This window comes from Trachypithecus francoisi, unplaced genomic scaffold (genome assembly GCF_009764315.1).
Source record: "Trachypithecus francoisi isolate TF-2019V2 unplaced genomic scaffold, Tfra_2.0 Lachesis_group5, whole genome shotgun sequence".
NCBI classification, from domain to species: domain Eukaryota; kingdom Metazoa; phylum Chordata; class Mammalia; order Primates; family Cercopithecidae; genus Trachypithecus; species Trachypithecus francoisi.
In genome coordinates, this window is record NW_022681470.1 from 76,568,585 (window position 1) to 76,712,763 (window position 144,179).

Consider the following 144,179-nt stretch of genomic DNA (forward strand, 5'->3'; position numbering starts at 1 on the left):
TACTCAACGTGAGCTTGATTTAGAATAGATAGAGGCAGATAGACCCTGTGGCTTTGGACATTACTGAAAAGAGATGTGATTTATGATGTCATTTCTGTTTACATATAATTCATTTTCTGTTAGGGCTATAGCATTTTCTTCCAGTAGAATGGCTTTTTAGGATGGTGTCTCACCACTCCCTTCCTCTTCCCGGCCAACTTTCCCCTCTCCTTCCCTACTGTGTTCCTCTCCTTCACAGCCCACGTCTTACAGAACAAGTTTCACTTGAAAATGAACAAAACTCTGTGAAGAAGTGAGGCCAGAGTTAGAAATGGAAATATCCATCTTAATCTTTACCAGTGATTTCAAATTCTTGTGATTCATTTATGGGAAAAAAAAGAGCGGTAAAATAGATAGGGCAAAACAGAGAAGTCTTCCTTAGACACCCATTATCCTAATGGCAAAGCTATAATGGGTAAAGGAAACTGTTGAAAGGTGATACTCTTGCCAGTTTTTAACATTTTGTATTTGTACTGTACTTAACAAAGAATAACCACTTGCAGTTTCAATTAGAGCAAATGCTCTTCTCCATCATGCCCCTCAAACTACATTTGAATAATACTTCTGTTGGCAATCAAGAAGCATTTGGGAGGCATTCCAGCAGTGGTTTTTAGGTGAAGATATTTGATCCCTCCATTTATATATTCTAGTTTGCTGTATGTAGAATCATCTCAGATCAAAGGTGATGTCAATTGATTGAATTAAAATGTACAGACTAAAATCCACAAATTAGGTCTGATTATGATCTTTGGTCAAATAAAGTACATGAAACACATTTGCTGCATATTTAAAGTGCTGTCAAGTATAGTATAATACCACATGTTGTAAGGAGTTTAATAAACACAAATCAGTGGAATTTATTTGTATTGTTTGATCATTTTAGTGTCATAAAATATGTATGGAAATGACATATACAGAAGCAGCATTCCTAAATAACCTGGCATTGATAAAATAAGGAGAAATTCATCAAACAGAAATATATAGCTCATCCAGAGACTAGGGAGCATTCTGATATAATTACTGTGATTCTGTTTCATTGCCAACAAATGAGGAAAGAGACTGCATAGTAATTCTGTACTCCCACATACTTTTGGTTGTACAACAGCTCCAAATAAGACTCTACGGATCTTGGATTGTCCAGACTATATGACTTGACTATTGGTGGGCTTTTTCTACCAGTAATGTTCTGCTCGTGGTGGTGGGGGAGGTCAGTAAAGCTATGAGTTGACTGTAAATATGCCCTCCAGAGATCTGTTGGGGATTTTAAACATTTTAGATCCAAGGAAGAATCAATTCATTTTTAAAAGAAAGCACTCTATGCCTGGAGAATACACCTCCCTTAGGGCAAAGAAAAAAAACTCTGCCAGAATCGAACTTCTATACCCAGGAATACCATGGCATGATTCCAATAGGTTCAGTTCTGAGATACAGTGGAAGGCTAAACTCCAGGGCTGCTTCTTGCAGTTCCTCCAGCCCAATACCTGAGTCTGAATCCCAAAGCCACTAAAAAAATTGTTCAAAAACTTGCAATAGATGGGTTCAAAATCCAATGCATTTAGAAATAGTTGGCCTATCCTTGAGGTATTTGGGCACAATATATGTGATAATATATCTCACTTTTAAAGCAGGTGTTCCATTGTTATAGCATGAGTCCTGATTTTGGACTCTAAAAATAATTTTATATTATATCTACATTTGTTAAGTAACTTGTAGAAAAAAGTGTTTGGGGTAGACCAGTAGGGCAAGGGCAAGAAAGAGGAAAGCTTCCCATATTCTGCATTACTTTAATTTCTTTTTTCTCTTTGCAAGCTTTAAAAAGAAGGGGGAAAGGACGAAATTATTTGAAGGAACAAGAGGGTAGAGAAATAAAGATAAACAGAGTTAAGATGTAATTGCACGCTATAATTTGCTAAGAAATAATTTTGTAGGTTGCCAACCTGTATAAATTACATACAGTTGGGAAAAGACTTCCAAGCAGAGAGAAATATAATTGCTTCATCTATTTTTTTTTTCTCAGTCAGTGTCTCTAACACTAACTCTATTGTATGACTGAACTGTACAGAATTACATTAGCTTCACAGATAGCCTTTGAAACACGTTGTTGTAGGCCCTGGGACCTCCAAATTATCACCTGTGTGGTGAGCGCCCTCTAGTGGATGGGGGACTCCAAGCATGCAATGTCCTGAACTTTGGCTGGAAAGGTGAATAATTCAGTCATCTCGCATTACCACTGGGCAACAGAGGGGAGACTGCAGAGCTTCCTGGGTATATTTCTCTAGCTCAGATGTAAAATGGGAAGTCTACCTCCTCTGCCAGTTGCCATTTAACATTTCTATTCGTCCAAAGTGTTACACCCTTTCCTTGACATTCTGACAAATCTTTGGGTAGAACCAGTAAACAATGGCCTTTGGATTACTGTAGAGAAGAGAGAGTTCTGCATTAAGAGAAAGTGAACAATTATTCTAACACTATTCCACCACAAAGCTAGCTGTGTGACTGACTGCTGGCTGATTTGTCATAACCAATATATTTCCCTGAAATTTGAAGGGAAATTGGAGATTCCTCCTAAATTGCCAGGAATTATTTAGAAATGTGTGGCCATATAGCCAGAGTTCTCTCAGTGCTCTCTTCTCTTTCTCTGGTTGTTGCTTTTAGTCTCCTGTGTTAATTTCTCCCTATACTGTACCTTTAAACCTTGGATCAACTTGAGGCCTCTTCTCTTCCGACTTTGTACAATCTTAAGACATCTGGAGGATATATGCTAACAAATGTTAAATTAAAAATTATACTCACAGTGGGGGCAGGGAGGGATAGCATTAGGAGATATGCCTAATGTAAATGACGAGTTAATGGATGCAGCACACCAACATGGCACATGTATACATATGTAACAAACCTGCACGTTGTCCACAGGTACGCTAGAACTTAAAGTATAATAATAAAAAAAATGTACTCAGATATTCTTTCTTAGACTTTTCCTTTTAGATGTCTCATAAGAGCTTCAAGCTCAATAGAAACAGAAGTGAACTTAACCCAAATCTGCCCCCTTTCCTGTGTTTCTAATTAAAGCAAATGATGACCTACAAACGTGACCATCTTTTTGAATTTTCATCCTTCTTGGGACACATAATCATCAAGTCAATAAATTCCACCTCTGATATTGCTTTCAAATTTATTTCCTTTATCTATTTTAACGATCGTCACTAGCCTAACCCAAGCCATACAAACCAGTGCTATCATTTTCTAACAAATATTCCTATATCTATCCCCTAATCCACTATTTTAACAAGGCAGACCTGATCATACCGTTTCTCTGCTTCAAATCTTTGAAAACATTTATGATACATTTCCATATTCTTTTTATGGTCTCAGAATCCTGCATAATTTGAACCTTGCTTATCTCTCCAGTCTCTCTTCCCTTTCTCCACGTGCTCCTGTATCCAAATACAACATTTTACATTCTTTCCTGCCTTGGGGCCTTCATTCAGCTATTCCTGCCTGGCATGCTCTCTGACTACACTTACCTAGCTGATTATTAACGTTCGTACAGCATTTTAAAGCTATAAGTCTCATTTGGTTAAAATAAAACGTAGGTAGAAAAATTTTATATGTGCATGTCCTTTAGCTGAGTCATAATTAAAAGGAAAGAAATTTAGCAAAGACTCTTGCCAAGAGAGGAAGCTGTCTCCCCTCACCTGTAACTGCTGTGTTTACACAGATGGTGTGCTCTGAAAGGCCTTGCTTTCAGTTGATAAGGAAACTAAAACTTAACCAAGACCTTTGATTAGCTGATTAATCAAGTTGAAGCCAGTTCCCCTAAAGACAAAATCTATCTAATTCTTGCTCTGTATCCCATGTGGCAAGCTTCAGTTTTCTGTAATTTTTGTTCATCCAATGTAGAGATAATAACTCTCCTGAGGTCAAATTATTTTTACAAAGGTTGTCTTCAACACCTGAAATGTTACTTTAAACTCTGAGTTTGGAAGAAGTTCACAGATGCTTAGAATCATGAATCACTGGGATGTGATGGTGGGGAATCTGTCTGTTGCTCTTCACTTTCATTTTTTTATATTATTATTATACTTTCAGTTCTAGGGTACATGTGCACAATGTGCAGGTTTGTTACATATGTATACATGTGCCATGTTGGTATGCTGCACCCATCAACTCGTCATTTACATTAGGTATTTCTCCTAATGCTATCCGTCCCCCCTCCGCCCTCACCACAATAGGCCCCAGTGTGTGACGTTCTCCTTCCTGTGTCCAGGTGATCTCATTGTTCAATTCCCACCGATGAGTGAGAACATGCGGTGTTTGGTTTTCTGTTCTTATTTTAAATGACATTGCCACTCTTGGTTTTCTTTCTTTGTTCTTCTGTCTAAATTACCTGTGAAAATTTATGAGTGGAAACAAAATGGTTTAATATGCTTCTTTCACAGAAGTGTTTAGTATTTACAGTTGACAAATGACCTAGGCTCAGTTCTAATTCACACACAGGGGAAGCTTGCTATTTCTATACTTTTATCCATCAGCCATAGCCTAAACACCACTACCTCATGAAAAGCTTTCCCAATATCTCTAGGCTGGATCAGGTGGTGTTATTGTTATGTCCACAGCAAATGTTTTACCTCCTCTACTAATTACCCCATTAATTTCAGTCTTTCAGTTTATGAGCTCCATATCATGTCTACCTTGTTCATTTGCTTATGCCCTGTACATAGCACAGTGCCTTAGACATAGTAAGCATTTAGGAAATATTTGTTGAGTGAAAAAATTCAATGCTTCCTCATATACAGAGTGGTTTTCTGGCAAGACCGTGCAATCAGGGAAGAAAATTACTATTAAGAATACAGACTTTCTCAGAGATCACAATGGCAAACTCTCTCTCTCGCTCTCTCTCATTTTACATCTCTCCACGTTTGGTTTCATTCACATTTCCCTGTACACTTATTCCTCTGCCTTTACACGCATAAGGTACAGGTTGTTATCTTATAGCTAGTAGAGTCTAATATTCCTCATCCCAATTCCAAACTCTAAGAAGAAAGAGAGGACTGTCTAGCACCGGGCAGAACTAGTGGGACTCCTCGTTCAATCAGCTGTGACTGGAAACACAGTCTCATGGGATAAAAATGATTTCAAGGGTTCAGTTCTGTCAGCAAGATGTTTGTGTGTTTGTGGGTGAGGCATTGAATACTGCAAATACCCCAAACGTTGTCTACTACACCATTTGTCTCCTTGAATGCTCTGGAACATAAGATCCTAAATAAATAAATATCAGTAAAAACAAAAAAAAAGTACAAAATATCATTGGCATCCCTGCAGGTAACATCTAAGGGAATATAAAGAGAACATCTAAGTTTTATAGAGATGTATTGACAAACATTTCTCTTTTTTCAAATAAGGAGTATGTTCATTATTACTTGATGAGGCTACTTCTTTATTCAAAATATCTCTAATTTTTAATGGTTTTCCTTAACTCATTGTGTGGTTTGCAACTTCTTAATAGTACTGTGGACTAGAATATACAGCTACTCCACATCTGACATTTTTCTCTTCACATATCTATCCAGGAGAAAGAATTTCTTCACACTTTTTAAACATTATTTTCACAAATTAAGTAGGCCATAAATCTGATTTTAAATGCATTTAGTATAAAATGTATTCTCAAATGAAAGAATATGATTGAAAATATTGAATTTTATTCATTCTTTTTCATTCTGGCTCTACCTTTGTTAATAATTCAGATATACAGAAAATATCTAAAGGTGAGATTTCAAGTCATTACTAACCTGCATTTGTCAGAGTTTTCTTGGAATAAATATAAAGTGCCTTATTTGATACATCTCTTTTTTAGTTTCGAAGATTCCATCATCCTTCCTGAAGTCCTGCAAGAATGAAACAATTTTGGCACAAATTTAACAAGAAATTGTTTATTTTCAATCCATAATAAAGTTTAGAATAAACAATCTGAATAAATTTGGGACCAGAATTACTCAATGTCTTTGGAAACTGACTAGAATATAATTTGTATAATGCCATAATAATGTCTTGATTATTAATACTAATAAAACTGACAAAGAGCATATATTAACTTGGAAAGTTTGAGATTTTGAAAGAGCCTTCCAAATTAAAATTTAGAACACTCAAACACTGAAGATATTTTAAATTTTGGAGTTTAGTTCCCTATCACAGGTAAAACGAACAGAAATTATAGTATAAATTTTATTATGATCCTTCTTGAAATTAATTCACTGGAGTCTAGACTGAAATATATTTTTAGAAGTTTACATTTTTCAAATGACATAATACCTTAATCGTGACATCAATAAAACCATTTACAATTGTTTATTCTTTGATATAGAAGTAGGTTTCTCTTCTAGCTTTAACATTTATCAACTGTATGCCTCAGGGCAAGTTGCTTAGCGTTTGTGAACTTTAGTTTATTCTTCTATTAAATATAAATAATTATAACACCTGTTCTACTTAAAGTAGAGCTGCTCTTTAGAACTACTAAAAGAATAGAGGTCTATAATCCCTAGAACCTCTAGGCTTTAGTAGGCGGATGGCCCATCGACCATGTAGAGTAACAGAAAAAATTCTGTGTAGATGGATGCACATCTTTTTCCAGTGAATTCCTGAATCTCAAATGGACCTATAAACCAAGAGATTCTAAACATGTACATAGGCTGTAAGCTCTGAGAGGACAGACTGTGTTATTCATCTTTGTGTCCCTAGACTTAAATGCATTTAACTGCTAAAGAACCCTTTGAAAGCAGGCTTAAGAAAGTGAATGAAATTAATCTTGTCTGAGATAATACTTTATAATAGGTACTATGTAAATATTATTCATACCTTTTTGTATTTCCTGAGCATTCAGTATATAGAATCTCCCAAAGTTGATAATTTAATTTGTTAAATTAAAGCTGGAGTTCTGAAAGGTGTTACTAAATCCTGCTCATTGAACCACATACTGGCTTATGAGATCTAGAAGAAGAAACTAAAAGCTACATCAAAGAAATTTTTTATATCTATTAGTTAATACTAATCAACATCAAGTCTTAATCTAAACTCAAAGTCCAATATATTAGTAGAAGCCTGGGGTATTTTCTCTCTGCCCTATGTAGTTCTCAGTTGGGATGGACTGCTATAACAAAAGACAGATTAACAAGAGAAAAAGCAACCAGAAGTTTATTAACATGTACATTTCGTATGGTTCTTAGTATTGGATTAGACATGGGAGATACCCAAGAAATGAGGAATTCTCAAGAGTAGATCTGGAAAAAATGTTGAGACAGGAATAATACAGGGTGGTCACAGAAGAATAAAAATTTCAGACAGCAGTTTCACATAATCAGAGGATAAGGACTGATAAAACTCTAAAAAATAAGATGTGAACCAAGCTGGCAAAGACTGACTGGACCTAACATGGCACTGGATTTGATCTAGGTTTCTCCCAGGACCTCATTATATGCTCATGAACACACTCAATCACATACCCACCAGCAACATGCCAATTCTGAGAACACTTATATTGAATGTAAAGATGGGTGGTACCACAGTTCTGAGAAATTTCTACCTTTTTCCAGGAATTTTCATGAATATTCTACCCCTTGGTTAAAGAAACCCACAAAGATAGAAATGCCAAACCCCCTTGCACATGACACTTCTTGCATATGCCCATACTCCCCTTTCTTGAATGTGTACTTTTTGCTTTGCCATAAATCTTTGCATTTTCACTATTTTCTAACTCATCCTTGAGTTCCTTCTCACAATGGTGTCAAGAGCTTGGACACCAGCTGGGGTCAAGGTACCACTGGCATTTAGAGATTTCCCCTAGTCCACCAGTATCAAGGTGACTCACATACTACCATCCACTGAAGAAAACACAAGAGTATGAGGAAGGCCTGAGTATGAGATGGCCAGGAAAAGCATCTTAAACAAGGGTGAAGTTTGTTATGCAGATTGAAGTTTGTGCCTTCTCCATTGATAAGAGTTGTAGATGGAGATTTAAAGTTATGTCTCTCTTCCTGGTGAAGACAAGGAGACACCCTTACAAATGAAGATTTTCTTTTTAAATGTAAATTTCCTCTTAAAAGGGGAACATTTTACTCTTGTCTTCAGAGATTTTCCTGTGCTGGCTGTTTGCCAAAGTAATCAGCTCAGAATAATCCTTACGCTAAAGCAGAATGTTTTGGGTGGTCATGTCCTGAACTTCATCATTAACTAGATTAATATCAAATGAAAAGCTGTAATCTACCATGTATAACTGATGTTTGCCATCCATAGTCTCTCTGAGTCAGTTATATTAGGTTGGCACAAAAGGAATTTCGATTACTAAAATGCGATTTTTGCCATTAAAAGTAATGGCAAAACCCGAAATTACTTTTGCGCCAACCTATTATATCAAGAATGGATGATAAAGGCAATATTTGTAATAAAATTAATAGTAATATTTTCCACTGTAGAAAGCCAGATTTGCATAGATTGAAAGTTATTGAACTAGAAATTGGAAAACCTCAGTATCTTTATACTTCAGTTTATCATTTGATTTTAGTTCATTCACTTAATTCTCCTGATTCACCGCTTTCTTATCAGTAAATTAGTATTGGATTGGACAATTTCTATCATTGGTTCTTGTTCTATGTGTCACAAAATGTTTTGTAGTCTCTAGGCTTCATTTTGTCTCCCATAAGCCTGGAAGCTAAACAGGAAAATACTGACTACATTGTGTAAATGATAGAAGTGGGGTTGAGGCTCAGAAAATGAAGCCTCCAAATATGGGGCTTTGACATGCTAAATTAAACAAACAGCCTCGAAGTGTCTCCCTGCCTTCCTATCTCTCTGATCTTTTTTCTTTTCCAGAGCAGCAGGAGGGGCTGTCTCTAGAAGTTCCTTTATCAGACAGAGAAAACTTCTAAAAGAAATGCAATTGTCTTAAAATCCCCTCTCTAAAAATCTCATTAAATATCCAAGAAAGATTAACTACCAGAGAAGAGAAGAGACTGGGAGTCATCATCACAACCAGACAGATTTTTCATCTATTCTTCTGAGGGCAGTTCCAAAAGATAAGCTAGGGAATTGTATCTGCATAATATGGCAACCTTTGCTCACAATGCAGTTCTATTCTTGCCCTTTCCATAATTTGTCCACAAGCTATTGTTTGTCCTTTGCAAACATTCAGCATCAAGAGAATCACTTACAAACCTGTTTGGTCTTCTTGCCCATTTATTTACATCTGCCCTTATTTTCCTCTCCTCAGTGAAGAGAGTATTTAAGCATTAACCATCTGGCCCTTTTCTTGAGTTTTTCATATTTATTTTTATGACTTTCATGCAGTATACACGTAAATACATTTGTTATGCTTTTATCTTTTTAACTATCTTTTGTTATAGGGGTGTCAACTTCATTGGCAGTTTGGGAAGTTTAAGATCTCCCTAAACTGGCCTAAGACTTGCACTTATATTAACTTCTGTACCTCATTTTATAATGGGGAGAAAAGGTATCACCCCTTTTCAATCTCTACAGTTCTGGTGACAAGAATGGGATGACTGAAACACCTGATGCATTCCAGAACCTACAGATAAAGTCCTGGGACAACTGACAAAAAGTCAACAACAAAAGGTTAAAATTTTTTACTAAAGTCAGTCTTCCCAGCCCTCTACCTGCAATGCCTTGTCAAGAATAAAAGGTAAAAATTTGTCTTTATTTCTTCCTTTTCTAATTCAGTTTGGCAAAAGGAAATATTATTTCCTTGGATTGCGACTCTTGTGTACATTTGTGGGTACCCATTTGTTATTGATCCTTTTTCCTCCATGGACTGCTATCGTTTTCCTGTTTGTCTCATTTTGTGACCTGAGAACTTGGCTCAGCTTGCCACCTGTCAGAGACATGCAGATTGTCAAGCCCGCATGTGCAGACAGCCAAGCAAAACGTTGTGGGGGACCCTCATAAAAAGTTAAAATACAGACTGATGCCAGCTCTCAAGGCATTGTCTAAATCTTTCTTGCTTTTAGATGTCTTTGGAGACTGTTTGATTCTAAGAAGACTGTGTCTTTGCACCTCTTTGGAGACATCTCATGCAATTTTGGTTAACCAAAAAAGGATTATTGGTTTTGGTTCTGAGTCAACTGGTAGATACACTTAGCTTGAAAAAAAAAATTTAAGCCAGGACTACTTTCTCTTTGTCTCACTGAAATCTGATAATGAGAGATTTGAGATGATTTTTTTTAAAAAAAGGTCTATGATAAAAAGTCAGCACGATAGGAACTGATATTCAAGCTATATATTTTTAAAGCCACTCTATTTCTTTCTGGTGAATTTTGTTTCTACTCATGGGAACTCCTCAGTGTATTGAACGCTTTTTTTCTCAAACCCCTGACAACTAGAACTTCATTGGCATTTTGGGAAGTTTAAGATCTCCCGAAACTGGCTTCTCTAAGACTTGCATTTTTATTAACTTCTGCACCTCCTTCCTTTTGACACATTTGATTGTCCATCCAGTTCTCTTTAAGCATTGATGTGTTCCTCATTCAAGCCTCTATCTCCTTCATCTGGTGGTCACTGGATATAAAATTACTAAGACAAACCATCAGTGCTCTGGCTATCACATAAAGGTACCTAGGGAGGCCTTCTAGCAGCACTGAAACCCCTTGAGAAACACAAAAAAGCATCTCAGACTCCCCTATTTGGGGTCATCTGTCTTCCTCAGGGAGCCCCAAGAGTTGTGAGTAGGTTCCTCTCAGGTCAGAGGCTCTGCTATCTTTTACCTTGAGCTCCCTGATCTCTTTGTCTTTTGGGGATACCAAGAGTCACTTTTGACTGTGAGCGAACACTTGATCCTTGATATACAGTAACAAATGAGTCACTGGCAAGAGCTGTAATTTTAAAAGTAAATGACAGTGGTTGCAATGAAAGGTTATTACTACAGTAAGCAAAATCCAGCTTTCCATGCTCCTCATTTGTTTGTATATTTAAAACTTTAAGTCTCAGAGTTCTGCTTGAGTCTAACAGAAATTGACAGTAAATGGCAATTTGGTGTAAGAAAAGTCATTACCTACGATAGTCAAGGGAATCTTGGAGCTGTAACCACGACCTGACTCTTGATAGGTGCAGTATGGGCACTTGAAAGCTATGGGAGCCCCACCCTGAGCTCCGCAATGCTGTTAAGAAACAGAAATTAAAAGTCACCTAAATAAAATTAATCTCCAAAATAAGGCTTTATGATATTCAGCTGGTTATTTTAAACAGAATTCTGAATTTTCTTCTATCCTCATCTATGTATTCCCTTATAAGATCCAGTTTTAACAGAAATAGATATTTTATTTACCCAGATGAACTTTGGAAACATTCAGAGCTAAAATTTAGTCCACAGCCTCCATAAAATTGATCTCTGATAATAAACAATATTCCCAAGATCTTTCTTGGAGACAAAATATTTATATAAATAAAACTAACTCAGATACTTTTTATATAATCCCAGATAATCTTTAAAAAATAAAGCTAGTTTTTAAACTGTTGGAAAAATAAAATAAGAATGTCCTCAGAATTTAATTTAGATATTTTTGCTTGGGTCTCTTGGTCAGACAGATTTATAGGTTCTCTGCTAGGTATTTTAAGGTCACAAAACTGTTGCTTCTGTGATATTTTTGATACCTGCTTAATTTTTCTGAGCTAAAGCTGTAAGGATTGGTTACTGGGCTTCCCTAAAGCCTTGCACATATCTTACAGTGGGCTTGAGTCTTTGGTTTTGAACCTCTGGATTCTGGAGTACGAACAGATGGCCACGATGAGGCCTGGGAACATATCAATGTCCATAGTACCTGGGCCACCAGCTGCAAGGCAGAGCCAACCCCAAAATGGCCTTGTCTTTGGCCCAGCTCTATTTGCTGGTCATACTGGAAGAGGTCAGATCCTCCAGGCATTATCTTCACAGTTCTGTCCTCTGCCCTGAGCTCTGTACCTCATATGTAAACACAGGACCCAGATATGCCCTGCTCTTCATAGCCACTCTGGGTGCCACATAGGCACATGACACCCAGGTTGACTTTGGGGGTAGGAAGACATTGGGGAGGATACCTGTGTTCAGTATTCCAAATGCCTTTGTTAAGACAAGACTGGCTGATGCAGGGTTAGCCTGGCTTTGCTTTCTCAAAAATAAATAAATAAACAACTTAAGTGGCTAACTTTGTTTTCCATGAGCAATTCAAATATAATTGCCAATAATGAGTAAATTGGGTAAATATAAATGAGAAAGTTGCTTATAAATAAATGTGTCATTTCAAGATTGTTTTTCAGTAATTTAAAATCTTAAAGTCATATTATGTTAAATGAGGCAATAGATAATCATGACATGTCCAAGTTGTTTCGAAGTAAGATAAAATACTGAAACATTGATCACTAAACATAGGTTCAAGACTGTCACTTTGGCTTTTTAAAATTTATAAAATGACTAAAGATATTTGGTTTTGCTAGTAAATACTGATTCACATGAAAAATATGTTCTACTAGAAAAAACTTGTGTTTCTAAAAATTATAAAATATGTTTTTGTGTATATGTATCAAATAAAATTGCTTACTTCCTACATTTCTCATGGAAATTTGTGGTTACAAAGAGATAATATTACAATTAATATATTTAATTAAAACTACTAGATATAAGATAAGCAATTCTGAATATAAGTGTAAAAGGAACATGAGATATTAGGATATGTTTTTGTTAAAAGAAGGAATAATTTTGTCTAGATAAAAATCATTTAAAGGTGTTTTTAAGCCTTTGTTGAAATATTATGAATTCAAAATATTATGAATTCAAATATTTGTAGAGTTACGTAGTGGCATCACAAAAAATCTTAACTTTTTTAAGAGTAGCAGCCTTTTATTTTTGTAGATGCATAATACTTTATTAAGTGTGTATAGTTCAGTGGCATTAAAGAGGTTCACATGGTTGTGCTGCCATCACCATCATCCACTCACAAAATTCTTTCATCTTCCAAATGGAACTTGTCTACCCATTAAACCAGAACTCCCCATCACCCCTTCTCCTAACCTCTGGCAGTCACATTCTACTTTCTGTCTCTGTGAATTAATTACACTGGGTACCACATACATGTGACATCATACAGTATTTTTCCTTTTGTGACTGGTTTATTTCATTTAGTATAATGTTTTCTTTCTTTTAGCTTTTATTTTAAGTCCAGGGGTATATGTGTAGGTTTGTTACATACGTGATGTGTGTCATGGGGGGTTGTTATATAGATTATTTCATCACCCAGGCATTAAGCCTAGTACCCATCAGTTATTTTTCCTGATCTTCTCCCTCTTCCCACCCTCCACCCTTCGATAGGCCTCAGTGTCTGTTGTTCCCCATTATGTGTTCATAACATGTTCTCATAATTTATGTGTTCCCCATTATGTGTTCTCATAATTTACCTCCCACTTATAAGGGAGAACATGTGGTATTTGACTTTCTGTTCCTGCATTAGTTTGCTAAGGATAATGGCCTCGAGCTCCATCCATGTTTCTGCAAAGGACATGATCTCATTCTTTTTATCACTGCACAGTATTTCATGTTGTATATGTACCATATTTTCTTCATCTACTCTACCATTGATGGTCATATAGACTGATTTAATGTCTTTGCTACTGTGAATAGTGCTGCAATGAACATATGTGTGCATGTGTCTTTATGAGAGAACCATTTATATTCTTTTGGGTATATACCCAGTAATGGGATTGCTGGGTCAAATGGTAGTTTTGTTTTTAGGTCTTTGAGAAATCGCCAAATTGTTTCCAACAATGGTTGAACTAATTTACACTCTCACCAGCAGTCTATAAGCATTTCTTTTTCTAGGCAACCTTGTCAGCACCTGTTATTGTTTGACTTTTTTCAAATAGCCATTCTGACTGGTGTGAGAGGGTATCTCATTGTGGTTTTGATTTGCATTTCTCTAATGATCAGTGATATTGTGTTTTTTTTTCTCACGTGCTTCTTGGCCACATGTATGTCTTCTTTTGGAAAGTGTCTGTTTATGTCCTTTGCCCACTTTTTAATGGGGTTGTTTTTCTCTTGTATATTTAAGTTCCTTATAAATGCTTGATATTAGACCTCTGTCAAATGCATAGCTAGCAAAAATTTTCTCTCATTCTGTAGGTTGTCTGTTATCTTGATGGTTTCTTTTATGATGTAGAAGCTCGTAAGCTTAATTGGGTCCTATTTGTCAATTTTTGCTTTTGTTGCAATTGCTTTTGGAGTATCTGTCATGAAATCTTTACCTGTTCCTATGTCCAAGATGGTTTTGCCTAGGTGGTCTTTCATGGTTTTTATAATTTTGGGTTTTACATTTAAGTCTCTGATCCATCTTGAGTTGATTTTTACATATGGCGAAAGGAAGGGATCCAGTTTCAATCTTCTGCATATAGCTAGTCAGTTATCCCAGCATCATTTATTGAATAGGGTGTCTTTTCCCCCATTGATTTTTTAGTCATCTTTGTCGAAGATAAGATGGTTGTAGATGTGTGGCCTTATTTCGGGGCTCTCTATTCTGTTTCATTGGTCTGTGTACCTCTTTTTGTACCAGTACCATGCTGTTTTGATTACTGTAGCTTTGTAGTATAGTTTGAAGTTGCATAATGTGATGTCTCCAGTTTTGCTCTTTTGGCTTAGGATTGTCTTCACTATTCAGGCTCTTTTTTGGTTCCGTATGAATTTTAAAACAGGTTTTTCTAGTTCTTTGAAGAATGTCATTGGTATTGAATCTATAAAATGTGATGGCAGGATGGCCATTTTAACAACACTAATTCTTCCTATCTGTGGTTATATAGTATTTTTCCATTTGTTTGTGTCATCTCTGATTTTCTTTTTATTTTGAGCAGTGTTTTGTAGTTCTCCTTGTAGAGCTCTTTCATTTCTCTGGTTAGTTGTATTCCTAGGTATTTTACTTAAGTGTGTGTGGCAATTTTGAATGAGACTGTTTTTCTGATTGGGCTCCCTCCTTGACTTGTTGGTGTTTAGGAATCCTAGTGATTTTTGTGCTTTGATTTTGGATCCTGAGACAGGATAAAGTGGTTTATCATCTGGAGGAGCTTTTGGGCCAAGACTATGGGGTTTTCTAGATATGGAATCATGTCATTTGTAAACAGGGATGGTTTGACTTCCTCTCTTCCTACTTGGATGCCCTCTATTTCTTTCTCTCGCCTGATTGCTCTGGCTAGAACTAACAATACTATATTGAGTAGGAGTGGTGAGACAGGGCATCCTTGTCTTGTGCCTGTTTTCAAAGGGAGTGCTTCCAGGTTAGTATGATGTTGGCTATGGATTTGTCATAGATGGCTCTTATTATTTTGAGGTGTGTTTCTTTAATACCTAGTTTGTTGAGAGGTTTTAACATGAAGAAGTGTTGAATTTTATTGAAGGCCTTTTGTACATCTATTGAGATAATCATGTGGTTTTTATTTTTAGTTATGTTTATGTGATGAATCACATTTATTGATTTGTGTAGGTTGAATCAACCTTGTATTCCAGGGATAAACCCTACTTAATCATGGTGGATTTTTTTTTTCATGTGCTACTAGATTCAGTTTGTCAAATTTTTGTAGAGGATTTTTGCATCAATGTTCATAAAGGATATTGGCCTGAAGGTTTCGTTTTTGTTGCTGTGTCATTGCTAGGTTTTGGTATCAGGGTGATGCTGACCTCACAGAATGAGTTAGGGAAGAATTACTTCTCCTCAGTTTTTTTTAGAATACTTTCAGTAGGAATGTTACCACCTCTTTGTGCACCAGTTTGCCACTCTGTGCCCTTTAACTGGGGCTCTTAGCTTGTTTACATTCAAGGTTAGTATTGATATGTATGGATTTGATCCTGTCATCATCATGTTAACTGGTTATTATGCAGACTTGTTTATGTGGTTGCTTTATAGTGTCACTGGTCTGTGTACTTATTTGTGTTTTTGTAGTGGCTAGTAACAATCTTTCCTTTCCATATTTAGTGCTACCTTCAGAAGCTCTTGAAAGGCAGGTCTGGTGGTAACAAATTCCTTCAGCATTTGCTTGTCTGAAAAGGAACTTATTTCTCCTTTGCTCATGAATCTTAGTTTGACCAGATATGAAATTTTGGCTTGTTTTTTTCTTCTTTAAAAATGTTGAATATTTCCCCCAATCTCTTCTGACTTGTAAAGTTTCTGCTGAGAGGTCTGCTGTTAGTCTGATGGGCTTCCCTTTGTAGATGAGCTGCCCCTTCTCTCTAGCTGCCTTTCATATTTTTTCTTTCATTTTGACCTTGGAGAATCTGATGATTATGTATCTTGGGATCATCTTCTTGTGAAGCAGCTTTGGAGTTCTCTGCATTTCCTGAATTTTAATGTTGGCCTCTCTAGCTAGGTTGTTGAAGTTCTCATGGATGATATCCTAAAATATGTTTTCCAAGTTGCTTATTCTCTCCTTATCTCTTTCAGTGACAAAAATGAGTCACATTTTTGGTTTCTTTACACAATCTCTTATTTCTCAGAGGTTTTGTTCATTCCCTTTTATTCTTTTTTTCTCTATTCTTCTCTGACTGTCATATTTTAGAAAGATAGTTCTCAGCCTCTGAGATTCTTTCCTCTACTTAGTCTATTCTTTTTTTTTTTTTTTTTTTTTTTTTGAGATGGAGTCTCGCTCTCTCACCCAGGCTGAAGTGCAGTGGCCGGTTCTCAGCTCACTGCAAGCTCCGCCTCCTGGATTTACGCCATTCTCCTGCCTCAGCCTCCGAGTAGCAGGGACTATAGGCGCCCGCCACGTCGCCCGGCTAGTTTTTTGTATTTTTTAGTAGAGACGGGGTTTCACCGTGTTAGCCAGGATGGTCTCGATCTCCTGACCTCGTGATCCGCCCGCCTTGGCCTCCCAAAGTGCTGGGATTACAGGCTTGAGCCACTGCGCCCGGCCTACTTAGTCTATTCTGCTACTAATACTTGTGATTGTATTATGAATTCTTGCCATGAGTTTTTTAGCACTGCCAGGTTGGTTACATTCTTTTCTATACTGGCTACTTTGTCAGCTCTGTATCATTTTATTGTGATTTTTAGCTTCCTTGGGTTGGGTTTCAAAGTACTACTGCATCTCAATGATCTTTGTTCCTATCCATATTCTGAATTCTATTTTGGTCATTTCAGTCACTTCAGCACAGTTGAGACCCTTGCTGAAGAGATGGTGTGGTCATTTGGAGGAATGAAGGCACTCTGGTTTTTTGAGTTGTCAGAGTTCTTGTACTGGTCCTTTCTCATCTTTATGGGATGATGTTCCTTCAGTCTTTGAAGTTGCTAACCTTGGAATTTTTTTTTTCTGTTATCCTATTCGATGACCTTGAGGGTTTGATTATGGTATAAGGTGAATTCATCCAAATGGCTTAGTTTCTGAAAGATTTTAGGGGGCCAATGCTCAGTTCCCGACCCCTAGACTGCGTGCTCTAACTCTGGATGACTTTTATTGTGCCCTGTCTTTTTCATTTTCTGGCCTCTCGATGTTAGGAATCCACTGTGCTGAGTTGTCAGAAGTGCTCCCAGACTGCTAGTCACTACACTCGAGTGGGCAGTGTCAGTCAAAGCATTTCATAGTGTAGTGATGGTGTGATCCGTCCTCATTTGCATATGCCAGCGGCAGCAGTGCAGGGAGGGGCACACTTGTTTGCTACAGCAGGGTGCTAGTGGGTATGGGGGTGCCTGACCCATGTGGGTGTTCACAACAGTAGTGGAAGCAACATGGCTCAGTGGGCTGGGCTGGTGTTCCTCCCAGTGACTGTGCCCACAGTCACACTGGTGTTGGCATTTGCATATGATTGAGGAACTTGTGGGTACAGGTCTGTGTGCATTCTCAGTGTACTGCAGGCAGGGGTGGTCACTTAGGGTCAGGGAGGGTCCACTGGTCCCGTACCTAGTTTCACTCCCATGGCAGTGTTGGTGCAAGGTCAGGGCACTGGTGGGGGTGTGGCTCTGTGCCAAACAAGGGTCTGATTGCAATGGCAGCTGCCAGGGTAAGGGGGATGGACAGCGCTCCTGCCACAGCAGTGGCAGGTCAGGGTGCATCCACTCACACAAGCTGGTGGAGCAAGGAAGGCAAAACCTACCCATACACTGGCAAAGCAATTTGGTGATTTGCTGTGGCCCCCAGGGAAGCTGCAGTGTGAGAGGGAGCAGGTGGGTTGGTGCATGGCTATGGGGGCCACCCTGTTGGAGTTCTCCACTGGTCAGACACTATAGTATACCAGCCCAGGAGCTATAATGTGGGCCCCAGGGCACCCAAGGCTTTCTTGCATGCAAACACAGCCAAGGTGGGGCCCTAAGAGAGCTCAGAACTAAGGGGTGCTCAGGTCAAACCAGTCACATCTGATTAGCAAGACTGCCCAGTAGAGTTCACATCTGACAGTTCTGCTAGGGTTAAAGTCTTCTACTGGAGCAAGTTGACCCCAAGGGGTTGGGCCATGCTCCACTGCAGATGCTCCCACAGCAAATCCTCTGGTCTCTACATCAGCTGACTTGCCGACCCCACCACTTCTCTAAGCAGCTCTGCCTGCCAACTGGAGTGTCTGTGGTGGTCAATGGGTTTCTTCCTGCAGGGATTCCAGACGCCCAAGATAAGAGCACGTTGCTCCCTGCCAGTTCCACTCATTAATTTCCCCAGAGTCACTGGGGACCAGGAATGAGTCCTGATGCACAGTAGCATCGTGCATGGTTCCCAGTTTCCTTCCCCTTCAGTCCAACTTCTACATCTTCCCTCTGACCACTCTCAGTGCCTTCCTGATGAAGATCTGTTAGGAGTGCACAAGTGCACCAGTTGTTTCAGCCCCTTGGTAGCAGCTGTTCCACGTGGCAGCATCTAGTTGGCCATCTTGCCTTTTCTCAAGGTAAACTTTTATTTAAACATCTCCTTTTTCATACTACAATTATTGTTAAAGAATGTGTCACCCAGAGGGATAGATCTATGTAAGCAAAGCAAATATTACCAATAAGAAATTCTGTAGCCTCCAATGCCTGATTTCACCCAGGCGTAAACTCATGGCAAGGCTCTGTGTCTCCTCTACCTATCTATCTATCTTTTTTTTTTTTTTTTTTTGAAACAGTCTTGCTGTGTTGCCCAGGCTGGAATGCAGTGGAACGATCTCAGTTCACTGCAACCTCTGCTTCTGGGATTCAAGTGATTTTCATATCTCAGCCTCTTGAGTAGTTGGGATTACAGGTACTCAGCACCACACCTGGCTATTTTTTGTATTATTCGTAGACACAGGGTGGGGTTTCACCATGTTGGCCAGGCTGGTCTTGAACTCCTGACCTCAAGTGACCCATCTGCCTTAACCTCCTAAAGTGTTGGGATTACAGGCATGAGCCACTGCACCCGGCCTGTCTATCTATCTATATAGCTATCTATCTAATGATTAGAATACTCAAAGTTTATTAAAAAGCATGCTGGAAAATTTCACTCTACTGCAAAACACACCATCTTTTTATTTTTCCCATATCCAATAAAAAAGAGCTTGATGAATATTCTCAATTACCTTGTATCTCAGTCTATATCTCAGTTGTATATGTCACATGATTTTAAGAAGAAAGAGATTAAAAGTTTTATTATTATTTCTTATAAATCAATATTGTGTTTTTAGATAAAAGAAATATATATTGAGGTTAGTTAACATTTTATTTTTTCTAATTATTTATTCAGGCCCAGAAAACATTTTTAATAATTTTTCCCCAAATTGCTCTCATTTATCAATTTTTGATCTCCTAATTTATCACTACTGTATGTTTATTAATACTGTTTATTTATTTGGTGAAACTTACAAATAAATGATTAATTATCCTGTAAATAATGCTCTTAACAAAAATTATTAATAATGTTGATAAGCCCCATGCTAGGTAGTAGCCTAGTGCCTTTTCTTGGTTTTTAATTTCCACTCAACCCTGCTTCCTTCTTGCAATAAGTCATATTCATTCATTCATTAGTGAATAATTGTGGAAAGGAAATCCCATACATCTATCAAGATATACATTTTCAATAATATTTTTCTTTTTCTATTTGATATCTATTTATAAAAGTGTTTCAGCTTTTGTGATAAATTTTATAAAATTATTATAAAATAGTAATATTTATAATGAAAATTATATCTTTGACTACTATTTCAGATTACAATGAAACACTTTACATGTCAAATACATATATAGAAGTAAATTCATAGCTTTTCAAAACTCTTTTGGAAGGTATGCCAGCAAAATATTATAAAGTTTACAGTTGTAGCCATGTGTATAATGATTCAGAGTAATTAAATCCATAAGTAACAAAATGTATAATATGTAGCTCTGCTATACCAAGATAATTTTGCTAGTCCTATTGCCAGTAGGATATATGCTTTAAGTTGGTATTGCTTTTCTAGAAGTAGGGATGAATATGAATAGAGTGATTTGTGTTTTCAATCCTCTGGTGACCAGTGACCTCCATGTGTTTACATATTTGACAAATGCCCAGGTTGGTCAATTGTTAGCAATAAGGAAAATCTTACATGATTGTGTAAGTATGTTGCCCTAGAACTTGGCCTCTTATTGCACAGAGAGGCTTATTTCTAAGAGAAATGTACCCACTGGGTCTTTCTTGGACAATTCATCATGTATTATTATGCAAAGTAAAAGCTGGCAATAAAAAGCTTGGTTTTAAAAAAAGGAAAGAAAAACAGAGAATTGGATTAGTTTCAATTTGTTTTATTTAACTTGTATTCTGTTATTTCCAAGTTTCTGTTTGGAAAATATGAAATGCCAACATTATATATAATGATGTCATTGCTATAAAAATCATTTTTAAAATTTTTCCTTTGAGCTTAAGTTTAGTTAGTTCTGCAATAAGCTGAATTGAGGCTCTTGAATCAGATCCCAAACAAAAAGTAAGAAAATTGCCCACCATTTTAAATAAAAATTGAGTGTTTATTTTGTTTTGTTTTTCAGTGCCATATTTGAAACTAGAAGCAGTTTGTTTAAACATGATCATTTTTATTTGAAAAGTGCATTTCCCCCTAAGATAAGCCTTCACATCAAAAGGAACATTACGAAGTTTCATAAACAATAAAGTCAATCAGTTAATTATTCTTGGACCAGTATATTGACTCCTGGTGAGTTTCTACTAATATGATTTTAAAAATAACTGGATTGTCTTACTTGCCAACATACCACTAAAGGAAAACTTTACCAGAAACCGAAAGAAAAAGCTAATGAAAAAATCACAAATTTTAATTGTATAGTATGCATCATTTGGTAAGATTAAGGAATACTGAAAGAGATCTTTTATGTCACCTAAATATATATTCAGTCTAAATTCATACTCATCTAGGCAGTTAATTCATATAATTGTGAGAAGGAGGAAGTAAAAAGGGAGAGAGAATAAAACCTAAGAAAAGGGTTATTGAGTTTTGGGAGTGAGGAATAGGGCCAGAGGGAATACAGATATTTCCAGGAATCTGTTTCTTTCCTGCCTGAAACTTCTATGTCAAGAATGAAGAGCTCCTCACACTGTGCTTATATCTGAAACCCAGAGAATTACTGGAACCCAAGGATCAGGAGAGAATAAAGAGGGATTGAAATCTAGGGGTCATGAAAACTAGAGAGATACAATCCTCAGGTGCAGAAACCAATTTCAGTCTGTGGCTACAAGTCATCACCGTCATAGCAGTCAGAAAGACCTGGAAAGCAAGTGACTCATGCAATTATTTTCTCAGTGAAAACTCGGGTGCATGCACATGCCAGTTATTGAGTTAAGTTCTAGGTATACAATGAAGAGAAGTAGTCCTTGCCTTCTAAGAGTTCATAATACAGTGGCAGAGACAGACAAGAAAACAGTCACTCACAACATAGGGACCTAAAGGGGATGTCTACAGTGTGCAGGGCCTGCAGAAGTGGACATCTTCTCAGCTTTCAGAAAACCACGGGAGTGCTGACCAAAGAAGGTAGGATATCCTGATTGAATTCTGAAAGCTGAGTATAATTTAATTATTCAAAAGTGTGGAGGAGACGGGGGAGCAGGGAACTGGGATCACAAGAGGAGTAAACAATCTATGCAAAACGTGTAAGGGGAAGACAGCTTATTGCAGGTGAATTGGCTGCAATAGCAGTTTATGCTTTAGGACAACAGGGTGGCAGTGAGGAGATTTTGAGCAGAAATATAATATATATCATTTGAATTTTCTTGTTAAAATTTCACCTCTGGATGCAGTGTACAGAGAATAGTCAAAGGGAGAAAAAACTGAAGGCAGAAAGATTAGGAGACTGTTGAGTTCATTCCTTTAGATCTATTTTTCAAAATTTGAGAACCTCAATCTGGGATTTCTCATCCACGCAGTAGGAACTTTCAATGAGCCATTTATATATACAAGCTTTCTGCCAATCAGGAACTACTTTTAACGAGTTCAGTGTAGATATATATCTTATTCAGCTTGACTGCCATAACAAAATACCACAGGCTGAGTGGCTTCAAGAATAGAAATTTATTTTCTCTCTCTTCTAAGGATAGAAGTTCAAGATCAAGGTGCTGATATAGTTGATTTCTGGTGAGGGCTTTCTTCCTGGCTTGCAGACACAGCTGCCTTCTGGTTATGTCCTCACATAAAGGAGGAAGAGAGAGAAGGAGAAGAGAGGGAGAGAGGGAAAGAGGGAGAGAGATAAGAGAGAAAAGAGAAATACCTGTTGTATCTTTTTATGAAGGTACTCATCTCATCATAAGAGCCCCATTCTCATGACCTCGTCTAAACCTAACTAATATCCCCGAAGTCCCATCTCCAAATCCCATCACATTAAGGTGTTGGGCTTCACCATATGGATCGTGAAGCTGAGGGGAACACAATTCAGGGCACAGCACTTCAGCTGATACATTAGTTATGCAGCTAAAGTCCAAAAGAGTAATCCTCTTCCAGAGGAGCTGCAAATCATCTAGTCCTTTCAATTATGGCATTTTGTAGAAAAGGAGACCCTTGTCTTATTCTTAATCATCTTTAAATATTTTGGTGCTAGAAGATGGTCTCTTCAGATGGTCTCTTATCTTAGAGTGACAGAGTAGAGAACAATAATGTGGGTAATAGTAAACTCCCCTGCAGTTTTGCAATGTGTCGAGCCCAAATAATGTAAGTATAGGGCCTATGAAAACACGCAAAAAAAGGGACCCCAAAGCCTAAGCTGGAAATTGAGGAGATTTTGGTTCATGGGTTCAAAAATATAGTTAGATAGAAGGAATAAGTAGGTCCTAGTGTGCAGTAGCACACTAGGGCGGCTATACTTAACGATAATTTGTTGTATATTTCAAAATAGCTGGAAGAGAAGATCTGAAATGTCCTCAACACAAAGACATGATAAAGGTTTGAGGTGATCGATATTGCAGTTATCATGATTTGCTCATTACACATTTTTCACCTCAACTCCACTGAGTCCTCTTTGACACCACGTCCTTTTATAATTTCACCCAGGACAGTGCTTTATAAATTGTTTATGAAAGGCAACTCCCACCCACTTGTAAGTTTTTGAACATCAAACAGGAAAAAATGCATATATAGATAGTAGCTTTCACCTTCTTTTAATCTGTTAATCATCATCTACTTAATAAATAAACATTTTCTGAGCACCTCGCTATATGAGGTACTTTCCAGATACCTGTGGGGGAGGAAAAGAAAATTTGCACAGCCATAGTTAAGTGTCATTGTACACATTTCCATCGTAACAGTTAAAGGTGCATTCTCTTTCCCTCTTCTGCATTAACAGCATAAGTCTGCATGGAGCTCATATTGACTATTTTCTTGTGAACTAGATAAGCTTCAGCTTGGTTGAGTAGATAACACCACCAAATAAATTCCCTTGGGGATTAAAATGTGTGTCATGTCAGTGACCTAGCATAATAATGACTGCAGACAAATGGTAAATCTGTATATTTGTTCTCTGAGGCATACTCTTTGAAAATTTCAAGAATGATCTATCTTAGGAATAGATATTTCCCTTGAAAGAAAAATGGTACATCTCTAGCAAGTAATCAGAGGATACATGAGCATATTACACACACACACACCACACACACACACACGCACGCACACATATATCTACTACTTCTCATTTCTGAAACAGAAGAATTCTCAAAGGACCATTTTCTGAAACACTAAAATTCTCAAAAAGTTTCCCAGAACAGCACATCACTATAACTTGACACCATGTTTTAGATATTACCCAATAAATGTTTGCAAGGCAGCAATAAACCTTTTTTCTAATAGCAGGCTTCATGCTGTGCTACCAAAGTGCAGAGGAAATGACTGAGCGGAAAGCTCATATACAGTATGCAAAGGCAGCATCAAAGACCTTCCAAGGCCAGTTCATTACAGTACCTCTGAGGAGGTTCAGAGCCTGCCTTGATTCCTTCCTCATTAGAGGTCACTTGCTTCAATCCTGTCTAATAACCCCTAAATATGGAAGCACTCAGCAAGGCCACACTTGAGGTAGTCAGAGGTGTTTGGTACCCTGGGTTGAGCAGCTGAAAGTTGGAATGTCTTGCAAGTCTACTTATGATAAAAGTGTCCCTTCTACCTATTTTTCTTGACAGTCCTACAGTTGCTGACATTAGCCAGCTCTGCATGTCCCCAGCTTCAAGTGCCAACTGCAACCCAATATGCTTGAGATTTGAGAAAGCCATTTTCTTAAAAGGTTATAGAAGCATTCAGGCAGAAGTTCACCTTTTAAAAAAAGGAAATAAGTTATTATTATGCAAGCAATTTTCTCTGCACTGGGGCCAAGAGCTTTTCAAGTTAACTGATTTTAATTTGCAAAAAAATTAATGTGACAGGTTGCCTCTTATTCAGGAAAGGGGAGCTTTGAAACTGAGACTGAAATTTGAGCTATCATGCTTGGCACAAATGCTTAGAAAAACATATCGCACAGGTTTGAAGCAAGTTCATCTCTGTGGTTCAGGTATATATCTACTGAAGTCAAAGAACTTCACTGCTTTCATTAACTTTGGGCAGACCGTGTGTCACTAATCTGGTTAACAAGATTAGGACCTTAAACACACTTGCAAGGCTTTATTTTCTACTGGGCTCTAGTTACATTTATAAACATTTACAGTTTCTTTTTACTTAGAGATTGTACTCTTCTAAAACTGAGCTGAAATGATCATTCTGATATTTTTCTTACATTCACAAGATGCGAAGAAGAATGAAATAAAATAAAAAACAATTTGTGTTTGTTTCTTTATCATGAAACCCTATGCTGAACCCAGATTTTGTAACCCATGCTTTTAGGAGTTATGTCTTATTTGTACCTTGCAATTGGTACAATGTCAGGAACATAGCAATTGTATAAATCTATATCCTAAATAAAAAAAAAAAAAAAACCCTGCATTTACTATTATGTGTCATTCCCTGACTTATGTGTTCTTCCTTTAAGTGACATTCACCTTACAAGGTGAATCAGTGGGGAGTGTGTTCAGCTGCAAGTGATACAAATGAGAATGATCTTAACTCAAAGAGTACCTCAAATATATCTGAATCTGGAAGTAGACAACTGTGAGCATGAATTCAAAGGCATGATGGTTGACATATCTGCAATTGTTTTGATCTTTCCTTAATGATGTCATTTCACATTGCAAATGGCAACTAGGCAGCTGAAAGGGAAAAGCAAGGTAACCAGTATGTCAGCTCCCTTTCATCAGCAAATCAAAACTTTTTCCAGAAATGCTTAGCAGATTTCTTCTCTTGTCTTCTCAGCCAGAACTGTGCTACTCAGTATCACTGGCTAGAGGGAGGCTAGGAAAGCAAGAAAATGACTAGATCTGTATGATGGTTCAAAGAAATGGTTTGAACCATTCTTTGGTTCCATTCTTTGGTTTGTATGATGGTTGTTTGGATTTGGACATATTTTTCTCTCCAAACAAATTTGGGGTTCTGTTTGCAAGGAAAAATCAGGTTAGAAAATGACTATTGAGTGAGTACCTAATACTGTTTACTATAGGAACTTAAAATAAAATTAGAGTCCATATATAGCAGGTACCATAACATTAACTAAAACACTGTAAGTGCTTGATAAACAGGAGGTATGGTTTATGTGATAATAATGAAGGTAATGTTATCAATGAATAGTAAACATGAAATGTAATGAGCTTGTGAGCATCTATGTATGTTAGTGTAAGTATTTGCTCTGGGGATGTGAGAGGTATGTTTTTATTTGTGAATAAAGGTTCACTAAAAAGCATAATAGCATCCATCTCTACAAAAAGAGATGAAAATTCATCTTTGGAGCTGACTTCACTTATTTTAGGAAAACAACTGAGTACATGACAAACATATGTATCTTAGTTAGTTTTGGGTACTATAGCAAACTACCATAGACTGGGTAGCTTAAACAGCAAACATTTACACTCCTAATTCTGGAGACTGGGAAGCCCAACATTAAGACTCCAGCAGATTCAGTCTCTAGGGAGAAGCCTCTTCAGGTTGCAGATGACCAACTTCTTGCTGTGTCCTCACATGGCAGAAACAGGATGAGAGAGCTCTCTGGGGTCTCTTTTACAAGGGCACTAATCCCATTCATGAAGACTTCACTTTCATGACCTATTTACCTCCCAAAGGCCCCACCTCCCAACGCGAACACACTGGGGCTTGGAATTTCAACATATGGACTGGAGGGGAACACAAACACTCTATAACAATAGTGTTCACATCTACTATTCTGGGATAGCAGGACTCCTTAAGCAGATGGAGTCTTATCATCACTCTCAATAACCACTCTTAAAGGTTTCTGAAGAGGAATGGGCAAACTCACTTTGAAAGAAAGAATGAGATCTGCAGTCAGGCTCTTTCTCTGTGACATTGAGAGCAATAAAATATGTTAAATTGACTACTGTATCCTGGGCAGGTGGCCTAGACTCAGCTTCTGGATCTAGGTTTCTTGAGACAGAAGAAACTCTGGGTTGATAACAGAACTCCTTTTAAAATTTGGATGCTGGCTGTGGGTTTGCCTGGAGGAAGTGTCTATGCATGGGAGTTGAATGCACAGGCCACTAAGAGCTTGTGCTGAAGTGTGTGAGACATAGTGTTAGAGAAAAAATTGTCCTACCTTGAAGACAGAATCCTGTTTTCACAGTCAAGGAAAAGGTAAGTAATAACTCAGTGGAGTGTTTTACAAATATACAATAAGCAGGATAAACAATCAGCCCTATAGGAGGCTCCGGGGTGGGGGCGGGAGGGGTGTGAGGTAAGGGAGATAACTTTCCAGGAGGGTATGCTTAAAGGTTTCATGGAGAAGATTGAGCTTGAGATGAACCATGAATGATAGCTAAGAGTTTCAGAAGTGAGAAAGGGAAAATAATATTCTAGCTGGAAGAAAAATGTGTGGATAAACAGGTGGCTGAGAAACAGTCTAGTGTATATGAAAAACAGTGAGTGTGTCAGGAGGATTCTCTTAGGGAATAATGGGAAATGTTTGGAAAGGTAAGTTGACTCTAGAAAGTGAATTATCTACTGAGAACTTTGGATTTTTATCCCTTCTGCAGCAGGAAAGCTTTGGAGAGTTTCAATTTCAATTTGAAATCATCAAACAATGTTACTGTGCTGGTAGGATGCAGGATGGAGTGGATTAAATGAATTTAAACCACAGAAATGACTTAGAAGTATACTTTAATACTTCAGCCTGAACTTGGGAGTGACAATAAGAATAAAAAGAAAGGAAACAATGTGAGCAATATTGCAAAGAAAACTTTAAAAAATAAAATGGTTGGGTGTAGTGGCTCACACCTGTAATCCTAACACTTTGGGAGGTGGAGGCGGGCAGATCGCTTGAGTCCAGCAATTCAAGACCAGCCTGGGCAACATGGTGAAACGTTGTCTCTACAAAAAGGGCAAAAATTAGTCGGGTGTGGTGTCCCATGCCTGTAGTCCCATCTACTCTGGAAGCTGAGGTGGGAGGAATATTTGAGCTTAAGGTCGAGGCTGTAGTGAGCTGGGAGCATGCCATTGCACTCCAGCCTGGGCAACAGAACAAGACCTTGTCTCACACACACACACACACACACACACACACACACCAGTTAAACTAAATTATATCAAATTATTTGAAAAGAGAGAAGTAAAAGATGACACTGAGCTTTTGAAACTGGGTGTCCAGAAAATGAAGAATTTTTGCTTTATCAGTTAAGGTAGATTGTTACGAAAATTAAATGCATAGATATAATGAAGTTTACTTCTAGCTTGTGTGACTTTCTTTAGTGAGATGGGTCTTTTCAAGTGGTTCTTCAAGGACTTGAGCTCCTCAACAGTGTGGTTTCTCCAAAATGTGAGGCTTCATTGTCATATGTTTCCAGCCAGCAGAAGGGGAAGGATTGTGGGGGCTGAGCACGGCAGGTTTCTATGAGCCAGTCCTGAAGAAGCACCATTACTTCTGTTCTCAGAACTAACAACAGGAGAGTCTGGGACTGACCATCTAATTCTATTTTGATGAACACCCAGCAAGCAGTCTCTTCCACATTCACTTTACGAGAGGAATATTTAACTTATCGAAATGATTTGTTTTGAAATAAAAAATACTACATTTGTACGATTTTTCTTTTTCACTCTTTCGGATGTGAAAATTCTTCCTCATCAAAGTTCTTAATTGGCCAATGTCCTACGTATTGCTTATTTTTCAGAAACACATCTACTGTATTAAGTGAGGTGAGCTCGCCTATTTCTCAGTAACTCTTTAGAAGGCCAAGAGTAACAAATAAAGAAAATGATCACGTTGGAAAAAGAATTTTAAGTAAGAAAGGTATATTTGCTCTCTAACTATGGAATTGGATTGGATCTGTTACATATATTTTCTGCTAACTGCCTTTCTAGGCAGTAAAGTTTAAGTGTAACCATGTAACTTGACATTGGAAGTTCTACACACTGTGATCCCAATTTGTTTTTGTGGCCTTTTACTTCCTCCACTTCATATGGCATACATCTTCACCGGAAAATAAAGCAGTATTATTATTGTGTTACTGGAAACCTGTAGAGGAAAAAACAAATTAGATAAGAAATCATTTCACCTTTTATTTCTTATATGCTAGTTATTAAACCGAACCTAGTTTAATTTTAGAAAATAGATGGGATTTTTTTGTTGTTGTGATTCTGCATGCAGCACATGTTTTGGGGGCTTACAGAGTGTAGTGGCACCTTTTAAAAAATGACACCTAATTCATTTTGCGTGGTTTGATTTTGAAGAATCTTTTGCTTTCTACGAGAGATTTGGGGGATGTGACATTCAGAAGAATATTGCAAATGGAATGTGCTTAGAAGCAGTATTGTGTATAGTGTTAGAGACTCCCTATTTTGTTTGTTTGTTTGTTTGTTGTTGTTTTAAGAGACAAGCTCTCGCTGTGTCACCCAGGCTGGAATGAGATGGCACCTTCTTATCTCACCACAGCCTCAAACTCCTGGGCTCAAGTGATCCTCTTGTCTCAGTCTCCCAACAGGTACACACCACCATTCCCAGCTAGTTTTTTATAGAGACTCAGTCTCACTATGCTGCCCAGACTAGTTTCAAACTCCTGACCTCAATGATCCTCCTGCCTTGGCCTCCCAACATGCTGGGATTACAGGCATGAGCCACTGCACCAAGCCTTATTTGGTGGTTTCTCTTCTTGGTTTAATGTTGGCACTTCCTCCCTTAACTTCATGACTTTGGGCAATAACCCCTCCATAATGCTATTTCTATAAAACATACAATTATTTTCACTATTTTTAAAATAATAGAAACTATACTATGTACCTCATAGGTTATAATCAAGAGTAAATGGCATATTATGAGTTAGATGCATAGCATGATATCTGTCACACAGCAAATGCTCCATAAATGGGTAAATGTCTGCTATTATTGCTCAGAGAGAACAAAAGGAGGGTGCCTCAAAATGTCTTTAAAATGATCGAGAATCCGTATCTTTTCTCACATTCATACAGAACATCCTCTAATTGAAAACCTTGTCCCTAAGAACGCTGTTACTTATCATTTGTATGATGATATGAAGTGAGAAGTGTCCTCTGGGAGCCTGCCATGTAAGCCCACTGTTACCGACACAGGCAAGATGCACAACAAAGACAAATCAAAATGAAGTCTCCACGCTAAGAATTTACATTAAGTACAGCAAAGGAGATACATGCATTTTTTTTTTTTTTTTTTTTGGTTTACTTCTTGAGACCTCTGGAATGATGAGTTGGCTCATTACATTTGCTTTTTTAAAAGGAATCCTATAAGACATTATCCAGAAACTTTTCAATCCAATCTATTTGTGATTGCATCTTGTTTTCAAAGAAACTATTTTTGGAATTGTTGGTTTTGAGTTCCAGCTCTTAGTGTTGTCAAAATTAACTACTTAGAGATAACTGGACAGGATGTAACTGAGTCAGCTAATGGAACTCATGTGTTGAAGAAAAAATTCTTTACCAAAAAAAAAAAAAAAATAGAAGGTTGAGGGTAGGGGAGGCACCCATGGAAATAACAATGTGATGTAGAATATGCCTTACCACATTGGCATCTGAAAAGGTTTTATATCATCTTCTTTCTTGAAAGGAATTAAATTGCCATAAGAGGTTATGCTATCCTAAAATAGTAGCCATCTTTTTGTTTATTTTTAATTAAATTCCATCCAGATAAGGGATCCTCATCTTCCTTCATATGGGCTTTTCGGACTGCCACTGATCCATGTACCACATAAACAAAACACCTTCCAAATTCAATCCATTTAGGATAGCTACTTTTAAAAGCAGTATTTTAAGAATCAGATAACTCCTAATATCTTTTGGTAGGGAAAGGGAAATTCCTATTTATTTTAGTGCCTGGAATTATCTCTGAGGCCTGAGAGAAAAGTTACCCCTCAAAGAAGGAGTATTTAATCTAAATCTTCCTGACTACTTGCACTAGGGAACGTAAACAGCTGTCTGTTGTCATTTGAAAGGCTCTGAGACAGCTCCCTACCCTTTAAAATAAGCAAACAAAGAAACAAAAATAAAAAACACTTATATCCATTAGCCCTGCCAAGGTGCTCACAATTCTCACATTCATTCATTCACTTGTTACTGAGCACTGATCAGGCATAGGCCATGTGCTAGGCACTGGAAGCACCAACAAGCCCTGTTCTCACAAGCTCACAATCTAACCATATTGTGCAAACTTTGGTAGAAGAATACTTTCCAGAGTGTGTTCTGCAAAACAAGCTTACAGTATAATATAATTGTGATCTGTAAAAAAGGTGAAGACTTCTATGAGCAAATACACTTGAAAAATAAGTTAAAAACCATATAGACAATTTTTATTTCTTTTTTTTTTTTTTTTTTTTGGTTTACTTCTTGAGACCTCTGGAATGATGAGTTGGCTCATTACATTTGCTTTTTTAAAAGGAATCCTATAAGACATTATCCAGAAACTTTTCAATCCAATCTATTTGTGATTGCATCTTTGTTTTCAAAGAAACTATTTTTGGAATTGTTGGTTTTGAGTTCCAGCTCTTAGTGTTGTCAAAATTAACTACTTAGAGATAACTGGACAGGATGTAACTGAGTCAGCTAACGGAACTCATGTGTTGAAGAAAAAATTCTTTACCAAAAAAAAAAAAAAAATAGAAGGTTGAGGGTAGGGGAGGCACCCATGGAAATAACAATGTGATGTAGAATATGCCTTACCACATTGGCATCTGAAAAGGTTTTATATCATCTTCTTTCTTGAAAGGAAATTAAATTGCCATAAGAGGTTATGCTATCCTAAAATAGTAGCCATCTTTTTGTTTATTTTTAATTAAATTCCATCCAGATAAGGGATCCTCATCTTCCTTCATATGGGCTTTTCGGACTGCCACTGATCCATGTACCACATAAACAAAACACCTTCCAAATTCAATCCATTTAGGATAGCTACTTTTAAAAGCAGTATTTTAAGAATCAGATAACTCCTAATATCTTTTGGTAGGGAAAGGGAAATTCCTATTTATTTTAGTGCCTGGAATTATCTCTGAGGCCTGAGAGAAAAGTTACCCCTCAAAGAAGGAGTATTTAATCTAAATCTTCCTGACTACTTGCACTAGGGAACGTAAACAGCTGTCTGTTGTCATTTGAAAGGCTCTGAGACAGCTCCCTACCCTTTAAAATAAGCAAACAAAGAAACAAAAATAAAAAACACTTATATCCATTAGCCCTGCCAAGGTGCTCACAATTCTCACATTCATTCATTCACTTGTTACTGAGCACTGATCAGGCATAGGCCATGTGCTAGGCACTGGAAGCACCAACAAGCCCTGTTCTCACAAGCTCACAATCTAACCATATTGTGCAAACTTTGGTAGAAGAATACTTTCCAGAGTGTGTTCTGCAAAACAAGCTTACAGTATAATATAAATTGTGATCTGTAAAAAAGGTGAAGACTTCTATGAGCAAATACACTTGAAAAATAAGTTAAAAACCATATAGACAATTTTTATTTCTTGAGTACTTCTCAGCATCTTTAATATGCCCCCAGACACCACTGAGTGCATTGTTGAATGCAGAGGGAAGGATAGATGGATGAGGGGGAAGGATGAATGCAGCAGGGTTTGGATAAGACCCTAACTAGAATGAGCAGACTTCTTTATCAGCCCTTTCAATTTTTCCCATTATCACTGCATTTCAGTTTGATTGTTGCTCCTACATTTTGCAATAAACGCCAACATTAAGTTTAAGTCTTACCTCTTCATGGATATCCAGTCCTATATCGTTTTATGTAACTAAGCTATACCAATTCCCGTCACTTGCTCTGCTTGGTGACATTAGGGATAAAGAAAAGGGCATGCATTTCAGAGTTACAATAGCTTTAGCACACTGACTGGCACTCAATGGAGCCTCAATAAATATTTGTTAAATAAATAAGCAAATATCCGGACTTATATTCCAGCTCTGCCATTTCCTAGTTGTTATTCAATCATTCTAAGCCCTAGTTTAGTCAACTGTAACATGGGCCAACGGTATTCATTTTAAAAGAAAGTGATCAATAAATCAGCTATTTTCACTTCTAGTGGAAGTAAATTTTGCTTTTCTCTTTTGGAACTACAATACCTAAGTTTATATCACTCCTCCTCCCACTTATCTCATGGTTTTAATACATATACTGACTAGGCCACTTTTTCCAAGTGTGGGCTTCGCTATCTGTTCCTGTTTTCTTGTCACCATTAAAACTTTTAGAGAAATGTGAAGGACTAATTCAAAAGTCACTGCAGTCCTCTCTTTCTGGATTCCATCTTTATTCTATAATTATTTAATGAATGCTGACTATTCTGAAGGTTCCGTGCTAGGCACTTAAGATATGGTAGGCCAGGGTCCTACCTCCATGAATATTAGCAGCATGAGAAATCAGTGGGACTCAGAATTAAAGAACACTCATTTCTGGGTTTAAAGACCTTTTGTGTTGGGAATTGGTGGGTTCTCGGTCTGGCTGACTTCAAGAATGAAGCCGCGCACCCTCGCAGTGAGTGTTACAGTTCTTAAAGATGGTGTGTCTGCAATTTGCTCCTTCTGATGTTCGGACTCGTTCGGAGTTTCCTGGTGGGTTTGTGGTCTCACCGGCTACAGGAGTGAAGCTGCAAACCTTTGCGGTGACTGTTATAGCTCATATACGCGGCGCGTCTGGAGTTGTTTCCCCTGCCCTGAGTTGTTCATCTCTCCCTGTGGGTTCATGGGTTCGTGATCTCGCTGGCCTCAGGAGAGAAGCTGCAGACTTTCAGGGTGAGAGTTACAGCTCATAGAGATAGTGCGGACTCAAAGAGTGAGCAGCATCAAGATTTATTGCAAAGAGCCAAAGTACAAAGCTCCAACTGGAGTGGGTTGCCACTACTGCCTGTCAGCCTGCTTTTATTCCCTTATCTGACCCCACCCACATCCTGCTGATTGGTCCATTTTACAGAGAGCCGATTGGTCCACTTTACAGAGAGCTGACTGGTCCATTTTGACAGGTGCTGATTGTTGCATTTACAAACCTTGAGCTAGACACAGAGCACTGATTGGTGCACTTAGAATCCTTTAGCTAGACATAAACGTTCTCCAAGTCCCCCCCAGATTAGCTAGACACAGAATGCTGACTGGTGCATATGTAATCCTCCAGCTAGACATAAAAGTGATCCAAGTCCCCACCCAGCTGGCTTCATTTAGTGGATCCCTTGGGGGTGCCAGGGGTAGAGCTGCCTGCCAATTCCGAGCCCCACACCTGCACTCAGCCTTTGGGTGGTTGATGGGACCAGGTGCCGCAGAGCCCTGGGGTGGCGCCCATGGGGAGGCTCAGGTGATGCGGGAGCCCACGGTGGGGGCGGGGAGGCGGGGTGGGGCAGCAGAGTGGGGGTAGTGGGGTGGTGGGGTGGGGGGGGGCAGGGCAGGAGTTGAGGAGGGCTTAAAACTAGAAATCTGTTGTCTCCCAGTTCTAGGGTCTTAAAGATTCAAAGCCAAGATGTCGGCAGGGCCATGTTCCCTCTGGAACTTGAAGTAGATTCTTTCCTTGCCCCTTCCTAGATTTGGGTGGTGGCCAGTAATCTCGAGTGTCCCTTGGCTTGCAGCCGGATCACTTCAATCTCTTCCTGTCACCGCATGGTCTCCCTGCGTGCCTGTCTTCACACAGCGTTTATCTCTTCTTTTAAAGGCAACAGTCATTTTTCGTCCATTTTGACAGGTGAATTTTGCTCTGATTAATTCTGCTATCTTTTTAAATAAAATTTTGAGATAGTTTTAGATTTACAGAAAAGCTGAGAAGACAATAAAGTTCCCATATACCCCACACTCCACTCAATTTCTCCTATTACTAATAACTTGTTATTAATGTAGATTTGTAACAACTAATGAACCGATGTTAATAATTAACTAAAATTTTTATTTTATTCAGATTTGCTTAGTTTTTACCTAATGTTCTTTTTCTGTTCCAGGATACCACATTCGTTTAGTTATTGTCTCCTTAAGCTCCTCTTGGTTGTGACAGTTTCTCAGACTTTCCTTGTTTTTAAGTTCCATGACAGTTTTGAGGAGTACTGGTCAGGGATTTTTGTAGAATGTCCCTCAGCTGGGATTTGCCCAATGTTTTTCTCATGATTATGGTGCAGGACAGGCAGGTCTTAGCCCAGGAGAGTTCTTGACTTTGCCCAGTAAAGAATTCAAGAGTGAGCTGGTGGTGTTAGATAGCAGTCTTCTATTGAAGGGTACTTCTCCTGGTAGAGTAGGGCCAACTCAAAGACAGTGCACCCAGAGTCAGCAACATATGGGCTTTTGGCAACTCTATTTATACTCATGTAAACCCATTTTTAATTGTATGCAAATTAAGAGGTTGATCAATGCAAATTGAGGGGTGGGTCATTTAGAACTTTCTAGGGAAGGGGCTGTAACTTCTGGATTGTGTCCACGGAAAGGGGTGGTAACTTCCAGGTCATTGCCATGGCATTTGTAAACTGTCATGGCACTGGTGTGAGTGCCTTATGCTAGTGAGCAATGAGGGCAATTATGGATCCTTTTTGTTGCCATCTGCTGGTTGCTGCTGGTTTTTTCTCTTCATCCTGTCTGGACCAGATCCTGTTTTGGTCCACAAGGTTGTGACCAGAAAACAAGTCCTGCTGGTCTCCTACCTCAATTAGCCTAGGCTTATGGATTTTAAGAGGAAGGCTACAGAGGCATGCACTACCAAAATGGTTTGTCACTTACTACTATTAACCTGCACACATGACTGAGATAGTGTCTATCAGATTTCTGGACAAAATATTACTTTTTCCCCCTTTCCAAACTATATCGTTTGAAAGAAGTTACTATGCACAGCCCACACCTAAGGAGTGAAGTTATTCTCTACTCTTTGAGGGCAGTGAGTCTACATGTATTATTTGGAATTCATTTGTATAGGACATTTTTCTATTGTCTTCTATTGTTTTTGTTTTGTGAGCCAGCCTTATTAGTATAATCACCATGACTATTAATATCGTTATTATTGGACTGAACCAATACTCTAAAATTTAAAACTTTGATAGGAAAAATAGAAACTTGAAAAACAGTCTACGTTAAAGCTGCAAATAGTTTGTTTTAATGGCAGTGGACTTATTTGTCATGCACAGGTAGTAAAGATCATTTAAAATTGAGATCTTTGAGGGCTGTCGTTCTAAAGAATTGCCTGCGTAACATTCTGTAAAAGGTTGTCCGTGATATAGGCAGTTGTTATGAATGAGAATTGGCAACCAGAACCACTGAGGCACTGTAAATAGTATATATTTTTTTCTAAATAAATGTGAATCTAATCCTGAATCAGTTCAATCTGTTATTATTGGGTCTGACAAAAGTCTTAGAGTTTTAAATACTCCTTTCTGGACACCAGGAATGTGTGTCCTTCGTCCCATCCTGCAGGGGCTCTTCATGACCAGTGGCTTTGCCACCTCAATCCCATAAATGGAACAAGGGAATCTCTGCCAAGGAATCACACAGCAAGGTGCAGCCTTCCAAGGCGTGTCGGGCAGTCATCCCTCTGGGCCTTGCCTTGCACCCAGGGTACTGCCATGAGGCAGTGCTTAATGGCCCCAGGTGCTGACACTGAGTAGGCGCCATGACCTTTCCTCCTTTACTGTATCAAGAATTCCATTTTTCAGCTGGGTCTTGGATACTGTTCCTTAACTTCCCCCTGCCCAGGATACATATTAGGTTTAATTAAGTAATTGCAGCTGATAAAACAAGTAGGACCTGACTTCATCAGCTTCTGCATTCTCCCCTGCAGGAATTTTTGGGGCATAGAAATCTAAAATGCCTGGTTACCTATTTGGAATCAGAAAAAAAAACAATGGGATCAAACCACAAGTTAAAATCTCAAAACAAGTTATCCTGCCATTTTCTTTGCTTGTAAATTTGTTTCAGCCAAGAAAAAGTACTTCCCATCTCAATGTCCTCCACTGAGAGGACGGACCCTGGGTCTCTGTCCGGAGTTGGACAACTCTCATTAACAAATAAAAGATAAAGGGTAACATTTCCCACACACAAAGCCACCCTATCTATGTGGCTATTTCCCTTAGGCTCCCTAGGCCCATTGAAAACCTGAACCTTCCCAGTCAGTCCTCTCAGTGCTGATTCTAACCCATGCTAGGGGTTCTGCCTCAGTCTGTGTTTAAAGACTAAAAATTTTAAAACATAGACTATTTTTTAGAGCAGTGTTGGGTTAACAGCAAAACCGAACAGACAGTACAGAGAGAGTTCCCTTATACTTCCTGCCTCTATACATGCTCAGCGTCCCCAGCTATCAACCTACTCTGTCACAGTGGCACATTTGTTACGACTGATGAGCCTGCATTGATACATCAATATCACCCCAAACTCACAGTTTACATTAGCGTTCACTCTTGGTGTTGTACTTCCTATGGGTTTGGACAAATGTTTAATGTCATGCATCTATCATTATAGTAACATATAAAGTAGTTTCATTGCTCCAAAAATCCTATGTGCTCTGCCTATTCATTCCTCTCTCTATCTCTTCTCACCCCTGGCAACCCATGATCCTTTTATTATCTCTAGAAAAGTTTGCCTTTGCTAGAATGTCATGTAGTTGGAATCATACAGCATGGAGCCTTTTCAAATTGACTTCTTTTATTCAGTAACATGCATTTATGTTTCTCCCGTTTTTTTCTTGGCTTGATAGCTCATTTCCTTTTAGCACTGAATAATATTCCATTGTCTGAATGTACTTAAGTTTATGTATCCATTCACCTACTGAAGGACACCTTGGTGGCTTCCAAGTTTTGGCAATTATAACTGAAGCTGCTATAAACATCCAAGGGCAGGTTTCTGTGTGGACATAAGTTCTCAACTCCTTAGGGTAAATATCAAGAAGAGTGATTGTGATTGCTGGCTCATGTGGTAAGAGTATGTTTAACTTTGTTAAGAAATGGTCAAACCATCTTCCCACTGTTTAGGGATTTTAAAACTGGCAGAAACTTCAGTCGGTCCTCAACCAATTCTACAGTCATGTCTCTGCATCATCAGAGTCCTTGCGCCAGTGATCAGGAGCAAGTTCTCAGGACTATAATGGGTAAGTAGTCAGCCCCACCAGAGCCAGGCAATCATCTCTCAATGAAAAGTCTGGCCTTGATATCTCCTCTTCCTGATTATTGAGAAAAAGGAATGCTGATGATTGGGCTTGTGCTCTTCAGAGATCAGAGTTGGTGCATGCTGTGGTTCCTCTTTGGGTTTCTGAGCCCCACCCCAACACACACACACACACACACAGAGAGAGAGAGAGAGAGAGAGAGAGAGAGAGAGAGAGAGAGAGAAATGTGCTTTAGCTTCCACATCATTAGCTTACACATTATTTGCTGGACCCAGAGGGTGTTTATGGCTGTTTCCCTTGTGAGGCTGGGCAGTGTTCTCTCCTGTTATGTCCTGACTGTGGGGTTAGGGGGTCTAGCCTCTGCACATGTGTCCCAGGACATCACCAACAATAGCAGATTAAGGCACACACAGGTAAACAACGTGGAGTGTCTTGCCTTCATTGTATAATTAAGGAGTCTCTGAAAGGAAATATGTGTACAGCTAGCTTCCCAAAGTCTAAAAGTGGTAGTCAGAGTTCTTAATTTCTATACTACATCCACATGAACACTACCTGGTAGGCCTGAAGCTGGTGCCAAAACCACAGGGACCAGGTCCCCTTGCTTGGCAAAGGGAACAACTACCTTCACTTCTTCCTCATTCTTTATTATCTACAGAACTTGGGCAAAGTTCACAGTGGAGTAATTTTCAGCAGGGAGAGGACCATAGATCTTGGCAGGAATACTTGGGCAAAGCTCCTGAGGAAAGAAATGGACTTGTGAACTCCAGGAACAGCCATGCCAAGTAACAGATGAAAGTCACTCACGGTGTTAAATATTAGTTACCACAAAGGCTTCAGAAAAGTCTTGTTGGAACTCAGAAAATTCAGAATTACAGTATTCAAGATTTAATTTCACCAAATAAAGGGTTTGAGGGGATACTACTGTGTGAGCCAAGGTTATAATTTACATATTCACCCTAATAATTTGCACTCTATTTTGATTGCATCCTCTACCTTTTCATAATCCTAAGATCATCCTTGTACTGCAAAATCAAGAATATTCTCAATTTCCATATGCTTGTAAACCAGTGGTGGAAGCTGCCCTTGGAAAGTAGAAATCACCCACTCATTCCCCTTAATTTTGCAGTCAAACATTTAGTTCAGAGCTGCTCATACACTGATGGTTTTGCAAATCCCATGAGCAGCATACACATAGCCTAATTTTTTTTCTCCAGTTACTTGTTTTATAATTTGGTAATGTTACCATTGTATGAGTGGGTTTGTCATTTGTAATAAAATTGCTGACCACCTGCAAGAGAGATACTGAAGTATCATGGAAAAACACATTTCAGGAGGAAAAAAAGGGCATAATAATTAAAACCACATATTTTTTCTTACTGTGGCATCTTTTAAAAATTTTTTCTAACCCTATTACTGTAAATTCTGGCTTTCTAAGCTTCAGGGATTACTTGTAAAGGTGAATTTCATATAAGTAGATGTAGCATGCTCTTTCAAAACAGAGTAATTTAAGTCCATTCTGAAACTTTTATTCTTACATCTTAGTTCGTTTAATTGGGAAATATATCAGTTATTTCTAAATGGAGTCTACTTTAAGCAAATACTCCTGGGAAATCTGAACCAGTTGTGAAATTGGAATTTTTAAATAAAAAATTCAAGTGAGAAGTAAACAATTTGCTTGAGATTTGACATGGCCAATAAACCAGAAATGCCTCCCAGTATGATCTGAAATATTTCACAACTTTGGTGAACAGAGTGTAACCTTTTAATAATGATTTTGACATAAAGGGTTAGGCCCAATTTATTAACTAGTTGGGACATCTAATCAATCCAGCTACAGAACTGTCAGAGTTAAATGGCATAAATACAAAATGAATTTTTAGCTATCCAATCCAGTGGCCCATTATGTGTTTTCAGGGTAAAAGTCATTGACTTCACTATAGGAAAACCAGATCACAAGGGAACAACATGAAGACCCTACATGAGAACCCTGGAGAAAACCATGGTGTCAGTCGAAGCTGCATTCATAGCCAGTTCTACCATTTACAAGCACCTGAGGAGGCCATTCAACTTCCTGAAATATCAGATAGATTATTCACAAGATTGTTGAGTTTAAGATGTTTTTACTGTTGAAAATGAGCAATGCTTATGCTGTGTTCATCATATTAATTACAGAATATTCTGCTGATAAAACTCAAACTTGAGCACTGACTCCAAAGATGTTTGTTCATCCTCAAAGCCATTGAAAAACATCTAGAGATTCTATTATCCTACAAGGTATATGAGTAGTGCCATGAGATGGATGTGTGACAAAACAGAAGATGAGGAGGAATAAAAGGAGAAGGAGGATAGCAGGAAGGTGAGGGGAGCTTCAGGATGAGTTAGTTTCTTGGAAGAAAAGGTAGATTTAGAGAGTGACTCAAAATAATATAATAAAGAATACTGAAAGAATTGGAAAACCTTACAAAGTTAAAGGATTACTTTATCTTTTTTAGTTGATTACTCACTTTTTTAGGTGAGTACTCTTTGTTATTATTCATCAAGTAATCATTCATGTTTTGTGTATTTCTCTTTCACCAACAAAAATTTGATTGTGCCCTTTCAGGATGACAGAGGAGTTTATAATACTGTCTTTCCAAAAGTGGTCAGTCGCTCTAAGCCTTGAGGTTAACACAACCTACTCTGGTTGATCTCTTAAGAAACACCACATACCATTTTCCCCAAGGTAACCATCACATTTCCATTTGGAAAATAGTTACTTGTACTATGGTGAACAGCAGTTAGAAGATGCTTTCTGTAGAAGGGCAACTAGTAAATTGTTAAGATTTCTGGAACTTTGTTGGAATTACTTAATTCTGTCATTGTAGTGCAATAGCAGCCACAGATCATATATAAGTGAATGGAAATAGCTGTGTTCCAATAAAGTTTTATCTACAAAAACAGTTTGCTGGCTGGATTTGGCTTTTGGGTCATAGTTAACCAACCCCTGATCTACAGAACTAGGAACTTCGTACCTGGCCTCATAGCTATGAAAATAGCATGAGCCCAACAATTATACAGGAATTTTAAAAAAATAAGAGTATATCTTTTTTTTTTTTTTTTTTTTTTTTGAGATGGAGTCTCGCTCTGTCACCCAGGCTGGAGTGCTGTGGCCGGATCTCAGCTCACTGCAAGCTCTGCCTCCCGGGTTCACACCATTCTCCTGCCTCAGCCTCCCGGGTAGCTGGGACTACAGGCGCCGCCACGTCACCCGGCTAGTTTTTTGTAGTTTTTAGTAGAGACGGGGTTTCACCGTGTTAGCCAGGGTGGTCTCGATCTCCTGACCTCGTGATCCGCCCGTCTCGGCCTCCCAAAGTGCTGGGATTACAGGCTTGAGCCACCGCGCCCGGCCTAAGAGTATATCTTAAAATAATTAATAATGGGAAAGAAAAAACTGAAAGCCAGGATCAACTTAAAATAATATTCGAGATGCATAAATAACTATTTTGCTTCTGGATAAAATTGTTGGTTGGATGCTTGGGGAGCAGGCTTTTAACTATCTGTGTGTGTGAAGAGACAGCAGAAACTTGATCTTGCTACTCAGACTTCTTAGTAGGATATGGAGTTACAGATCTATGAAAATTCCAGTCACATAAATTTTGCTGTACATATACCAAATATTAGCCATCTTTGGTCATTCACTTACTCAGTTGGTAATGGTTTGTTCTTAGTCATTATAAAAATGAAAATTCATGAGCTTGCACATCCCTCCTTCCCAACCATGATGGAGCATGCAATTGTTCATCATTCACAAATCAGGAAAACCCCTGACCATACTTTGAGAAATAGCAGTCTAAACTTTTCCCACCTTGATGTTTTTGCTCACAGAGTTCATTTTGCCTAGAACACCCCACTCTACTCACTCATCCTCTGTTCACGCCTTACTTCTGGCAGCCACATGTACAACACATCATTACTCAGGGCCGAGGAAAATCTTTCTTCTTCATACAGTGTTCTTGGACTTTCTGGCTTTCTGCTCTTACCAACTGGAAGTAATCTACTGGCCCATATCCCCACCCAAAATGTCCATAGAACTGGGCTTCAGCCCACCATGTCCCAGCATTATTGACATTCAACTCTATGTTATGGTTATGTGTCTGTGCTTTCCTAATAAACTCCTTGAAGAAGGTGAATGGGTTTCATTTTGCTGTGGTGATTCACTGTGCTTTGAGCAGTAGATTGAACATAGGCAAATATCAAGTACATAAATGAATTTCTGAGTGAGATGTATAAACCCATAATAACCTATTACATCCAGGCTCTATGTCATTTTCCAAACACTAAGACTGAATCCTAATTGTCCAGTGAGACAACTTCATTGCATTGGATATTTACTTGTTTACTAGGTATACATTAATGATGGTCACTTTTGTACAATTACATGGAGTTTATGGAGAAATTATTTGAACATTCTTTAATTAGAACCTCACAATAACCCTGAAAGGATATCAAAATACGTTACAAATGAAAATCTGAAGCTCAGAGAGTTTAGCAGCATCACTCAGACATTATACTTAGTAAGCGGTGGAAAATCAATGTGAGGTGTTATGGAAAATAGAAATATTTTCCATCTCTTTCTCTCTCTCTGCCTTCCCTGATCCTTAGAGGTTTTATAAACTTTTAAGTAGAAGACAAATACATCTCATCCAAGGCAATCTCTTATAAAGTATATACTATTCTTTATTATGTATTATAAATACAGTGTACATTATATATCACTATACACTATAGTATATAATTTACTGTATATGATATATTATTTATAAAATATGTTACTTTGACCTTTCTATCCCTGTTTTTTCTTATATATAAGAGAATAAAAAAAATATAGCTAACATGTATTGAGGACTTGTTATGGGTATTCTTATAAGCACTCAAAATATATTAACTAACTTAATCCACACAGTAACTGTTACTATTTGTCTTAATCCATTCAAACTACAATAACAAAATGTCATAGACTGGGTAGTTTATCAATAACAAAAATTTATTTCTGGTTGTTTGGATGGCTGAGAAGTCCAAGACAAAGGCACTGATAGACTCTGGTGAGGGCTTGTCTACTGGTTCATAAGGGGCATTTTCTCAATGTGTTCACATGGTGCAAGGGGCAAGCGGCTCCTTTCAGGCATCCCATTTATAAGGACTCCACTTTCATGACTGAATCACCTCTCAATGCCCTACCTCTAATACCATCACCTTGCTAATGAGGATTTCAACATATGAATTTGGGGCAGACGTAAACATTCAGACCATAGCACCATCAGTATCCCATGTTACAGATGAGGCATAGGCTTAGTGATTTGCCCAAGTTCACAGCTAATTAGTGGCAGAGCTTTGATTCAAAATATAAGCAGTAAGGTGCCAGATCCTGATTCTTCACTTCTATCCTCTACTGGCTCTAACTATAAAGTTAATATAGTTTAAAATCATATATTTTTCTGTGTGATTGTTAGTATAACATCCAGCTCCCTTGATAGACTTAAGCCACCCAAATTTGTTAATCCTCAATTGCCTCACTTGTAGAACGGGGACAATAATAGTAGCACCAACCTCACTGAGTTGTTTTTAAGCTTCAGGGAGAAAGTACATATAAAGAATTTAGTGTAGGACCTGGCCATAGGGAATGCTGCATTCAAAGTGGCTCATGAAATTTGTACTTTTAGTGATCAAATGCAGTTATTATCCTATAGTTAATTCTGCTACCATTCTGGTCATACCATACAAAGATACCATATTCTATCTAAGTGTGTCATTACGCTTGAGCTATATGATGGATTGCCTAAATTCAGGTAGCCTAAACAGAGAAAAAAGAAGTTTTTAACTCAGACAAGTAACATATTTACCATCTCGGGAAAGTTCTGTAGCTCTTGAGATCTGCTTCCGTTGTTGAAGAGTTTTTCTCCTCACTGTTGTTCTAAAGAACCAACTAAAAATTGTTTTTTTAGTTCTGTGCAGGTGTAAGATCCATACAGTAGAAGCTTCACAAGAAGCTTTCAGGGCTCAGCATGGGAAAATGAACTTAACATAACTGACAACTGAGTCTTATAAATGAATGTGTGTATGTTTGGTTTGGGCTATGGGTAATTTGGGCTTGTTTGCAGAGAAGCTGGGACAAAGGGTGAAACCTAAGATGACCGTTCATATGCATCTAAGCTTCTGACCAAGCTAGCTGGTGAATCCGTCCTAAGGGAAAATTAGAAAAGGATTCTGCCATCTAACAGTTTATGTCACTAGGGTTTTTTTTTTTTTTTTTTTAAGTTCTTCTCACTTTGTCCTCTCAGTGCTATTGGCTTTCCATTCTGTTCCTCAGAAATGTACTATTTATATTAGAGAAGTTTCATAGGAAAAAAAATTTGTATGACTGAGATTTTGCTTTTGTGGTAGGTGTTTTCAAAGTACTAGCTGTCACCATTGCCACAGTGGTGGCAGCAGCAGGATTATTGATATTAGAGGCACTAAGGGCCAACATTTATTAGCTGAGGCATGTTTCTAAGACTCCAACATATTTTATATCTCACATAATTACCACAGCAACCCATCAGGTAGGTAGTTTTTTTTTTTCTTGAGACAGAGTCTCACTCTGTCACCCAGGCTGCAATGCAGTGGCATGATCTCAACTCACTGCAACCTCTGCCTCCCAGGTTCAAACAATTCAAGTGCCTCAGCTTCCTGAGTAGCTGGGACCATAGGTGGGAGCCACCACACCCAGCCAAATTTTATATTTTCAGTAGAGACGGGATTTCGCCACGTTGGCCAGGCTGGTCTCAAACTCCTGACCTCAGGTGATCTGCCCTCCTTGGCCTCCAAAGTGCTGGGATTACAGGCGTGAGCCACCACGCCAGCCCAGGTAGGTACTTTTATATCATTTCACAAACGAAGAAAGATGCTGCTTATCTTGCCCAAAGGCAATATGGCTAGGAAGGAACAAAACTGCGAATCAGATCACTTCACTCTACTACCTCCTAGCCGCATATTATAATAATATTCATCATATTCAAAAATAAGTATCAGCTTTATGCAAATAAGTGTTAAGCATCCACAAGTTTTAAGATTTCCCCTGTGGTCCTATGGACTTTCTAGACATTCTTCGTCCTATTAATAAAAAGTCATCATCAATGTGGTCAAAACTGCCTTCCACATGGTATGTAGCAACGTTTGCATCCATTTATTAAAGAGTAAAAATGTGGAACTCAAATAAAAAAGACTTTCTTACTTTATATATGTCAGGTTCAGTCATATTTGAAACATGGAAAAAATGAATAGGTCTAGAGAGAACATAAATAAGAATTTATGGGTTACTGCTTTTGAAAATATCAGGTTGCTTTGTGTGTGAGCTTTTGAATTTTATACGCACACACTTTAGAGAAATGTATATTATATATGCAGCCATCCTTTGTGTGCAAATTGAACATTGCTTTCTTAAATGTGAAATGTACTATCTTCACTGAAGTTTCTCTGCAATTAAAAAATATGAAAGTTAGGAGTTGCCCGGCCTTTGCTTCACCTCCAACCTCTCTACAAAAGTATGACAGTGACTCAGATTGTCATTGTTAACCTGCCAGTGTTAGAGAGGCATGGCTGGAGAAGGACCTCATCAATCTCCAAGATCTGCTTCATTCTTTTCCATGATCGTTTCTCCTCTGAGATGAAAAACAGCATTGCAATAGTCTCTTGTGTTCATGAGATCAGAAATTTCTGAGAGTTTTGTTTTCCATTTGAATTGTAGTTTAAATTTGTAGGAAAACCAGAAATGGCCATGTTTTCCGTTTAAGAGATCGCAGAAAAGTTTGTGACCCAGAGCAATCTCTAAACACAAACTCCCAAATTAGTTTTTCTTATAACTTTGGCCCTTAGGCAGGTACCAACTATAAAAATCTATGACCATGATGGGTCTGCCTGGGAACATGCTTTCAAAGATTTCCAGGCCTTCATCTTGCCATGACTGTTGGAAGACTTTGGCTTCACTGTGAAAGCCATAAAACCATAAAGCAGATCTGAGAAAAACCCACAGCTGCATACATCTGATGACAGTCAAACTGATTTCCCAAAGATAGGGAGTTCAGCAAAACCCAAACTCCATGATGTCAACAATGCTGGACCTTTACTCCCCCAAGCAGTGGGTAGTCAGTGGAAGATTTAATCCATGTGTTCCTGATCTACTTACAGTTATCTCATCAAAATGCCATTTGCATAAGTGTTTCCAAAGTTTCATGAGCTTTTATTTCTCAGTCTCTCACATGGATTCTGGTGGGAGTCGAGTTTTGCCAGGGAAACATGACTCTCAAAGTTTAATTTATTTTCAAAACCAAAAGTTTGTAAATGTTAAGTAGCTACTTTAACACTTGTAACAGACTTCATTCTCAGCAACCGCGTAGCTCATCAGTTAAAGTGTTGTAGAAAAGCGCCCTTTCATCACCACCAAAATTAATGAGACTGGTTCTTTGCCAGTCCTCCTACTTCTTGTATTTTTTTCAGTGCAATCTACAAAACCCAGCCCCTGACCTTAAGGAGCTTACAATTTAATAAGGATGTTGGAAATGGGCACAAATAACTACAGTAGCTTACGATCCTGTAGTGGCTCTCTCTTATATCGAATTAGAATTCAACAGCTTAATATTCAAACAATCATCATCTGCCTTCCACACACAAGCAATTTTTTTCAAACGCATCTTTCAAACAGCATGTGCCTTTTTTCTTTCTCTCCACCTGGCATGTTCTTCCTTTTCTCTTGGCAGTACATTTTCATTTCTCTTCCAAAATTCTGCCCATACTTTTATCATAGCCTTCCTTCTTATGCATGGATCCTTAGCTGGGTACAGACTAGTGTGGCAGGTGAGTGTGTAAAAATTGTGTGCGCATCTGTGTGTGTGTGTGTGCACATGCGTGCATGTGCGTGTGTGTGTGGGTTTTCATACTCAGAAATCTGGCCTTATCTAGACCAGATTTGCTGACAATTGTGCCTACCTTACCTTTGTGAGAATGTAAGTATTTTTTGTGTTGCTTAGTGAGACACTTCCAGATTGTCCATCAAACTTTTCATTTTGTGTCACCAAACTCCTTGGTAAGAGAATGAAGCAAAACAGGCTTTCAGAGCTGGAATTAAAGGAGAGAGCAGGAAATTCGAAGAGGAATAGGAGGCAGTATATAGCCAGCTCATACTTCGGATCTCACCCACTAATTATGGCACATGTGAGAATACATGAGTCATCTCTGTACTTGAGCATCAAGACTGCATATATCTCTCCTTGGACCATCACATCATGATATCACCCAGTGATCGTTGGGGTGAGAATTTCAGCAGGGCACAGTGGCTCATGCCTGTAGTCCCAGCTCTTTGGGAGGCTGACGCAGAAGGATTCCTAGAGGACAGGAGTTCAAGACTAGCTTGGGCAACTAAGTAAGACCCTGTCTCTACAAAAAATTTAAAAGTTAGCTAGGCATGGTGGCACATACCTTTGGTTCCACTACTTGGGGGGCTGAGGTGAGAGGATGTTTGAACCCAGAAAGTTGAGGATGTGGTCAGCTACGATGGCACCACTGCAGTCCAGCTTGGGTGGCAGAGTGAGACCCTGAGAAAAGAAAGAAAAGAAAAGAAAAGAAGGAAGGAAATAAATTCCAGGGCCTATTTTCCTATTGCCCTGGGGTGCCATTTTGCATCCCAAGTGGAAGCCAATTTAATCTGAATTTATTAGACCATTCAATAAATATGTATTGAGTGATGAGTTAAAACTGTAACAAATTTAATGGGAAATTCAGTTGTACATGAAGTGTGATCCCTGCCCTAAAGAAGCATACAGTTATCTTGTACTTCGAAGCATAGATCCTCAGAAATAGAAAGAACCCCAAAAGTTCAAGTGTCTCATTATTTAAATGAGATAACTGAGATCTAGAGAGTTAATGTGATTACCTTTAGACAACACTCTTGTCTAGGTCAGACACGGTGGCTCACACCTGAAATTCGAGCACTTTGGGAGGTCAAGTTAGGCAGATCACTTCAGCCCAGGAGTATGAGACTAGCCTGGGCAACATGGTAAAACCTCATCTTTACCAAGAATACAAAAATTAGCTGGATATGATGGTGTGTGCCTGTAGTCTTAGCTACTCCAGAGGCTGAGGTGGGAGAACTGCCTTAAGCCCAGGATGTCAAAGCTACAGAGAGTGATGATCTTACACTCCAACCTGGGTGATAGACAAGATCCTAGCTTAAAAAATAATAATAATCTTTTCTAGAACCCAGGTTCCAGATTCAATTCTGTGTTTTTTCCATTATGTGATGCTTTGAGAGCTTACTTTGTTTTGCAGTTATTTTTCTTTTTCCCTCCCTAGCTAAATTATAGGTTTCTTAAAGGCAGGAAGTAACGTCTGATTTTTTTTTTCACATTCAGCCCACCCAAGTATGTTATGCATAATTAGATAAACTTAAGTATTCAGTAAATGTTTGTGGGATGAGCAAGTAAGTAAATTAATGAATGAATAGGTAGTGCTAACACAAATCACTAAATGGGAGAGAAAGCTTCGAAAACCCTCATCCTTTCCTATTCCATGTCTCTGTAGTGATTGCCCTTTGGTTTGTGGCTTAGCATCTGTCAGTGTGAAAAATACTTACAGGCTTAGTTGACTCAATACAATTCAAAATGCTAATGTAAACTTAGGTCTCCTTAAAGGAGGTATACTGTCCAAAGTAGGGACATCATAGTTTCACTCTGAACTCTTCTAATGGTCTATATCTAGGTGTAGTTTTTTAATTTAATTTTTTATTAATTTATTGGTAGAGATGGGGTCTCACTATGCTGCCCAGGCTGGTCTCAAACTCCTAGCCTCAAACAATCCTCCTGCCTTGGTCTCCGAAAGTGTGGGGATTACAGGCATGACCCACCCATGCCCAGGAGATACTAGGAAGAGTTTTTAAGGGGGCTTTTGACAATAGTCAATCTTATACAATTGTCTTTAAGAGATACTTAAAGACACTAAATATGCCTTATTTAATTTTGTATACTTCACCTAACAAAGTACTTTTCACAAAAAGGAACTGGCACTATAATATGCCTAAAGGAGAAAGACTACAGTGGAGAATGGTTCAAATCCACACAGTATGAAGGATGGTTAAGAAACCAGCTGGGGGTGTGCGGAAGGACTTTGAATATCCAACAAACTATCATATGGGAAAGGAGTTGGATTTATTCTACATGTTGTCAGAGGATACGACTAACAGCAAATACTTGTGAATGGTACCCTGACACCGATTTGGATGAATACAAAGCACATTTTTTGCAATTAGAGAGTTTCTTGAAAACAAAAGTGGCTGTCTGCTGAGCTGGAGCATGCCCTGCTGCTGACGATATAGAAGCAGGGTCTGGACGACCCCTTGTTGAGGGGATTTGCTGGCCAGATCTTCTTTACAGTGTCTTCAGACCTTGGGCTCTGATGAAGGTGACGATGTGGCTCTGCCACTGACATGGCACAGTGCCTGGCCTATGCAGCTAATTTCTGCTTCTTCCATGGCCCTTACCTTTATTGCCAATTTCTTAGCAATCCATAACTGTCCATGGAAGTTCTTCAGAAGATTATTGAAGTATTTCTCGTTTCTTGCTTGTTCTGGAAAATTACTCTCAGTAAACAATGCATATTATTATATACATCCTCTGCTACCCTAACCCAACCTAGTGTTGTTTAAAGTCAATGAGGAAACATCATATAGTGCCCAATATAGTCAACAGAGTTCAAATCCTTGCTCCAGCAGTTGCCAAGTGGGGGGATTTTCCTAACCTCTCTACCTTCCTTTCTCCAAACTGTACAATAGGGTCAATGATATTATCGAGCTCAGCAATACGATTGAGGATTAAATGGCATAATGCATGTAGAGTGTTTAAGTACAGTGCCTGAAATACAGTAGATGCTCATTGATAGCAACTATATTTCATTGTTAAGAGACAAATTTCTTTCAGCTGCTTTGATTTAAGAAGATAATACCATTTCCAGACATCTCTTTCCTGGGGCTAACTATATTATATTAGTATTCTGCCCTGATGGGAAGGAAGAAACTTCATGGGCAGTAAATAGCCAATTTAGAAGCAGGAGAAATATGAGGTAAGCTGAAATGTTACCCCCTGCTGACTTTTTGAAATGCAGATTCATCAATCTCTTTGATGTCCATAGCCACTTCCAATGAACATCTTTCAGCATATTATTTGCTTTCTTAACCACATCACTTTTCACTGAGTTCAACATTCCTGGAGGATTCAAAGGATCTTGGTACATTCCTCCAAAATGAATTCAGAAGGTAAGTGGAAAGAGAGGGGAAAACATCTTTGAATAGGATCCAGGTTCAGACTGAGGGTAGGAGGAGGTCTGGGGTGGGAGGGTTAACAGTGACTCAAAGGGTAACGGTGAATTCAGCTTCAGGATTTCCGTGTGCCAGTCTACTCTGCCAGTAGCCTGATGACTAACCACAACCCAGCAACCCACCCAGCTCCTTTGTCTAAATAAGTGGACACGATGGCATTCAGCCTCCTAAAGGGGAAATGGAGGGACCACACAGGATCAGAGGGTCTCCTTAGGAAAGCAGGAATTAAAGGGGTCATCACTTTCAGCCTTCCCTTAATCTGCTCTTTTAGGGAGTCCACATTCATAGTAGAATATTTTCCCTTTTGAAGTTAAGCACTTAGAATAACGCATTTTCAAATGATTAATCAAATCCCAGTGAGAAGCAGGCTCACTATGCACTAGTTACTTCAGCCCACTGCATCTTGGGCTGCACTTTCACTACTTGCTCCAGTAAGAGAAAATACTCACACATACAACAAGTTCCATGAAGGGGTGGCAAGGAACAGCAGACACCCTGGATTCATGGTAAGCTGTTTTCTCAAGGCTCAGGAAAGCTGCCCAGGGCAGGTGGAGTCTCATCTGTGTGTGCTTCACTTGCACCCCAGATGCAGGACCCTGGAAAGTAGCCGTCTCTGGGTTTTCTTCTCCAGGGATAACATGACCTGCTGGATTAATGTGTTGAAGGACATCCTGTTTCCAGTGGGGACTGGAACAGAGCCTAGGCCTTATCTCAGGATGTTGCATTCCCAGCACATTCTAGTTATTCTTAAGAACTGCAAGTGAGAAAGTGGGAGGACTGGTTTGGTTCAAGGCCACCTGGGGAACTGTCCTTTTGCACCAGATGCAAAATATCACTATCAGAGGTCTTCTTAATACCTGCCTCTAATCCTGGGCTGGCATCACTGAAGTATACATCTTTGTTCAGGAGTCTGTCTTCTTACTAAACAGTACACTCCTTAAGGACAGAAACTGACTTTTATTTACTTTGTATCCCAAGCAGGGTAGAAATGTACATCAGATATTACATGTTGGCATACTTAACCACATTAAATCCTTCTTCCAGAAAACCATCCTGTGTGCTGGAGGCCAGAAATCTAACAATATTAAGCATAGTTACACAGACTCCCTGAGAGTCAAGCCACATCTTGAACCAACTTCTCCAAGCAGATTCACCCACGTGAGAGCTGAAAAACACAGTATCACAAGGCAGGGCCATGCTCCTGCTGACAAACAAGCACAGTCATGAACACACTTAGCTGTTCTGCAGTTTCCAGGGTCTAACTACATGGGTGTCAGCCTGGATCCTGGGCTTCCAGCCCTTCTATTTTGTAAGCACCTAATTACCTCTATTAAGTAGCTTTCTGATGAAATTAGTTCAACTGGTTTTTGTTATCTGCAATTGAACTCTAATTTGGTGCTCATCAAATGTTTGTCGAATGAATGCACTGGGTAAACATTGGTTTACCCACAAGGTTTACCTTAAATCAGTTACTCACACCTGGACTCCTGAAATCACCTGCTGATTCTCAAAGGGGAACAAGGTCCACCTTAAATCAGTTACTCACACCTGGGCTCCTGCAAGCACCTGCTGATTCTCAAAGGGGATGATTCATTAACAAGTAAGAGAAAGTTTCCGAGAAATGCCTCCAGTAGAATTCTAAAATGCAGTAAAAAGGAAAAAAAAAAAGTCACTGTAAAATACCATTTGGAGAAAGAAGGGGCTTTTCATTCTTACATTTTACCATTATCCAGAAAACTCATGAAGTGGCTTATTTTTGTCACTTAATTCCAATTAAAATAGAGTATTGCTGTGTTTTCTAAATGACCACAACACTACAGGTAAGAAAAGATTATTCAAGGTTTACATTCTGAAATAAATGGTTTGTGTGAAGTTGGGGAACTAGCAGAATTATTAGAGTGAACAATTCTTTTTAATCCTCAGATTTGAGTCCAAGACTTGACCTTTGAGAATGTTTATTTAAATGCTATTTATTCTTGTGAATCCCGTAAAAGGCCTGGAGCTTCACTGGATTAACTTAAGGCTTAAACAGTAAGCATCAACCTGAACATTCTGGGGCAAGGCCTGATTCCGAACCATTGTAATGAGCAAGGAAGCAAAGAGCTCTCCTCTGAATTTCTTCGGTGCAAGAACAGCTGTTGGACTCCCCAAGCTAATGCATTTCTGTGGAATTATTGCCTTCTTACTGAAGCTTCCTGGCCCAAGACCTATGCCTCTCTACCTGAAAAATGCCTTTTCCTTCAGCAGTGCTGTGATTTTTCAATTTTTAAGGCTGAATGATCAGCACCACTCCAGTTTAGTTAAGGATTAACTTGGCTAGCCCAGACATTTCTATAATAGATCCATGTGTTGACTGACAAGAAGAGGTGCCATCTAAAAGGAGATTGAAAGAGTCTTACAGGAGAGGGGAGGATTAGTGAGCCCTTTTTGCAATCATGAAACAATCAGCCATGTTCTTAGGAGATTTCACTCTGTTGTAACTGAATGTGATGCTGTACTGGAAAAAATAACAAAGCAGAGTGCTAGGCCTGGGATAATGGTCCAGCTTGTCTAGACCCCATGTCTCCTCATCATGGGAAAAAGCATTTATTCCTTCTCCCTTTCACTCTTTGCTACAACAGATATCAAGTGAGCATGTAAATGCAGCACACTCTGCGTGGTAGGCACTGGATATTCCTAGGTGAACAAAAGATGCATAGTCATTGATGTCATGGTGATCACAATCAAGTAGGGCGGAGCAGACAATAAACAAAATAAACACATAGATAAAACCGCAAATCCTGCAAGGTCTTATTGGATGCCAGAGATAAATAGTTCCACTAAAAACGTCTTAGACAGTAAAGAGATTTAAAAACTAAGACATAGGGTGGTTCCAAGAGTGGTCCAGTGACTCAGTGATGCCACTAAGGACCCAGAACTTTCTGTCTTCTCACGTTCCATCTTTAGCATGATGAACTTTCTACTTCAGTGGCTTGTTGAGATATTTTTCTAAAGACAGTTCCTTCTCCACAAGAAAATAAACAACAGCTGTTAGATAAAAATCAACATTAAATTATTTATAGAAAATTGTTATTAGCCTGCACTTGTGTCTCTTTGATGGGCTTAGTGTACAAAGTTATCTTCTTAATGTTAATAATAGTGAAATATCAGGCTGGGTGCTTCTGATCACTGGGTGCAAAATATCAGGCTGGATGCTCACACCTGTAATCCCAGCACTTTGGGAGGCTGAGGCGGGTGGATCACGAGGTGAGGAGTTTGAGACCAGCCTGGCCAACATAGTGAAACCCCGTCTCTACTAAAAATACAAAAAAAAATAGCTGGGTGTGGTGGAGCATGCCTGTAGTCCCAGCTACTCAGGAGACTGAGGCAGGAGAATCGCTTGAACCCGGGAGGTGGAGGTTGCAGTGAGCCGAGACCACACCATTGCACTCCAGCCTGGGTGACAGAGTGAGACTCCGTCTCAGTAATAATAATAATAACAATAATAATAGTGAAAGATCAGTGACACATCCCACATTCATTTAAAGCATTTGCAATGTCTGTTCTCACAGTTTGTTCAAGTAATGCTGTCTATATAGCCTGTACCAGAATGCAATATTGTGAAGAGAACTAGCCCCAATCCTTGTCTACACTCCTTTTCATTCCGCCCCTAATGCCATCTCCTATTACAAGAAGCCTCACACATAGACACAGGAACACACTAGCCCATACACCCACACTCCAGTCACAGACTGTACAAGATCAGCCATAGTCACTGGTGTGCTTTGGGGTACTCATACCTATGTGCTGTCTGCTCTTAAAAGAAGACATCTGGGGAAAAGGCCCTCGCAGGCCCAGAAGTAGGCTTTGGTCACTTGGGCATAGCTCCCTAGAGGGATAGCCACTTTGTGTCTTTAATGAACTCTAGGTGCCTTTGTATTTGTGGGCCCCCTTTTCCATAAAATAAATCACAAGTTATGTCTTACAACTGTGCTGGTATAGAAATAAATATATTAATATGATGTCAGATATGTTTTCAACCTAAAAGTTCATTTTTTTTTTTAATTTTAAAAGAAATTTTAACATTTTTGTGGCCCCTAACAGTAATAAGGACCCTTGGCACTCCACCTATTGTACCTAAAAGATAAATCTGCCTGCCTGGAGCTTAGTCTTGAAGGGGGAAGGAGTGTGTGCTCTAACTTGGCCTAGAGAGTCACTGCCCCATGGGAAGACGTGTAGCCAGAGCAGAGCTAGAATTCTGGACCCTTAAGTCACAGGGCTCAGATTTGGGGTTCCTCATCCACCACAAGGCTAAGGGTATTACCATTTCATAATAAACATGTGCAATCACGTGGGCAGTGAATTTTATTATTATGAAGAGCATTGAATTAATACTTGTTCTGCATTTGTGTTACTAAAGATCCCATTCTGGTGGCTCTCCTCCATAAGACAACAGTTGGCCCTGAAAAATGAAAGAACTTCTAGGGAGTCAAAACAACAGCTTGCAACTTCTAAATAACAATTTTTCCAGGTTCTTTGCTTCAGTGTTTCAAAAAAATAAATCGAAGGGTTTAGTTTGAGATTGGGAACTCTGCTACACTATTTTTTCTTGATATATTAGACAACACAGAATTAACCAAGAAGACCAGGAGAAAACTTGGGGCACATGTGAAGTTCTATGAACCACCTCTCTTACCTCTAGTGTATACAGAGTGGACTAGGTGTTTAGTGTCATCCTCTGAAGTAGCTGTAGTTTGCTTCTCCTCCTCCCATTCAAATACTTTAAGCTGCTCAGTACTTCTCTCTGGAAAAGACTGGAAGTCTGACCCCACCAGTTAGTAGAAGTCGGAGTGCCACAGGGCTGGGTGAGCTCACAGCAGGAGCAGGAATGCCACCATCATCCTGTGGGGCTCTCCCATTCTCACACCGTCTTTCCATGTTCTGCCCATCATCCCACCTGTAAAGCATTAATAACTAGAAAATCTTGTTTTCCTTCTCTGCTCCTACCCCACTCCATCCCTCCTAAATGGCTCTCAAATCTTCCACGTCTTCTTCATCCCAAAGCCAGTATCCCAGCTAAGGACCTCCTCTGTCTCTTACCTGAACTCTTGCAATAGACCCATTCCTGGTTTTCCTGACTCTGATCCTTCCTCTCCCTCCCTATATTTCCATATTAAATTGCAATAGAAGGGATCTTACATAGATCTGTGCCACCAGGTACCTCTCCCAAACTGGAGTTTGGGGAAAGGTTTCAGTAGATATTAAATATATATTTTATCTTGCCCTCATTGGTACAATCTTTTATTCTATTATTTTTAGACTGTGCAACAATTAAGTCCCTTCTCTCCCTGGTCCCAAAAACACTCTGTTTTATTTTATTTTATCTTATCTTATCTTATCTTATCTTATCTTATCTATCTTATTTTTTTGAGAAGGAGTCTCAGTCTGTCATCCAGGCTGGAGTACAGTAGTGCAATCTCAGCTCACTGCAACCTCCACCTCCCGGGTTCAAGTGATTATGCTGCCTCAGTCTCCCGAGTAGCTGGGATTATAGGTGCCCACCACCACGCCTGGCTAATTTTTGTATTTTTAGTAGAGATGGAGTTTCACCATGTTGGCCATGCTGGTCTCGAACTCCTGACCTCAAGCGATCCAACCGCCTTGGCCTCCCAAAGTGCTGGGATTACAGGTGTGAGCCACCACGCCTGGCCCTCTCTGTCGCTTTTAATTTTAGTGAGGAAAAAAGACCCCTCTTATAGCAAGAGGCACAGACCCATCAAAGAATTTAATTACCCCTTACTTCCTATCAAATACAATGACAAAAACTATTTAGATATCATTAGCACTATGTTCAGTCCTCATCTGGAGATTTGAGACTTTGGTGGTATTACGTCTATAGTAGACACCCAGAGGGAGCCCATGCCCAGGGTTAGGTATCTGTTGAGAATTCCCAGGCTGTCATTCAAGCTAACAGAGGGAACTCTTTTCATTATATTTCTTAAGGTAGGGTTTTGGGGAAGGGATGGAATCCACGACCTTTGTCCATTTAAAAGGTCTATAAAATACTTTGCATTTAGTTCCTCGTGCAAAGTACTTGCACATGTTTTATTCCTCTTATTGAACATGCAAATAACAAGAAGGACTAAGAGAAGCCTGTGACTCTCCATTGTTCTGTAGCAAACAGGAAAACTAGCCACATAGTGTTGCCAGGTGATCATCAGCACCTATTTGGAAAGTTTCTTGGGGATTCCCACACAACAATTATAAACACATTTCTGACTTTACATTTAAATGTTTTATCTTCAAACAGATAGAGGGTGAAATTATTCATATTACAGAAAGATGCTTCACAACAGCAAACGATCACAAGGATACTTTCTATGGCATTTGCTCAAGTTTTGTTTCCAGATCACTAAATAGTTCAGAGGAGAAAAAACTAAACTGGGGAGTGTTCTAGGCCACTGTTGATAACATATCCATCCATCAAAAATGAAATTATAATGACAAAGGACATTAATATGTCAATGGTTCGTTTATATTTTACAATTTTTATTTCTTTAGACAGAAAGCTAAGCACTTGATAACCTTATTAAATCTTTTTCATGCTCTTTCTTGCCTACCTGATATATAAGACCTTTCATCCTGCGTGTTCCTTCAACTTTATATCCCTTTGCTCTCAGACTCAAACTCTATTTTACCTTCAAACTCATTTCTGAACTATTTCCTATGCTTGCCTTGCTCTACACTCCATTCCACCTATCCCCAGTTCACCCGGCACACCCACCCAACAAACTCATACTCCTGCAAGACTCAGATTGGGCCTCGCTGCTCCATAGGTACTTTTCTGACTTCCCTTGGGTTTACTGAAGTCCCCTTCTTGCACACCTCCTTTATCCCTTCCATATACCTCTATTAGAGCACAGATAACATGGAACTCTTGGTAACCTCCCCACTAGATTACAAGTTTTTTGAGGACCAGAGTTGCTCTCCTCTTTTCATAACCAGTGTGTCTGTGTTCAACACCTCCTCATGAATCACTCCAGTTCAAATCCTGCCTCTTCCATATGTTATCCAATCTCAGCAGCCTAGAATACGCCCTTATATTCCTACTCTCCAAAACAAATGAAACTTCCATAGCACTTGTTTATATTTTGCTTTGTGAACAGCTCTTTTCAAGGAAATGTGCAACACACAGTCCTTATCTTTTAACCACAATATTAGATATATCAAAATAGTTAGAATACTATGGACACTCCTAGGATTGGGACACACTAAACAGTAGCTATTTCATAAGGGCTTGTTCAGCCTAATGGAATTAGTGTGAAAGAAGAAATAGCAGGGTCTGGCATTGTGGATATATACTGTTGGCACAGCAACCTTGCTGTTGAGAAAGCATATATATTATAACTTATGGCCTTGTGGCTTTTGTGGAATCATCAAATATTTTTCATGATTATATAACAAAATTAAGTTTGAAAAAAGGAATCCCTAAAGGACAAAAGCAAACTAAAAGAAGTAAACCCAACTAGACATTGCTTTATGGCATAACCATATACAGAGAAACTGTTTTAATTGTCTTAAGAAGACAAAACTGATTCTCTCTCTCTCTCTCTCTATATATATATATACACACACACACACATATACATACACACACACACATATACATATACACACATATATATACACATATATATATACTCAGTGGGTTTTTCCCTAATGATACTAAGAAATTCAAACACACACACACACACGCACTCTCTCTCTCTCTCCCTCTCTCTCTCTCTTTTCAGTAATCATATTATTGGGAGTGCTATTGGAAGTGTTATTCTAAGATTCATCCATTGGGAATTCCTTATTTTCAGCCTACAAAAAGAAAAAAACATTGTAACATAGATTAGATTAAGCAAAAATTCTATAGTCTTAAATTTGATTTTGAAGTATTAATATGACTTCATAATTTCATCTTTTTAAGAAACACATAGGGGGGCGGAGCAAGATGGCCGAATAGGAACAGCTCCAGTCTCCAACTCCCAGCGCGAGTAACACAGAAGACCGGTGATCTCTGCATTTTCAACTGAGGTACTGGGGTCATCTCTCTAGGGAGTGCCGGACAATCGGTGCTGGTCAGCTGCTGCAGCCTGACCAGCGTGAGCTGAAGCAGGGCGAGGCATCGCCTCACCTGGAAGCGCAAGGGGGAAGGAAATCCGTTTTCCTAGCCAGGGGAACTGAGACACATAACACCTGGAAAATCGCGTAACTCCCACCCCAATACTGCGCTTTAAGGAAACAGGCACACCAGGAGAATATATCCCACACCTGGCCGGGAGGGTCACACGCCCACGGAGCCTCCCTCACTGCTAACACAGCCGACTGCGGCGATCTATCCGCAAGGCAGCAGCGAGGCTGGGGGAGGGGCGCCCGCCATTGCTGAGGCTTAAGTAGGTAAACAAAGCCGCTGGGAAGCTCGAACTGGGTGGAGCTCACAGCAGCTCAAGGAAACCTGCCTGTCTCTGTAGACTCCACCTCTGGGGACAGCCCACAGCTGAGGTCCAATAGGGAAAGCAGCAGGGGCGGTGCAGAGGCGAACGACTCTGTCTGACAGCTTTGGGAGAGCCGTGGATCTCCCAACGCGGAGGTTGAGATCCGAGAACGGACAGACTGCCTGCTCAGGTGGGTCCCTGACCCCTGAGTAGCCTAGCTGGGAGACATCCCCCACTAGGGGCAGTCTGACACCCCACACCTCACAGGGTGGAGTCATCCCTGAGAGGAAACTTCCAAAGGAAGAATCAGACAGGTACACTCGCTGCTCAGCAATATTCTATCTTGGCAACCTCTGCTGCTGATACCCAGGCAAACAGGGTCTGGAGTGGACCTCAAGCAATCTCCAACAGACCAACAGACAGTCCTTCTGACTGTCAGACGGAAAACTATCAAACAGGAAGGACACCTATACCAAAACCCCATCAGTACGTCACCATCATCAAAGACCAGAGACAGATAAAACCACAAAGATGGGGAAAAAGCAGGGCAGAAAAGCTGGAAATTCAAAAAATAAGAGCGCATCTCCCCCTGCAAAGGAGCGCAGCCCATCGCCAGCAACGGATCAAAGCTGGTCAGAGAATGACTTTGACGAGATGAGAGAAGAAGGCTTCGGTCCATCAAACTTCTCAGAGCTAAAGGAGGAATTACGTACCCAGCGCAAAGAAACTAAAAATCTTGAAAAAAAAGTGGAAGAATTGACAGCTAGACTAATTAATGCAGAGAAGATCATAAACGAAATGACAGAGATGAAAACCATGACACGAGAAATACGTGACAAATGCACAAGCTTCAGTAACCGACTCGATCAACTGGAAGAAAGAGTATCAGCGATTGAGGATCAAATGAATGAAATGAAGCGAGAAGAGAAACCAAAAGAAAAAAGAAGAAAAAGAAATGAACAAAGCCTGCAAGAAGTATGGGATTATGTAAAAAGACCAAATCTACGTCTGATTGGGGTGCCTGAAAGTGAGGGGGAAAATGGAACCAAGTTGGAAAACACTCTTCAGGATATCATCCAGGAGAACTTCCCCAACCTAGTAGGGCAGGCCAACATTCAAATTCAGGAAATACAGAGAACGCCACAAAGATACTCCTCCAGAAGAGCAACTCCAAGACACATAATTGCCAGATTCACCAAAGTGGAAATGAAGGAAAAAATCTTAAGGGCAGCCAGAGAGAAAGGTCGGGTTACCCACAAAGGGAAGCCCATCAGACTAACAGCAGATCTCTCGGCAGAAACTCTACAAGCCAGAAGAGAGTGGGGGCCAATATTCAACGTTCTTAAAGAAAAGAATTTTCAACCCAGAATTTCATATCCAGCCAAACTAAGTTTCATCAGTGAAGGAGAAATAAAATCCTTTACAGATAAGCAAATGCTTAGAGATTTTGTCACCACCAGGCCTGCCTTACAAGAGACCCTGAAGGAAGCCCTAAACATGGAAAGGAACAACCGGTACCAGCCATTGCAAAAACATGCCAAAATGTAAAGACCATCGAGGCTAGGAAGAAACTGCATCAACTAATGAGCAAAATAACCAGTTAATATCATAATGACAGGATCAAGTTCACACATAACAATATTAACCTTAAATGTAAATGGACTAAATGCTCCAATGAAAAGACACAGACTGGCAAACTGGATCAAGAGTCAAGACCCATCAGTCTGCTGTATTCAGGAGACCCATCTCACATGCAGAGACATACATAGGCTCAAAATAAAGGGATGGAGAAAGATCTACCAAGCAAATGGAGAACAAAAAAAAGCAGGGGTTGCAATCCTAGTCTCTGATAAAACAGACTTTAAACCATCAAAGATCAAAAGAGACAAAGAAGGCCATTACATAATGGTAAAGGGATCAATTCAACAGGAAGAGCTAACTCTCCTAATATATATGCACCCAATACAGGAGCACCCAGATTCATAAAGCAAGTCCTTAGAGACCTACAAAGAGACTTAGACTCCCATACAATAATAATGGGAGATTTCAACACTCCACTGTCAACATTAGACAGATCAATGAGACAGAAAGTTAACAAGGATATCCAGGAATTGAACTCATCTCTGCACCAAGCGGACCTAATAGACATCTATAGAACTCTCCACCCCAAATCAACAGAATATACATTCTTCTCAGCACCACATCACACTTATTCCAAAATTGACCACATAATTGGAAGTAAAGCACTCCTCAGCAAATGTACAAGAACAGAAATTATAACAAACTGTCTCTCAGACCACAGTGCAATCAAACTAGAACTCAGGACTAAGAAACTCAATCAAAACCGCTCAACTACATGGAAACTGAACAACCTGCTCCTGAATGACTACTGGGTACATAACGAAATGAAAGCAGAAATAAAGATGTTCTTTGAAACCAATGAGAACAAAGATACAACATACCAGAATCTCTGAGACACATTTAAAGCAGTGTGTAGAGGGAAATTTATAGCACTAAATGCCCACAAGAGAAAGCAGGAAAGATCTAAAATTGACACTTTAACATCACAATTAAAAGAACTAGAGAGGCAAGAGCAAACACATTCAAAAGCTAGCAGAAGGCAAGAAATAACTAAGATCAGAGCAGAACTGAAGGAGATAGAGTCACAAAAAACCCTCCAAAAAATCAATGAATCCAGGAGTTGGTTTTTTGAAAAGATCAACAAAATTGACAGACCGCTAGCAAGACTAATAAAGAAGAAAAGAGAGAGGAATCAAATAGACGCAATAAAAAATGATAAAGGGGATATCACCACCGACCCCACAGAAATACAAACAACCATCAGAGAATACTATAAATGCCTCTACGCAAATCGACTAGAAAATCTAGAAGAAATGGATAATTTCCTGGACACTTACACTCTCCCAAGACTGAACCAGGAAGAAGTTGAATCCCTGAATAGACCAATAACAGGCTCTGAAATTGAGGCAACAATTAATAGCCTACCACGAAAAAAAGTCCAGGACCAGATGGATTCACAGCTGAATTCTACCAGAGGTACAAGGAGGAGCTGGTACCATTCCTTCTGAAACTATTCCAATCAATAGAAAAAGAGGGAATCCTCCCTAACTCATTTTATGAGGCCAACATCATCCTGATACCAAAGCCTGGCAGAGACACAACAAAAAAGAGAATTTTAGACCAATATCCCTGATGAACATCGATGCAAAAATTCTCAATAAAATACTGGCAAACCGGATTTAGCAGCACATCAAAAAGCTTATCCACCATGATCAAGTGGGCTTCATCCCTGGGATGCAAGGCTGGTTCAACATTCGCAAATCAATAAACGTAATCCAGCATATAAACAGAACCAAAGACAAGAACCACATGATTATCTCAATAGATGCAGAAAAGGCTTTTGACAAAATTCAACAGCCCTTTATGCTAAAAACGCTCAATAAATTCGGTATTGATGGAACGTACCTCAAAATAATAAGAGCTATTTACGACAAACCCACAGCTAATATCATACTGAATGGGCAAAAACTGGAAAAATTCCCTTTGAAAACTGGCACAAGACAGGGATGCCCTCTCTCACCACTCCTATTCAACATAGTGTTGGAAGTTCTGGCTAGGGCAATCAGGCAAGAGAAAGAAATCAAGGGTATCCAGTTAGGAAAAGAAGAAGTCAAATTGTCCCTGTTTGCAGATGACATGATTGTATATTTAGAAAAACCCATCGTCTCAGCCCAAAATCTCCTTAAGCTGATAAGCAACTTCAGCAAAGTCTCAGGATACAAAATTAATGTGCAAAAATCACAAGCATTCTTATACACCAGTAACAGACAAGCAGAGAGCCAAGTCAGGAATGAACTTCCATTCACATTGCTTCAAAGAGAATAAAATACCTAGGAATCCAGCTTACAAGGGATGTAAAGGACCTCTTCAAGGAGAACTACAAACCACTGCTCAGTGAAATCAAAGAGGACACAAACAAATGGAAGAACATACCATGCTCATGGATAGGAAGAATCAATATCGTGAAAATGGCCATACTGCCCAAGGTGATTTATAGATTCAATGCCATCCCCATCAAGCTACCAATGAGTTTCTTCACAGAATTGGAAAAAACTGCTTTAAAGTTCATATGGAACCAAAAAAGAGCCCGCATTGCCAAGACAATCCTAGGTCAAAAGGACAAAGCTGGAGGCGTCACGCTACCTGACTTCAAACTATACTACAAGGCTACAGTAACCAAAACAGCATGGTACTGGTACCACAACAGAGAAATAGACCAGTGGAACAGAACAGAGTCCTCAGAAATAATACCACACATCTACAGCCATCTGATCTTTGACAAACCTGACAAAAACAAGAAATGGGGAAAGGATTCCCTATTTAATAAATGGTGCTGGGAAAATTGGCTAGCCACAAGTAGAAAGCTGAAACTGGATCCTTTCCTTACCCCTTATACGAAAATTAATTCAAGATGGATTAGAGACTTAAATGTTAGACCTAATACCATAAAAACCCTAGAAGAAAATCTAGGTAGTACCATTCAGGACATAGGCATGGGCAAGGACTTCATGTCTAAAACACCAAAAGCAACGGCAGCAAAAGCCAAAATTGACAAATGGGATCTCATTAAACTAAAGAGCTTTTGCACAGCAAAAGAAACTACCATCAGAGTGAACAGGCAACCTACAGAATGGGAGAAAATTTTTGCAACCTACTCATCTGACAAAGGGCTAATATCCAGAATCTACAAAGAACTCAAACAAATATACAAGAAAAAAACAAACAACCCCATCAAAAAGTGGGCAAAGGATATGAACAGACATTTCTCAAAAGAAGACATCCATACAGCCAACAGACACATGAAAAAATGCTCGTCATCACTCGCCATCAGAGAAATGCAAATCAAAACCACAATGAGATACCATCTCACACCAGTTAGAATGGCAATCATTAAGAAGTCAGGAAACAATAGATGTTGGAGAGGATGTGGAGAAATAGGAACACTTTTACACTGTTGGTGGGATTGTAAACTAGTTCAACCATTATGGAAAACAGTATGGCGATTCCTCAAGGATCTAGAACTAGATGTACCATATGACCCAGCCATCCCACTACTGGGTATATACCCAAAGGATTATAAATTACTCTACTACAAAGACACATGCACACGTATGTTTATTGCGGCACTATTCACAATAGCAAAGACTTGGAATCAACCCAAATGTCCATCTGTGACAGACTGGATGAAGAAAATGTGGCACATATACACCATGGAATACTATGCAGCCATCAAAAAGGATGAGTTTGCGTCCTTTGTAGGGACATGGATGCAGCTGGAAACCATCATTCTTAGCAAACTATCACAAGAAGAGAAACCAAACACCGCATGTTCTCACTCATAGGTGGGAACTGAACAATGAGATCACTTGGACTCGGGAAGGGGAACATCACACACTGGGGCCTATCATGGGGAGGGGGGAGGAGGGAGGGATTGCATTGGGGAGTTATACATGATATAAACGTTATGCACATGTACCCTAGAACTTAAAGTATAATAAAAAAAAAAAAAAGGAAAAAAATAAATAAATAAATAAATAAATCACCTACTTGTATTTTAACACTTGCATGGAAAGTTTTAAGGTATTCATTAGATTGATGAAATCAAGCAAATTGTTACCAATGGAATAAATTTCTTCATCATACTCAAAAAAAAAAAAAAAAAAGAAACACATATTTACTACCTCTGCCCACTGAAAAGTGTCTAAAAGCAAAGGTCAACCCAGGATCAATGTGTATTCCCTAAATACCACTAAGAAATGACTGGCCTCAGGTCTGGGAAGGAAATGTACAAAATGAGCCTGGATCTTCATGTACCACAGAGAAAAGATAACATCAAAGACCATTGAAAGTGTGTAGAAAGGACTCAGGAGCCATCCTGAGGAGCCTCTTACTGGCCAGAGATGGGTCAATTTAAATATCAGTAAAGATAATGGCAATAGATTGAAAGACATGAAATATATTTAAATTTCTTAGTTAATAATGGCTATAGAAAAAAAAAAAAGTGGCTACTTTTGACCAGCAAGTTATTTAACTATTTTGAAAACTGGTAAATAAAGAAAAAAGATTAAGCATTTATTCTGACTTTTCTATGTGACCAATACTTCAAGTCAACCAAGTAATGTATAAGAATTTTCTCTGTATGGAAAGATTCCAGGTAACAAATTTAAAGAGTATGATAGAATACAATATCACCTTTTTGCTACTCCTAATTATATAGTGTATCTAAATAATGATCATCAATCACTGCTGACTTCACAAAAAGGGAGACAATTAGACATTTTATATGCCCTAATAGAGGCTCACAGCACCATTTATGAAGCTGGCTTGCCAAATGAATCCAAGGTGAACGTGATGGAGCCTCTAAATCCAACTAATAATTTGCAGAAAACACATGGGACAGGAAAGCATGATACATGAAACCACAAGGATCCAATTAGCAAATCCTGACAGTGGGAAATTCTACAGGAAAACAATATGGTTAAAAAACAAAAGAGTAAGAGGAAAATTGAATCTATACATTAAAAGAAATTTAAATGACATATCAACCAATTTTAGTGTATGGAACTTATTTTGATGCTGATTTGAAGATATTATATAAATGTATCAAAATTATAAGATAATCAGAGACATCTGAATACAGAGATGTACCATTAAGGAACTATCATTAGGTAAGATAATGATACTGTGCTCATTTGTAAAAGAATATTTCCATTTTAGAGATAAAGAATTAACATTTTACAGATGAAATAATATGAGGCCTGAGATTTGTTTGAAACAATCCAGGTAAGGGTTGTCCGTGCATTGATAATTGTTTAAGAAGGAAATTGGTATATGGAGGCTTATTATGCTATTTTCTATATTTTTGCATGTGCTAAATAGTCTACAACGAAGTGTTTTTGAAAAAGATATTGAATAGCTAATAGAGTATTAGAAGGGTGAGAAAACAAAAGCATAAGACCCAGCTTCTAGAAATAATGCAAATTTAAGACTCAGAAACACCTTCGTAAGGAAAACTCTGCAGCCACCACTAAGTATCATTGGAGTCATCTGTTCTTACAGGAGAGAGAGAGAGAGAGAGAGAGAAAGAGAGAGAGAGAGAGAGAGGGAGAGAGAGAGAGAGAGAGAGAGAGAGAGAGAGGAGAGAGAGAGAGAGAGAGAGAGGAGAGAGAAGAGAGAGAGAGAGAGAGAGAGAGAGAGAGAGAGAGAGAGAGGGAGAGAGAGAGAGAGAGAGAGAGAGAGGAGAGAGAGAGAGGAGAGAGAGAGAGAGAGAGAGAGAGACTGCCAGAGAGCACAAGCATGCTCTCCACTCATTCCGTCTCAGGAACTTTTGAGGAAAAATCTGGGGAAGATGCCTATGGTTATCAGAGCCTTTCCATAGCTTCAAGGGAGTCTGGAAAGAGGGGAAAATGATCATCTAGTATTTTCTGTTCGAATTACAAGAGGTTTCCTGTCCCATCCCCACTGCAAAGAATCAAAATGAGAGCAATTCCAAAAATACAGAAAATAATTCAGACATCAAAACGCAAAATTGAATGAACAATATTTACCTCCTTGGGCAAGTAGCAACCTCCCTGAGTTTAAGTTTCCTCATCTGGCAAATGATTAAACAACACCATTCTCCCAAGACTACTTTGAGGACTGAAAGCAATAATGTGTCTAGTAAACAGCACAACACAAAAGGTCACTCAGCAATCTTTCCTTCCTCCCTGTCTCTCTGGTTTTTTTCTCCCTCTTCCCTTCCTTCCTTTCCGTTTAACTGCCTATCTCGCTTCAGTTTCTATGTCCTTTGTGTTTTCAGGATAATATTCTATTTACTTAAGGGACACAAAGTAAATAAATGTTTTTGAAACTGAATTGGATCGAATTGGATCCAGATTTTCACAGGAAAAAAGTTTCCTTTTCCCTTAGTTCTCCTTACACACCTGGCTTTGCAGGAAAAGAAATTAGCATTTGGAAACACACATCTGCCTCAGCCACAGATGAGATATTAATGCATTCCCACATGTCCCAAATCCTCAATCTTTGATCAGTATGATGGGAACTTTCATTGTCCAATAAAGCAAGGGACAGACTCTTTGTTTCATTCAAGTCAGTATTTCTTCTAACGGAAACACACCCCAGGATGAAACAGCCCTGCATTTCCAGCAGCCTCTGGAGTGTCAGGTGGCCCTCCAGCCTTTGAATGCCGTGGGCTGGATTGACTCAACCATGGTTAGCTGACTTTTATTTCTTTTCTTCCTGCTCATTCAATATCATCAACCAGAGAGAAGGAGCTCTGTGTCATAAAAGCGACCACAGCTGAGCCGATCTCTCCTTATGCCAGTCCACGTGGTAATTTTGGAAGGGCCCTGGGATATCTGACCTTATGACTATAAGAAAGTTTTGCGATTAATGGTGATTTTTATCTTCAGACTTCAAAGATTGACTCATGCAGAGAATGAGCAATCTATAGGTCAGATATCCTACATCCCAGTCATTTTCTTTCGCTGGTCAAGAATTGAGAACTAAACACCGACCAGCTGTAAAAGAAATCTATCCAGTCTGCAGAAAAGCCTACTTAATAGGCCCCTGAGGAGAATTGTTTAAAATAATGCTATGCAATTTCTCCAAGAGTTTCTGCTGGAAAAAAAAAAAATGAACAAATGGAAAATTTAACACCTAAATGATTGATACTGTATTCATGAAGCAAGGTTATTATCTTGCCTTTTTCTCTTGTGGATGAAGTATTTCGCAGGTACTTTAAGAAGTCAACCTACCTTTTATTCAGCAATTTATCAAATATTTATTGTAGCTTTTCTTATAAGACACAGTACAGATCCATGGGGTTATAAGGGTAGAAATAAATGGTGCCCAGCACTGAAGGATTTTAATAATAATAATGTTAGCAATGCCAATTATAACCTCTAATGCATCTACTAAGCTTTACTTTTTACAGTGTTTTAATATGTCCTAAGTCATTTTAATAATTCTTATAACTTATTATAATGTGATAACTTTTTCAAGATCATTTTAGCAATATATTGTATTTCATTTCATCTTCTAGTTGATAATATAAGATGCTTAGCCCACTGTGTGCCCAGAAGTACAGTAAGTCCTTACTTATCTTTGACGATAAGTTCTTGGAAACTGGGACTTTAAGTGAAAGCACACATAACAAAAATAGCTTTACCATAGGCTAACCGATCTAAACAAGAGTTAAGTTGCTACGGCATATTTCTGGTCACACACACACACAAAATAACCAAACTTCTAAAGAAGACCCAAACACTTCTAATATTGAAATAAACATCAAAATAACTTTGAAAGGAATGTGGGCTACACACACATTTAAGAAAGGTTAACAAAAACAAGTAAGATAATAATGTACCCACTTATTCAAGTTCAGGAGCTCAAGTGGCCAGAGCCAATTCTGGTAGTTCAGGGGTACCAGGCTGGAACCAGCCCCAGACAGGCCACCATTCTCATTGCAGGGCACACTCATACACAGCAACACTAACTCACACTGGGACCAGTGAGACACACTGATTCATCTGACAGACACAGCTGTGGGTTTTGGGAGGCAACCAGACATGGGGAGGACATGCAAAGTCCACACACACAATGACTTCAGCTAGGAATCCTTTTTTTTTTTTTTTCCTCATCGACATTATAAGGAAATGACATTGAACTTAAATGGCATTATTCAAGGACCTGCTGTGTAAGCTCAAGAAATAGTAGAAACCCCTTACCCACATACCTTGTTCCCTTAGGTATAATGAATTTACAAAAACATTTGCATGTTCACATCAAACACTTGTCACATAGCTGTGGCTTTCTATTTTGTATAGCCAGGAGGATTTCATAACTTAATGAATAATCCAAACAACAACCGCCTGTTTTACCTTGACTTAGTTTCCTCTTTCCTTTGTGTACACAGGTAGAAAAGGCTTAGACTACATGTTGGGTCTGAAGTTTGACAATCTCAGTTTTTCCCCAACCATCAAAAGTATTTACCTCCCTCCCTTGTCCCACAATCAACTAAGCTGCTTTCGTGACTTGACTCCCACATCTGTTCATCACAGAACGAAAAAAATTAAAGCAAATACCATATAAAATCTCTCTTCTTCAACAAGGTCTTCTGTTTTGAAATACTGAAACAGTTCCTATTCTATTATCTCACCAGCTGTGGCCTTTTATCTCCTAAAGGGAATAGCTGACATCTTACCAGTCAAAGTCATTGTGCTTACGGACGCCATAAATATCTCCTTTAAATCCTACATGATAAATTTCCCACTGATTGGTAAAGCAGATACTGTAACGTGCAAAGGGGAGCGGGAGAGGCTTTGATGATGCTAAACTAAGCCCCTGGAGATATCCCAGCCCTCTTTCCAGAATTTTACTTTCCAACAACTGAAGTCAACAAATACGGTAGAAAATGTTGTCTGGATTATCGACTCCCATTATTTTTTTTTAAACTGGATTTCAATGATGGACAACCTAAAATTTACTCATACGGAACACAAAACAGTTGAATTTGTTAAAGGTCCAAATGGGAATGTGTTTCTTGTACAAATCACAATATGCTTTCTAGACCACAACCTAAATAGGAAGGAAAAAATCCTGTGAATAAAAAATAAAGCAAGGGTTTTCAGTTTTGTACATGCATTTGAAAAGACTTTATCTCTGACTCATGTTCTACTTTATTTTTGATTCTTGGGAAGACCTGTTCCTATACTGTAATTTTTTTTTTTAATAACAAGTTTCCATTTGTAACTATTAGTTGATCTTTCCACAAAATTGGTTTGCTGGAAAGGACAGAGAAAAGAAAGAGTATTCCTGGATCAAATGGAACTGGTGAGTGTGGAAGTCCTTGAACTTGACCAAGCATTGTCAGTTCTCATAGTCTGACCAAAAAGAAACTAGATTATTCTTTGTGTTTTTCTTGGTGCTCCTAATGTAAGTTTATTCAAATGGGGGGAAAAAATAAATAAGTAGACTGCAGTTACAAGAGAAAAAAGGTGAAAATAAATTATTTTGGTGTTTTTTATTACTTGGAAGTTTATTTACGGTAGGATATAAATTTGAGATAGTTTTTTGTTTTTTTTGTTTGTTTGTTCGTTTTATTTTATTTTTATTTATTTGTTGAGATGGAGTTTCGCTCTTGTTGCCCAGGCTGGAGTGCAATGGCACGATCTCAGCTCACCACAACTTCCGCCTCCCTGGTTCAAGCAATTCTCCTGCCTCAGCCTACCAAGTAGCTGGGATTACAGGCATGTGCCACCACGCCCAGCTAATTTTGTATTTTTAGTAGAGACGGGGTTTCTCCATGTTGGTCAGGCTGGTCTCAAACTCCCAACCTCAGGTGATCTGCCTGCCTAGGCCTCCCAAAGTGTTGTGATTACAGGCGTAAGCCACCATGCCCGGCCTTGTTTTGTTTTTATAAGCAACGGACAGTCTTTATAATCTGTGGAAGTGGGGTATAATATAAATAATAACATACCCAAGAGGTGGACAAAGAAACATCCACTCTGATGCTCAATCCTTTTGGTGCCAACCCCACAGGCAGCCAAGAAGCACTTTGACAATGGGGAGAAAGGAACTGAAGCTGGAAGATAAATGAAAGGTAATTGGTAGCTTTGGGGCCGATACAGCAAAGAAGTTCAAAGTGCCTACCTATTTACAGAAGTGACTCATTTCCCTAAGTGGCCTAAACTCTATTACCAATTTAATTCATGTCCCCAACACACATATTTCCCTGGCCATTCCACCTTAAACAGAATAAGACAGACAAGTTACTATATATTTCGCTAAGCATTCAAATTTATTAAATTTTGCTCAGACGAAGGGTTTGTGGTCTTGTCCACTGATCCTAGCTGGGAGTTGGAATGTGTTGCTCAGTTAAAATAATATGTCCTCTGTATGTTCTCCTGTAACAACTGGACAGTGTTTTCCTTGGCCAGAGGGGCTGAGCTGTATTCACTGGTTCGAGGACTATAAGGTACCCAGTGGAATGTTTCATGTTTGTTGGCTAATGGACTACTACTGAGGACTGAGGGAAACAAACTATAAGCCATTCATGCTCAGTCAAGCCTCCTTGGAGGAGGTGGAATTCCCCCGTGATTGCTGCCACCCTGCTGATTCAACCGCCACTCAGACTGCCATCAGAGGTTACTGGCTCTAGACTGTAAGTTACAGGAAACCTTTCGGCCTCTACTTGGTTATTTATAGAGGAGTTTATAGGATTCTTCCACAACTCGAGGGAGGAAAATCAAACAAATGTCACCTCCTATTATCGTGGCAACTAAGTTCCACTCTGAAAATAGAAGCTGGACCTGTTAACTAGTAAACCAATCCAGTGGTGTGTTTACGTTTTAGCAATACTTTTTACATTAAAAAAATTATTTCAAACCTTTACCACTCTTAGGAATTTTCCTTGATTAAGCCCACTCCAATATGCACTCTTTGACACCTATTTGCATTGGGCTAATGCTTTAATAATGGACTTCAAGTGCACGGAATTTGATTATTCATAATTATTTATTTCCTTCCTTGATTTCTTCCTTCTTTTACTTCTTTCCCCCGCCCCCGTCTCTCTCTCTCTCTCTCTCTCTTTCATCTTTCACAAATACTAATATAAAGCTATGTACCAGGCATTATTCTAAGATTTTCAACCTTCATAACAACGCTAGGGGGCTAAGTATTCTTACTAATTCCGTCTTAAAGATGAGAAGACTTGATTTATGATATACTATCATCACTGGTCTAATCATGACTCTATTTTATTTTTTCGTTTACCCATTGTATTCCCTGGTTTATTACTTTGTTAGTGATAAAAGTCAACTACCCAACCCAAGAATTTGAACATGAGCAATGTTTGCACCTATCTATACAATCCTCCCCATCCCATTACCCCTCTGCATAACCCTGACATGCGGAATTTTGTGTTTATATTATTTTCTTGCATTTTTAAAATGATAATTTTAGCAAATATATATTTGCTCAAAAATGTTATTGCTTATAAAGACTATCATGCTGTGATCATCTGAGAACCTGCTATCACTAAGCATCATATTATCACATATACCTGTAGTTCATTTATTTTCATTGCAATAAGTTATTCCAGATATATTACAATTTTTTTCCCTCTGGATAGTCATTTGCTATCTGCTCTTGTTATTGTAAACACTACTTTTATGAACACTTTTATGTGTTTATCCGGGTGCACAAATGTAATAATTTCCTTTAGTATATACACATAGAAAATTGTTGGGTCATAGGGTGTGTGAATATTAAACTTTAAAAGATAATGTCAAGTGGTTAACCAATTTATACCAGCACTATATAAGGAATCTGGTTGTTCCATATACTTTTCAATTTTGCTGTAGTTTAAATTCTTAATTATTGCCAATAAATTGAGTGTAAAGAGATACCCATTATCTCTTTGATAGTGATACTGATTTGTTATTCTATATATTGATTTGCTCAATGTTGCTATAAGACTCAAGATCCTTCCATATGTTTTTAGCTGTATATGTTTCTCCTTCTGTTTCTCCTCTGTAAAGTGTTTATTGTTAATTTTTTTTTTTTTTGCTCAGTCGAGTGGTTTGGCCTTTCCTTATTATTTTGAGTCTTTACATATGCTTGATACTAAACCTTTCTCAATTATATGTTCCAAATGAATTTTTCTCAGATTGTAGCTTGCTTTTTCTTTCTTTCTTTTTTTTTCTTTTTTCTTTTTTTTTTTTTTGAGACGGAGTCTCACTCTGTCACCCAGGCTGGAGTGCAGTGGCCGGATCTCAGCTCACTGCAAGCTCCGCCTCCCGGGTTCACGCCATTCTCCTGCCTCAGCCTCCCGAGTAGCTGGGACTACAAGCGCCCGCCACCTCGCCCAGCTAGTTTTTTTGTATTTTTTAGTAGAGACGGGGTTTCACCATGTTAGCCAGGATGGTCTCGATCTCCTGACCTTGTGATCCGCCCGTCTCGGCCTCCCAAAGTGCTGGGATTACAGGCTTGAGCCACCGCGCCCGGCCGCTTTTTCATCTTCTTTAAGAATTCTTCTGATGAACAGAATTTCTTAATTTTAATAGTCAAAAATCACAAATCTTTTATTTTATGGTTTGTACGTTTTGCTCCTGTTTAAGAAATCCTTCCCTACCCCAAGATTGGAAAGATATCCACCTATATTCTTCTACTGTTAAAATTTGCTTTTGACATTTAAGTCCCTAATCCATCTGGAGTTGATTTATGGGTATGGTGTAAGGGTGGGATCCAAATTCATTTTTTTTTCCAAATGGACAACCAGTTTTTCCAGCTCCTTTTATTGAATAATCCCTCTTTTCTCCACTGAAATGCCAGACCACCTCTGCCCTCGTTAAAGTTCCACATATGCATGGATTTATTTCTGGGCTCTCTATTCTATTCCACTGTCCATTTGTCTACACCTGCAGTGTGGTCTTCTGGTAAGAGCATGGTTCTTAGTCAAAAGTACTGGTCATTTATAACCAAAGGGACTTCAGTATGTCACCTGACCATTCTGTTCAGTTTTCTCTTTCATAACACTTGGATAACAATTTCCTTTCTCATGCGAATGCTGTGAAGACTAAAGGAAAATCTGTGATACTGTTTTCTAACCTATAAAATTCTTTGAAATATTTTAGCTTATGTGTTTCATAAACATTCTCTGTTTCTTTTTTCTTTTTTTTTTTTTTCCATCTTTCAGAAATCTTTTGGTTATTAGTAACAACAAAACCTGACTTGCACTTTAAAAATACAATTTAACGGCCCAAGTAACTTAAATATTCAGGTGGTAGGGCCCGCCTTAGGAGAAGCTTTAAATTTTTTTGCCTTCTCTCTTCCCTGATTCCTGCAATGTCACCTTCATTTTGAGACCTTATGATTCCAGCGCAGCTGTCAGGGGCTTCTGGGGCTGCGCAAGTCGCTGTTCACATCCAGCTTTAAAACAACCCTCTCCAGAGAGCTCCCAGAGAAGAAAGAGGAAACTTTTCCCCAGACATCCTGGCCACAGTTCTCTGACACATGTCGTATAGGTTTCACCTCGGGCATGTGCTCCATCCTTCTCCGAAGCATTGAGCAGACAGTTTGGGATCTGCGACTGAACTTCCTTCTTCCAAAGCTTAGGAACTGTGTGCAGAGGGTTGAAAATTGGTTATTATTACTGAAAAGAAGCAGAGAATGAATGCTGGGGGGTAGGGGGCAGCACCCATAGTAAATGGACATTACATTTTAATTTTAATTTTAAACAAAAGAACACATGGATATGGTGTCAAATCAAGTAGTGCTGAAGAATTTACAGGGAGAAAAGCAACAGCTGGTCTTACTCCAGGGGGAAAATATTTTTAACCCAGTCTGCACTGGACTCTCCCACTGGACTGCTATCCTAACTCTTTAACAATTTAGACCTAATTTCTTTTTGAATTCAGCTTTATACATGCCAGTGCACTTCTACTTCTCCATCCTTACCACTAACTCATCCAAAGTTTGACGGTAATGCTGTTATTTTAAAATATTTTATTGTTTACCTTTGTGACTTTAAATAATATACTTGTATTTCTTTTCCCATCTATTTTAATTAGTATCTCAACTTTCTTCTCTGAGGAATTTTAGCTAACTTTTCCATCTCCTCTACCCAGTCTTCGTTCACTTCCTCTTTCTGTCATGTGCATTTTGTCTTTTGCATTATCAAGATTGTGAACATTCACATTGTGTCCCTCAACAATAAATAATACTTTCCTGCTCTGTACATATTACAAGTTGAATTTGCAAAAATTGTTCACCATCGGCTCAAGTTTTGTGCTAACGTAATATTTCCTTTCCTGTGGGTCCAGCATTACTCAAAGCAGATCCCTACACTACTCCAAGTAAAATGTCCTTTTGCAGCGAGGTTAAATAGAATCTGTTCAATTGTATTTTTCCAATTATGCTTTTAATTTGTGTGTTATTTGCATAACAACTTTCTCCAACACATTTCATTTTTTGGACATCTATTTCATGTTGTTTTTTTTTTTTATTTCGTCCTCCTACATGTTTTCTCTTTGAGTCTGTTTTGTAGCAGTCATTTTGCAGCTCCCCTTTTCTGCTGTCCTGTGTTGGAGCCATGATCCTCGGAACCTCATGTCTCCCATTTTTTTTTCTTTCCTCCTGTTGCTTCACTATATCTTCAATTAACTTCTTTAAAAGCCATGATTAAAAGGTAAATGTTACCTTCCCTTGACTGTCAGAAAAAAAAAATTTATTTTGTTCTCACACCTGATTGATATGTTGGCTCAGAACTTGGAGAGAACATTGCTTCATTTTCCTGTAATATCCAATTGTTTATAAGAAATCTGACATTAATCTGATCCTTATTCCTTTACATATGGCTTGTTTTTCCGGTCCAGAAGATTTTATGAACATGCATTGATCCTAGATGCATTATAATTTAATGAGAATATTTTATATTTCTGATTTTAAATTCATCTTGCTTAACAGTCAGTGAACCCCTTCAATCTGAATATTCTGGGAAGTCTCCTGGGACATTAAAAACCAATCCCCTTCCCCTATTTTCACCATTCATGTTTTAGGTGTCATGTAGGTGAGTTTGGAACCTGCTTTGGTTTAAAATGTCCCCTCCAAAATTTATACTGAAATTTGATTGCCAGTGTGGTGGCATTAATAGATGAGACCTCTAAGAGGTGATTAAGTCATAGGACAAGAGTGGATTAAAGCTGTTATTGCAGTAGTAGGTTAGTTATCTAAGGAGTTCACCCCTTTTTTCTCTCTGTCTCCCATGCTCCCTTGTCTTTCCACTTTCCTTCATGGGATGACACAGTAATAAGGCCCTCACCAGATGACTGAGCAGATGCCAGTCTCATGCCCTTGGACATCCCAGTCTCCAGAACCATAAGCAAAATAAATTTATTTTCTTTATAAATTACCCAGTCTGTAGTAATCTGTTATAGCAGCAAAAAGCAGACTAAGACAGGACCACCTGAATTGGTCTCTTGTTTTGTCTAAATTTTATTTAACCATACATACAATGAAATGTGCTAATCTTAAGTGTATATACATTTATACATTCACATAACCACTCTCCAGATAAAGATAGGGAATGCTTCCAGCATCTCAGAAGTCAATAACCGTCCTATTTCAAGGTATCGTCAATTGATTTTGTCTATTCTTGAACTTCTTATAATTATACAGTATACACTCTTATTTGGCTGTCACTTAACATAATGTCTGTGAGATTCATCTATATGATTTAAAATATCAGTAGTTTTTTTTTTTTTAATTGCAGTATAATTTTCCATCTTCCACAATTATTAGACCTCCTGTTGGTAGACATGTTTCCAGTTTGGAGTTATTATGAAAAATACAAATGTGATCATTCTTACATATGAGTTTTGAGGAATATATTACTTATTTCTTTTAGGTATCTATCTAAAAATGAACTTATTGGGGCTCCATGTTTAACTTTATAGGAAACTGTCAAACGTTTTTCCAAACTGTACCAGTGTACACTCCTGCTATGATACTGTATGAGAATTCCAGTTGTTCAACCACCTTACCAATGTGAGTTACTCTCAGTCTTTCAGTCTTTTTAATTTTAGCCATTCCAGTGGGTGTAAATGGTATTTCATTATAGATTTGCTTTGTATTTTTCTAATGAGTAATGATGTTGACATTTTTTCTATGTGTATGACCCTTTGGATATCCTCTTTTATGAAATTTTTGCTCAGGTGTTTTTTAATGCATTTTAAAATTAAGTTATATGCATTTTCCCATTGATTTGTAGAAGGTTCTATATATTCTGGACAGAAGTAGTTTTTAGATGTATGTATTATAACTGTCTTCTTGCATGCTGTGGCTTGCCTTTTTTCTTAATGGTGTTTTTACATTAATAGAATTGTTTAAATATAAAGAAGTCAGGTATGGGTGCTCACACCTGTTATCCCAGTACTTTGGGAGGCAGAGGTGGGTGGATCTCCTGAGGTCAGGAATTCGAGACCAGCGTGGCCAACATGGTGAAACCCTGTCTCTACTAAAAATACAAAAATTAGCCAGGCATGGTGGTAGGCATGCCTGAAGTCCCAGCTACTCAGGATGCTGAGGCAGGAAAATCACTTGAACCCAGGAGGCAGAGGTTTCAGTGAACCAAGATCACGCCATTGCACTCCAGCCTAGGTGACAGAGCAAGATTCCATCTAAAATAAATAAATAAACAAACAAATAAATATCTCCATGTTCCCAATCTTTTCATTTATGATTAGTGCCTATTTAAGAAATATTTTCTAATCCCCAAATTCATGAAGATATTCTTCTCTATTTTCATCTAAAACCTTTATTTTTAAAAATTTTTTATATTTAGATTTACAAGCCATTGCACATTAATTTTTGTGTATGATGTGAGACAGGTGTCACTAGCATCTCTTTGATTGAAAAGGCCACTTTCTCCACTGAATTGCAGTACCAGTGTTGCTGAAAACCAACTGACTATATATGTGTGGGCCTTTTTCTGGACTCTCTATACTGTTCAATTTACCTACTTGTCTAGCCTTGCACCAATACCACACTCCCTTAATTACTGTTTTTACTATGAATCTTAAAATCTTATTAAGTGCTGCAATTTCGTCTTTTTTTTTTTTTCAAAATTGTCTTGGCAATTCTATGAGTTTTATATTTCCACATACACTTTAGAAAAAGCTTGTCAATTTCCACAAAGAAAAAATTTACTGGTATTTGATCAGGATTGCATTGAATCTACAGTTCAGTTAGGGTAGACTTGAGATTTTAACAAAACTGAATTCTTAATCCATAAATATGGCAAATTTTTCTATTAATCTCCAATTACTTTAGACACATTGATTTTCTCTTAGCAATATTGTATATTTTTAAGTCTTGCAAAATGTGTATTAAGTTTCTTTCTAGATATTTGTTAATTTTACAGCTATAAGTAATTTATAAGTGGTAATTTAAATTTCTTTTTGTTTCCATTTGTTTACCTCTAATGCATAGAAATACTTGAATTTTTATATTGACCTAGTGGTCAGTGTTCTGGCAAGCTTCACTCATTATTCCTAGTGGCTTTTTTTGCATTTTAAAAATTGTCTACATTTCTAATGACTTCATCTGTGAATCTTTTTCTGTCTCTTTTGCTTATTTACTGAGTGATTTCCTTAGCTTTATTTTCCATGAACTTTTAGCTTTTGTTTTTAATTTTGGGACCCTATCACTTCTCTTTAAAAGTTTTTTCTCATCCTTCAGTTTTATTTTTTTAGAATATCTTGCTCTTGCTTTGTGAATACAATGAAACCTCAAATTAATCAAGTTATATTATCTTTATGTTGCTTTTGTTTTCTGATTTTTCCTCTATGATAAGTTTTATGTTTTTTGAAAAAAATCTTTCTATTTCATGCCACTTTTTTTATGTACCTAGTAATCCTTACTTGTTTATTTATATTTAGGAAATGACTGCTTGCCTGATAAGGATCTCCTCTGCTGCTATGTCTCTTTTCCCTTCAGTCTGTCTTTTGGATGAGAATATTCCTCGCTGCCAGCTGGAGACAGAGAAGAACATGTCAGCTGGTCAGCTTTCCTCTGCTTCAGTGAAGAAGGCAAAGCTCTCAGACTGTTGCCCTTTCTTCTGTAAGAATGTAATGAGAGTGACTTAAACCTGTGATGCCAACATCTACACTAGGCATATTTCAAATACTTCATTCAAGTTCCTTAGCAATGGCAGCCTCGCTGCCTGTGCCAGGTAAGGGAGATTGGGAGGAACTATTCCTTATGAGCACTCCTTTAGGGAATGCTCTTGTGTCTTCCTCATTTCTAACAGTTTGATCTCTCAAACATATGTACTGCCATTTCTCTGAAGCTCCCTTGTAGCATATGCTGAGCAGTGACCCTCATGCACTGTCTTCCCTCAACATGCTCTACCTAATGTGCTTTCATAGGTATGTTTATTATCTGGTGGTCACTAACCTCCTTATCTATCTTGCTTTGCTTTTTGTGTCTATTCTTATATAAATACTAGTATATGTTTGTGTGTGTGTCAGTGTGAACACACACAAGTATATATATGCATATATAGTGCATATTTTATATGTGTAAAAGTATATATGAGGAATATATACAATATTCAGATTTTATATATGTGTGTCTATGTATGTGTGTATATATATGTATATATGTGTAATATTTTTTATTGGCTACTTGAGAAGAACACAAGTGTAACATAAATCTGCTATCTTGAAGCAGTCTTGAATTTTTTTTTTTTTTTTTGCATAGTACACAGTCAAACTACAAGTTTAATCTTCTTAACATTGGAATCCTGTGGTTTATCATTGTTATTAGACAATTCTACATGGATCTCATGTTTATGCACAAGGATATTTGTCTAATGAAGAGCCTTGGAAAATAGAGATAGTCTTCTTCTGGAGAAATGGACAGATTTGTTTGCTGTCCAAGATAATAAAGAGAATGCTTATGACCAGGGCAAAAGTTAGGAAGATTTACTAGCCACCTATTATAAAAGATTGGGATTTTCTAAGCTCAATCCCTCAAACTAACCTTCAAGTGGACAGCATCTCCCTGGACTGTTCTGCATCTCTCAGGGGGACTTCAGGGGCAAGGGGAATCACACAAATATGAAGCTCTGCTATCTGCTGTGTCATGTGTAATAAAGTTCTTTGTCTCTGACCCAAGAAACTTGTGTCTTCTACCAGAATCATGATATTTACATTAGGCTAACTAGCTATTTTGCAAACAGAGTGCAATTTAAGAAGTACATATTGTATACAGGACAGAATATAGACAGGAGATTCATATCTTGGCTAGTCTCAAAGATACCAAGATTTAGTATAAAACAAGTTGAAACCACTAATTCCACCTTCTAAACTTTGGTTGCTATCATTTTGTTTGATCTTGAGAATTTATTGTAACCTTGACATTCACATTCAATCTCTTTTACAGTCATTTTAGAGGGTTTCTAGAGAAATTAGAACTAAACAGATATATTCAACCTATCATTATTAACTGAAGTCCTACATAAATGCTGTGAAGTTACATCTTAAACTACAAAAAGTGGAAATAGAAACTGTTAAAAATGTATCTCAAGCCATGAAAGTTGAAGATGTATGCAGAGAAAGATTTTTTTTTAATTATACATTTTTCACACTTCTGTGAAGCTTCAGTGTTCTTGTCACTTACTGACATTACTCTAGTCTGTACATTGTTGCTTAAACTTATACAAACTATTTTTAAATGTTAGTATTTAAGGAAAAAAATTGAAAGCATAGGAACAAAACCCAAAAAACTAAATATGTTAAAAATGGTTTTGTCTGAGTGAAGGAAATAACCTGGGGTGATATTTTCCTATAGTTTTTCCAAATTTTTCTATATGCATAGTTTTCAATCATAAAATGTTACAAATTTAATTTTAAGAGTGGGTTAGTAAAGAAGAGACAATTATAAAAATTCAACCTGAGATCAAACACTCACCTAAAGCAATGTCTAGGGAATATAAAATGGTTAATTTAGGCAAAGACCAATTTCCTGCACCATCTTGCCCTCTAACACTTAAATGAAAATTTGTGTTTGCAATACTGACATGAAGGCCCTAAAAATCCTCAGACAACAAAGAAAGATATAGCTATGCTTGCAACATGGGAATTTGCTAAGGGCATTTTGTAAGGATTATTCAAAAAGTGTCGAAATAATGATTTTCTGACTAACCTGCAATTAACCACAACATTAAGTTAACCCAAGTATTGCAGTTCCTTCAGAGTTCTGCATAATTACAATCTTCCCACTGTTTCATACTTACCTCCCTAGGATTTTTTTTCCTAGGGAGTTATTCTATATATTAAATAACCAAACACAGCCCAGTCATTCAAAGCTGAACTTCTTTCCATAATTAAAAAAGTACTTTTAAAAAGCCAGCTTCTTTCTGTACTTAAAATAACTGGCTACATGGGAATCTGGCAGAGGACATGTCCCAGTGTCCTGGGCTCATTGAATTACTGTGACCCCAGGAGGTACATTTTTCTTTCTATCATTTTGGAATTCTGATTTTTTTAAATTTTATATTAATTTACTGCTTAAAAAGCACCAGCGATATTCTTGTATATCTCTGTCCCAATCAAAATCTTAATATGTGAGCAGCACTTTGCAAGACACAACAGAGGACATACAGAAGAATACAAATTCTATCTTTGAGCTTACCATTCAGAAAGAGAAACCAGATGTAAATATAGCAAACCTTAAAAAAAAAAAAGCACGCTGAAGTCCGGGCGTGGTGGCTCACGCCTGTAATCCCAGCACTTTGGGAAGCCAAGGTGAGCAGATCACGAGGTCAGAAGATTGAGATCAGAAGATCGAGGTCATCCTGGCTAACACGGTTCACCCTGTCTGTACGAAAAATACAAAAAATTAGCAAAGCGTCATGGCACATGCCTGTAATCCCAGCTACTTGGGAGGCTGAGGCAGGAGAATTGCTTGAACCCGGGAAGCGGAGGTTACATTCAGCCGAGACGGTGCCACTGCACTCCAGCCTGGGGGACAGAGCAAGACTCCATCTCAAAAAAAAAAAAAAAAAATTAAGGAAAGCACGCTGATGAATTGTAATAGGACCCTTACAATTCCAGGAGGAGGAACTGTGTGGGATGGCCAAGTGTAAATGCCCAGGGGAATCAGAATATACAGTCAGGAATTTGAACTATACCCAGCTTTTTGTGGAATGGTGATAAAGACTCCAGCTTGAGACAAAGTGATTCAGATGTGTCTGGGGACATCTGGCAAAAAAGCAGTGTCAACACCCAGAATCATGTCTGCATAAAGACTGAGAAAGTTTCTGGAAGAGAACTGGTCCTGAGAATGATCCAGGAAAGATTAGGTTGACTCAGTAAAAAAGTCTATGTCATGGGATGAGGAAGATGATTCTGGACACAGCAAGTCTGAGATTCATCCCTACCTTAATTTCAATTCAGCTTAGTCTGAGTGTGATGGGAAGCAGAGAGTTCTAAGTAAATGCTGAAGCAGTTTTACTTTGTGACATAAGCAACTCTGCACTGGGATTCCCTCTAGCAGAACTTAACAGAAAGAAAAAGTCTCCCCTGACCACTTTTCCATAGGGTATAAATCATCACACAGCTTTGGTGCCCTGAAGTCACAGCCTGATTCCTGGCAGAGCTGGCACTGTGTCTGCCATGCCTTGCCAACTGCCCGAGGGTGGTCAGTCAGGAGAAAAGGCCATGTCTTATGGATCAGTCACAGTGACAAGGTACCTGACAATGGAATAGAGGCAGCATCTGGAGCAGGCTTTTAAACCCAGCACAGCATTAGCAGCAGCCATGGGGAGACGACTGACCCAGTCAAATGTCAAGCCTGGAATAGCAGAAATGTACCAGCCATGCCCCAACTTAAAAACAGCTGTGTCCCACAACATAAGATCCAACTTATCTGTGGCCATATGAGAATGTAGGGAAAAACCCTCCGTAGGGTAAAAACTTCCAGGGGTTGAGGGGACCTGTGTCAGCATAAGAGGACATGTGATAGTGACATTTGAGTCTTTAATGTTAGCATGCCTCATGGATATCTGCAGGAAGGAGACATCTTGAGAAATCTGGGCTATACAATTAGTCATTTCTCAATGCAAGTATAGGAAAGACAGCCTTTAGCTTTGGTGTTCAATATTAGGTTTATAACAAAGCCAAAAATAACATTAGGCATGTGTACAGAAATAGTGTCTAAATGCCCCATGTTGATTATTTATTATACAAGGAGCCTTAGAGACTCACAATACTAAGATGTTACAATGACAGAAATCAAGTAGACCAGCCCTCTGATGTTCAAGTATGAGAGTGAGACCCAGAAGAAAGAAAGTCAAGCACTGACTGGTGGTGGAACAGGAAGAAGAACAGAAATCTTCTGACTTTCAGCCCAGGGATCTTCGCATGACACTATAAGGACTCAGGGAGACCAAATGAGAAATAAGCCTGACCATTTGATTCTAGAAAGTGTTAGCAAATAAATCTTCAGCCATTCTGTACAAATAAAAACAAAGTGGGGAATTTGTGTAAGAATGGTTAAGATGCTCTTTCCTGCAATGTGAATATGTTTAGATATACATTTCTATTCGTTTGGAAATGTAAATGCCAGGCTTGGTTTCTGGAATAATGCCTTAAAATTAGATTCAGAACAGAAAAAGTTTGCACAACTTTTTGTTTTCTCTAAGGAATGGATGAAGAAAACATGGGGCGGGGGGTGGGGAATGAAGAATAGAGGCGTGCAAGCAAAAACAAGAACCAGTATGAGGAATGAAAATATAAGAGGAAGTAAGTAGAGGAGAAAGAGCCACGTGAGAATCCTGGAGTGTCTACATGAATGAGACGGGTGGGTAGAACTCCATTCAGAGGACATTGAACATGACGTTCATCTGTTTTAACTGGTGTGATTTACTTGACATAAGTGACAGCCCGAAACGGAAATAATAATTATCTGTCAAACAATTCGTTTGACTGTTTCTTGACTGTCCTGCCTGTTGTTTTCTTTTTTTAACCTAACCTGCCTGTTTCCTTGACCAGTCAAGTCAAAACAGACAACCCAAAGTGTACATGTTAACACAGGCTCTCTCTTGAGTTAATGTCTCAGAAGTCTGAGTCATTGCCCTGAGAACCCCAGATTCTAACTATTCTCTTCTTCTAAATTAGAATGGGATGGACTCTGTTTATATTTTCATTAAATAGAACCACATGATTGCAATCTTGCCACTGGGGGTTGTTAGCAGAGAATTTATTAGCATGAGCCAGTATCCTTGACTTCAGGGCTGCTTGGGTTGCTGGAGTACACCCTTGATTTGCTATTTTTCCTCAAGAGTTCCACTTTAGTGGGTTTCTCCTAGCGGCCTGTGTCTGTATATTGAAGGAGAAAAGAAAAATATGAGTACATCCTTTACATGATCCAGCTGTCTCTGCTACTCCAACCCTCTCTGCTGCATTATCAGAGCTTTCCACGTGAAGTCTGAAGTCTCCACAAAGGAAAAGTAAAAGATTCGCTTTCACTTATCCTGTGAAAATATAATGGACATATTCCTGGGAAGTGGCAGTGGCTTACTAGGTCTCTGGTCCTTTTTCACATGTAATAATCAAGTTAGAAATTTTCTTAAGGTGTCTTCCTTTTACTTAAAAGGTTGTCTCCTCTGAACTGTCATATACCTTTTGAGGCCCAGCTTAGATGCCACCAGCTCCATGATGTTCTCCTCAATTCTTCCCACCCCATTTGAAAACCCACACTTTTTGGATTTGTGTTTCCCTTCTCTGTATCCTTAGACTCCACTTCTCCATTCCCTGCTTTGTATCATGCTGATGGCATCTACAAATGTGTCAGCTCCCTGTTGCTGGCAATTATGTTTTAACCATCATCATGTTTCTAATAGAGTAATGAATGTTAACTCAACTTGAACTGGCAGAAGGCTAATGGAAAAAGTCTGAGGATGAGGCGAGGAGAAAGGAGGGAGAGGTTATTGGTAGTTGAAAAGAATGTAGAGGGAGAAAGAGGAAAAGACAAGATTGTTTGGTATTACCATGGAAGAGGGTACAGGGTGGTGGAAGGAGCTTGCAGGATAAGACAAGGGGAAGCTCAGAAGGAGGATCACTAAGATGAAGACAGAACAGAAAGTAGTCAGAAGTCAGTGAAGTGCTGCAGTTGGAGAAAATGCCGCCATAATGGTGTGGACAGTAGTTCCTTCCTTGTGGGAAGGGGAGGAAGGTGAGGAGGGCAGGGAAGGGCAATCATCTCACCCCAGGCTGCCTCTCCTTCCCATTTCTTGCAGAAGTCTGCCTTGTTGCCCATGCTTACCAGCCTCTGCGACACTTCGTTATTCTGTCACCAGTCCTCATGCAGAGGTTTAAGTCTATTCTTCTCTCCATAGCTCCAGCACCAGAGGAATTCTGAGATTAAATTCCCTGAGTCAGCTCCGTCTTTCAGGTGTAAATAAAACGTGATTGTCCTTAGATTACAGAAGTGTACAGTTAACATGTATGTGTGGTCTTACTTTTCATCTATGATATAGATATATACACATGATATACAGGGGTGAGATTTTTTACTTTCTATATCCCTTCTCTTGTAATCAGGTAATCAAATTCATTATGAAACCTCAGAAAGGATGTTGAGTCTTCAATAACACTGGGAAGGAAGATGTGCTGTTCAGAAGCAAGAAGTGTTGACAGTGTAAACAACAGGCCAATCCCTGGGGTCCTAGGAAGAAAATAAAAAGATAACAAAGAGCAGCCTGTACCAAGAAATCGTCTTTGAGGGTTAATATGGAATAAAAGGTCTTCCCATCCTAAAGAAGCCATCCCTTGATCCCACCCCTCAGTAGTCTCTGTTCTTACTACTTCATTGCCTCCTAACCTCCCAGCCACTTTCCCAAAATGGGAACCACAACGTGGAATTTGGATTGTGGGTAGTCCCTGATCCTCTTGCTGACAAGGTTTAGGAAGGAAACAGGGCGAATCTGTGATTCTGTTCTTTCAGTAGAAGCTGAAAGTCGTTTTTAAGATATTTCATAGGCATTATCTTATCTGAGCCCTGCAACAATAACCCAGTGAAGACAAAAAGCAACTTTTGTAATCTGCCTTTCTCCATTCAGTTAAAGAAACTCAGAGCTAAAAGGAGTTCCGAGAATTTTCTAAAATCACTCAACTAGTGAGAAGCCAGCCTGGCCTTCTACTACCAAAGGTAGTGAGGCTTTCACCACCTCTTCCTACTTCTTGGTTCACTGATGATGGTTCTATGCTATTAAGATGGAAACTATTTATTGGGTACATTATGGGTCCAACAGGCTTTTGTGAACTGGGCTGACCTGGGGAAGTAACCATCAAACATGACTTTGTTTCATTGGAAAAATTTGTTCTGGGTTCTAAACAGCTGATTTACATACAATATTTTAGTACACAGCCCATTTTAAATTGAGGACTGCTTGTACTAAACTTCTAACTTCTAAGGATAGAAAGATAGTCCCTTTTATTTTTCCTGTTCTGCTTTTGGAAACTACCAACAAGGGTGCCAATTAGCACCAGATGGGACAGGGACTGTGTGATGTGGAACTCCAACCACTGGGAACTGGAACAAGTCCACTAATGTATTAAGCAATCGAAGAGCCAGAGGTTGGGCAGGCTTCAAATCTGGCACAATGTAAAGTTCGGATCTGCAAAGGCCCAGCTTAATACACGGAATCTATCCCTTCTCGACTCACTGCCTATGAAGACTAGCAAGGGGAATGGGAATTTAGAACTCTAATACCTTCAAGCCTGTAGACTTTTATTTGCACATTGCCTTTCACTCTGTATCTTTTCTCCATTTTGAACTTGAGCAAATCTTTATGAAATAATTAAGAGGAGGTGTAAATGCTTGTTTATCTTGAAAACATGGATTTTAAGTCTATAATTCTTACTTAGTTGTGTTTACTTTCTGGATATCTTGATTTTTGAAATTATAACTTTGCATATGTCCAAAGTCAAAGTCAAGAGTAGAAATGAAACATCAGGTTAACTCAAACTCAAAGGTAACTGAGATTTAAATGGTATGTGTTTACTAAAAACATAGATAAGTGAAGCAACATGGGAATTTCTATCAGTATTATTCAGATAAATGTCATTTTTTTTCTCCTCATTTAGCCAGCCATGTGCCTTCAATGCAAATTTGGCTTGCTGAGTTTTGTCACTTACCACTCATGCTGTAATTCATCATCTTTCCCAGGCAGTGATCTAAATCACCTTGAAGACAGTTGAACACAATATAAACTAAACGCAGTTTTACCTCAGCTTCATACAGCCTGTATTTAATAGAAATGAAGTTAGGTTTTGCCTATAAAATTAGTGGCTTAGATCTGAGCACTACTTTCCACCTTTTTTTCTTATTATGCCACATATGGAAAATGATATTATTTAATAGCGCTCACTGGTCTAAAGAGATAGATAAGATAGCTCACGGCTAGGGGAAAGTGACTGAGGGCTGGAGGTACCCAGATTCTACCCAGCCAAAACAGGGCTGGGGGATCAATACCTCAGCACACCAGGATTAGTAGCACAATGTGTTCACATCTACCACTGGGAACACCAGGTTGGAAGTTCTGGAGTAAAACATATTTAAGGACTCTTTGGAGATTCTATGACTTCTTTATATATAATTTACTGGGACTTGACCACTGATGTGTGATTTGGGTATTATGGTTCAAAACCTTCTAAATCATAAACTTATCTCAGAATGTTTGACTCTTACTTAACAGCATGGATAAGGCCCCTAATGCAGGGATGACCAACTGTCCCAGTCTGACCAAGAATGAGGGGTTTCCCATGACATGAAACTGTCAGTGCTAAAACTAGGGCAGTCCTGTATAAACCAGGGCAGTTGATATCCTACCTACAATGTATTAAAATCCTTTATTAAGGAAACAAAGAAAAGAGAAACCAGGGTTTCTGCTTTCAGGGGCTTGATGTTTGTTGTAGTCTTTCTTCCCTGGCCATTGGAACCAGAGGCAGCACCCTTGTGAATTGGTCATAGAGTCCAGGTCATCTGTGGTTTAAAAAGCAGAAGGCTATGATTTTTCTTATAAAATGTTTTCCTTTGTAGAGTTGTTTTTGCCAGTTCCAAGAGGAAATAGTGGGCTGAAATCAAGAGGCATGACTGGATGACTAGTACTAAGCAAATGATTCGTGCAAAGATTTCACTGGAAACATTCAGACTCATAACAATAGTAGTTCTGACATGACTACCTCTTGCCTGAGAAACTCATAAACATGGCCTCTAGGCTATACTTTTTTTCAGCAGCTGCTGGTTCTTTAATTTAATTATAAGCTACAAGTAAGCTTCTTAAAGAGGCAATGTGTATACCAAACAGTGTTCAGAGGACACTCTGTTCACAAATTTTATGACAGTCAGCACTGTTGGAATTACATGTTCTAATATGAGATGGGTGGACTGGTGTGGGAGAAATAAGAGCCACCATTCTCCTCCTCCCCCACCCAGACTTAAACCAAAATTGTTTTTGAGGTTCAAAAATATTCACATGACAGCTTTCTATGTTTGGCTGGAGCAGACTAAACTGCAATGCCAAGAAAATGGTTTCTTCTATTTTTAATTCTAATACATATGTCACAGGACCTAAGGGGTGCTCCAGTGCTGGGTCCTCCCTCTCACGCAGAGCTCCTGTTTCATTGTGAATATTTATTATGCACTTACTTATGTGCACAGAACCAGGCTTTGCACTGAATGAGAAATGAGTAAGATAACAATCTTTGCCCTCAATGTACACACCATGTCGTGACGGAAAAGCCATCAAAGCAAGTAAGTAATTTTTACACAAAGCAGAATAAAAGAAACAGAATAGAAATGTGAAAACTTAAAAAGGGAAGAAATGGCATGTGAGCTGGTGGCATTTGGCAGGGTTCACAATATCAGTGAAAGGGGTAAAATGTGAAGTTTTAGAAACACACAACAGGAATTTTTTTTCCCTTGCCATTACCCACCAAGACTAACACATTCTTGCTTGTCTGAGATCCATGTCACACAGAAGCTCTCTTTTCTGAATGAATGTTGACTTTGAAGTCAGACAGATTTGAGTTTGAATTCCATCTGTGTCAGGCATGAACTGTGCGACTCTAGGAAAATTCGTGTCTCTAAATTGATTTTCTACTTTATAAAAGAGAATAACAAAAACCAGTTTTATAAATGTAGAAGAGGTAAGATATGTACATACAGATCTTATACAAATTGGGCAATTTATGAGAGAGAGAGGGAGAGCTACATGTAGTGGGAAGACTTGTACTGTGCTCTCTCATGGTGTATGGTAGCCCCCAGTTCTTTCATTATTAGAGAAACCAACAATACATTTTAAACTTACAGTAAATTAGATGCATTAGAATCTCAGATTCTAAGAATGAAATCCTTAGAATTGAACTAGACTCATTGTTTTAGTATTAATGTCTTTTTCTGCAGGAGATGGTGGAGTTAAAGATGCTGGAAGGAAGGAAGGGAGAAGATGTGTAAGTATGTGGACAGCCAAAACCTGACAAAAAAAGAATGAATATAGTTCAGAAAAAGACGCGTGTTTCATGTCCTCTCTTCCAGTAAAAACTAGTACATATTTCTCTTTTACATGTGTTTTATTATATCTTTGGTTACTGATATTTGGTCAAATGTAAACAAAATATTCATTGGACATACCAAGCATCACTTATAATGATGCAGCTTTATTCTTGTGGAGAAACTGTTGGAGGGAATTGCAATATGGTTTTGCAACGTGTGTAACATTTTGGCGCATACCAGTGATAATTTGCAATGATTTTTCCCCTTCATGAATATATTCCAGATATTCATTTGAGACTCTAATATGAGGACATCAACTTAGGTAACCCAGTGGTTGAGGATTAGCAGGTTAGATGTAATTATCTCCAAAAGTCAACTCCCCACTCCTGCTTCCTTTAGCCATCTTTTCCACTGCTTATTTCTTCTTACCGTTAGTAATATTTTTTCCCTAATACCTATTTCAGCTTTTCTTCCTCAATAACTAGATGTCTTCAGTAAAGGGAAAAAACCACACTCCCTTTTAAACTACAAAGATAGTATTTTTCCCCCTTTTATACTCAAATAAGAAGAGGAGCGATACAAGGAGTAGAGCTTGGTGGAGGACAGAAGAGGTGCAGAGGAAGAAAAGAGAAGGGCAAGCATGATCTCTATTTCCCTCCTTTTGTTGGCCCACATACTGTTTTCTCCTCCAAGTCTCTGACTAATTACAAATTCACTGTGGGAGGCTGTTGCTCTTTCCACCTGGTTTCCATTGCATGGGAAAGAGATCAGTGCCCAAAACACATTTCAGTGCCTGACATGGAAATGCCAAGAGTTGAGACAACCTACTGAGCAATATTGATAGATAAACAACAGTCACATCTGTATCAAGTCTTTTTTTTTAATATCTACATCAATTTCCTTTTGCTAGATGAGTCAAATGCTTACAACTCTAGTTCTGTCATACTTGGCAGAGTAATACTACATTATTTTTTCTGGTTAAGAATTCTATGATCTTCAGCAAATTTGCCTGTTCTGTCACTGGCTCCATTTCTTTGGGATTTTTCTCTAAAATTATCACAGTGTTCACTGCCCTCAATGTTGGGTACAATAGGTCTATTATTTTTATGCAATGCTAAAATTTCTTTTTAAAAACCTCTGGGAAATTAACTACTGAATACATCAAATGTGTGGAGAAGGTAACCTACATCCATTCATTCATTTATTTATTCATTTACACAACAATATTTAGTTAGCTCCTACTACGTAACCAGCACTGTATGGGCAGTGGGGATACAGCAATGAAGAAAAAGAAAAAATAAATAAATAAAAGACAAAATCCTCTCTATCATGAATTTTACAATGAATATTCTGTGACGAGAGAGACAAAATATAGAACATAATAAACAATTGTATTACATAATATTTCAGAGGACAATACTTAGGTTAACAGAGATGAGAGATGCTGGATGACAGGAGTAGGATTTTTTATAGAATGATCATGGGCATTTGAGAAGGTGATATGGAGGAAAGAATTAAAAGAGGTTAAAGAGCAAACCCAATGGATAGAAAGTAATACTAGTATGGACAAACACCCTGAAGTGGAACACGGTTGTGAGATGATACCAGGTGCACTGGCTGACTATATTATCTTGGGCTGTATGGAGTCAGGAACATGATTTTACCATAGCACTTGAAAATCAAGCTAATAAAAACATGTTCAAATAAAATATTACTCGATTTCCTTCGTGTTAGGCTCAGAAAAATTTTACGCTAAGTGAGATCAGCGTTCCCTCCTTTCAGACTTACCTGTTGGTACTACAGAAATACTGTAAACAATATAACTACAGAGCAAGTGTTATCATTGTTCAGAAACATGAATGTTGTTTTGCATTGTAATATAATGAATACACACTGAGTTGTTTGCTTTTGGAAAAAAGTAAATGTTGGAATACATTCTATAAACATTGTTTAAGTTATATTATAAAGTTACGTTTTATAGGCAGTTTTACTGGTCTTATAGCCATCAGCCAAAAGTCTCAGGTGCTTAGGTCGGTGGAAAAATAAGCTACTGTCTGTAGAGTTTTCAATAAAACAGTCAAAAAAGAGGTTGATGTTAAAGAAAAACTAAACATAGAAACTAATATTATTTTAGAGATTCATTTTTTTTCTGTTTTACTTTATATTATTCACATTAAAATACTTTATAGGGTTGTTTCTCTCAAAGGATTTAGGTTTTTTCCAAAACCGCAACTTGGTCTTCAAAGTTGGGTTTAAATTAAGATTGAGAAAAATATTTTTTAAACTCTTGTAATTTCTAATTATTTTTAATCAAGTCTTTGACATTTTGCTTATCTATATTTTAAAAAAAAAACTCAATTCATCAGCCTAACAAAAAACTACTTGTACCCAAAAGCTATTGAAATAAAATTTTCTTTAAAAATCTCAAAAAAGACATTAATGATAGCAGAAAGGGACTCTTGAATCACCAGCAGAAGGAAAACTTACATTTTCAAAGGGGGCTATAAGTAAAACTGATATAGTCATCTTTTTCCAAAACATAGCAGGAGAATAAATTGCAAATAATTAAATTGGGTTTCTAGGCTGAATGATAACTTTTGAGAGCTGACATCTGATCACTGAGCTCACCTATTCAAATAAATGTAGTATTAGTTGGTCTGTTTTTCTTTCATTATATTTAAAGCTAGGAAAATCTAGATGGAATAACCAGTCTCTCTCACTGACAATTTTTTATTTTTCTGCTGCAAATGACCTCAATTTTCTTTAATCATTTTTTATGTGTTTAAACAAACTCTAAATAAGCTTAAATTTTTAAACATTTACGTACACATACCCTTATACACCTAACCCAAGAGAAGATAAAATTAAATTTTAGTAACCTTCTTCACTGAAGCCAACATGGAGTGCCTCCTTCTTCTCCCACAGCAATGTCACGAGGAGAATGAGAGCCTCCACAAGATTTGCCCCGAAAGTCTTCTCATCTCTCCACTTCATGAGCCTTACCCCTCTGAGTACCATGGTCTTAAAGTTTCACAAGGGAGCTGGGGCTCATTTGCTGAAGGAAATCCATACAAGCATGACATTAGCATGTCACTTTTATCACGATAATCCTCACTAGGGCTTCTCTGGGACAATTACCAAAATGTTCTCAGAGAATAAAGAGAAGCAGGAAGATCATGAGAGCAGACTGGGGAGTGTGATGACTGAACCAGTAAAATCATGCTAGAGAAAGAGGACCAAAGAGAAAAGTGCACATCAACAGCAAACACTCTCATTCCCTTAGACCCATCATCATGGAGGCTGAAGGACTTTCTGGGCTTGGTCTCAAAGAAGACTGGAGAAATTAAGACTGGTAGGCACCTGTTTTAGCTAACTAGATACAAACTTGTAAAAATGTTTTATTTGTTTTTTTTTTTTTTGAGATGGAGTCTGGCTCTGTCGCCCAGGCTGGAATGCAGTGGCCGGATCTCAGCTCACTGCAAGCTCCGCCTCCCGGGTTCACGCCATTCTCCTGCCTCAGCCTCCCGAGTAGCTGGGACTACAGGCGCCCGCCACCTCGCCCAGCTAGTTTTTTGTATTTTTTAATAGAGACGGGGTTTCACCGTGTTAGCCAGGATGGTCTCGATCTCCTGACCTCGTGATCTGCCCGTCTCGGCCTCCCAAAGTGCTGGGATTACAGGCTTCAGCCACCGCGCCCGGCCAAAAATGTTAAACCAAAAAAAAAAAAAAAAAAATGAGTCTTCCTCCACCACAACCCCAGACCACATTCACAGAAATAACTACTGTTCACTGTAACAGTAGCTACATCTATAGAATATTGATCTTCTATGCCTATACAAAGAGGGCGTGTGTGTGTGTGTGTGTGTGTGTGTGTGTATAATATACAAGATATGTAACTAAATATATATACTTCACATATATGGGTTCATATATATTCATCTGATATCTAGCTAGCTAGCTATAGATGTGAAGTATACCCATACCACCCATTGCTGGTGTTACTCTAAAATGACTGTCTCAGAGTTTGTACACATTATTCTGCGGATTATCTGTATTGCACTAGGGGGGTTGATAGAGAGGGAAAAGGCATCTAAGATAAGAGCAAATACAGAATTGAGCTTTTCTCCCTTGGGAAGGGGCTGAAGAAATTAATATTAAGAAAATTTCAGAGAATATGATTTCTTTTTTTTTTTTGATTTCCCTTTTATTGCATAAATTACCAACAAAATCCTGACCTGGGAATCAAAAATTTAATATAACCTCAGTTTAACACTGTTAAATAAGCTAAATCACAGAGTAATACTGAAATGTTACCCAAATTAATAAAGTAGGCAAATGGCCAAGTATTACATTCCCTATTTCAAAAAGGAGGCATTAAGCAGAGAATATGATTTCTTAAGAGATAGAAAGTAAAAGCATATATCAGGGGAGAGGAGCAAAATTAATATCTGTGGCTTAGACATGAAATTGTGGTCTTTGCTGATCTCTCTACTGCTCAGGATGCAGGCACATCATCGAAGGCAAGAGATCCAGACTTCCAGGAGTGAAACAACAGCAAACAACCAGTGGCTCACTGTGACACTGGAAATGGCTGTGAAGAATGTAGAATGCTGAGAGTCAACTGTCCAATGGATGAATGTGGGAAAGAACTAAGACAACCCCTCAATTTCCTAAATATGCCAGAGGAAAGCCTCCCTTGGGGAATGGCTGATGCTTGGAATATAGATGCCATGTATAATTATTTAGTTCACAAATTCAGGTCAGTTTGACATTATATCCTAAGCTGTAAGGAGAAGAAATCTTCTTACCTCTCTACATTCCTAATTTGGCTATAAATGTGGTGTGCTGCAGGCAAGTCACATTGGCACATGAGAGCAGACTGTTAAATTCTCAGAAATTTTGTAAACCAGTTGTTAAACACAGGCATCATTAAAAATTAAAGTGTATAAACTTTCAAATAATTTTATCAAAAACAAAAATATATTTTTCAAAACTCAACACCTCCTAATTATTATCATTTTACTATCATCTATGCTCTTGAAGTTATTTTTATCTATTCTATAGGTGTAATGGAAACAATATGTCCAGCTCCCTTTCCAACTTTGCCTTTAGTTGCATCACATTGATAGCTTGACATTGGCCAAAGTAGAGGCATTAGTAACACAAAAACTGGCAAACACCACAAATCAGGACCTCATTTGTTCTGTTGATTGTCTACACCACTGGTTCTCAACCAAGGTGAATTTCGCCCCTCAAATGCCTAACATTTGGCAATGTCTGGATAAATTTTTGATTCTTCCAACTGGGGATTACTACTAGTATCTAGTGGGTAGAGACCATGGATGCTGCTAAATACCCTATAATTCACAGGAGAACTGTATTAGTCTGTTCTCACGTTGCTAATAAAGACATACCTGAAACTGGATTATTTATAAAGGAAAGAGGTTTAATTGATTCACCGTTTCAGATGGCTGGAAGACCTCACAATCATGGCAGAAGGTGAATGAGAAGCAAAGCCACATCTTACATGGCTGCAGGCAAGGCAGCGTGTACAGGGGAACTCCCATGTATAAAACCATCAAATATCACGAGACTTATTCCCTACCACGAGCACAGTATGGGGGAAACTACCCCTATGACTCAATTATCTCCATCTGGCCCTGCCCTTGACACATAGGGATTATTACAGTTCAAGGTGAGATTTGGGTGGGAACACAGCCAAATCATATTAACAACCTCCCGTAACAAAGAATTATTCAGCCCCAAATGGCAGTAGTGCTAAGGTTGAGGAACCCTGGTCTAGACCCAATAAAGTGATATGGAAAATGTTAACAGTGCAGATTAAAGTATCATGTCTGTCCTGGTTACATTGGCCTATGTCTGCCCTCCTTTCCTATCATCACAGGCAACTTTAGCTAGCCTTCTGTCTTCAGAATTTTCCAGGCAAAGGCAGGTATAACTTTCTCAATTCTCAAATATCCCCAAGCCTAACAGAACCCACCTCAGGTGCTCTGGAGTGATCTCTCACCATGCTTCACTCCTGTACCACAATGGTATCTGACCCATGACTCCACCTGTTGCTCTTGGGACCTTCCTGACTTATTTGGTGGAGGGAGCAACATTAACATTCTCTTCTTCTGTGAATTACCTCCAAATATAGCCTCCTCTAATAAATCTCTGTCTTCTGCCTTCTATTGTATATTCTGGAATTAACTAATAGGATATGGGTCTCAGGACTAGCTTTGCTATCTCTAATCTTATGTTAAGAGTGTGCATATTTAGAACTCACTGCTCTCAGCTTTGGGGCTTCAACTGAAACTTTAAATAACAGAAAAATTCCAAGGCAACAACCTATTCTTTATTCTTGAAGAGTCCCATTGCAAGAGCTGGACAAAAGCAGACTCTGTTTATAGAAAACCATTGATCAAAACTGAAACAAGTCTGATGTTCAGTGTGAAACTATACAGCGGACCACATACAGGGCCTCTAAAGTTGTGCAGCTCCACCTGGGAGTGGCTGATGGGGTTCAAACTCTTCAAAGTTCCAAAGGGATTCTCTGACCTTTAGTATTTGGACAGACAGAAAGACATTGTGCAGATAGAAGGCCCATGGATAGAAACCAACTAGGCATCGTGGGTTGGGTTCACTTACTGGAAAATTTAGGCAAACAGATTCAGTGATTCTAATAGGCCAATCAATCATCCACATGAGTAAGAACTTCACACTGGCAGAGGCTAAGTCTGGATGACCTGTTCCATGTGGTCAGCTCCCCTTGCCTTCTCCCATGCATTGTCATGGACCTCCAATCAGAGCTTCATGCTCCATCCACCTCAGTCCACACAGAGGTCTCTAACAGCCAAATGTTAGTTTTCTTTGAAGAACCTTAAAAAGTGGCTACTTGCACAAGCTTCTTAAAGTGTAACAAAATCAAATAATTGAAATAGTAGAGAATAAAGTGAATGGATTCGAAAAATCCACATCCCCCAAAAAAGAAATTCCGAGTCAACAATCTGAGAAAATGAAAACCAGAACTAAACAAGTAAACATGTTCTTCTTCCTTGTACACAAACTTTAAGTAGTTTGTCACTTTCTTCCAGAAGGCACTTTACATAGTAGCCTTTGGTAACTGCTGACTTTACAGAGAGATTTATTGGAGGTAGAAAAGCTGTAGTTACTGCCTTGCCAAAGCAGTAAACATAAGGGATTTACTTTCCATAACAATTTACTTTTATATTTTTAAAAATACTTCAGGAAGGATGTACATTCAAATAATATTTAATGGAAATGAGTAAAAGGCGCTGATTGTAAGTTTGGGAACTCAAAAGATACCACATATTAAACAGAAAATTACTGTCAAAAATTGTCCCACATGGTGGAACTGTATAAACATAAGTCATTGTAAGTTAAAAACTACCTTATTCCTTGCTACAATAACCAACAGGGACTCAACAGACATATAAATTTCTTCTTATATGGTGATTATCTCACTTTCACTCCTTTACTTTTCTCTGAAGGTGTAAAAAAACCAAGGCCAGCTGGGCGCAGTGGCTCATGCCTGTAATCCCAGCACTTTGGGAGGCCAAGGGGGGCAGATCAGGAGGTCAGGAGATCGATACCATCCTGGCTAACACAGTGAAACCCCATCTCTACTAAAAATACAAAAATTTAACCAGGTGTGGTGGTGGGCGCCTGTAATCCCAGCTGCTTGGGAGACTGAGGCAGGAGAAAGGCAAATGAGTTTTTATCAGAGTTATTCCCAAGTGGAATGAGTATGGAATATTATTCAGCAATAAAAAGGAATGGAGCACTAACACATGCTACAACACAGATAAACTACTAAGTGAAAGAAACCAGGTACAAAAGGCCATATGCTCTATGATTCCATTTACATAAAAGATCCAGAATGGATAAATCTATAGAGATAGAATGCAGATTGGTTTTTGCCAGGAGCTGGGGAGGGGGGAAAAGGGGAGAACCTGCTTAAAGGGTAAAGAGTTTAAGAATGATGAAAATATTTTGGAACTGGATAGCAGTGGTGGTGGCACAGTGCTGTAAGTGGACTAAACACCACTGAACTGTTCACTTTCAAATGGTTAATTTAGAAATAAGAGAGGAGGAATAACAACAAAGAGGTTGAATGAGTAGTCACAGGATTCCCAAGTTCCCTAGCAATTAAGTTGTTTTCTTCAGCATAGGCCAGAAGTTTACTCAATAGAGACACAGTGACAGATATAAAGTCAAGGTTAGACTACAGAAACTTAAGATTCCTTCTAGTTTGAAACCATGATAGTCTGTGATGATTTGACATGCTCTTAAGAGCTTCTTCAAATACAAACAAAAGTATCTCTGATGACCCACAAGTTCTGCATGGCCTCACTGAAAACATCCTGTGTCCCCACTGCACCCACCCCCTACTCATCTCGCCCCATGTTGCCCCTTGTTCCAACTGTCCTGCTTTCTTTCAGTCCTTCATATACACCATGATCCCTCCCTTTCTCCAGACCCTTGCACATGCTTTTACAGTCCCTAAAATGCCCTCCCCTTTCTACCTGGTTAATTCTCACTCATCCTCCAAGCATCATTCCTTCTGAGAAAATGTCTGTCACTCATTGCACCAAGACAAGAAGGGCCAAATACAGTGGAAACAAGAAAGGAAAAGGGAATGAAGGAAGAAGTGACTGTGGAGGCAGGATGGGCAAGATTCAATGACCTTAGGGATCAAGAGTTACTGATTGGATCACAGAGGCTTTGCCAAATGCAAACTTATTTGCATTTATTTGACTATTTATCATAATTTGCATCATTTACCTAGTACATCTTATTCATACTTATATGCTGTACATATATTATATACTAGGTATTAAAGTTTGTCTTCAACACTCTAATGTCCTTTCTTCATCTAACTATATGCTGCTTAGAAACAAATCATATTGGGCTGGGCACGATGGCTCATTCCTGTAATCCCAGCACTTTGGGAGTCCAAGCGAGGTGGATCACCTGAGGTCGGGAGTTTGAGACCAGCCTGACCAACATGGAGAAACCCTGTCTCTACTAAAAATACAAAATTGTCCAGGCACAGTGGTGCATGCCTGTAATCCCAGCTACTCTGGAGGCTGAGGCAGGAGAATCGCTTGAACCTGGGAGGCAGAGGTTGCGGTGAGCCAAGATCGTGCCATTGCACTCCAGCCCGGACAACGAGAGCAAAACTCTGCCTCAAAGAAAAAGGAGAACGAAGAAAGAAAAAGAAAGAAAGAAGAAGAGAGAGAGAGAAGAGAGAGAGAGAGAGAGAGAGAGAGAGAGAAAGAAAGAAAGAAGAAAGAAAGAAAGAAAGAAGAAAGAAAGAAAGAAAGGAAAGAAGAAAAAGAAAGAAAGAAAGAAAGAAAGAAAGAAAGAAAGAAAGAAAGAAAGAAAGAAAGAGAAAGAGAGAGAAGGAGAGAAATCATATTCATCTTTCTATGCTATATTTCACCTAGACCAAAGCCTTGTCGGTGGTCAGCATTCTTTCTAAATAAATATATATTAAATGAATGAATGAATAAATTGTTGCTGTGGTTTGCTGTTTAAGTTTCCAGGTCTGTTAGCAAATCCCAGACTTGTAAAATACTTGAAGGGTTGTGTACACTCCTTCTTTGTATCTTTCTTTGTGCACTGCTAAATCCTAAGCATACGATTGGGCTCAGGATATTTCTGAGGAAGAAACGAATGATGAGTGAATGATTTCAGGCTCTCTCTCCAGGAGAATGAGTTTACTCAAGTCACCACCAGTTTCTATGAGTATAATGAATACATTCAAATGTAAGTCTATACAAAATCTATTTAGGTAAGGCAGGCAGCCACGCAACCTAGAAGCACATTAGGTAGAGAGGATTATTGCTTTATCATCAGTGTCACGCTCACAGCTGTGAGCTTGTGTGCAGCGCAGTTCTATAACTTCAGGGGGACTGTCAGCTGTGGATGCTGAAAACACAGTTCTGCCACCAACAGCCCCTTTCTATTACAATGAGTGACCCTCCTGTAGTTGGTGGTTGCAGTTTCAGCCATGTTGGTAGTCAGGATTTGTAACACATCTACCTTTCACTCATACCATCTCCCCAACACACTCCCAAGTGAGAGGCAGCAGCTACCTATTCGACAAGGTACTTTCTCTATAAATCTCAGCAGGAAGCAGCATGGTGAAATGGGAAGAACACAAGATTGAGGGCCAACTCTTGTGTTCTGCTCCCAAATATTTAACAACTCCATGTTGTTTTATGTAATGACTCCATGGAGATTTTAGGAAAAGGGAAGGCAACTAGTGGTTTGCTGAACACCTATTCTGTGCCGGATAATTCGTATATCATTTATTTAATCAGCATCATAGCTTTACCTTATAGCTAATATTGCTTCTTTTTCACAGCTGGAGCAACAAAGAGGCTGAACAACTTGCCCAAGGCCAAACATGTAGGATGTAATAGAGAATTTGTACCCAGGTTTTTCCGGTAAACTATTTTCCTTTTCTCTGAGCCTCAATTTTGTCTATAAAAGAAAGAGATTCGGTGTCCATGATTTAACACCTGCATAATTTTTCTAGAAACTTTTAGCCTACTCCCTGATTTGTAACCATTACCACAGGAAGTAATACTGCAGCAATAAGTAAAACAGAAACTGTCAAAAATAGATAAAATGAAGAGATATACTAAATTGAGTTCATCTCTTTGAATATTGGATTATGGACAAGGCAGGTAATCTTCATACATCAACCTTGTGTATTCAATTAAAGATATTTTTAATAAATTCAAATGTAACATTTTAATGATTCAACAAATTTTTTTTTCAGATTTTAAACATTATGTTATTCTCTTGTTTAGTTTGTCCAAAAGATTATGTTTTATTGAAGCTATTAGTGCCCAATAATCTCACTTTTGTGCCTAGATTGAGACCTTTTGGGGAAAAAGTTTGAGGACTGGTGAATGGACACTTTTCAATGCATGTCTATTAACTCCAAGGGGGAAAAAAATCTACATTGTACTTATTCACTCCTATGTACATCAGTCTAAATAGAAGGAGATTAATGTCTTTCTCAGATGAAGGAGCTAGACAGTACGGTAAGCTTGTTTCACTGGCACATAATAAAAAGCTTTGAAGCCAAGGACCAGGCTGCTTTACCTCTTTAGGTAAGAGAAGTGTCCTCCTCTTCCTGAGCTCTTCCCCCATACAGAGGAAGGATGGGGATCTTCTACTTTATAAGTACCTCTTTTGGGGATTGCAAGCCAATGTCAGCTTTCAGAGACGCCAATCTGGCACTCACAGAAGAATCAAGGTCACTTAAGGAATACGTGCAATAAAAAGAAGAGGAAAAAAAAAAAGATTTTGGAAGGCCATCAAAGACTTAAGAGAGGGCATTCCGTGGCCAGGCAGAAAATGATAAAGGATCCGGGATTTATGTGCTTAGGAGAATTGAACCACACTGTTATTACAAAGCCATAACAAAACCCTGGCTCAAGCACCATTCTGCCTGTAAGTGCAATTTCTTAAATGGAGACTAGATTCACAAGGAAGACTATGATTTGTTTGGGATTTTGCCCCTAAAGTGTAAGAATAGCTTAGGCATTAGGTATTCCTAATTTGTTATAACTTGTGAGCAACTGGCTAAGTTGGCAACTGTAAAGAGGCTAAGACTGCAGTGGAGTCTAATAAAAACCCTAATAAAAGTTTTAAACTAGTTCACACATCTGCAGTCTAACGGGGGGTATTACCTAATATGTGCCATCACTGCAGCAGCCCCACCCCACAGCGCTGGCTACTTGCTGGAGAATGAGGGTGGGGAGGGGTATTGGTGCAACATTTCCCCCAGGCAGAATTTACTGCTTCTTAGAGAACCACAACCATCTCCACAACCATCTTCAGATGGACCTTGAGGGGATTTATTTAAAGAAATATAGTTAATTCTCTCGGGTTCCCATAATTTGCACTTGCAAAAATTCTTTGAAAAGGGTTGAAGCACACCTCTTCAGTGTATAGATATCTTCACCAGGAGACAAGAAATTGATGTCTGGCATTTTAATGCCCCCGTGCAAAAATAATCAACTCCACCCCCAGGGCCTCAGAAGCAGCAGTTCAAAGAGAGCTCCCCTCCAAGTGCTGGGATTGCATGATTTCACTAGAGTGGAGGAAGAAGCGAGAAGCCGGTGGTAGGAGGTGGGAAGCCCAAGATTTCTTTCCACACTTTGAAAATTAATCAAGAACCTTGGGAAAATACAAAAGGTAGAATTTTAATAAAAAAACTAAAGCTTAGTAAATTGCTGATATTAAATGCAAAAAAAAAAATATTTTCCCATTCCAGAATAAGTATTATATTTTTCTAAGAGAACGTGTTTGCACCATGAGCTGACATTATAATATGTTTAATTAGGTGATTCTAAAGGTTGTTCTAGCACATGCATAAACCAGTCCAGCATAAGGCCCCATCACTGGCTCGGTCTCAAGAGAGGGTGCACATGACACTTCTCTGCTAACAGTAGCAGCCTTCAAGGCCTGTGCCCACCAAGAGCACATAGATCAAGTTGGCTTTTAGAGTCTAGTCACACATTTATATTAAAAGGTAGAAAAGCCACCTTCTGGGACTTTTCCAGAACTTCAAATAGTCTCCCTTCTCTCAGTTCATCAAGCTTAAAATGGTTTTCTTTGTTAGCTTTCAGCCACCCTTGCCTTCCAGACTAAGGAGATTTGAAACCCCTCTCCCCAGGTTATGGAAGATACAAAGGACTTTTCAGTTCACCCTATTTTCCTGAAAGAAAATCTCTCTGTCTCATAAAAGCAGCCCCAAACCACACAAAAGCCTGGGGGCTGGGAGAAGGAGAGAACCCAAGCCAATTCTCCCTTCAATCACTTTAACTTGCTGCCTAGAGCTGCGAGGTGTCCTGTGTCTGGTGATTAGCATCAGGTGATGCCAGGGTGCCAACCAATTAGCAAAATAACCTGCCTTATTCTAAGAAGGAGACTCATGGCAATAAAATTATTGTCCTAAAAATAAATGTGTTGATTAGGTTTTTGCATTTGTGCATGCACTCTCAAACAAAGAAATAGAGGCATGCTTCTAAAAGGGGCATTTTCAAAGAGAATATCATCCTCCTCCTCATGCCCAGCCCCACCCACCCAAAAAATAAAGCATTATTACATTCAAATCCACTAGGGAAAAACAACCAAAAGTATGTTAATTCTACTTATAATCTCTGTTCTGTAGTAGTGCTTGTCATCATCTATTTTTTTTTTCCTGTTCTCTAGATGAAAACCAGAATTGCCTGAATTCGAGCTATTAAGATATTTTCTGACAATTTTAAATCACAGAACATTTCTTCTTCAATATTTTTATTTGTTCTGTTTGCACATCAAGTAGCCTGTTTCCTCTAACTAACACAGTATTTACTCTAACACAACAAGTAGCCTGGAGTCCAGTTCTGCTCTCATTTGCCTTAGGGGTATCTGAGGTACTGGCTTCAGGTTGTCTGGAAGAGACTCCATGAGGGTTCAGTAAGTCAACATCTGAACTACATCTGGGGCCTTTGGATTAGTATCTACACATTTGGATTAAGACACCTTCAAAAAGGGGTGCATGGGAGTCACTCACTCTGTAGCTAGTATTATCCCCATTGAGTGAAATAGTTGGAGTTTAAGGAGGGTCATTCACACAGGTGGTGGAAGAGCTAAGATTCAAACTTAGATCTGGTTGGTTCTAGAACCTGCACACTGAAGTCCTTCATGATACATCTCCCCTATTAGTAACATGTAACAGACCCAGAATTTCTGACTCAATGCTCCAGAAAGCAAGGAAACTCTAGGATAAGGGGGCATTCCCTTGCCTTCTTTAACTGCAACTTGCAACTACACCTTCTTTCCCCCACGCTCAGCCCTAGTGCATTTTCTGGCTAAGAGACATACATGTGTGACTCAGAGACATGGTGTCCAAAGAGGTCTGGAGCAGAGGCATTGAGCAGTTTCTTTGAGGAGGTACCTACCAGTCCACAGGTGGGAGTCAGGGAAGAGGAAGGACTGGGGCAGAGGAACTAAGCCAGTAGGAAGTGGAGCCCAGTATAGGCTGCAACAACTACATGTGGTAACTGGCCCTAGACATCATGGAGAGGAATTACTATGTATTCAAGAACACAGCCTTTCCATAATAGAAGATATTTCATTGCCAAGTTACCAAGAATGTCTAGAAGTGTCAGAACTGGGCTTGGATGAGGACTCCAGCCAAATAAAACTTTTCCTGGGGCTTGTTACCTTTATTTTTCAGTGGCAATAGTGACTCAGAAAACAATCTTTAGAAATATTTTTTATCACCTAGATCTACTCAGTCAAGTTTCCTTCTATTGTGATGCTGCTACTCCTGAGTTGGACCCACGTTCTTTCCAGTTTTCTGAGGTCACTATACTGTGCTATTTAGAAGAAACAACAGATACACACCATTCTCTATTCCAGGCTACAGCTTCAGTGCCACCACTCCAGCCAGGAGGCCCTCAACCCTGGCTGCAAATTAGGATTATATAGAAGAGACTAAGATCAGCATAAATGTCATGGTAAAACAAAATAAACATGTCTAGTGTTTTCAGTAAAGAATGATTAGAAAATATGCCCTATTCGCATATTTAGATAGGATTCATCTCTATGCATACCCCTAACCTGTAACAAAACTATTAACAATTAGTCAATGATGCATTAAGTTTTCACTAGAAAGCCAGCTATGATATATGGTACAAATGAGCAAAAGTTGAAGCTCTGAGTTGATGTAAAAGATGGCTGCGTGTAATTTCATCCACCCTCTGCCCTCCATGTCTCTCAAATGATCAGTGGGAAGCTATAATACACATTTACCCACAATTACAATGCTGTTGAAATAAAGAAAATATTGTAGACAAATAGTTTTTCCATTTTAAAAGTTGGAAGGTTTTTTGCTTACTTCTTATCCATATATATTTAATTAAATGTGGATGTACCTGCTTGCCCATTTTGTACATAATTTGATTTTACAGTGCCTTCATAAAAATAAGAAAACAGTGGCCCCTCTGGATGACTTCTTGGCAAGAGGAAGATACTCTTTTACAGAAGAAAAAACTGGTGCCTACCCCCTTCTTCCAGGTAGGACTGAGCACAGCCTGGATCACATCTCCCACTCATTCCCTCCATCCAGCATTTATAGGCAGGGCTTGGAATGTGCAACCCTAAGCATGTAACCCTAAAGGATCGCCCACATTCAATTCACAATTATTCTTTTACCCAGCATCATTCGATGGAAAATCTCCAGGAAACATTTCAGAAATCGGTCATAATTTTTCAGTTGAGACAAAGTTTGGGAGGTTTCTAGCATTTAGTGAGAAGAGACCAGGGATGCTAGATGCCTTATGATGTTCAGGGAAGAACCAAACCACAAAAAATTGTTCCACACCTTCAGATTAGAAAACAATATATTTAAAACACTTTTAACTGGTACAATTACCTGAAGCTTGACCCTAATTCCTTTATAATTAAATTAAGTAATCTGTTTAACAGTTTGTATATATATTAATTTTCCAAAAATGCAGCTACTGTATGAATGAAGAGAAGACTGTACATTGTTACCTTTCAAAGATTTGCTCAACATTTTGGAAAATTATGCCACCAAGAGAAACTCAGGTCATAGGATTTTTGTTTCTAATACAAGATACTTGTTATCGTTTATACTAGTAGTTGTTCCATTCGTGATGATTGAACATATGTATACATATGTATCGTTAGATCTTGTTTCAAAATATCAAACATAAAAGATAATGGCAACAAGATTCAGCTGACAATTTGAAATTGGATTATATAGATTTGCCCATAAAATAGAAGTTATGGAAATGCCTTCTCTCCCAGTGTGTTTTTTCTAATGAAGTAACAAAGTCATGAAGATTAAAGAAACATTTTACAAAGAAACATCGTAATAAAGTTGTCAAAAGTATGTCACATTTCCAAGGGATCTTGTCCATGGAATATTCACAAATAGTCTTTTAATCAGAAAAAGGACGAATCTTAGCAATACAAATTATTGCTAAAGTGTGGTAAGCTACATAATATTGGAGAAAAGCTAACTTTACTAGCTATGCAAGAATTTAGTAAAATGATCATGGAAAAAATGCAAATAATTGTTTTTAACCTTTCTTTTGAGCAGTGTTACTGTATCAAGAAGAGTTGATGGCAGTGTTGAAAGATTAGCCATGTAATGAACTGCAACAAGTAAATTTTTATGTCAAGTATATGAAAGAATCTTGTATGATAATGAAGACTTACTGCTCATATACAAAGGATCTGCAAGGAAAAAAAGAGTTGTAGATAAACTAATATTTTCAAAAGTACGGATCAAGTACAAAAAAAGTATATCAGTAGTTAGAATTCTTTAAAAATATTAAACAGAAAAATAATTTCCTTTCCAGTCATTGATTGTATCATAGGAAATGGGACCAGCTGTGATTTACCAAAAAGGCTTTGTAAACAAATTAAAATACCACCATGTTTTAGCAGTTCCTTCTATGTTTCATCAATGACTAGTAGGTAAGAATCTTGGTGAAACATTTCAGAAATCAATATATTGTTTAGTCTTAAATTAATAAAATTAAGACATCTACGAATTATTATTTAGAAACCTACAAATTGACAAAAATATTAAAAATTTTATCTAATATAATAAGTAAGTTTTTCTTATAAGATAGCTCTTCAGAGGGAACTGCTTATCAATTTTATGCTTACTATTTGACACTGTTGTAGAATTATTTCATTTCATCATTGATAAATTAGTGACAAATACAATACCAAAATTAAAATGCTGAAAAATGTTGTATTTTTTAGAGATAGTTGTAAAGTTAAATGAGGCAATTTTGAGATGCAAGGAAATGAAATCAATCACATCAATGTGAAAGAAATATTTATGGGAATTATCAAGAAACTTAGATTTCTTTAAAATAATCTTTGTCACTGAACATTTTCATTATTCTTCTTTCCAGCTGCCGAATGAAGTTAAGTGTAATACTATTTGGAAATATATTACTCTCATATGGATGCTACCAAAAGATGAAATGTAACTATCTGAATGAATTAGTGATTAATGCATGACCTATTCATTTGGAATGGAAAAAGGGCATGTCAGCCAACATTTACAGAGTTCCCTGTGGGAGGAAGAAGGACAGGGGCCCAAGAATTTAATCATTCTAATCACAAAGTGACCCCACTCCTTTTCTTGTTTGTTTGATTTTTTTTTCAATTTTAATATAATGTTTAATGAACAATATGTTTAATGAAAATAGTTTTAACATCATTTAACACTGATTCAATCTTCCTCTTAATCTGTTTAAAGGACTGATGTCTACATTGCCAGGGTGTATAGCTATTACATATTATAATCCCTTCTTTCTAACCCTCATTTGGTTCTAATTCTATAACTATACATTTAATGCTCACCACCAGTACTTGTCATGATTATCACTAGTGATTTTGGTTATGTCATGCTCATTCTTTAATATTTTCCTTCAAGGGGTCATGGGATGGAGATATCCGAAGTTCTTGCCTGTTCATAACAGTTGGCTTCTCCTCTTTACAGTTAAAAGTCACTTTTGTATCACATCTTTATTATGTCTAAAAATTTCCCTAGAATACATCCTAGTATTGATTGTCTGGCTTAATATTCTCAGATATGTGACATATTCTTTCAATATGCAGTTGCTATTATTGTTGTTGCTATTTTGGAAAAGTTCCTCAAATTATACTGTTAGGATTTGTCCTGTTTCTAGGCTTTTATTTGGTTCTTCAGGGACTCCTTCATTGGCATTTTTAAAATTTGCCTCTGTTCAATCTTTGTCACTTTCCCTTGAATCTTTTTCAAGTGTCTCATTGTTAGTGTTAAAATTTTAGACTTTTCCATAATCTTCATCTATTTTTTATCTATTTTTCCATAAGGCATTATCTGTTGTGTGTATTCACTCATGTTTCTCCTGCAAACCCACTTATTTAAAGAAAGAAGTTGAATTACTTATTAGAGCATTTTGAACTTACTATTTAGGGAGAATGAGTTTCAGTGCTACATCACAGTTACTACAAACTACTACAAACTACAGTTATTATAAATATATTGCAATGGTCACTGTAAAGAAGTCTAAAAATGTATAACAAATATAAACAGTGTGAACAAATTCCAAAACAAATATCAAATTAGTGGAGTCGCATGAAACAAATATACTTTTGTTTTAAGGTTTATTTTTAAAGTCTTTCATATTATTTCTATTCTGTATATGTACAGTGTATATGTATCATAGCTTAATGATAGGAAATTTGTGCTGCCAAAAAAAAGCGTATTTATTTTGTTTGGGTTGCCCATTCTTTGCTAAATGTAGTATTTATTGAGCCACTTGTTATCTTAGAAAGTTAGAATCAGAGATAGTTTATGTTTTCATTTAAAACATTATATATGATTTAAATGTGCATCTCAACTTACCACAGTCTACCTTCAAATAATATTATACTCACCTTACAAGTAACACAAGAAGCTTACAGCAGGATTTTTTCATTTTCCCCTTGTTCTTTGTGATATTATTGCCATTGATTTTTCACTTCTACATATATTACAAATGCCACACTACCTTGTTTGCTTTATATAGTTACAAACATTTGGAGAAATTGAAAAACGAGAAGTCTTTAATATTTGCCTCACATTTACCAATTCCAATGTCCTACCATGTTGATCAAGTCTCTCAGTGGTAACCTTCACCTTCAGACTAAAGAATATTCATGGCCTCGATCTCCTGACCTCGTGATCCGCCCGCCTCGGCCTCCCAAAGTGCTGGGATTACAGGCTTGAGCCACCGCGCCCGGCCAAGTCTCTCAGTGGTAACCTTCACCTTCAGACTAAAGAATATTCATGGCCGGGCACGGTGGCTCAAGCCTGTAATCCCAGCACTTTGGGAGGCCGAGACGGGCGGATCACGAGGTCAGGAGATCGAGACCATCCTGGCTAACACGATGAAACCCCGTCTCTACAAAAAATTACAAAAAAAAAAAAAAAACTAGCCGGGCGAGGTGGTGGGCGCCTGTAGTCCCAGCTACTCGGGAGGCTGAGGCGGGAGAATGGCGTAAACCCGGGAGGCGGAGCTTGCAGTGAGCTGAGATCCGGCCACTGCACTCCAGCCTGGCGACAGAGCGAGACTCCGTCTCAAAAAAAAAAAAAAAAAAAGGAATATTCATGAACATTTCTTGTAATACTTAAGGAACAATTCCCTCAACTTTCGATTGTGTGAAAATGTCTTTTATCATCTCCATTTTTAAGGATGTTTTTGCTGATTGAGGATTCTTAATTAACAGAGGTTTGTTTTTCTTTCCTTCCTTGTCTTCTGGCTTGTCTTGTTTCTGATAAAGTCAGTGCTAATTGTTATCTCTGTTCCTGGCACATAATGTGTCTTTTTTCCTCTGGCTCCTTTTGAGATTGTTTTCTCTCACTTATTTTCAGAAATTTCATTATAATGCGCCTCTTTTTTTAAAAAAAATTCTCTGTTCAGTTGTACATGTGCACTTTTGTTACGTAGTTAAACTCATGTCATGGGGATTTATGTTCGTCCCACTTGGGGTATGTTAGGTTTCTTGGACCTGTGTGTTTATAGTTTTCATCATCAGGAAATCTTTTGAGCATTACTTTTTCAAATTTTTTGAATTCTTCTCTTTTCCTAGGACCCCAATTTACACATTTGTTAGACCTCTTACGTGATCACAAAGCTAAGTGAGAATCTGCTTTTTCTTTCCGTCTTTTTCTTTCCATGCTTCAGTGTGGAAAATTCCTATTGTTATGTATTAACGTTCACTGACCTTTTTTCCCCCCAGTATCTCTTCTGCTATTAAGCCCATCTAGTGAATTTTTTTTCTTTCAGATATTGTTTTTTCATCTCTCATTTTTTAAATCCCTATTTTACATGTATATTTTTATTTAAATACTTGTTAATTCCAACATTTCTACAATTTCAGAGTCTGTTTCTATTATTTTTTTCTCCAGATTATGAGTCATCTTTTTCTGTTTGTGTGTCAAGCATATTTTGATTGATTTGATTAGATCGCTGATTTTTTAAATTTTGTTATCTTTCTTTAGAGATCATTGAATTTTTGTTCCAGTATCAATTAAATTATTTGAGGATTAGTTTGATTCTTTTGAGTCTTGTTATTAAGCTTTATTAGGTCAAGCCTTGAGTAACTATGTGGGGACTGCTCCTAAGACATGGCTTTGCTAGGGTCTCTGCTGAATGTTCTAAGAGTTTAATGAGATGTTTCCACTGTGACTAAACTAAACTCAAACCCTACCCACTTCTCAGCCCTGTGCATGCTTGAGTACAAGTTTGTCCAACCTGCTGCCCACGGGCCACCTGCAGCCCAAAACGGCTTTAAATGAGGCCCAATGCAAATCCATAAAATTTTTTAAAACATTTATAAGATTGCTTTGCAATTTTTTTTTTGGCTCATCGGTTTCATTAGTGTTAGTGTATTTTATGTGCGGCCCAAGACAATTCTTTTTTTTTTTTTTTTTGAGGCGGAGTCTCGCTCTGTCGCCCGGACTGGAGTGCAGTGGCCGGATCTCAGCTCACTGCAAGCTCCGCCTCCCGGGTTTCCGCCATTCTCCTGCCTCAGCCTCCCGAGTAGCTGGGACTACAGGCGCCCGCCACCTCGCCCGGCTAGTTTTTGTATTTTTAGTAGAGACGGGGTTTCACCGTATTAGCCAGGATGGTCTCGATCTCCTGACCTCGTGATCCGCCCGTCTCGGCCTCCCAAAGTGCTGGGATTACAGGCTTGAGCCACCGCGCCCGGCCCCAAGACAATTCTTATTCTCCCAATGTAGCCCAAGGAAGCCAAAAGATTGGACACCCCTGCTCAAGCCAAAAGATGGGATACCCTTGCTCAGTTTCTAGTTCTTGGGTACTTGTTCTTTCCCCCATAGTTGTTTTTCTGTAGTCTCATGGAGTTACATGCTAGATTCAAAGGGACGTTTGATGTAGATTTCTGGAACTTTCTCTTCATCTCTCCTTTTTCTGTGGTTCTCTGATATCTCTAGGCTTTGATCTCTGTCTCCTCAGCTCAGCAAGATGGCTGTGCTTCATTTAGCTTCCTGCTTTCTGTGCCATAGTTCCAGGACATGCCTCCAAATTGTAAACCACATCTTACTGGTCTTTCTTCTCTCAGGCATCACAGTCTTGTGCTGGCTATTGTCGAACACCTGAAAACATTTGTTTCATCTAGTTTGTACAGATATGCATTCTTTACCACAGGAACTATGTCCTCAGTTGTAACCAGAAGCAGAAGTGAGTTGCCTATGGATTTTAATTTTTTGCTAATACTGCCCCCAGAAGCCTATCGTAAAACAGTTTTCTACAGCCTCCTATATGTATTACTTTTTTTTTTTTTTCCTAATCCACTCTCTGCTCCCTACCACCTGCCAAAATATTTGGTCTTCAAATTCTTAATAAATACCAGAAACTGAAAGTATTCCCCACCACGTGGCAGGATTTTAAAATAGAAGATATGTTTTCTGTGCTACTCTGTCATTACTTTGCCCTAGGTCATTCCATATGAATTATTTTGACCCTCCACTTACAAGTAAGATACAGCTCATTTGTTGGACAGTCTAATTCCTCATTTTCTCCACTTTGTTGGTCTGCAATTTTTCTTGGCAGGTTATCCCAACTTCAATTAAAGTTACTTCTCTCCTTCCTTTATTATACACAAATGAATCTGGGTTAGTATAACCTATTCAAACACTGCTTTTTATTTAGTGTCACTCATAGCTCTACTATTTCATTTTCCTGCTTTTCGTGTAGGGAATGATTTCTTACTTTCTTATTGAAAAACCCAAACTTATTCATTGTGAAGTTGGGGCAAGAATCTGACTACTTCACTATATTTTCTAAGTAGTCATGTCTAAGCACTTACATAATGAAATGCATGTTATTTTGTGATAAAATGTTTTTCTTTTATTTGTCCTTTTTGAAGGCAATAAATTTATGTGTAGGTATTTTTATTAATATTTTCAAAATTTTATATGTAAAAAGAGTATACCATTTGTTACCTCTTTTACAGTATAGCAAAAGGGGCATTACAAAATATTGTCTAAAAGACGGCATTGAGTCTTAAAAGCCACTGATTTACTTAACAGCTTATTAATTGTTTTCCACGTCCAAAGCACTGTCCTTTGGAAATACAGAAGCAAAATGGATATTGTCTATGGCCCTGGTGAGTTCACAATTTAATAGGAGAGATATCCTGGAGCTTCATGAGTATAGGTCACTTATAATATTTCTTCTTCCTAGGACAGCCATTGACACAGAGAGGGTGGTTAATAAATGCACATTAATTTAATGAAAGTCAGTTTTCAAATAACTTAATAACGGGCAATAAGTAAAAAGTGAACCAATAGCGGTGCAAGTGGAATACCCTAGGAGTTTAGAAAAGAAAAATATCAGATCTGATGTGACCAAAACAGGACTCTTGGAGGAAAGGGCTTTTAATTTAAACCATGATGCATAAACCAGATTGACACAGAGGCAGATGACAGGGGGTTCCAAAGTGAAGGACAACCAAAAACTCACAAATGAAAGATTACACAATATGTTGGAAGAATAATTAGCAACCAAGTTTGTCTGAACCTTAGTACTCAAGTTCAAGTAAAGGAGTAACGAGGCTTGAAAGTTAGTGTCAGCCAGATTGCAGAAGAAACTACACCACGGACAGCAGAAACCAAGGCTCATTTCTGACACAATAAAAATAATGCCCTAGGAAGATTAATCTAGCTGTGGTATGTAGGAAAACTATGATGTCAAGGAACAGGGCTTAACTTAGGGGATATTCTTATATCAAATGCCCCACCAAATATGTAAACCACAAAGAATCTCCTTTTTGAAACTAGTAAACCTCAGGATGACATTATTATTTTTAATATCCTGTACCTGCAAGGAGGAGATGAAGAGAAATGAGATAATATTTATGTCATATATGTGTTTAGGAAAAAAAGATACAGGGTTTGAAATAAATAATAATGTAATGGGATAATAAGGGGTCGTTCTAGTAACTCGAACATTTTCTTCCTCTTCATTCTCCATTACAGACACGTTTAATGTCACCCTGGTCATAAGGTGCGGGGAGCTAGGCAAAGTCACAGTAGAGTAAGTTTCAAAAAGATTGTCCTCAAAGAGTTTCTTATATAAGAGAGAACAGACTCAGATACATTGACTTATGTTATTAATTTAAGAAATAGCCCAGGCGCAGTGGCTCATGCCTGTAATCCCAGTACTTTTGGAGGCCCAGGTGGGTAGATCTCGAGGTCAGGAGTTCGAGACCAGCCTGACAAACATGGTGAACCCCTGTCTCTACTAAAAACACAAAAATGTTTAGCCAGGTGTGGTGGCGTGGGCCTGTAATCCTAGCTACTCAGGAGGCTGAGGCAGGAGAATCACTTGAACCCAGGAAGCAGAGGTTGCAGTGAGCCAAAATCATGCCATTGTACTCCAACCTGGATGACAGAAAAGTCTCCATCTAAAAAAAAAAAAAAAGTCTTAAAACTATATTGTCAGCACAAGAAGAATGTAATTGGATAGTGTTTACTGTTTTTTGTATTCCCCTGGATACTTTAAATTTCTTCTAAGTAGCAGAGACTTGAGAGTTATTCCTCTGTTTTGGATAATTAATCTCAGGTACCTGTAAAGAAACAGACTTTAAACTATAGAAGCATCTTATACATACCTCCCTAAAAGCCTTGGATTCAGTCAATCTCTTAAGGTTTGCCTCTATGACAACAGCTAATACCATTTTACTTATTCGAAAGCCCAGGCAGTGAGATGAAGTCCCCCTCTGCAGACCCAAGCCAAAAGGACACACTGAGGCTGGAATGTGAATTAAAATTTTCTCTGGTCAGAAGAGATGGCGAGCTTGGTAATCTTGTGGTATAATATTAGATTCCCAGCTCACACCACAGAAATCCATTATGGGCCTCAGAAATCCCCTGGTTACTTCTGCCCCCACTTCCTATGAAAATAATTACTAGTTCATGCCCAAAGATTAAAACAGCCACAGCATGAAACAACTTCAGTGTTCCTCTTAGCCTACTTATTTGCTTAAGCCTCCTTCCAGAATATCCCATCAGTCAGAATTCCAGGCAGTGCTTAAAATGTGCGAAGTTGCTAAGCTTTCATCTCTGACTATTTTGACTAGGTCCCAGTCTCTTCCTCTAAGTGGGGTGTGATTTTTATTTTCATTCTGTCTCATATAAATCATACTTGTCTTCCATTTAGTGTCTCCTGTTTTAGATATGTTAACCAGGCATAAGAGTGTTCCCAAACTGAGTGGAAAGAAAAGAAAGAAGAAAGAAAAAGAAAGAAAGAAAGAAAGAAGAAAGAAAGAAAGAAAGAAAGAAAGAAGAAAGAAAGAAAGAAAGGAAGGAAGGAAGGAAAGAGAGAGAGAGAGAGAAAGAAAGAAGAAAGAAAGAAAGAAAGAAAGAAAGAAGAAAGAGAGAGAGAGGAAGGAAGGAAGGAAGGAAGGAAAGAAGGAAGGGAGGAGAAATAAGAAGAAAGAAAGAAAAAGGAAGGAAGGAAGAAAGAAGAAGAAAGAAAGAAAGAAAAAGAAAGAAAGAGAGAGAAAGAAAGAAGAGAAAGAAAGAAAGAAAGAAAGAAAAGAAAGAAAGAAGAAGAAAGAAAGAAAGAAAAAGAAATCTACTAAGGGTTTTTTCTTAATCTTTTTTTTTTTTTTTTTTTTTTTTTGAGACGGAGTCTCGCTCTGTCGCCCAGGCTGGAGTGCAGTGGCCGGATCTCAGCTCACTGCAAGCTCCGCCTCCCGGGTTTTAAGCCATTCTCCTGCCTCAGCCTCCCAAGTAGCTGGGACTACAGGCGCCCGCCACCTCGCCCGGCTAGTTTTTTGTATTTTTTAGTAGAGACGGGGTTTCACCGTGTTAGCCAGGATGGTCTTGAAATGAACAAATAAAAACTTGAAACATTGAGTGGGCAAGAGAAGTAACCAGCATTCGTGTGAATGGATGGGGCAATTCAAATTCACTTTGGCATTTGACATTAATAGTAATGGCAATTAATTCTAATAAACTTCACTGTAATGAATTTTTGATTTTGAACTAATTGAACTGTGATAAACTGGAATTATGCTAGAAATAAAATAATAATAATAGCATAATAAACATAGAACTAGTATCATTTCATGTCACTTTTGAAAGACATAGTAAATAAAATTGAGTTGATTTATGGGTGTCAGATCAAGGCAGGACAGTATAGCATCTAAAAGTTTGAATTGTTGTGAATTTGTACAGTAGAACCTCAATAAAACATAACAGATTTCATAAATTAAGTCCGTTAGCATGACTTCATACTATAAAATCATAAATATTAAAAAGCTAATCTTTATTGAGTACTTACTATGTGCCAAATGATGTTTTCTATGCATTTTTCTCATTTAATTCTTATATTTTTTATTACATAATCCTGTCCATTTTACAAATACAGAAATTGAACTTTAGGAAGAGAAAATAGCTTACGTAAGTGAATTAGTGAGTCAGGTGGGGCTGGTGATCAAAACTAAACCCCTGTTCTTAAACACTGTGCTATTTATTTTGCTTACTCTTTATACACAATAGTTAGTTTAGAGTATGAGTTCCAGTCGCATCTCCTAAGTGTTTTAGTAGAATCCCGCCGAATTTGTTATCATCTGTTCAATAGGTAAGACTACATTTGGTTTTCAAGCAGCGTTAAATACAACTTAAACAATGGTAAAAAAAAAAAAAAAAAAAAAGGGCGGGGGGAGGTTCATTGTATGATTTCACATGAAGTTTGGGGTACCTGGTTACTAAAGTGAGTTAAGGAGCTCAACAGTGTTGTCAAGGAACCATGCTCCTCTGTCCATGCACCACTTTTTTTATGGTTAAAATGGTGAAATTTATTTTAGGCATATGTACATCACAATTAAAAAATGAAATTTTAAAATTCCTAATATATGGACTTTTTTGTCCTTAGGATATTATATGCTAAATTTTTTATTCTAACAGAAGTATGTCAAAAGGCAGGGCCCCAAACAAATTCTCCAAGTCCCATATAAGTTCACATATATCTCAGGGTAATTTTTAGAGTGCCACAAACCTTACCTGCCAGCTTTATTTCTCTTGAGGCTGAGGTAACCTATTTATATTAGGACCCACTAATATAGATGAGTTAATGGAAATTACATTACAAGATTGGAACGTGTCAAGAAACAGGCAGACGGAACAAAGTTTGTAAGCCATTCGCCATTCTTAACACCAAAGAGTGCCATCTCCCTACAAGATGGAACAGAGAGCCAGGCATCAGGTCCCTGTTCAAGTCAGAAATGAAGGCGGAAGCCTGGTGCTAGGGACATCTATCCCTTTTGTGAGGAAATTGAAGGCTTCCTCAGAAGTCCCAGCAGATTCCTCTTATATTCTATTGCCCAGATCTGTGTCACATGGCTACACATAGCTTCGAGGAATCCTGCAAAGGTAAGCAATAATTTGGCAGATCTAAAAGTGCAAATGGGCAAAGGAGAAGAGGGCCAGGCATGGGCACAGGGCTAGCCACCCAACAGTATTTGTGGAAAGTAAACATTCAGAAGATGATGTCTTCATCTGTTTAGGCTGCTGTAACAAAAATACATTAAACTGAGCAGCTTAAACAAATACAAAATTATTTCTCACAGTTTAGAGACTGGGAAGTCCAAGATCAAAGTGCCTGCCATTTGGTTCCAGGTGAGGGTTTGTTTTTTGGTTTGCAGACAGATGTCTCCTCGCTGTGTCCTCCCATGACAGAGAAAGCAAGATCTCATATCTCTTCCTTTTTTCATAAAAGGATTAGTCCCATCATGCAGGCCCCATCCTCATGACTTTATCTCACCTTAATTACCTCCCAAAGGCCCCACCTCCAAATACTATCCCATTGAGGCATAGTGTTCCACCATATGAATTTGAGGGGGATATCACATTCAATCCATGGCAGAAAGGATTATTTGATCAATATAGTATAACTTTCATTAACTGGTATTAGAATTCTTCTAAAGCAAATTTTTTTTCAGAGATCGGGTCTTGTGGAAATAAACAGTTTTTATCTTGGTAACAGTTGCTGAAAAATGCCTATGTGCAGGTAGTGTCTGGACCACACTGACAGTTAGGCATGTGTAGTTCATACCCAGGTCTCTTAAGAAGTATAGAGACTGGATGGGGAAATTATTCAGATTAATCTACACATGACTATAAGGTAGTATATAATGCATACTATGAAAAAGCAAGTAAAATGTGGCAACTTTAGTGGAAGGAGAAATTATTTTTTACCTGGGAAAAAGTATTGCTACAAAAAAAGCACTTGCTTATTTTGTAGAGAGAAGACTATCCTCAGAGAAATGGCTCTCTAATGATAGAGTTTCAGATACTACAACAACTATGTAAAAGATAAAAATGCCAGCATAGTATAAACACCAAAAACTGCCGGATGAATAAGAATCTGCCCTGACAGTGTTTCAGCTACACAGCATTGTCAGAATGTGGATCGCACCATTCGAATTCCCACGTGTCCACATGAATGTGAGCATTCTTGATACCACCATGGGGCGCCTCTGAGATTTTCCTCTCCCTTAATCATTTCATCAGTTTGAGATTCTAGTGTGGTTGGGGACCAAGAATTGTTTGGCATGTTAGAGAAGCACATAGCATTTTAATTGTGCTTGGAGACAGCGAGACTGAATGAGGGAGAGTAATTAAGAAACGTAAATAAACTAGGAACTCTGTTTTGCCTCACATCATGTCATTATGGCTCAGAATGAACTGCTGAGCTTTATGAGTGAAAGAAGCAGCCAAGGCCACTGAGTTTGGAAAAAGACTATGGACTATATGGAATATGTTAGGTGAAGAAAAGAGGCAACTATAATGTTATTGTAATTATTTTTTATTGTACATTTACTTCATTTATCATAGAAAAACACACTAATTATGTATGGGGCATATGGCATGTGCTCTGGCCTTCATCCGTGAACATCATTATATCATTTTTATTATTTATTTATGTATTTATTTTTGAGACAGTGTCTCACTCTGTCGCCCAGGCTGGAGTGCAGTGACACTGTCTTGGCTCACTTGAACCTCTACCCCCTGGGTTCAAGCGGTTCTCCTGCTTCAGACTCCGGAGTAGCTGGGTTACAGGCTCCCGCCACCATGCCTGGCTAATTTCTGTGTTTCACCATTTTGGCTGGGCTGGCCTCGAACTCCCGACCTCAAGTAATCCACCCACCTTGGCCTCCCAAAGTGCTGGGATTTCAGGTGTGAGCCACCGCGCCCAGACAATATACATTTATTTAAATTAATTATCAAATTAAACCTGTGAGATGGATACTCTCATTCGCTCCATTTCATAAATGAAGAAAATTAGGCTTGGAGAGTTTAAGTGACATACCAAAGCTTATGTATTCCTTTCTAGGCGTTTAGCAGGTACTAACAGTCATTCAGTGGCAGATCTTGCTTTTCATCATGACCTATCAGACACCCAAAGCCAGAATTTTAATTATCATGTAAAACAATATTTCTGTAACCCAATAAAAAAGGCAATAGAACTCAGATTTTGAAAAACTTTTGGCAGATTCCAGGTCTAGAAAAGATAATTATCTTGAACACAAGCAATTAAATGTAAACATGTATAATATGAAATATTCAAATGTATATTGAAACTGTCCCTGAATTGGATGCATTTATCAGTGGATAAATGTATTATAATAATGTATTAATAGAGATTAAATTAATATACTTATTACTAAATGGATGAGTTTATTAAGATACCTAACAATATATTAAACAAGGATATGAAGGCTTGTTTTCATAGCAGCATCACTAATGCTGCTAAATGTCCATCTCTGTGCAGATATTGGCAAACCATTCCTCTAAAGACTAGACAGTAACTATTTTCAGCATCGCAAGTGATAGAGTCTCTGTCACAATTATTTAACTCTGCTGTTGTGGCATGAACACAGCCATAGACAATGCATAAATGAATGGGTGTGGTTGTGCGCCAATAAAATTTTATGTATAAAACAGGCAGAGGTGAACTTGGGCCATGGTCCAAGGTTTGCCAGCCCCGTGTTAGAGAGCTAAAATGATCCCATTTTAGGGAGAAAGCTCTAAAAGAGTGCTAGTATAGTAAGCAAGAAAAAAAGTATATATTTAAAATTTAAGCAACACTTGAATCTCGTTTTTATAAAGGGAGGGAGTCAACATGGTTTTCATTTTCACTTTCAGCAGTATTAAATAATGATTACAAGGAAAGAAACTTATATTCAATTATAAAACTAATCTATAAGGCAAATTGTCTAAACTGTCAGATTATCTAAACATCAGAAGACATGTCAGAGGCAACATTAGTACACAAAATAATGTTTAGAAGAACCAGGATAAAGCTCACCACCAGTCAATCTATACATATTTAATAACCATGAAATATGTAAGTTCTATTGCAGAAATGCAAAGATAAAAAAGAAGGCAAAAGAAAAGAAACAAATATTAGAAAATTAAATTTATTTGGTTTATGAGAAATTATCACGTGGTTATTAAAATTGTTTATTTCTATGTAATAGCTTTCTCTCGACATAACAAAAAAGAAAATAGATCAATCTCCATGAATTAAGATTTTTAACCATCTGAAACAATAAGATGGATGCATACAAACTCTTGAAATTAGTTTCACCTCTATTACTCTAGTTTTGCGAAGCAGACACTAAAATAAATAGATATGTGTGTTTGCATATGTGTACATACACAGACATAGACATTTATATGTATGTTACTTAATTGTTGTTCTCTGTATAGTATATGTAGTGTGTATATTATATGTGTGTGCATACTGTCCATATACTATATATATACACACATGTACAGTGTTTATATATGTAGTGTTTATGTAGACATATATACCATGTATATTGTATATGTAGTATATATATACACATATGTACAGTCATCCCTCAGAGTCCACCTGGGATTGGTTCCACGATCCCTATGAATACCAAAATCCACAGATGTTCAAGTCCCTTATATAAAATGGCATACTACTTGTGTGTAACATACACACATCTTGCCATATACTTTAAATCATCTCTAGAATTCTTATAATACCTAATGCAATGTAAATTCTATGTAAATAGTTAAACTATATTTTTATTTGTATTACTTTTTATTGTTGTATTATTATCTTTTCCAAATTTTTTTTATCTACAGTTGGTTGAATTCATGGATGTGGACAGCCAACTGTATTGTATGTCTATATATATATATATATATATACACACACACACACACATACATGTATTTACCATATAAAGAATGAAGAATAAATAATATACAGATTACAAACATTTCCACATTATTCATCTCATTAAATCTTCACATCAAAAGGTAATACAGAAAAGGTAATACAAAAAAAAACCACACACACACACTTGAGTGAAGATAACAACAAATAGATTTGTAATGGAGAGACCAAGTCAACTTTCCCTGTACCTGTCAATCACTTCGAGTCCTCTTTTCCCCAACAGATAGTTTGGAAGGAGAAAAACAGGAGTACATCATGCTGCACTCCAAATCATTTATTATCTTAAAAATGTGGGAAAGCAAGAATTGGTAAACAAGACTTTTGTAAGCATGCATAAAACATATTAAATATTTGGTGGCAAGGGATTTCCATGAGGCTTTCATGGGAGTTAATAAATCAACAGAAACCACTTACCGAAACATTTTCATGGGTCCAGTGGAATTCTAAGCAAATATCAGGTTTAAGAATGAAAAGTCAGTTATATTTTCAACGTAATCTCACGTTCAAAGAAGTGTAAAAGATGCTTAAGTGTTAATATTTTATGTTTCCCCACTCTCAGCAGTAAATGCAGCCCATTAAAAAGAATGCTAAGCCATAGCTGTTAGCACTGGCACGGGACCAAGGAAACACTGAACCTTCACAGAAGGGGGTTAATTGCTACACGAAGAGGTAATTTATTAAGGAACACTGAAGCCCTGTATATTCCCCAATGCGAGGCTGAACAGCAAAATCTTATGTGAATATTACATTTGATAATCAAGGCCTTTTCTATGGCAGACTTCAGAACTAGCTAAGCTAAACAAAAAGGGGCAATGGAGGGGAGAAAGGGAGAAAGAAAAAATTCCAACACCATTTTTCTCTATGGCTCCCATAAACCTTTACACGGTGCCCTCCAGTCTGCCACCCCCACCACCAGGAAAAGTTTGCTGCCCCATAAACCTCTTGGTGGCTGATGAGAAAGTCTTACATAACTGTCAGGTGCAGGGGCAGCTTCTACTGTTTTTTATTTGTCCAGATCTGATGCTTCAGTATTCTTCCGAGTGTTAAAATTAATTTTCACCATTTGTCAGAGCAATGTTTTCAGAACCTTATCACGTTGAACTAGACCTTCTTTTCCATCACAGTTCAGACCTATATCACGTGGCCTATTAAACATCAAGTGTGAAGAAAATAGTGGCCCCATGTGTCCCATGCCTAATGTCTCCCTTTTGGCAGAGTTTCGTTCTTAGTCCAAGGGGCGCCTTGTCCTGTCCTTAGCTTAAGATTTTGTCAATGGCAAAGGTTCAAGAGACAAGTAGAGTCCACAAGCAAGTGTGAGGGCCAAAGTGGCTCTGAGAAATCATTTTACCTAAGAAGCTGATGAATTTCTTGCCTGCACTGGCAACAGATTTTGGAGTCTCAGAGAACTAGGGAAGGATAATTAGTTTTACCTCTTTGTCTTTTTCTTTTTTTTTTCTTAACATCTCCAACAGCAAATTGTCATTGAAGAAAAATTCCCTTGGGGGAAAAAAATAGAGCAAAGGAGAAACTGTTTCTTCCATCTTTTTCATTTTGAGCTTAGTCTTCTAGCCATCTCTAATCAAGCCCTCAAAAAATGAGTATTTATGGGGTGTAGATCTTCCTCCTGGCGCTGGGTTGAGAGAGGTGATAGAATACAGAAAGCATAAAACACGTGGCCTGGTCCAGCCCTTAAAGTGTTCAGTATCATAGGAAAGTTTTTTTTTAATAATCCATGTGAAACAAACAACAACTTTATAGTATCTACAATAGGGATAACAGAGCGAGAGCACTTTGAGATTTTAATGGATCCTTATTCCTCTCCCTTGTTGAGCTACTCTTCTACTTCACTTTGTATTTTTATTTCTCACCCTCCTCCATGTTTTCTATATCTTGTTGGCCTTTTCTTGTCCCTGAGCTTCATATGCCCAAAGCCCTATCTGGACCTTTCACCAGTCACTTAACGTCATGCAATCTTGAAGGGCTCCATGATCAAAATTATGTCTGACATTTGCAACTAATCCCCCTATGACACCCCCATTTCTTCAATATCAATGGTGTTAGTGGAAAAAAAAAATACCAATTAAGCTAGTTTACACAAAGCAGTAGGTGGCCTAAGCATCCCCTTTCTCATCCCCTTCTTCTTCTTCATGTACTTTTCAGATTGTTGACTTTATATGGGAATATCCTATCTCATTCTAAGACTAGATCCTGAGCATGTATCACATGACAGGGTGGCCAGGTCTAAACCAGGGGAGGGGACAGAGAGGTTTCTTTCACAGCTTCTGAGGACTGTCCATACACTATCCCACTTCAAACTATCATCAAGTTTCATAACTGTTCTTGCCCTTCATTTATTTGGAGTTTGACAGCATGTTGCTATATTTCATATATGATCTTATGGCAAGGGAGAAGAGGAACCACTTTTTCTATAGAGCAAAGGGAACAGTATGCCCTAAGCCAAGAGAACACAATACATGTTCTGCTTTCCAGCTCCTAGTGGGGTATGTACCTGTTTCTTAGAGACCCTTAGGAAATGAAAGACAGGAATGGTTCCTGTTAGACAAGAGAGAAAAGCTTGGATCCCCCGAGATGCAGATTGGTGTGGCTTCCTAGGATCCTCAAGATACTTTCTGTTCTCCTTTCTTTCCTCTCTCCATTTAGAATTTCAGATACTTATCTTGGTTATCTTGGCTACATGTAACTAATACGAAGCATGGTCATTTACATATGAAAAACATTTTCAGTAATTTTTTATATTTTTGAATTTTTTCAGCTAGTTATGTTTATTTCTTTTAATGCATAAGTGCCTTCTTAATTGGATTAATATATCATCCAGTAAAAGCAGCCTCTATTCAGGATTATGTTTCACTTAGGACCTCATCCTGGGCAGATTTGAAAGTCACATTAATAATCACTATTAAGCTCATAAGATGAAACCAAACCTACACACACATACACATTTCCAAGGGTTACAGACTTTTGGTTTTTAATCTGATTTTAAAGAAAGCCTGTGTTAGTTCTTATTCTCTGCAAGTACTCCATTGAGGAGTGTCTTATCGTTTCAATCTTGAAGTTTATCTTGGAATTTATCTAAAAGGAATTATTTTGGTCACCAGGGTCAACACCCCTTTTCTTTCTTAATCTTTGTTTTTAGTTTTCTTTCTAAGGAATTGGAAGAAAACACAGGCAGATGAGTACTTAAGCAATCCCAGAACTTTGCATGTCACTTGACCCAGAGCCAGGCACATGTAAAGGTCTTCACTTGCCAAAAACACACTAGGGATCTCTTAAGCAATCAAGAATTGCTACATGTGTGCAAGAGCTAACATCTTGAAGACAATCAAAATCGGTAATTCATTTACCCTCTGTTTCTCATTCATTTACCCTCTGAGCATCTTGACATGCTGGAGCATGGAGATCCAAACTGGAAATCCTTGACTGCTCCTTCTGCTTGTGGAAAGGTGACAAGGTCATTCCCTCTTGTTCACAATTGGGCATAATGAAGAGGAATGGAGGACTGGTGGAGGACTGGACTCTACTCTCAAGAATCCCTGGGGAAATGAGAAAAAACAGGGAAACAATGACAGAAGAAAAAGCAGCAAAACAAAGGACACACTAAAATCAGCAAGAGTGAAATAACAAAAGGAAGAAAAAGAGAAACTCAACCAAGGGTCAATTTCTGCTTCTTGTATAGTTCTTCTGGGACCACTGATAACATAAGTAGGAACTGATCCTCAAAAAATGGGGCCTTTATTTGCATGAAACATGAAGGACTTACTTTTGCTTGTGGCATTTGTTGTATTTAACGGGAAGTGAACTACCTTCAGTCTTTCCTGCATATGAGTTTTCCACTTCCAAAAATGGGATCTAAAATATATAAGACATTATTCACTACCCGCATTTGATATGAGAAGAATTAAAGCATTCCCCAGCAGTTTTATTCACATTTATTATAGTGGGCCAGGAGATGTTCCATAAAAATGAGTACAAAATGTATACAATTTGCTGATCTTGAACACAGTGTATTTATATAATATGTTTTATCACCCATAGGCCTTACAGAGCTAGGTTTTCTCCTGGGATGCACTGTTAATATTTCAACCTCTGCATATACCAAATGGAAACAAAGATTATTTTAAAAGGTAAATACCCGGCTTTCATTCTTCCTGGCACAATACCGATGCAGCATATTTAACTTGAGTTACTAAGAAAACTGAGGATCTTTTACAAGATGTGGCAACATTATGCAAATGACTAATTCCAGTTAAATTCTTTTAAGTGAAATGTGTTACTCAGGGGTCTTTTGATTGCAAGTGATAGAAAACTAACTCAAACTAACTTAGAGGAAATTTACTCATAGATAATGAAGCATCTCACATTATCAAATAAAGGGTTAAATAACCAGTTCACTGGAAGGACAAGAATGCTGCTAGCCCTCAGAAAACAAATGTAACCAGAGTTTCAAACAATGAGGATTTTCTGCGTTTTAGGTTGCTTTTCTCTGTATGTCAACCTCTTTCTTTATTTAAATTTCCTCCATAAGACAAGAAACATGCCTTCTGGCCAGTCCTAAGCATCAAAGCATCATAGCTAACAGCTTTTAATAACAGAAAAGGTTTTACCCTATTCTTTATTCAAATATCGAGGCAAAGGGTTCGGGTCGGTTTGGCTATATCAGGTACTCATCCTGTAAGCCATAGAGTGATCCTTTCATCAGATGATCAGAATACGCTCTTTCCTCGTGTTCCGTACGCCTCCATCATATGATTAATGTTTGGCAAAGTGAGAGTGAATGCTCCCTTCCTTTCAGTTCAGCACCAAGAGCTGCATCATGGTAAGTAATCTAGGAAGCATAAAATCAATATGGGAGTCCTAGTTGGTCTACTTGTGAGCTGAGACCATCAGACAAACTGCCCACCTCTTGTTTGAGTTTGAGTTTCCACCTCAGTAAAATCAGAGAAAGAAGCCCTTTCTCAAAAGAAGGGGTGACTGATGCAACATCATGGATGAATCTTACATTCATTACACTGGATTAAAAAAACTGGGAGCAAAGGAGGACATAGGGTATCATTCTGTTATCAAATTCTAAAATAGAGCTAGGCACAGTGGCTCACACTTGTAATCCCAGCACTTTGGGAGACTGGAGCAGGAGGATTGCTTGAGCTCAGGAGTATGAGACCAGCCTGGACAACACAGAGAGACCTTATGAGAGAAAGAAAGAAAGAAAGAAAGAAAGAAAGAAAGAAAGAAAGAAAGAAAGAAAGAAAGAAAGAAAGAAAGAAAGAAAGAGAGAGAGAGAGAGAGAGAAAGAAAGAAAGGGAAAGAAAGAGAGAGAAAAAGAGAGAGAGAAAGAAGGAAAGAAAGAGAAAGAAAGAAAGAAGGAAAGAAAGAAAGAAAGATAGATCTAAAAGAGGCAAGACTGTCTTATAGTGACAGAAACTCAATCAATGCTTCCCTGGGTTGGGTGGTGGAGAGTATTGAATGAAGAAGACATGACGTAACTTTCTGGAAAAATTAAAATGTTCTACATCTCAACTCAGGTGGAGTTACATGAGTGTATATATTTTGTCGAAAGTCTTTAACTCATACACTTACAGTGTGACAATTTCATTTTATGTAATACATCTCAATAAAAGTTGAATATCTTTTAAAAGTATATCAGAGGCCTTGAGATGAGCATGAAATGATGCAGGGCACATCAAAGCACTTTTTTTTTTTTTGAGATGAAGTTTCGCTCTTGACATCTAGGCTGGAGTGCAGTGGCGTGATCTCGGCTCACTGCAACCTCCGCCTCCCAGGTTCAAGCGATTCTCCTGCCTCAGCCTCCCGAGTAGCTGGGAATACAGGTGACTGCCACCGCACCTGGCTAGTTTTTGTATTTTTACTAGAGATAGGGTTTCACCATGTTGGCCAGGCTGGTCTTGAACTCCTGACCTCAGGTGATCCACTTGCCTTGGCCCTCCAAAGTGCAGGGATTACAGGCATGAGCCACCATGCCTGGCCCAAAGCACTTTTTAATCATAAAATAATATGCATATATCCTTGTTTTTTAATAGTGTCTGTGGCTAGTTTGTTCAGTTAAGTCAGGATGCTGATACAGCCAACTATTAGTCAGACTCTACTGCTATAAATTACTCCTGCCTCTTTAGGCATATTTTCTCTTTGCTCTTCCCACTGCAGGATTCCACTCAACTAAATCCCAGGTGATAAGGCCTTTACAGTTATCCCAATCCCTGGTGACACTTGCAACCATTCGATCTGCAGGGGAGACACAAATTGCAACAGGGACAAAATATACACAGCACAAGAGGCATCACTAAAGACTCCTGCCCCACAGGGAAGTAAGTGCTTCTGAGCTTAGCGAGTTTGGGTTACTATGGGTTTCAGTTATTTATCACTACTTAATAATTTACCTCTAGATGTAGGGTTTAAGACAGCAATAATTTACTCTTTCTCACAATGCTGTGGATTGGCTGGACTCAGGTGGGCCCTTTTCCATGAGGTGTCAACTGGGGTCAACCATGTGGCTGCACTCAGCTAGGAGCTTAGCTAGTCCTGAAACACCCAGGATAATACACTCACGTATTTGGCACCTCAGCTGGAGTGGCTGGAATGGCTGGGAGCTGGCTGGGCTTCTCTCTTTGTACATGTGGAAGTCTAACCCAAGCTTTTTTCAGTGACATCTAGCTACCAAAAGGAAGAAAACAAAAGTTGTAAGTCCTCCCAAGGTCTGAGCTCAGAGGCACCAGAAAATCATTTTCACTGCATTCAGTTGGTCAGCACAAGTCATAAGCCCATCAGACTCTACCGCTTGATGGGAGCTTTGTTATTCATGCTGGGAGATGGGAAGAATTGTTGGTGGACATCTTTACCAACAATATCCAGCACTCTGCCATTCATTTCTTCCACCTGTTACAAATAATTAAGTTTAAGGTCGGTCAGCCCCACAGATATAGGCCCCAAAATAAGGGACTTATTGTCCACGAATTGATTCATTCAAATCACAATTTTTAAAAATTCACTATGGGCCAGGTATGTTGTATGTTAGACATATCAGACAAAAACTCCTCTATCACAATTAGTCAGGAAACCACCTGGTGTGTGGAATTGTTGGCTTGGCAAGGTCAGCCATGCCATTACCAAATCACATGACAAAGAGTTCCCGTTTGTCCAGATTTTGTAAATAGCAGAATACTTTGGAGATCAGTGGGCCTTTCTTCTGGCTCTAAGAGATACTTCCTTCTATTCCCTTAGCTGGATGATAATCTTTTCGCTTTTCAAGGAATACTAAAAAACACAGCAAATAAATATAGACAAATAAAAGTTCATGTAAATTAAGAGAGGGTCTTTTGAAGATGGATAGAGTTCATTTTCATTCCATTAATCGTTCCACAATGGTCATCTACCCATTCCATAACCATAAGTGCTTGCTATCTGCTACATTATAAGCACTTCTCTTTCCTAGCATAACGGAACACCCCCTTTACCTATCTTTTCTTTAAATTAACAAAGTTTCACTGCCACCTTTCCATTTTCATATGCTTGAGGTCATAACTCCAGTAGACTTAGCCCTGAGGATGCTGGGGACTGAGACTGGGAAGGAAGCCTACCAGGAGTGGTCTAAAGTCAGGGTATTAAGATTCCTTTCCTTCAGGTGTGAAGTGTCCTCCTCCGGGGGTGCTGACTGTCCCAAGTCTCCACTTGCCAACTTCTCCTAGGTCTCATCCACCAGTCTGGTTCCTTTGAGCCAAATGTGCCTTCTCCTTTCTCCCCTTCTCTCTCCAGACCAAACTTTACAGATTCTATGACCCAATTCCTCGAAGGATTAACTGAATCACAGAAGGATGTTAGAAATTGACAGAAGCCCCCTGTGTTTGCATTTTGAGTTTCAAGGCAGACGCAAATGATCTCTAAGGCATGAAGCTCTAATGGCAGCAGGCAGAGGCATGAGGGAGAGGCACTGGGGCCAATTCTCACCTCAGCATTCCTCAAGTCATAGGATGTATACCACTTTTATCTGCATGTCAAATAAATCGGCAACTCAAAAAACTCCACTCATTTTCTCCTGGAAACTTTTATTTTTAATGTTTGATGAATGAATGTCAAGAGACATTTCAGAAGAGAGCAGTTGGTTCCTCGTGAAAGCAGGCTGCTGAAACACCCTCATTTGTTTCAGTCAGAAGCCTTTATGACAGAACTTTGGTTTCTGTGAATTGATCAAGTCCAAGAGCTCAAGGGGGTGATGAGGTCAAGGCCACTGCAACACTGCCTGGCTAGGGTTCAGGTAACTGCTGATTCCTTGCGAAAGCAGGCTGCTGAAACACCCTCATTTGTTTTAGTCAAAAGCCTCTACTACAGAACTTTGGTTTCTGTGAATTGATCAAGTCCAACAGCTCAAGGGGGTGATGAGGTCAACGTCACTGCAACACTGCCTGGCTGGGGTTCAGCTAACTGTTGATGTGTGGGTTTCCTTTAACGATGTGGAGTAGACTAATAAACAGAAAATGCTATATTTTGGAAAATGAATGAAGCCCAGTACTGGGAGACTCTTGGGTGGAGTGTGTGTTAACCCTCTGCTGAGCCAGAAATGGGACCTCTGAGGTTTCTCGTGGAAATTATAATATTTGTGGATTTGAAAATAGAGAAGCAGCCAAATCTTAGAAGCTGAATGAAAATGAGTCATTTTGGTAAGGTACTTCACAGGCCATACAAACAACTTCTCAGTCATTGTCAGAACTGGAAATGTCCTTAGGTGGGTTCTGAAGAAAGCTCCTTGGTTTCAAATCTTGGTGATGGCAGCAAAATTAACTTATTTGAATTTTTGTTTCCAGTGTTATAAGTGGGAATGATAATAAGAGCATCTACCTTAGATAGGTAAGAAGTCAGAGAAGGTTTTGAAACACTTTTTTTTTTTTTTTTTTTTTTTTTTTTGAGACGGAGTCTCGCTCTGTCACCCGGGCTGGAGTGCAGTGGCGGGATCTCAGCTCGCTGCAAGCTCCGCCTCCCGGGTTTACGCCATTCTCCTGCCTCAGCCTCCCGAGTAGCTGGGACTACAGGCGCCCGCCACCTCGCCCGGCTAGTTTTTTGTATTTTTTAGTAGAGACGGGGTTTCACCGTGTTAGCCAGGATGGTCTCGATCTCCTGATCTCGTGATCCGCCCGCCTCGGCCTCCCAAAGTGCTGGGATTACAGGCTTGAGCCACCGCGCCCGGCCATGGTTTTGGAACACTTTGAAAAGCATATGTCATATCCTAAATGCCCCATAAATATTCCTCCTTACTATTTAAGTATTGTCAAGTCCTTATCATGCCTACTATGCATAAGAGTAGTTGGACAGATATCCTTACAATGATGATGGCACAGACATCTACCTATCATTGGAATGAGTTTATAAGCTTGCATTAAATTCTTGCATCCATAGATTTACTTTCCTAATTATGTTGCCTGGGTTTGGCACTCTCCAAGCATAAACGACTATCAGTGAGAGGAGAAAGCTAAAACTTTGCTGAATGTTAGGAAGGTGGTCTGGCCTCTCAGGCCTCTTCCAAACATAGAATTCTGTTACCTAGAAAACAAGTTTTAGGTGAGTAATCGCCATGTGCCTAAATCCCTAATCGCTAATGAGGCATTGGCTCATTTTGCACAAGTTTTTCTTCAGGGTTTCCAAAACTAAGTGGCAACACTTTTCTTCCTAATCCAACTAGATATCTTTCTCTCTTGAGTATCAGTTATCCATTCCAAGAGGAGGCAACCGTGTGTTTCATTGCCAGGTGACCAAATATTCTTTTATCTTAGTCAAAGCCCACTGTGTGTTCTGAATGGCTGTTTAGCCAGAAGTGTATGTATTTTTACGGCAGGATATAAAGTGGCAATGTTATATAAAATACAAACTGGCAGGTCAAAGCAGCAGGAGCACTTTAGCGAACCCCAGGCAGAAGTGGTAAAAATAGTACCTAATGCTTGAGAGTGCTCAGCAGAAGCTGACCGTGTAGGCATGATTCATTCATTCGCTTTGAAAATTATGTAGGTTTATTCAGGAGGAACTCGAAGGCAGGACTCAGCCTCATTGATCATTTCTGTGAGCAATTTTCTCACATTGTGACAAGTCCTATCCAATATTCTGCATTCAGGGAGAAAAAGGAAGTCTTTGTAGATGAGAAATTCAAAAGAAATAAGCATTGGCTGTTGTAAACAAATAACTAGATCAAATTTTAAAATGTCAGTCAACTGACAAAACTTTGATGTATTCATTCAACAATAAAAGCATTTTTAAGCACCTCATCTGTGCTCAACCCTTTTCTATAAGTCAGGGATATAGAGAGAGGCCTTCTGGTTCCTGTAGTTTATAATCTGGTGAAAATGACAAATAATAAATAATCAAATAAATATATATCCTAATTCCATGTAGAGTTACAGTTGATAGAGTGAAGATGTAAGGGAAGAACAAATGGTGTGAATCTCTTGTTTCTGGAATAGCATAATGAAATCAGATGAGGTCGCTCTGTATGATGTTGATAGTCAAACTCAACTTCTCCCTTTCAGATTCGTAACTATTTCCGATCATTGGTCAAAGATAAGGAACTAAGGAATGGTTAACATGGTGACTTTCCTGAAAATCAACACTAAATAACTTTTTGAAGTTTCTTTCAGCTGTGTAACAAATTTTCCTCTTCCCATGTATCTCCAGAAGCTGAGATTCACTTGTCCCCAAGTAGCTCGAAAACTGGTCAGAAGAAAACAGTGACAACACTCTAAACGGTTTGCTATTCCTCGATTTGCAGTCAGTATAAACACACCATTTTTAAAAGGTGAGCCAAAAAAACCCAAAAAGGTAGAAAAATAGGGAAGCTAAAAATAAATGACTAAAAGAGAAAAGTTCCTGTAATTTTAGGTTTAAAATACAAGGCTGAGTAATCAAGGAAAGTATTTTTACTGCCTTGTCAATATTTTTCCTGGAAGCTCGGGTAAATAGCCCTTCTTCAGATCTGTAGTGTGAGTGTCTAATGGTCTTAGGTGTCTCTGACCACAGAATAACTTTATGCCTAAGAAACAGAGCAAACAGGAACTCTGTGGTTTCAGCATTTCCCACAAATAAGTAAATATATGGATGTACATTAAGAAAAGGTTCAGGGCCATAGAATGGACAGTTTGGGTCTAGTTGAGCGGTGTTCCCCTCCTAGTGAAATCTTTCACACCAGGCTATTTAAAGGAATCCCTGCTTGCCTAGGGTGATCTTGATCATATTTTCTGCATCGCTTATACTGTCTTTCAATTTAATGCCGAATGCCCAGCAGCTGTGCCAGAAAACCTGAGAAAGGCTGTCCTTTTTCTAAGTTGAGTACTCATTTATTTTCCCTGCTGGTGAAAAACCCACTGGCTTTCATCTCTTCTGAATCCATGGCAAGGAAAAGCAGGGGGTCAACATGCTGAACAGAGTTTAAAAGGGGGAAAAATGATCATGAGGGCCTTCAAGCACACATACCTCCCCAGTTCTAGCTGTCCCTGGGTTTTATGAGGCATTTGCTCAAAGCCCTGCTGTTCAGGCAAGGGGAACAGCACGTGGTTTTCTTGGTAGCCAACAGTTCTGCCTCTCACTGGGGCATGCCTCCAATGGCAGATTCATTAGGTCCCACTGATCCTAGATTTAACACAAACCCAGCGCTTGAATAACAGCCCCTCCTCCTGTACCCACAGATCTTTGGTTATTTGATGCTGGTTGGAAAGTAGGTGCTGGATTTGTCAGGGGAAGCAAATACCCTATCAGATGCCCATACATCACCCTGAACGCCAAGGATACACTGTGTGCTTTCCTGTCAGACATGACTAATAGATCCTCAATCTGCACTTGGCCAATGTGAAGCCAGCAGAGGTAACTGTGAGGAAGGTTCATTCTCTCTTCCAAGAAGGTCCAGTGTGAACTAGTATCTCCACTTATCTGATGGCTTCTGGCTGAAAATATTTAAAAGATCACTTGGAGACAAGAAGCTCATAATTTGACCCCATAAGGAAAAAATGATGTTGTTCTTCTAGATCGTTTGGCCACTTCTGACTTCTTCAGCATGCCAAAACTTTCACTTAATTCAGTCAAAAAAACAGTCAGACCAGTCATTTTTAGGCAAATAAAAGTAAATACCTCTTCAATTAGCAAGTAGCAAATTACTTCCAAGATACCATGTGGATTAAAAATATCAAATGCTGTAAGAAAGCATTAGATAAATCTATTGTTAATCAGCCTCATATAGTTTATCATGAGAAAGCTAGAAAATCCTAAAAATATCTATAACCAGACTAACATTAAAAAGGACAATTAACCCATTTTTAAACAAAATGGCTCAAAGAGCCTGAATGCAAAGCTAAATGTGACTTTCTTGATATTTTTGAATTTGATATAATGTAGGCAAATATAAATAAATAAAAAATCAGCTGAGTATTTTTTTCTGTCATGTTGATGCAGTCTTGTTTTTATTCTTCACAGGAAACATTTGAGATGACTGCACTGTATACCAGTTTGTGCTCACCATTTGGCACATCTGTGACATTTTTTTCCTCCAGAAAGGCAGTAAACAGTAAGCAGACTAAGGCAAGAACTTTTTTCCCACAGTGTCTTGAGTCTGGTCCTGTTTATCTTTCTATAACAACGGAAACAGATGTATTTTTGTGCTTGCAACTTTCCAGATGTATCACTCTAAAATGCTGTCTGCTGTTCAGAGATGTTGCTAGTATTTAGAGCAGAGAAGGCTTTGCCAAGTTAATTATTTGACTCAAGACATTGCAATTTCTGCAGAGTCCACTCTCTGCGGTAGACATCTCATTAGGATTTATTTGGGGTTCTGTTGAAGTATGTTGTGATCACAGACTCTCAGCAAAGTGGACCTTTATCAGAATTTAGGACTCCTAGAAGCAGTGCCTGACAGCAGTGAAGAAGACCTGAAACTCTGAAACTCAGAATCAGTGATGAATAAAATTGCTTAAATCCCGCTGTCACCTTAGATTAGAATAGATCCAAGGCCAAGTACAAGCCTCAGTGTCAGGTTAAGGTTACATATCCCTGGTTATGGAAAAACCAAATTCAGAAGAACAGACAAAACTTTGATAGAGTCACACTGAAGCAGAGAACCTGTTTTGAGAGGAGCATCTTTCGTTTTCTCTAAATTATAGTATTCCTTCACTAACTGTGCTTGCTCCTTCCACAAACTGTAACCTTAGCCAAAAGGTATACATTTTTGTCTTTATAGCTCACAGTACCAAAATGCTGAACAGCATAAACACTAAACAGATTTTCGATTTGAAGCTATGTAAAACGCAACACTTAAAACAGTAAAAGATACATTTTTTTTTTCAGTTGAACACAAAACATTCAGCAAGACAGACTATATTCTGGGCCATAAAACAAACATTAGCTAATTCAAAAGAATAGAATTTATACAAAGCATATTTTTGAATCATAAAGAAATTAAAATAGGCATCAAAAACAAAGATACTTGAAAAAAATCTCTGAAATCTTGGAAATTAAAGAACACACTTCTAAACAACCTGTGATTCAAAGAGGAAGTCTTGAGAAAATTTTAAGATACTTTAAACTGAAAGTGAATTAAAATATATGTAATAAAATTTAGAAATTTGTTGGGTGTGGATAACACAACCTACCAACCTACCAACAGGGATGAAATAACAGATATAACCCCTGACATACCAGACTTTAAGAGAATGGTAAGCGAATACTACAAATAATTACATGTCTATAAATTCAACAATTTAGAAGAGATGAACTGATTCCTTGACAGACACCAACTACCAAAACCCACTCAAGAAAAAAAAATAACCTGAATAATCCTACCTCGATTATAGAAATTAAATTTGTAGTTAAAAACCTTTACACAAAGAAAATTCCAAACTTGGGTGATTTCACCAGTTAATTCACCAAACATTTAGGGAAGAAATAATACCAATTATAAACAATCTCTTCTGAAAAATAGGGAAAAAACACTCCTCAACACATTTTATGAGGCCGTCATTACCCTAACATCAAAACCGAAAACATAACACATAAACAAGAAACATACAGGCCAATATCCCTCACTCTCATGAACATAGACACAAAAATCTTCAGTAAAACTTTAGCAAAATTAGAAGTCCAGCAATATATAAAACAGTTACTATGCCATGATCAAATAGTCTTTATTGCAAAAATACAAGACTGGTTCAACTTTTAAAATCAATCAATGTAACTCACTATATTAACAGACTAAATTTTAAAAGTAATATAATCATGTCTATATATAGAGAGAGAGAGAAAAGGTATTTGGGAAAAAAATCAACACGTTAATGATTTTTAAAGATCAGCAAACTAGGAATAAAAGAGAATGTCTTTAACCTGATAAAAGGCAGACACACACAAACCTTGCAGCTAACATCAAACTTTCTGGTGAGAGTCTGGATGTCCTCTTTCACTGAAACTATTTAGCATCATAGAGTATGTCCTAATCATTGTAATAATGCAATAAAAATACAGTGTATACATATTTGAAAAACCACTCTCTGTTCCCAGACAACATAATTGTGGACATAGAGAATTTCAGGAATCCACAAAAAAGGTAATGAAGTAACAAGTGAGTTTATCAAGGTTGCAGAAAACAAGGTCAATACACAAAAATCAGCTGTATTTCTAGATATTAACAGCAAACAGTGGGAATTTGAAAAAAAAATAAGATAAAAGTACTATTTACAACAGCACCCAAAAAATTAAATCCTTAGGCATAAATTTATTGAAAATGTACAAGATCTAAATGCTAAAAAGTACAAAGCACTGATCAAAAAAGCAAATTATATCTAAATAAATGGAGAGATATAACTTGTTGATAAATTGGAAGACTCAATATTACTATGCTCTTACTTCTCTCCCAATTAAATCTATACATTCAATGCAATCTCAGCAGGCTTTTTTGTAAATATTGTCAAGCTGGCTCTAAAAGGTATATAGAAAGGCAAATAAACTAGAATAGCAAAAGCACATTTGAAAAAGAACAACATTAAAGGAATCTATTCCATTTCAAGACTTGCTGTAAGACTTACTACAGGCCAATATCCTTCATGCACATAGACACAAAATCTTCAACCAAATAATTAGTGAATCAAGTCCAGCAATATAAAAAGGTTAATGTATCTTAACCAAGCAGCGTTTATCCCAGAAATGCAAGATGAATATCCAATAACTAAAATAGTATGGTATTAGTGAAAGGAGACACACATTCACAGGAACTTATCAGGTTGAAATCCAGGTTGTCAGCTTGGTTGGACTCCTGTTTGAAGACTCTGGGAAAAAATCTGCTTCCAAGTTCATACAGTTGTTTGTATAATATAGATCCTGACTATTAGATTGGTCTCACACAGATAACCTCCCTGTTGATAAACCTGAATATCAACACATTAGTAACCTTGATGACATCCACATAATTCTTTATACCTTGTAAAGTAGCATAATCAGGGTGTATTATTTCATCGTATTCATAGTCCCAGGAATTAAGGTAGAAAATCTTGAGGGGACTATGTTAGAATTCTGCTTACCATATCATCTATATGTGAAAGAAAGAACCTTATGGGTACTTTAAATCTTATATAAAAATTAACTCAAAAACGATCATAGACATAAATATAATACACAAAATTATAAAATTTCTAGAAGCAAATATAAGAGAACAACTTTTTGACTTTGAGTTAGGCAATGCATCTTCATATATGACACAAAGGTATAATTCATTTTAAAAAAAGAACAATAATTTGGGCTTTTTCAAAGTTGAAAACTTTTATGCTGTGAAGACACAGTTAAGAGAATAAAAAGACAAGCCACAGAATGAAAGAAATATATTTTCAAGTCATCTTTCTGACAAAGGGTTTGTTTCCAGAATGCATAAAGCACTCTCGAAACTTAACCAGAAAACAACCCAATTAATAATGAACAAAATATATAAACAGACACTTCACCAAAGAAGTGGATGAAAAATAAGCATCATTAATCATTAGAGAAATGCAAATTAAAACCACAATTAGATATGACTACACATCTATTTGAATGGCTAATATTTAAAAAGTTCCATACCATGGAATACTACTCACCAATAAAAGGAACAAAGTATTGATGCCCATGGTCACATAAATGAATCTTAAAATGCATTCTGGGCTGGGCACAGTGGTTCGTGCCTGTAATCCCAGCACTTTGGGAGACCGAGGCAGGTGGATCATGAGGTCAAGCGTTTGAAACCAGCCTGGCCAACATAGTGAAATCCCATCTCTACTAAAAATAAAAAAAAAAATTAGCTGGGCGTGTTGGTGGGTGCCTGTAATCCCAGCTACTCAGGAGGTTGAGGCAGGAGAATCGCTTGAACCTGGGAGGCAAAGGTTGCAGTGAGCCGAAATCGTGCCACTGCACTCCAGCCCAGCAACAATGCAAGACTCCGTGTAAAAAAAAAAAAAAAAAAAAAAAAAAAAAAAAAAAAAAAGCCTTCTGCTAAGTGAAAGAAGTCAGACCTAAGATGCGATATAGAAAACGCTTTATGATTCTATTAATATAACATTCTGGACAAGGCAAAACTCTGCAGACAGTGGTTTTCAGAGGTAGGGGATGTGGAGAGGGGTTGCTTAGAAAAAAATCAGTAAAGATGAGATTTGGGTTGATGAAGCTGTTTTGTATCATGATTATAAAAGTGGATATGTAACTATATATTTGTCAGGACCTGTAGAGCTATATACTACAAAGAGCAAATTTTATTATATGTAAAAAATTTTAAAAACCAACCAGGATGTTGTGGGAGGACCCAATATGGACTACAAACTTAACAAATGAATGTAACTATATTACAAATGAATAGTATGACCCTGCTAAAGAGGGTAGGGAAGAAAGGGACTAACCTGAATTACTTTGAAAATGAGTATTTTGATCGGATGCTGTAAGACTAAATAATAAAAGAATTGTACAATACTAAATTCTAGTAAGTACATTTTCTTCTCTCAGGGGAATGAATTCGCAATCCTGAAACACTTTGTGTTTGTACTATAGTTAAACAAGTATGTGAATATTTGGTAGATAATGAGAACTAGGATTCTCATTGTCAGAGAAAGAAGTTACAAATAAGAAAAGGCAGAAAGCTAGAATGAACACTGTGGTGTTGAACTGCAATCAGAGGTATCAGTAACAACTCATGCTTTTTAAAATATAAATACAAATAGATACAGAAATGTAGATGTATGTATGTGTCTGAGTTAGTATACATATATATATTTCCAATCTTTGTGCACTGCAAGGGTCTAGAAGTAACAACACCCTTGTAGAAATGAGCACATCTCTTCCTCTTGGTTTTATTTTTTTTTTTTTATTTTTTATTTTTTATTATACTTTAAGTTCTAGGGTACATGTGCATAACGTTTATATCATGTATAACTCCCCAAAGCAATCCCTCCCTCCTCCCCCCTCCCCATGATAGGCCCCAGTGTGTGATGTTCCCCTTCCCGAGTCCATGTGATCTCATTGTTCAGTTCCCACCTATGAGTGAGAACATGCGGTGTTTGGTTTTCTCTTCTTGTGATAGTTTGCTAAGAATGATGGTTTCCAGCTGCATCCATGTCCCTACAAAGGACGCAAACTCATCCTTTTTGATGGCTGCATAGTATTCCATGGTGTATATGTGCCACATTTTCTTAATCCAGTCTGTCACAGATGGACATTTGGGTTGATTCCAAGTCTTTGCTATTGTGAATAGTGCCGCAATAAACATACGTGTGCATGTGTCTTTGTAGTAGAGTAATTTATAATCCTTTGGGTATATACCCAGTAGTGGGATGGCTGGGTCATATGGTACATCTAGTTCTAGATCCTTGAGGAATCGCCATACTGTTTTCCATAATGGTTGAACTAGTTTACAATCCCACCAACAGTGTAAAAGTGTTCCTATTTCTCCACATCCTCTCCAACATCTATTGTTTCCTGACTTCTTAATGATTGCCATTCTAACTGGTGTGAGATGGTATCTCATTGTGGTTTTGATTTGCATTTCTCTGATGGCGAGTGATGACGAGCATTTTTCATGTGTCTGTTGGCTGTATGGATGTCTTCTTTTGAGAAATGTCTGTTCATATCCTTTCCCCACTTTTTGATGGGGTTGTTTGCTTTTTTCTTGTATATTTGTTTGAGTTCTTTGTAGATTCTGGATATTAGCCCTTTGTCAGATGAGTAGGTTGCAAAAATTTTCTCCCATTCTGTAGGTTGCCTGTTCACTCTGATGGTAGTTTCTTTTGCTGTGCAAAAGCTCTTTAGTTTAATGAGATCCCATTTGTCAATTTTGGCTTTTGCTGCCGTTGCTTTTGGTGTTTTAGACATGAAGTCCTTGCCCATGCCTATGTCCTGAATGGTACTACCTAGATTTTCTTCTAGGGTTTTTATGGTATTAGGTCTAACATTTAAGTCTCTAATCCATCTTGAATTAATTTTCGTATAAGGGGTAAGGAAAGGATCCAGTTTCAGCTTTCTACTTGTGGCTAGCCAATTTTCCCAGCACCATTTATTAAATAGGGAACCCTTTCCCCATTTCTTGTTTTTGTCAGGTTTGTCAAAGATCAGATGGCTGTAGATGTGTGGTATTATTTCTGAGGACTCTGTTCTGTTCCACTGGTCTATTTCTCTGTTGTGGTACCAGTACCATGCTGTTTTGGTTACTGTAGCCTTGTAGTATAGTTTGAAGTCAGGTAGCGTGACGCCTCCAGCTTTGTCCTTTTGACCTAGGATTGTCTTGGCAATGCGGGCTCTTTTTTGGTCCCATATGAACTTTAAAGCAGTTTTTCCAATTCTGTGAAGAAAGTCATTGGTAGCTTGATGGGGATGGCATTGAATCTATAAATAACCTTGGGCAGTATGGCCATTTTCACGATATTGATTCTTCCTATCCATGAGCATGGTATGTTCTTCCATTTGTTTGTGTCCTCTTTGAATTCACTGAGCAGTGGTTTGTAGTTCTCCTTGAAGAGGTCCTTTACATCCCTTGTAAGTTGGATTCCTAGGTATTTTATTCTCTTTGAAGCAATTGTGAATGGAAGTTCATTCCTGATTTGGCTCTCTGCTTGTCTGTTACTGGTGTATAAGAATGCTTGGGATTTTTGCACATTAATTTTGTATCCTGAGACTTTGCTGAAGTTGCTTATCAGCTTAAGGAGATTTTGGGCTGAGACGATGGGGTTTTCTAAATATACAATCATGTCATCTGCAAACAGGGACAATTTGACTTCTTCTTTTCCTAACTGGATACCCTTGATTTCTTTCTCTTGCCTGATTGCCCTAGCCAGAACTTCCAACACTATGTTGAATAGGAGTGGTGAGAGAGGGCATCCCTGTCTTGTGCCAGTTTTCAAAGGGAATTTTTCCAGTTTTTGCCCATTCAGTATGATATTAGCTGTGGGTTTGTCGTAAATAGCTCTTATTATTTTGAGGTACGTTCCATCAATACCGAATTTATTGAGCGTTTTTAGCATAAAGGGCTGTTGAATTTTGTCAAAAGCCTTTTCTGCATCTATTGAGATAATCATGTGGTTCTTGTCTTTGGTTCTGTTTATATGCTGGATTACGTTTATTGATTTGCGAATGTTGAATCAGCCTTGCATCCCAGGGATGAAGCCCACTTGATCATGGTGGATAAGCTTTTTGATGTGCTGCTGAATCGGGTTTGCCAGTATTTTATTGAGAATTTTTGCATCGATGTTCATCAGGGATATTGGTCTAAAATTCTCTTTTTTTGTTGTGTCTCTGCCAGGCTTTGGTATCAGGATGATGTTGGCCTCATAAAATGAGTTAGGGAGGATTCCCTCTTTTTCTATTGATTGGAATAGTTTCAGAAGGAATGGTACCAGCTCCTCCTTGTACCTCTGGTAGAATTCAGCTGTGAATCCATCTGGTCCTGGACTTTTTTTCGTGGGTAGGCTATTAATTGTTGCCTCAATTTCAGAGCCTGTTATTGGTCTATTCAGGGATTCAACTTCTTCCTGGTTCAGTCTTGGGAGAGTGTAAGTGTCCAGGAAATTATCCATTTCTTCTAGATTTTCTAGTCAATTTGCGTAGAGGCATTTATAGTATTCTCTGATAGTTGTTTGTATTTCTGTGGGGTTGGTGGTGATATCCCCTTTATCATTTTTTATTGCATCTATTTGATTCCTCTCTCTTTTCTTCTTTATTAGTCTTGCTAGCGGTCTGTCAATTTTGTTGATCTTTTCAAAAAACCAACTCCTGGATTCATTGATTTTTTGGAGGGTTTTTTGTGACTCTATCTCCTTCAGTTCTGCTCTGATCTTAGTTATTTCTTGCCTTCTGCTAGCTTTTGAATGTGTTTGCTCTTGCCTCTCTAGTTCTTTTAATTGTGATGTTAAAGTGTCAATTTTAGATCTTTCCTGCTTTCTCTTGTGGGCATTTAGTGCTATAAATTTCCCTCTACACACTGCTTTAAATGTGTCCCAGAGATTCTGGTATGTTGTATCTTTGTTCTCATTGGTTTCAAAGAACATCTTTATTTCTGCTTTCATTTCGTTATGTACCCAGTAGTCATTCAGGAGCAGGTTATTCAGTTTCCATGTAGTGAGCGGTTTTGATTGAGTTTCTTAGTCCTGAGTTCTAGTTTGATTGCACTGTGGTCTGAGAGACAGTTTGTTATAATTTCTGTTCTTGTACATTTGCTGAGGAGTGCTTTACTTCCAATTATGTGGTCAATTTTGGAATAAGTGCGATGTGGTGCTGAGAAGAATGTATATTCTGTTGATTTGGGGTGGAGAGTTCTATAGATGTCTATTAGGTCCGCTTGGTGCAGAGATGAGTTCAATTCCTGGATATCCTTGTTAACTTTCTGTCTCGTTGATCTGTCTAATGTTGACAGTGGAGTGTTGAAATCTCCCATTATTATTGTATGGGAGTCTAAGTCTCTTTGTAGGTCTCTAAGGACTTGCTTTATGAATCTGGGTGCTCCTGTATTGGGTGCATATATATTTAGGAGAGTTAGCTCTTCCTGTTGAATTGATCCCTTTACCATTATGTAATGGCCTTCTTTGTCTCTTTTGATCTTTGATGGTTTAAAGTCTGTTTTATCAGAGACTAGGATTGCAACCCCTGCTTTTTTTTGTTCTCCATTTGCTTGGTAGATCTTTCTCCATCCCTTTATTTTGAGCCTATGTATGTCTCTGCATGTGAGATGGGTCTCCTGAATACAGCAGACTGATGGGTCTTGACTCTTGATCCAGTTTGCCAGTCTGTGTCTTTTCATTGGAGCATTTAGTCCATTTACATTTAAGGTTAATATTGTTATGTGTGAACTTGATCCTGTCATTATGATATTAACTGGTTATTTTGCTCATTAGTTGATGCAGTTTCTTCCTAGCCTCGATGGTCTTTACATTTTGGCATGTTTTTGCAATGGCTGGTACCGGTTGTTCCTTTCCATGTTTAGGGCTTCCTTCAGGGTCTCTTGTAAGGCAGGCCTGGTGGTGACAAAATCTCTAAGCATTTGCTTATCTGTAAAGGATTTTATTTCTCCTTCACTGATGAAACTTAGTTTGGCTGGATATGAAATTCTGGGTTGAAAATTCTTTTCTTTAAGAACGTTGAATATTGGCCCCCACTCTCTTCTGGCTTGTAGAGTTTCTGCCGAGAGATCTGCTGTTAGTCTGATGGGCTTCCTTTGTGGGTAACCCGCCCTTTCTCTCTGGCTGCCCTTAAGATTTTTTCCTTCATTTCCACTTTGGTGAATCTGGCAATTATGTGTCTTGGAGTTGCTCTTCTGGAGGAGTATCTTTGTGGCGTTCTCTGTATTTCCTGAATTTGAATGTTGGCCTGCCCTACTAGGTTGGGGAAGTTCTCCTGGATGATATCCTGAAGAGTGTTTTCCAACTTGGTTCCATTTTCCCCCTCACTTTCAGGCACCCCAATCAGACGTAGATTTGGTCTTTTTACATAATCCCATACTTCTTGCAGGCTTTGTTCATTTCTTTTTCTTCTTTTTCTTTTGGTTTCTCTTCTCGCTTCATTTCATTCATTTGATCCTCAATCGCTGATACTCTTTCTTCCAGTTGATCGAGTCGGTTACTGAAGCTTGTGCATTTGTCACGTATTTCTCGTGTCATGGTTTTCATCTCTGTCATTTCGTTTATGATCTTCTCTGCATTAATTAGTCTAGCTGTCAATTCTTCCACTTTTTTTCAAGATTTTTAGTTTCTTTGCGCTGGGTACGTAATTCCTCCTTTAGCTCTGAGAAGTTTGATGGACTGAAGCCTTCTTCTCTCATCTCGTCAAAGTCATTCTCTGACCAGCTTTGATCCGTTGCTGGCGATGGGCTGCGCTCCTTTGCAGGGGGAGATGCGCTCTTATTTTTTGAATTTCCAGCTTTTCTGCCCTGCTTTTTCCCCATCTTTGTGGTTTTATCTGTCTCTGGTCTTTGATGATGGTGACGTACTGATGGGGTTTTGGTATAGGTGTCCTTCCTGTTTGATAGTTTTCCGTCTGACAGTCAGAAGGACTGTCTGTTGGTCTGTTGGAGATTGCTTGAGGTCCACTCCAGACCCTGTTTGCCTGGGTATCAGCAGCAGAGGTTGCCAAAGATAGAATATTGCTGAGCAGCGAGTGTACCTGTCTGATTCTTCCTTTGGAAGTTTCCTCTCAGGGATGACTCCACCCTGTGAGTTGTGGGGTGTCAGACTGCCCCTAGTGGGGGATGTCTCCCAGTTAGGCTACTCAGGGGTCAGGGACCCACCTGAGCAGGCAGTCTGTCCGTTCTCGGATCTCAACCTCCGCGTTGGGAGATCCACGGCTCTCCCCAAAGCTGTCAGATAGAGTCCTTCGCCTCTGCACCGCCCCCGCTGCTTTCCCTATTGGACCTCAGCTGTGGGCTGTCCCCAGAGGTGGAGTCTACAGAGACAGGCAGGTTTCCTTGAGCTGCTGTGAGCTCCACCCAGTTCGAGCTTCCCAGCGGCTTTGTTTACCTACTTAAGCCTCAGCAATGGCGGGCGCCCCTCCCCCAGCCTCGCTGCTGCCTTGCGTATAGATCGCTGCAGACGGCTGTGTTAGCAGTGAGGAGGCTCCGTGGGCGTGGGACCCTCCCGGCCAGGTGTGGGATATATTCTCCTGGTGTGCCTGTTTCCTTAAAGCGCAGTATTGGGGTGGGAGTTACGCGATTTTCCAGGTGTTATGTGTCTCAGTTCCCCTGGCTAGGAAAACGGATTTCCTTCCCCCTTGCGCTTCCAGGTGAGGCGATGCCTCGCCCTGCTTCAGCTCACGCTGGTCAGGCTGCAGCAGCTGACCAGCACCGATTGTCCGGCACTCCCTAGAGAGATGACCCCAGTACCTCAGTTGAAAATGCAGAAATCACCGGTCTTCTGTGTTACTCGCACTGGGAGTTGGAGACTGGAGCTGTTCCTATTCGGCCATCTTGCTCCGCCCTCTCCCTCTTGGTTTTAAACATAATTCTCCCCCCAAAAAGGAACTAGAAGTCCTTGGAGAAGAGGTACAATCCAGGTCGGGGCAGGGAAAATACAGTGGTGAACCTTGAGCATTATATGGTGTCAGAAAATAAGGAAATTGTCCTCAAGGAAAGAGGTATGTCAGAGGGATCCAGAAGCAATCTAAAAGAGTGCCACATGATCAAGCTAGAACAATTTGAGCAACAAAATAATCACAGTATTATAACCCATAAAATATAATAAATATCAGTCTACTTGATATGAATAAATAATTGAATAAATAAATGTGCAAGGAGAGACAACTCTTCCTGATGAAGAACTTCAATTAATAAATATAGAAGAAATGAAAATCACCATTAGTCCTCCCAAGTGATGCTAAAATAATTAGAAAAAAGCTTGAGGAACAAGATATTTGCATAGTCTCAAAGTATTTCTCAACATCTCAAAGGCATTTATTAATTACAAAAGAAAAGTTAGCAATTTACGGTAGAGAAATCCATCAGAAAGTGCTTTGACCTAGTGATCAAAGTTAACATAATCACTAATGAGACATATTTATTTCATATGCCCTCGGTATCAACACAGAGAAAGACATAATCATTTCTGTGACATTCCTACCAAAAATGCTAACTTCAATCTAATTATGAGAAAACATGAGAAAAACCCAAATAGAAGAAACTTTATCAAAAGACCTTGAAAAGGTATTTTATGTCCTTAGCCCTTTTGCAGGGTATTGGTGAGCAATTCTGGAGGAAAATTTTCTTCAAAAATTACTGACCAATACTCTTTTCTAGAAAAGCAAAGGTTGAGGAATTGTCACAGGTTGTCAAGAGACCAGAAGAGATGTGACAACTGAATGTAATATAGAATTCCAGATTACATCTTGAAACGGAAAAAAAAAAAAAAAAAAAAAAGACATTAGTGGGAAAACCAGTGAAATCCAAAATAAAGTTTCTGATTTAGTTAATACCATTGTGCCAATATTAACCTCTTAGTTTTGATCATTGTATTGTGGTTATGCAAAATATTAACTTTAGGGGAAGCTACATGAGAGGTGTAAGAAAAGTCTATATTCATGCAGCTTTTTGGTGAGTCTAAAATTATTTGTAAATAAAAAATTTAATAAATAATTAAAAGAGAATAATGAGAAATACATCAGTCACTGGTCCATAGGAATGATGGAATTCTGATTGGACAGGTCTTTGAAAATTCCCTCCTCTGGTAGCTGAAGAAGTTCCTTAGTTGACACTAGTTCTGCTCCCTAG

At 38.5% G+C, this 144,179-nt stretch overlaps 1 protein-coding gene across 1 annotated transcript; it reads right to left on the minus strand.

Moving 5' to 3' along the window:
- Positions 1 to 53,245: 53,245 nt before the first annotated feature.
- LOC117075628 lies at positions 53,246 to 92,133 on the minus strand. The gene is made up of 4 exons (XM_033198159.1): positions 91,958 to 92,133; positions 55,552 to 55,556; positions 55,148 to 55,265; positions 53,246 to 53,499 (listed from the first exon to the last, which is right to left on the minus strand). The coding sequence occupies exons 1-4, from the start codon at positions 92,094 to 92,096 to the stop codon at positions 53,432 to 53,434; spliced, it is 330 nt and encodes a 109-aa protein (XP_033054050.1). The 5' UTR covers positions 92,097 to 92,133; the 3' UTR covers positions 53,246 to 53,431.
- Between the last annotated feature and the right edge of the window lie 52,046 nt (positions 92,134 to 144,179).

Bases quoted from the DNA above. Each gene is read 5' to 3' on its own strand.
- LOC117075628 (XM_033198159.1), bottom strand. From the start codon at position 92,096: ATGGTACTCAGAGGGGTAAGGCTCATGAAGTGGAGAGATGAGAAGACT. The intron at 53,500-55,147 runs GTAAGAGAGGTG...TTTATCTAACAG, and splicing joins CCACTCTGTATACACTAGAG to CTGTTGTTTATTTTCTTGTG.